General features: G+C 44.8%; 1 protein-coding gene across 1 annotated transcript; it reads right to left on the reverse strand.

The window, feature by feature from the left end:
- Positions 1-3,469: 3,469 nt before the first annotated feature.
- On the reverse strand, positions 3,470-119,763 carry SSR1 (signal sequence receptor subunit 1). The gene is made up of 8 exons (XM_030208837.1): positions 119,462-119,763; positions 90,012-90,130; positions 74,712-74,805; positions 67,043-67,305; positions 65,965-66,041; positions 41,449-41,527; positions 17,573-17,666; positions 3,470-4,962 (listed from the first exon to the last, which is right to left on the reverse strand). The coding sequence occupies exons 1-8, from the start codon at positions 119,526-119,528 to the stop codon at positions 4,895-4,897; spliced, it is 861 nt and encodes a 286-aa protein (XP_030064697.1). The 5' UTR covers positions 119,529-119,763; the 3' UTR covers positions 3,470-4,894.
- Positions 119,764-144,179: the final 24,416 nt, after the last annotated feature.

The following is a 144,179-nucleotide window of genomic DNA, read 5'->3' on the forward strand; positions in this document are numbered from 1 at the left end:
AGACTGTAAGCCCTCTAGGAACAGGAAAATCTTGCTGTACCTGAATGTAATGAACCTCAAGCTATTTGTTTTTCTTTTACTCTATCAGGATTTTTTTTCCCCTTTGCTCCTTAAATTTTGACTAGTTCCAGTTTTTCAGAAAAAGTTGTTAAACCTGACCTACTTCTCCAAGAGGCCCTTTTAATAAAGCTTAGTGTGCACTAAATGCTAAGAAGCCCATTTTCCACCAGATTCTACAAAAGTTGCCCAAATTTGGGCACGATCCCGAGTTGCATGTGCAACTAAATTAGTTAATGAGCATTAACACTTAATTGGCTGCTAACAATTACTGGCATTAATTTTGGACCTGCACATGCAACTGCCTACGTGTGATTCTATAAAGAACTGCGCATAAATGTCATACACAACCAAAAAGGGGGCGTTTCCAAAACTTTATGCACAGTGTTACTGAATTTGGGGAAGGCACACTAGAATTTACACCAGGTTTCAGTTGGTGTAAGTCCTCATACCCAAAGTTGGGTGCAAGAATCTACGCTAAGCACTATAGAGGGCTCAGCCCAGAGTGCTCTTTATAGAATAGCAATGAGCGCAGATTTTTCCTGGTGCCTATTTTTCAGCACCATTTATTGAATCTGTCCCTTTATGCCTATGGGCATCTTAGCATTTAGCATGTGCTAAGCTTTAAGTTTCTATTATTCTTTCCAAATGGAAGTATGTTTTATTCTTTAAAAAGGGGGAGGGGAGGATTTAATACAGCTATAAAAGCGTGAATGGAATGGCCTCTTGGTGGAGGTCATGGAGACAAGGGCTGTCAATTTAAGAAAGCATGGGATCTCTTGGGAAGAGGAGGAGTTAGTGGGTACTGAGGCTATGCAGTTTGGATGGGCCATTTGACCCTTATCTACCATCACGTTTCTATATAAATAGATTTTTAAAACCCTGGTGGTGGCACCACATTCTCTCTCGACTAGCAGTGGTAATAGTAGCCTGTGTACCCAAGCTGCTGATAAACATTTTAGGTGTCCAGATAACCTGGCACCTGCAAGTTTTCTAGCCCTAGTACTAATAGTTGAAAATGTTATTTCATTTCTGGTGTCAACAGTGGTTCAAAGAATGAAGATGGGCTAATATGATCTTATTTCACAAAAAAATGGTATTAAAGAGAAAGCCACTAACACTGAGGACATTAATGGAAGCACTACTGAAAAAGGATAGAGCATCACCTTGTGGCAAAGATATTATAGGTTGCATGCACTTTCTGGGCAGTATTTTTGGAGACCCACTGCTCCTTTGGTTATTTTTTATGATTTTGCTTATTTTGTACACTTCCCTCTCAAACAGTCTTTTTATTTATTTGCTGCATTTGTATCCCACATTTTCCCACCTTTTTGCAGGCTCAATGTGGCTTACAATGTTTGGTTATGGCTTTCACCATTCCAGAGTAGTAAGTTACATTTGGAGTTGTATAGAGAATAGGATAATAGGCATAGAAAGAGACCAGTTAGACTATAAGGTGAAGTGGTGATGTGTTGTGTTTACAATAGTTGATCGATGTTGTGATATGCCTTGTTGAACAGATATGTCTACAGAGATTTGCGAAAGTTAATTAGTTCGTAGATTGTTTTTAAGTTATGTGGCAAGGCATTCCACAACTGCTTGCCCGTGTATGAAAAGCTGGATGCATGTGTTTGTCTGTTTATGCAATGGCTGTAATGTCTTTACATTTTTAAAGCTCTATACGGGGGGTCTCCTGTAAGTAGTGGTGATTTAATGCTCTAGGTATTTTTCTGGATTTTTTTTTTATATTTATTTTTACATTTTTGCTTGTTTTACCTTAGTATAATAAGTGAGCATTGGTGATTTGATACACTTTAGTGGTGGCTAAGACCATTAACGTATATGTTAAATTCTGGCAGTGCTTTCATCCTTCCCCCCTCCCCCTTTTTTGGTAGGTTTGACATCATAGTTGTATGGTTTCCATTCATCACTTTTATAAAGTCAGCCACATGTAATTTTATCATCCTTTCATATAATTTTTTTTCACACCTTCACATTATCTCTATGTCTATTTGATTTTTAAATCTTGTTGGAGAATGCATGACATTTTTCATTCTAGATGCTTCAAGCAGAGGACAGTGTTTTCCCAGAGATAAGCCTTTGATGCAAGTTCCATTTTTATACTTTTTGACTGCTATTGATTTTATACACACAATTTTTTGGCTTGATTTTAGATCCTTCAGTTTTACTCTCATAAATCTACTGAAACAAGTCTAGAATCGGTATGTTGTTCTATTTCACCTTATTTTTGATATTTTATATGTTTTCTGTGTTTGCACATTCCTTTTTCTTTACAGCATGTTTCCTCTCTGTGTGTAAAGTTTTCATTTTTTGGGCACATGGTATATCAAGTTTTTTTCAGACAGTGTACAGTGAACACATTGTATTTTATCTTGCTGCTGATCTTTTGGTATAAAATTTGGGTTGTGTGTCTCTTTTAAAAATTCTTTGAGTGATCTTCGAGTACATAAGTGTTCATATATTGTAATCGTTTCTCAATGCTAGTCTTTCCCATTGGCATCTTATTTTGTATATATGTACTTATGCACATGCTTTACTTGTAGTTTGCCATCAGTTTTTTGTGTAAGTATACAATATGTACATATTTCCCTTTGTACTTGAACTGTGGGGTTTTTGCATTAGTTTTAAGTGTATGTTGTACTTTGTCAGAACCTTTGTAATTTTTCAGAAATCTTGTATAATATTAAGCATCCACAGCCTCATTTTTATATTTGAATATTGAATTCCCTCTTACAATCTTTGTATGATATTAGTGTAAACATAGCTATTTTAGATGTATCCTTTTATAATTATTTTATATTATATCATATTACTTTATCAGATTTCTGTTTATGCTATATGTCCATATGTATTTAGGAGTGTATTTGTTATTTTTTTAGACTCCTGAATGCAGGCCTTTTAGGCTAAAACACGATTCATGTCTTTTGAAGAATCAAAGAATCTGGTGGTACCTTTGGTGTGAGACGTTTCATTTTGTTACTTCCACTGTTCTATTTTTGTTCTCTGTGATACCTGTGGAAGATGATAGTTCTGTTTTTTTTGGTTGCAACATAGCATATGTCAAGATAATCTCATTTGAGTTACCATAGAATACAACCTGAGATGGAAATGAATGTAGTGTATCTGGACTTCTGTAGAAGTACTGCCACCATCTCTCATATAAAACAGAAATGATAAAAGGGGTTAGAAACCATGAGTGATGAGCTGCATACAATGATGCCAAATGGAGCCGATTCTAGAGAATGTGAACTCTGCAATAACATAAGAATCTGTTTAAGTTCAAAATCGCGCAAGTGATACTGCAGAAGGACCAAGGTAAGATCTTTGCAAATGATGCTAATATTTGCACCAAATCTACAGTTTTCCTACATCAGAAAAAAAGATGCAACTATTGAAGGAGGGGGGCTTTATATTTGCAGTTTATACATTTAAAAAACAATTCACAAGATAAAAATTGTTCATTTAACTAAGAATGTATTCCTTTGTACATCTAAAGTGAGATCATTTGAAATTAGACCATACCTTCATACTAAACTTGGCATTCCTGACCAATAGCTTAATGAAACCGTTTTCTGTACTTATATTTAGCACTTGATATTCATAATCCCATGTGATCTTTAAAAATAAAGAATTACAACAAATCATTCAAAGGAAAAGTACAATACTCTGTTTACTCCTTAATGATGTGAGCAAGATTCAAATGTTTTACACGTTAAGTTTTTTTTCCTTTTATACAAAACTACTCATCCCTAGGACAAAAAACCCCAAACCCCCACCCCTCCCCTGAAACCTCTATTCTACTCCAGCTGCAACAAATGTATTGCATGTGATAACTTCCACATGCAGATTCCATGCCTTAAAGAGTTATGTTAAGTAGAAAACTTACATCTGCGCAAAATGTTTGGACTTTTCATAGTCATCAAGTACTACCAAACAGTGCGCAGGTATATCAGACAGCAGTAAACAAGGACCAACACTGCAAGTCAGCAGCTATTCCTGCATGCACCTTTAAGAATAAGTTTAAAACTAGTATTACTGAATCCCTGCTGAATTAAATTAGGTGCATGCGGAGAAGCCATTTTTGAAGATAAATCCAAGTTGTGTGTAATAGAGCCAGGAGCAGACAACTCAGATCCACAAAAGTTGCCAAAAGAATGATGCAAACTATCCAGGCAGCCCTAGCAGTGCAGGGGGACCCAGGAAAGAAGAAGCCACTTATAGCTAACTCCTATATCTTCCGAGGTAGATTCTGCCTGCTCTAGGGACACTTTCTTATATTTTACTTGGGGTCCTTAGTCTAAACTTTTTCCACTGTGCCAGCAAATCTGTTTTTTCAAGGAATATGAAAACATGTCAGTTTGCTTACATGTCTAACTGCCAATCTGACGACCATTCATTGTAGGTATCCTGAAAATCAGGCCTGTCTATGGCTCTCAAGAACCAGAGGTGCCCCATCATGTGATACAGTCAAGCCTCTTCAATACAACACCCACTTGGAATCAGAGGATCATGTCTACCAGAATCCAAACAGCATCATACCAGCATTTCACAGAATTCTGAAGGCACCAACCAGGCAGCACAGCAATGTCTTGGTGAAGAAAGTTTGTACAAAACAAAACTGGTAAAAAGTTACTTTTATGGAAAAATCTGAGAACAGTACACCTATAGCATTAATTTCCTGCAGTCAAAATTTCAAACACTGCTCAGTCCAAATTTCCCTCTCCTCTTTTGATGTGTTCATACGGTTTCTTTGTATCACCCTCCACTCTGGCAAGAGAGCAAAATTAGCTGGAATCAACATGGCACGCTGCTTATTTTATTCATCAGATCCTGCCGATCTCTTCTGTGCCCTTTTGCGCGGAGACTTCCTTGGTGAAGCTTTGTCTAAAAAGGAAGAGAACACACACACACGTTTCCTTAAACTATGAAATTGGTCAAATTTCAGTATACCAAAAGCTTACTGTATGGTTCATAATCCCTCCAAGAAAGCTGTACAAAGGAGAGCTATAGAAATCATTTGCCAGTGAGAAAGAACAATGATATGCTTTTAAACTGCTAATTGGTAATGGTAAATTGGTTTTGTATCCCGCTATTACCTCACAGTTCTAAGTGGGTTACAACTTTTAAGAAGCCAGTTCCATTTAACGGGGAAGGAGACATATAATAAATTTAGTAATTAAAAAGAAAAATAGTTAACTCAATGGTTAGCGTGGGATACATATTTCTGAAACAAAAGGGTCTTCAATTTTTTTCCTAAAAAGAATATAGGACTGAGAAGATTTAAATATAGGTGAAATTATAGTCCATAATCTTGCTGCTTGATAAGGATTGAAAAAAGTATCAGTCTGTGCAGATTAACACACCATTTTCTAAAAAGGAGGGTTCCAAATGATGGCTGCATATGGACAGTGGAAAAAGTGACTAAAAAACAGTGAGGAAAACAAGAAGTTACTACTTTGAATATCTTTCATTTAATAAATTGTGCCATGAACTGTACCAAGTATGACTAAATGGCTTATAAAATTTCCTGGTCTTATTAAACTAGTTTTCACCATTGACTGCAATTTCTTCACCTAGTCAAATTGTATCCTGTGCAGTTTGTCAATAAAACAGAGGATGACGATGAGAAAGAGACATCATCAACAGAGACAGCCACCTTGGAATAAAGCTCTGACCAACATTTCTAATAAGGTGCTTGTTTCCCCCTATATGGAGATTGCAGCTGCTGCTTCTTTTTACTGAGCTCATTTGCTTACCACATGGCAATGAAGAAAAAGTCCGAGGCTCCCCGCGGTTCAAGCTGCTCCAACTACCATTCTTATTTTAAGGAAACTGAGCACAGAGGCAGCACTCAATAAAATTGCGGTTCCAGAATAAGAGGAAGATCCCAGTTCAGAGGATGACCTATGAGCAGGCAGTTCTGGTGAAACCCCTCTGTAGCTTGAAACTTAAAAAATGGGCTACATTTGATAGGACAGGACATTCGGGGGTGGGGGCACAGTGGCAGATTTAAAATCTAAGCTTAAGGCCTTATGAGAGAGTGGCAAACCGAGGGCGAAAACTGTCAGGCTTATTTTCAAAAGAGAAGGATGCTCATCTTTTTCGACACAAATTGCAAGATGGGTGTCCTCCTCATAGGGTCGCCCAAATCGGCATAATCGAAAGCCAATTTTGGGCGTCCTCAACTGCTTTCCATTGCGGGAATGACCAAAGTTCACCTTGGGGGGGGGGGGGGGGGGGGGGGGGGGGGGGAATGGTCTAAGGCATAGCAAAGGCTTTAACAAATGATTCTACACGAGCAAGAAGTGGTTATGATTTTGAAAATGATAGACCAGAAACTCTGAATAATAAAATGATTATTATAGATGATTAATATTGAGATTATTGTTTTTCCCAGAGTTCCGGGTATGACTCCTAAAGTTTGCCTCAGAAATATTTCCTCAATTATTACTTTAAAAGGAGCGAAGCCTGTGAAAACTGGGATTTAAATTGGAGACTTAAGTATATGTATTGTTAAATAACTTCTGGTTTTTAAAAGAGAAAGAATGTCATCAGATGTATTATTTCTAACTACTATTGGACAATAAGTATGTTTTCAATGAAATGATTTGACTATACACCTTATTGACCTTGAAGAAGTCAACCAGATGATCAATGTGGAATAATGAATTAGACAAGTACTATCTGGGGATAATCAGGTTAATGCCACTTTTTTTTTTCTCTGTTTACTGTTTAATTGATCTCCTTGTCTTGTTTCACTCTCCCTATTTAGTGGTCTAAGGAAGAGAATAGAATTACCTGACTGAAATAATTCCTATATATTACTTTCTCTGTATTTCCGGCAAGTTGTTTTATCGCTTGTAAAAATTTAAATGGTTATAAATAAAAAATTTAAAAAAACATTTTATCAGCATGACATTTGCAGCTCGCCTGCTGTTGCAGGAATGGGTTTATACATTCTATAACTAGAAATGGGGGGGGGGGGGGGGGGGGGGGGGGGGGGGGGGGGGCTCAAAGGATAAAAGTTTGATGATGGTTTATACTATTCGAGTTTCACTGGACATGGTTTATGTTCGACTGTTGTGTATTCACTGATGCAATTGTTACCTTTGCACTGTCTTCAATAAAAAAATGTTGAAACATTAAATACAAGTCCAAACCAAGTTATAGTAATGCATGAACTAGAGCAGTGATGGCGAACCTATGGCACGCGTGCCAGAGAGGGCACGCAGAGCCCCCTCTGTTGGCACACGCACCCTCGCCTCAGCCGGAGTCGCCCCCCAGTTCCAGGGTCCCCCCTCCCCTCTCCCTCCGAGTTCCAGAGTCATCATCCCTCCCTTCGGGTTCCAAGACCCCTCCCTCCCTCCGAATTTTAAGTCATCTCTTTTGAATTACCTCGTTGGGGACAGGTTACGGCGTCCGGCAGCAGCGCTAAAATGCATGCAGGCTCGGCCCTTCTCTCTCTCTCTGAGCTCTAATCCCGCCCTCATTTCCTGTTTCTGCAAGGGCGGGACCAGAGCTCAGAGAAAGAGAGAAGGGCCGAGCCTGCACGCATTTCAGTGCTGCTGCCGGCCACCGTAACCCGTCCCCGACGAGGTAAGTCAAGAGATGACTTAAAATTCGGAGGGAGGGAGGGGGCCTGGAACTTGAAGGAAGGGACAACGACTCTGGAACTGGGAGGGAGGGAGGGGGGACCCTGGAACTCGGGGGGAGGGGAGGACCCTGGAACTCAGAGGGAGGGAGGGGGGGACGGCACTTTGCAATACATAATTAGATTTTGGGTTGCTGTTTGGGCACTCGGTCTCTGAAAGGTTCGCCATCACTGAACTAGAGAAATGAAAAAGAACCAATGCAGGGAAAATCTCAGTATTTAAGGCCTCATTGTAACAGTTATTAATGAGGTAACCCCCCTCCCCCCCAATACATTCAGTGTATCACCAACACTAGCTTAATTCCAATCTGCAGTGCTGGCCTGTGACATCAGACTGCACTGTGCTGAAATACTTATTTTGCATCTAACAAAAACTCTTGGCTGTGACCCTAGCACTGTCAATCCAGTGACACATCTTGCTCAATCTGGACGCATACAGTAACCTTACATAAGGAAAATTGCTTAGTCAGCCCTAGACTGCTTGGAGCCTGGAATAGAAGCAATATCCAAAATGACAGACATTCTTGTGGTCTGCCATAACTGTAACAATGGGGCATGGACCAATCACCTATCATGATGGTATCATGATTTGAAAGGCTACATCTGACAAGGATTTGAATAAAAGATGCACCTGCAAAAGGTACAGGGAGAACTCATCCACAAGATTACCACCACCTGCCTGCCATGCCAGCTGCCTAAATGAAGAGATGACCAGATATCAACAGACTGAGGTTGTATACCTTTTATTCTAAAGTCTGAACACTGAGCTCTTTTGGTGGCTTTTGCTCATAGGGGGTGTGCTAGTCCATCTGACTTCTGTTCATTTTAATCATACTATGCATCTGTATCAGGACCTTTTACATTTTACTCTTTTCTTTGTTTACACTTTCTTTTGCAAATAAAATCTCCTCTAATCATTACGTGTAGCCCTTGTGGTTTATCAGTGAACACCACCAGTTACTTCACATTCTAAACTGGTTTGCTCAGTACCATGCATATCTTTTAGTGAAATGTAAGGAGGAGTGGCCTAGTGGTTAGGGTGGTGGACTTTGGTCCTGGGGAACTGAGTTCGATTCCCACTTCAGGCACAAGCAGCTCCTTGTGACTCTGGGTAAGTCACTTAACCCTCCATTGCCCCATGTAAGCCGCATTGAGCCTGCCATGAGTGGGAAAGCGCGGGGTACAAATGTAACAAAAAAAAAATGGTCCTTGTGTGTACAGTCAGAACCCAAAATGGCTTCTTTCTAAAACTAACTTTCCAGTGAATGCAAAATGTTGTTTCTTTAAGCATGCTGCTTGTTTTTCAGTTGGAAAAGATGTAAATAATGGCACAAAATCTAGCAGTGACACGTCTAATAGCAAGGTCCCAGAAGTCAGAATTCCCTTTTAGTATATCTGTAATAATAGGAATGGCCTAAGGTTGCAGTCCCAGGGAACCGGGTTAGCCCCAGGTACAATATAATACTAGATTGTGAGCCCATTAAGGAGAGTACTAATACCTGAAAAAGAAAATTATAAACAGCTTAGGTCTAGGTGGTATATAAATACTGAAATAAAATAAATAAAAATAATCTTCATGTTACTGGTTAAGGGAAGTTTAAACATTTCTCAATTCAACATCACAAGTAGATGCTTCCACAACACATGACTAAAATTTCATTCTCACCTCGTCTATTCTGCACTGAAGCCCCAAGGAAGCAATAAAAATGGGAACAAACACAGAGTAAGAAATTAGAGAGATTTACAAATGTGAAATCATATACCAAAAACATGGTATCATTTTAATATGAAAATGGCAAGACTTTTAGATCACACCGTGAGATCATCTGTAATACATTAGATGGGTCTAAATGACCAATACAGTAAGTTCACACTAAAGGAAGGCTTAAAGTGAGAATACATGCAATTTCAAGAACATAACCAATGGGCAAGTGGTCCTTCTTGGAAAATACAAATTCTACTCATGTCCTAGAAAAGGTGCAAAACCAAATAAGGCTTCTGGCAATAGAATCCTACAGCAATCTGTATAAATAGTAGACTCTCTTTTTGCAACTGTTCCGGGTGCTTTATAACAGCAAGAAATGGATATGCAAAAAATGGATGACCTCCTTAACTTAGGTGCCTATTTTCAGTCAAAATTTACCTTGATTTATAATCCTGCATTAAGTGTGTAGAGATGAAAAATCAGTGGCAAGTTCCTTACTGTACTTCCTAATCTTACATCCTTCCCCTTAACTATATACTTTTAAAACTAGCCACCCAAATTTAGGAGATTCACCCTAGCCAGTCTTCAAATGGAGCAATTTAGGATCCTAACTCCCAAAGACAAACTCCTAAACCCTTTCAAAAATCAGCCTAAAGATTTCTATACATTTCTACAATGAAAACAGCTAGGTTGTTTGACCTAGCTTATTGAAGAGGTGCCCTTTTACATTACTGTGCTCTACAGGTCTGACTTTACTATTGATGTATGATACCAGCAGTGTTCTATAATGTAAGACCTAGGGGTTGGTGGCTATTCCTTGAATTTCTATTCCCAACATACAATCTCTCCTGCCTTCTCCAGTAGTGTTGAATAGCATCATTCTCATGAAACTGAGGACAATGTGAGATTTTTGGTACTGCATAGCTAAGACTCACCAAGAACTACACAGTACCAAAAGAACAAAACAACTGCTTCACAGGTGGCAACAGCAGAATGATTCTGGAGAATAGAGACAGCTTTGAGGAGATAGTAGCGCTGACTGGTGGGAAAGGCAGGTGGGGCTTGAGACTTGGCTGGGATGGGGGTAGAGTGTGTACTTAAGAAGCCAGTGCTTAGGGCAAGAGGAGCTAGGAGAATGTTGGATACAGACAAGCTAAGGAAGTGCAGTTGTACGAAAACAGGCTGTTTCGTTACATGAGTTGCTCTGACAGCCTGATGATCAAAAGTAAATGCAAGCGCTAGAGGCCACTAGCACCGTACTAGTGCCCACATTTACTAAGCGCCGAAGAGGGCTCCAGTGCAGGGAATACCGCAGAGCTCATTTAAATGAGCTCTCCGATAGTCCACCTGTACAATCAGAGCACTGCACTCTGAGCATACAGGTTGAATAGCGCCTTAACCCTACACCACCTTGGAGCTGGTGTTAGGGTTAAGGTTCTAGCCCTGCTAGGCTGACCAGGCTGTCACCATCAGTCCAGGGGGTCCAGTAGACCCCTGGACTCCCAAATAACTAAGGCCCTGGTGGGCTAGTGACCCCCCCCCAAGCCCCCAAACCGATACAAGGGCATGGAGGATCTCCAGCCCCACCAACACCAAAAAACATATAATCCATGGTGGCTACACACCCCACTCACCATAAGCCCTGGCGGTCTAGCGGCCTCCTCCCTCGTGGGTGATAGAGGAAGAAGTAGTACTCCCTCCTCTTCCAGCACCACCTCAAAAATGGTGGCACCCAGCCCAGTGCATCATTGGGGGGGGGAGGGGGGCTACCATTTAAAGTGAGAAATTCCCTTATATAGTAGGGAAGCCCCACCCAGCGTATCCCAGAATGCACTGGGCAGAGCGCCACAATTTTCGAGGTAGTGCTTGTAAAAGAGGGCATACTACTCCCTCCTCCATCACCTACGAAGTACCGGGGGAGAGAGCTGCTAGACCACCAGGGCTGGAGGGGTGTGTAGCTACCGGACCACCAGGAAATTTTTCTAATGTGGGGGGGGGGGGGGGGGGGGTTAGGGGGCTGGAGATCCACCTGACCTCCAGCCCTCCCAGTGCTCTTGTGTGTGGGGAGGCAGCAGGGGCCACAGCACTAGGCCAACAGGGCCTTGCTTTTTTTTTTTTTTTGGGGGGGGGGGGGGGGAAGGAGACCTCTCACCCCTGTGTTTGACAAGTTTGGGCTTTTGACAATCCAGACCTGTCAAACATGTGGGAGGATTGAGCCTGAGCTCATAATAATGCGCCTAAATGTGCATATTATTAGCATTGATCATTGGGGAGTTAGTTCCGTGCACTGTTCCAACGCTATTTTTAGGGCACTGTTCCGAAACAGCACAGGGAATTGATCTTTGGGGCCTGAGTGAACTGGGGCAGCCAGGCTGGCTGTATTAAGACGACGACTTAGGCCTCCCCCAGCCCAGAGCACTGGATTTGTTCAGTGATCATCCTGGCTCCCACTAAAGACAGTGAAGATTATCTGACATCTGATATGATTCAGAAATAAGTTGAGAATGTAAAACTGCTTTTAAACTTATAAATCTTAAACTTATCATTGCAGTATCTGGTTACTGCATCCATTAAAAGAGGAAGATTTTTCTTGGCCTACATTCTTTCAATAGTGAATTATGACTAGGTAGTTTACAGAACTTGGATATTAGATTCTTAGGATACCTTCTACAAAAGTAGGAATGTTAAACCCAGTGTGATGGCCAAGCAAAGCTAATCTAATTAGACAGTATTTTTAAACACCAGAACTATTCTCAGTATCAATCCAATTTTTCTAGGCCCTTTTAATTAGAGGAACCCAACAGTAGCTAAACAGGAAAAATCCCTCGGGAAGCTCAACAGGGGATGCAGAAGTGGGAAATGAAGGACTGCTAGGCAAACCTCTGTTTCAACCAATCCACTTTATTCTTCAAACACATATAAGGACTTGACACGGCAACCATGTTTCGGCATACAACATACCTGCCTCAGGAGTCTGTTGTTTGATAAATGAGTAGTGGTGATGGTAATGAAACCCTAGCACATATGGACACTACTCTGTCACACAGAGCTTTCAGTCAATACCATCAACACTACTCATTTATCAAACAACAGATTCCTGAGGCAGATATCTTATATGCCGAAACATGGTTGCCATGTCGAGTCTTTATATACATTTGAAGAATAAAGTGGATTGGTTGAACCAGAGGTTTGCCTAGCAGTCCTTCATTTCCCACTTCTGCATCCTCTTTAAATTAGAGCCCAAGTTTCTCAAATAGGGGCGAATGCTACTTGTTCCATTGTGGTTAGTGAAGGTTATGAGGGAAACCCAGAACTAGACAATGGGAGGTTTGAACTATCCCTTGTGGCTTGGAGACCAGTGGTTACTGTTATTCATTACTTGGATTTAATGTCTACCTCTTACTTATTTTGGCAGCCAAGAAACTTCACAATGAATCTTTAAAAGCCTTATAGATAATTGTATTTCCTGGGCATCTACAGGGTAAGCTATGTTTCATCTAACTTAGTCCTCCATATCTTGAGGATTCAGCTCCCATTCGGAGTTATGTTGCAGCAAGTCAGCTATTTAAGAAGGCTAAACTGTCTCAAAGCTACACCTATGCAGAGGTTCCCAGCCTCTCTGTTACATATCCACTAGTGGCCACTAAGAGGAGTTGCTTACCTGTAACAGAGGGTCTCCATAAGCAGGATAATGTGAACATCTTCTAAAAGCCTTCTGGAAAGTTCTAGGGAGCAATTTCTCCAAATGGGTTAGTTTTGTGCATACCATGACAGGAATGAACCTTACTTCAAAAGCCAGGAAACATGGAGCATGATCTCAGTCTCTCAAATTTACTGCTAATGCTTGCAGTAGTATTTGCATTGTGCCAAAGAGAGCTCCTTTCAGGAGTTCATAAGATGTAATTTATACAGGCAACTTATCCAGGTGCGTTAGTTTTTGATCAAGCTTGTGCCACTCAAAATGATGGGAAATATTTCTGTATCCTTCTGCCACATTTTCTTAGTTTCAGACTGCATTTCTTGATACTTGAGGATCTTCCCTCTCCACACAATTCACTGAGTAATCGCTTGGGACAGACACCTTTATAATCAATGGTGGTCCAGTGCTTCTCTTACTACTACATCCAGACATCCAGTCATCCACCATCCAGTTTTTTTTTTTAATCAGTCAGGATGGGGTTGTCCCAGAGATCATAAGACTTCGAGGTACCTATTCTGTGTCAGCAGTCACTGAATAACATCAGGTGTGGCTGCATTATCCTTGCTGTCACTGGAGAACTATGGTTCCCTGCAGAGGAAGAACCTCAGGCCAAATACCCTTACTGTATTTTTGGCTCCTCTGGTACAGGCTAGCTTGGCTGTGAGTGAAGGACAGAGCCTATATGCTTGAATCTGTAAGACTTATGGCCACAGTCTGAGACTAGAAGTAGCGAGTGAGAATGAGAATCCCTGATGGGAAGAATATAAGAACACCTTTCTAAATCGTGGAACTTTACCACTCTAAATATATATCCAAATCTGAGGTGGTATCACTTATCTATCGCTTGTGAATTTACATTTTATGCATACATCTTTCTAGGAAAGAGAGAGATTTCAGAGAGACGAGATCTCTTGGCGCTGATTGATGAGAAGCAACAGCAGACGGAATGAACGCCGCTCTCAAGTAGAATGAGTAGCACTCGTAAAACGGAAATATAGCCTGAATGATCAAGTTTTCCCTGATGAAGCCTCAGTAGACACAAAGGCGAAACGGGGCCCGTAGCAGAAGACTTGGCAAAAAAACAGAAAATAAGTGCGGAGGAGAAGACCTGGCAAAAATCAGAAGATAAGCATGGGTTCAGGTCTTTTCGCTTTCAGTCACATTGCTTCCAATTGTTTGAATGGCAAAATTCACCTTCAATCATTGCTTCCAGTAGCATTGAATATCACAAACAATATTAAAAAGTAAAAAAAAAAAAGATAGGAGACGAGAAATAGTAAAGATAATTGAGATATCAGCAAAACGTGAGTTTTTTGCCTATGAAGAGTCAGTTCAGCGAGTCTGTAAAGTGAAAAATATCCAGACCGCTGATGTACAGAGGCATTTTCTCGTGCCAAGAGATCTTGTCTCTTTGAAATCTATGTTTCCTAGAAGATGTATGCATAAAATGTAAATTTGCAAGCGATAGATAAGTTGCACAGTACTTGCAGTATTACCACTTCAGATTTGGAAGAATATAAGAACAGCTATACTGGGTCAGACCAATGGTCCATCTAGCCCAGTACCTGTTTCCAACAGTGGCCAATCCACAAGTAACTGGCAGAAACCCAAAGAGACTATGGAAGGGATATACCGTATTTTTCGGACTATAAGACGCACTTTTTCCCCCCAAAATTTGGGAGGAAAATGGGGGGTGCGTCTTATAGTCCGAAGGTAGCGAGTTCGGGATCGCCCTCCCCTACTTACGTGACGCGATGTTCCCTGGTGGTCTAGTGACGTCGGGGCAGGAAAGAGCCCCCTCTTTCCTGCCCAGCGCGTTGCTCTCCGTCCTCCTGACTGGTTCCTGACAGTCTCGGCGAGATTCTCGGCGGCCATTTTGAATCTCGCCGAGACCGTCAGGAACCAGTCAGGAGGACGGAGAGCAGCGCGCTGGGCAGGAAAGAGGGGGCTCTTTCCTGCCCCGACGTCACTAGACCACCAGGGAACATCGCGTCACGTAAGTAGGGGAGGGCGATCCCGAACTCGGACAAGACGCACCGGAGCACCTAGGTTTTAGAGGAGGGAAAAAGGAAAAAATTTTTTTTCCTATTTCCCTCCTCTAAAACCTAGGTGCGTCTTATGGTCCGGTGCGTCTTATGGTCCGACAAATACGGTAAATTCCTGGTCCCCTCTAGAAAATTTCACTTTACTAGCTGTCAGAATCTTAACTGCAAAACCAAATATGTACTATGTTATGTAATTTTGTTGCTGAATTTTGTAATATGGTACTTTCCCTCAATTGTTGGTCTTTTTTGGTGTAATTCGCTTAGAATTTTCTTTCAAATAAGCAGAATGTAAACCTTTATATAGTACTCTTATCTTTGTGTAAAGACTAATTCAGTGATGTTGATAACCAAGATATAAGTTCATCTTATAGCACCCAGAGTTCTTGAAGATACCTATTCCTATATCAGTTAAGAGGGCAAATCAAAACTTACTGGGCCAGCAACGTGCGTTTTTGACTGGTTCCAGCCAGTCTAGCGATCACGGTCTTCAGCAAAAAATGCACAAAGAGGCTCTGCAGGCTGTTTTCTGCTTGCAGTAGAAGTCAACGGGAGTCAAATGCAAATAAGCTAATTTCCATTCAAATGTGCATTCCAAATGATGCAAAGAAAGGAATGCCTACCTTTTATGCGGAAATTTTTATGTGAGGTCAGGAGCTGCCATAGCATCATGCTATGGCAGCTCCTGACCTCACATAAAAATTTCCGCATAAAAGGTAGGCATTCCTTTCTTTGCATCATTTGGAATGCACATTTATCATAGAAACTGCTCTGTGCTTAGATATTTATTCCCAGCTGCTGCATAAGACATCAATATGGTCTGGAGCTGTAGGGCTGCATTCGCCTCTCGGACTTGGCTGGACTGGCACCTGCACCGCATGTCTCTGGGCTAGTCATGCTCTGCTGCTTTCCCCTCGATTGCTTCTGCTCTGCTATCAGATACTGCCGAGATTAATGCAGTGCAGTCGGGAGATGTGTATCCAATTGCAGATCATCGGAACCAGCAGAGTGCATGAGCAGAAGGACCATCATCTTGTGCTCTCCAAGGTGGTTTCCACAGTACCCTTTCTCCAGTGCACCTGGTAGCCTACCTACCCCAGGGTGGTTGTCCTTAGCTGTGACGCCAAAAGTTTTGGGAAAAAGAAAAAGCTACACATAGCTTTCATACACGCAGATTCATGTGTGTATGAAAGCTGTGAAACGCTGTGGAGGGCTGTTCTGGGCATGCGTATAGCAGCCATGCTTAGCAATAGGATGCCCTATGCATGTGCTGGCTTGAACAGCACACTGCAAGTCCGTGCAGCACATTTGCATGCGAGTCCCTTTGAGAATCGCTCGCTGTTTTCATCTCAGTAACTTTTACTGAGAATCTTCAAGCAACAGGGTTTTACATAACAGCAGCCATACTGGGTCAGACCAATGGCTGCTTCCAGCAGTGACCACTAATCCAGGTCACAAGAACCTGGCAGTAACCCAATTAGTAGCAACATTCCATGCTACAAATCCCAGGGCAAGCAGTGGCTTCCCTATGTCCATCTCAATAGCAGGCAAGGGACTTTCCTCCAGGAACTTGTCCAAACCTATTTTAAACCCAGATACGATATCCACCATTACCACATTCTCCGGCAACGAGTTTCAGAACTTAACTATTCTTTTGAGTAAAAAAATATTTCTTCCTATTTGTTATAAAATAATTTTCACGCAATTCATTGAGTGCCTCCTGGTCTTTGTACTGTTTGAATATGAGAAAACACGTTTCACCTCAACTCCACTCAGGATTTTGGACACCTCAAATCATATCCCCCCTCAGCTGTCTGTTTACCAAGCTGAAGAGCCCTAACCTCTTTAACCTTTCCTCATAAGGGAGCAGTTCCATCCCCCCTATCATTCTGGTTGCTCTTCTTTGAACCTTTTCTAATTCCGCTAAATCTTTTTTGAGATACAGCAACCAGAACTGAACACAATACTCAAGGTAAGGTTGCACCATGGAGGGATACAGAGGCATTACAATATTTTCGGTCTTATTTTGGATCCCTCTCCTAATAATCCCTAGCATCCTGTTTTAACACTGGGCAGAAGATTTCAGCATATTGTCTACAATGATACCTAGGAATTTTTCTTGAGTGCCGACTCCTAAAGTGGACCCTAGTATTAGATAACTATAATTCAGATTATTCTTCTCAATATGCATTTTTCTACATTAAATTTCATCTGCATTTGGATGCCCAGTCTTCCAGTTTCCTAAGGTCTTCCTGCAATTCTTCACATTCCGCATGCCTTTTGACAACTTTGAACAGTTTTGTGTAATCTGCAAACTTAATCACCTCACTTGTTCCGATTTCCAGATCATTTATAAATATGACAAAATAAGGTTTGAATTTCTCTAAGTTACTTACTGATCTGATTCAGAGTTTCTGGAGGAATCCAGCTCATGTCAACATCATTCTGACTTGCAGTACCCATCTCCACTTTCTGTGCTGGTCTCTTTCTCTGCATAAAAGAAAAAGCCTTCAGTACTCTGTAGAACCTTGTACATAAAGAAAGAGGAAAATGAAGCCACCTTTCCCCACATTAAGGACACATTTTTAAAAGTCTCATTTGCCAGGTCTAATGTGCTTTTTGAATAATCTTCGATTTATTCTGCAATAAAGTTGAACAAAATGAAATTCAAAGGTAAAATGGAAGAACTATCAGAGAATAACAAACCATAGTATATGACGGGTCATGGATATAAACTGTGAAAACAACCTGAATGATACACATTCAACTGCCAAGCTGATTTGGGTTCTGGGTTTGTGAAGTCAGAGGAGCTTTTAAGAGGACAGCTACTACTGCTCTTAAGTAAGACTGCAATCATCCAAGGTTGGGGTGCCCACTGTAGTCTTAATATCTATACCATGCAGAATACTATATGGTGCACTTAGGTGTGCTCACTCACACTTGCCATAGTAACATAGTAAATGACGGCAGATAAAGACCTCTAAGGTCCATCCAGTCTGCCCAACAAGATAAACTCATTTTACATTGTGTATACCAGAGTTTGATTTGTCCTAGGGCACAGACCGTAGAAGTCTGCCCAGCACTGTTCTTGTACTAAAAGTTCTGAAGCTAACATCGAAGCCCCTTAAAATTTACACTCTAGCTCATCCATATCTATTCAGTTACGATTAGGGCTTAGACCGTAGAAGTCTCCCCAGCACCGGTTTTGCTTCCCAATCACCGGCGTCACCACCCAATCTCTGCTAAGATTCCGTATATTCCTTCTAAACAGGATTCCTTTGTATTTATTCCATGCAAGTTTGAATTCCATTACCATTTTCATCTCCACCACCTCCCGCGGGAGGATATTCCATGTATCTACCATCCTTTCCATGAAAAAAATACTTCCTGAAATTACTCCTGAGTTTGCCCCCCCTTCAACATAAGTACATGTCCTCTAATTCTACCATCTTACCGTCTCCAGAAAAGGTTTGTTTGCGGATTAGTACCTTTCATATATTTGAACATCTGTATCATGTCACCCCTGTTTCTCCTTTCCTCCAAGGTATACATGTTCAGGTCAGCATGTCACTCCTCATTCGGTTTGCAACGCAAATCCCATACCACTTTTATACCTTTTCCTTGCACCGCTTCTAGTCTTTTTACATCTTTAGCAAGATATGGCCTCCAAAACTGAACACAATACTCCAAGTGGGGCCTCACCAACGACTTGTAGAGGGGCATCAAACACCTCATTTCTTCTGATGGTTATACCCATCTCTATGCATCCTAGCAACCTTCTGGCCATGGCTGTCGCCTTGTCACATTGTTTCTTCACCTTCATATCCTCTGATTCCAACACCCCAAGGTCTTTCTCCTGAGTCGAGCTTACTAATCTCTCCCCTCCTATCCGGTATCTCTCTTTTGGGTTTCTGCACCCCAAGTGCATCACTGTACACTTCTTGGTATTAAATTTTAACTTGAAGTTATCAATTGGATATTTTATTGGGTTTTTACAAATTTTTGGTAAGTATCACCTGTACCCACTTTAAAAGAAACCCTATTACCTGTATTTCCCACCTATCTACCTTATTGCTATCAATTTTCATAATAAATTATGAAAATGTACTAGGTAATTGGTGCATTACATATGACCAAATTCATTTGATCCATAACGCCACCATCCATCCATCATTGCACAGCTGTCCTTCCTGCTTGACCTTATTTACTTTTGTTCTACTTTGACCAACTATTAAGTGTGTAGGTAGTTTCAGAAATTCACAAAATAATAAATTGAATTGCACACTTAACTTAATCTGATGGATATGGTCTCTTACTGTGGATGGCTGATGTTCAACGTAATGGATTTAGTTGGTATCTCTTTGCTTGGAGTGCTAAATTCATCAGATTGAAAGAAAAATAGTGATGCATAGGACCAATGTAACACCTCTTCCTTAACCATCGTGGATGCTGTTTTCAAATTCAGAAGTTGAAAAGTTCTTTATCCTCTACATGGACCATGTTTCACTGTGAATAGCGTCTTCAGGAGGATTTAATAAAACAAACTGTTTGGGAGTTGTAAATCCACCTCCCCACAACTCGAAATAGCCTCGACAAGAATCACTCATCCAAACCTACAAGGACACCTCAGCACAATCCTATTCTATATACCACCAGGTAAATGGAAAGACTCCCAAACGCAACTCATGAACTTCATCTCAAACACATGTGTCTCTGCCTCAAACATCCTCATAATAGGAGATATCGACCTACACCTCGAAGACGACACCTCAACAGGCACACAAGAATGCAAAGAATTCTTAAAACTCTGGGATCTACACGCACCTAATACTCAACCAACACACGAAAAGGGACACACGCTAGACATTACACACAAATTCAACTCAGACTCAACTCTCCTACTTACAGACACAAGATGGACACCCACACTATGGACAGACCACCATAAAGCACATGTCTCCCTCCACTGGTGAAAAATACACAGAAACGCAATCAACAAACATGAACGAACAACATACACCACGAGAGGAAAAATAGACCCCACAACATTCTGGCAACAGATCTACCAAAATGAATGGTCAACAAATACAGACACCATTCAATTCCTCCAAGAATGGGTTGACATATGTAAAACAACATTGGACACAATTGCCCCAATCCAAACCAGAAAATCACGTAGGAAAAAATCAAATCCATGGTTCACCGAAGAGCTGAAAAAACTCAAAACACAAGTCAGAAAGTTAGAACGCGCATGGAACAAAAAGAAAGATGAACACACAATGAATGCCTGGAAATCACTTCGGAGGAAATACAAATATACCATAAAACAGACTAAAAGACTACACTACAAAACAATGATTGGACCAAACTACAAAGACACACACAAACTCTTTTACCTTGTAAATAAATTGCTAGACACCACACCAGTTACAAACAACAGCAAAGATACACCAGGGGTTGACGACCTCGCGAAACACTTCAAGGAGAAAATTATACAATTACGAATAAAAATTCCCACCAGCCCTATTGAATACGCCACACTCCTAAACTGTCTAGACCCAGAAGACGGAATACACCCAGCAGACAGGATCTGGACCAAATTTGAATCACTGTCAGAGGACCTCATCTCTAAAACGCTCAAAAGATTCGCCAAATCCCACTGCAAACTAGATATCTGCCCAAACAACCTCATGAAAACAGCTCCTCAACAATTCATAACAGACCTAACGAACCACATGAATTTCATGCTACAAAACGGACTTTTCCCAAAGGAAAAATTCTACTCACCCCAATACCCAAAGAAAAACGCAAGCGAAATAACTAACTACAGACCAGTAGCATCTATACCACTAATAACCAAAATAACCGAAGGAATGGTAACCAAACAACTCACAAATTATCTCAACAAGCTCTCAATACTGTATGATGCCCAATCAGGATTCCAGTCAAATCACAGCACAGAAACAGTACTAATTACCCTAATGACCAAATTCAAACAAATGATTGCTACCGGCACCAATATACTCCTCTTACAATTTGACATGTCAAGTGCCTTTGATATGGTTGACCATGGAATCCTATTACATATACTTGAATATTTTGGCATTGAAGGCAATGTCCTAAACTGGTTCAAGGGGTTCCTAAACCTTGCGCTGATACCAAGTCACATCAAATTCAACTATGTCTACCGCATGGACACCTGAATGTGGAGTACCGCAGGGATCCCCCCTCTCGCCAACTATCTTCAACCTAATGATGATCCCCTTGGCAAAACTTCTATCAAATCACAACCTTAACCCTTACATATATGCAGATGATGTAACGATATATATTCCTTTCAAACAAGACATTAATGAAATCTCCAACGAAATCAACCAAAGTCTATACATCATGAATACCTGGGCAGATGCATTCCGACTAAAACTGAACGCAGAAAAAACTCAATGCCTCGTACTTACCTCCCAATACAACACGAATAAATTTACCGCTATCAACACACCTAAACTAAATCTGCCAATCTCTGAAACTTTAAAAATCCTTGGAGTCACTATTGACCGACACCTAACGCTAGAGACTCACACGAATAACACAACCAAAAAACATGTTCTACTCCATGTGGAAACTGAAAAGAATAAGACCATTCTTTCCAAGATCCGTCTTCTGCAGCCTAGAGCAATCACTCGTACTCAGCCACCTGGACTATTGCAACTCACTATACGCAGGCTGCAAAGAACAAATACTGAGGAAACTTCAAACAGCCCAGAATACAGCAGCCAGACTCATTTTCGGAAAACCAAAATACAAAAGCGCAAAACCCTTGCGTGAGAAACTACACTGGCTCCCACTCAAGGAACGTATCACCTTTAAGGTATGCACCTTAGTCCACAAAATCATCCACGGTGAAGCCCCTGCATACATGTCTGATTTAATAGACCTGCCACCCAGAAACGCTAAAAGATCATCCAGAACTTTCCTCAATCTCCACTTCCCTAATTGCAAAGGCATAAAATACAAAGTATTGCATGCATCAACCTTCTCCTATATGAGCACGCAATTCTGGAATACACTACCACGCAACCTGAAAATGATCTACGAATTAACCGACTTCTGCAAACAATTGAAGACTCGTCTCTTTGAGAAAATTTATTGCAAGGATCAAAACACATGGGGGGGGGGGGGGGGCGTGTCAAGATGGCGCCAACAGCGGAGGTTTGGTGAGCAGCTCCAGCCTAGCCTCGGAAACTTTTTTCTTTTTCCTTAATCAAAATGCCTCACTCAAAGCGGAAAGGGGTCGTCCAGATAGTTCCCACACCTACCGGTACGTCCACGCCGACGAGGCCAGGATTGGAGCGCTTCTTCCCTGCTCTCTCTCGAGGAATTAGCGGGCCGGAGTCCATTGCGGGAGGAGCCGGTGAAGCGGCCACCTCGCTGGAAACAGAAACATCATTATCCCCCCCCCCCCCCCGCCGAACTCTATGATTCCTCCGTGCTCTGCGCACACAGCGAGTCGAGAGGGAAACCCATTGTATGCCGGAAAGGCAGACGCTGGAGGACCTAGTGGGAAATCCGATCCTGTGGAATTAATAGCAGCAGCGGGGAAAGAACCGGAGGTTAGCCTAGGTCAGATTTGGCTGAAGTTGTTGGATATGGACAAAACCTTGCAGCAGTCCTCCACAGAGGTAAAAACTTTGAATGTTACTGTACAAGAATTGAAGGACTCCATAGAAGTTGTAAAACAAGATTTTTCCTCTAAGATAAAGACTTTACAGAAAGAGATGATTCAAAATACTGAATTCAAAATGGCTGCAATAAAAGATAATACGGAATTAAGAAGGAAAATAGAGCAAATGGAGAACTTTAATAGAAGATTAAACCTTCGTCTACTTAATTTTCCTAAGTTAGTGGGGATTTCCCCATTAGAGATTTTTACAAGATTTTTGACAGAAAATTTAAATTTTCCACATGAGGCAATCCCGCCACTAAATAAAATATATTATATACCTAATACAATTAAAAAAGTAGAAGGAGAAAAATCAGTGGATTTAAACAATATTACAGCCATTCTGGAACAATCTTTAGAAGAACCAACTGAAAGAGCAACTCTGATTGTTTCTTTTGTCTTCCAGCAAGATTTGAACTCAGTAATGAGACTTTATTTCAAAACTACAAATCGTATATTTGGAGGACATAAAATCTGGATTTATCCAGATGTAACAAAGACTACTCAACAAAAAAGAAAATTGTTTCTCTCTCTGAGGTCTAAAACAATAGAAATAGGAGGCTCCTTCCTTCTTGCATATCCATGTAAATGTGTTGTAAGGTTAAATCAAACAAAATATGTGTTCTTTAATCCTGATCAGCTCAAATCTTTCCTAGACTTAAAACAACAATAGAGACTTTGAAGGAGTAAAACAAGAATGTACGCGGCATCAATTTCTTATTTACAGATTAATATAATGTATACTTCACAAATTCCTACCCCCCCTTCTCAAATTGAGGTCTAATGAAGCTGAATGATATGTTACTATTGAGGAAAGTAAATTTCTGTTTATTCAATTTGTTTCTAAAGCTGTATTTCACTTAACAGTTTTTGTATGTCTGTTTAAAGTAGCAAAAATTTAATAAATAAATAATTAAAAACAACACATGAAGTCCACACACACTAATAGAAAAGCATCAATACACTCCCTTCTGAATTTCTCTTACCCCGTATTTTCACCACACTTCAATCTCCACCCACAGATAAAATGTTATACCCTACGTTCTCTTGATATTGTTCTATCGTCTTATCTTTTCCCCATTGTAATATCCCATGGTTTCTACACCCTAACGATTTTTGACTTGACTTTGTCTTCCCATAACTCCTCACAATGTAACCCATAATCGTACTGTAACACACTATTTCCATCATTCACAATGTATTGTAAGCCACACTGAGCCCGCAAATAGGTGGGAAAATGTGGGATACAAATGCAATAAATAAAGGGAAGAGCAGCTCCATTTTAATAACAGACCATATCCACCAGATTACGTTAAGTGTACAATTTATTATTTTGTGAATTTCTGAAAATACATACACAATAGTTGGTCAAAGTAGAACAAAAGTAAATAACGGCAGGCAGGCAGGAAGGACAGCTGTACAATAATGGGTGGATGGTGACGTTATGGATCAAATGAATTTGGTCATATGTAATGCACCAATTACTGAGCACATTCCATAATTTATTATGAAAATTGATAGCAATAAGGTTGATAGCTGGGAAATACAGGTAACAGGGTTTCTTTTAAAGTGGGTACACTTTAACTGCCAGAAAATACAGGTAATAGGGTTTCTTTTAAAGTGGGTACATTAAATTTTAACTGCCAGAACCTCACTCTTCTAACTTTTGGAGATCCCTTCTCATTGTTTCTACTCCCTACAGGGTACCCACTCTATTGGCTATCTTTGAGTCATCTGCAAAAAGGCAAACCTTTCCTTCCAACTCTTCAGCAATATCTCTCAAATATATTAAACAGAATAGGCCCCAGCACCGACCCCTGAAGAATTCCACTGCTCACCTTCCTTCCCTCCGAGCGGATTCCATTTACCACCACCCTCTGCCACCTGTCAACCAGTTTCCCATCCAGTTCACCACTTCTGATCCTAAGTTCAGCCCTTTCAGCTTATTCACGAATCTTCTATGGGGAATCGTATCAAAGGCTTTGCTGAAATCCAAGTAGATTACACCTAACGCATGTCCTTCATCCAGTTCTTTCGTCACCTAGTCAAAGAAGTCAATAAGATTCATTTGGCAGGATTTTCCTTTGGTAAAGCCACATTGCCTCAGGTCCTGTAACTCGTTGGCTTCTAGAAAGTTAACTATCCTTTCTTTCAGCAACGACTCCGTTATTTTTCCTACCACCGACGTGAGACTTACTGGTCTGTAGTTTCCCACTTCTTCCCTGTCTGCACTTTTGTGAAGAGGGACCACATCCGCTTGTCTCCAATCCCGCAGAACCTCTCCCATCTCTAAAGATCTATTAAATAGATCTTCAGGAGGTCCCAACAGGACCTCCCTGAGCTCCCTCAGTATCCTGGGATGTATCCCATCCGGCCCCATAGCTTTGTCCACGTTCAGATTCTCCAGCTGTTTATAAACTCTCTTTCATAAACAGCGCAGTATCCACGCCATTCCCAGATGTTCCCTCGGTAGCCAACCGCAGTCCTTCACCAGGATTTTCCTCCATGAACACCGAAGAGAAGTAATTGTTTAGCACATTCGCTTTATCCTCCTCACTCTCCACATAGCCATTCTCATAACATAGTAACATAACATAGTACATATTTCTTGAACAAAACCTCTTTGCTCTTATTTTTTCAGCTACTTGTTTGGAGAACCATATAGGCTTTTCTTGTTTCTCTTGTTTTTGTTTACTTTCCTCACATAAAGATTAGTCGCCATATTTATAGCAGCTTGACCTGGGTGTTGTGGTTACACCCAAATATAGGCATGCCACTTCAGGTTTATGCTAGTATTCTATTCACCTTAAGAGCATCCAAATGCCTTTACAGAACTGACACAAAGCACACAGCACTGTGGTGCCTACATTGAGATACCAAATTATAGAACTATCACCTAAAATCCTTGATTTTTCCAAACTTTGGCACATTTACAGCTGCAAACAAAAACTTAAAACTAAACTAAATGCAGTTAAGATGCTATAGTCACAAACCATAACATGGGAGAAAAAAATTCCGCTACAGGCTAACTAGTCTTAAATATAAGAATAGCTATACTGGGGCAGACCAGTATCCTGCTTCCAGTAGTGGCCAGTCCAGATCACAAGTACCTGACAGAAACCCAAACAGTAGCAACATTCCATGCTACCAATCCCAAGGCAAGCAGTGGCTTCACCCATGTCCATCTCAATAACAGACTATGGACTTTTCCACCAGGAACTTGTCCAAACCTTTTTTAAACCCAGACATGCTAACAGTTGTTACTACATCCTCTAGCAACAAGTTGCAGAGCTTAACTATTCTTTGAGTGAAATAAATATTTCCTCCTATCTATTTTAAAAGCATTTCCACATTAACTTCATTGAGTGTCCTCTAGTCTTAATACTTTTTGAAAGAATAAAAAAAAATTAAATTTACATTTATCCATTCTACACCACTCAGTATTTTGTAGACCTCTATCATATCCCCCTTTATCTGCCTGTTTTCCAAGCTGAATAACCCTAACCTCTTTAGCCTTTCCTCGTATGAGAGGGGTTCCATCCCTTTAATCATTTTGGTCGCCCTTCTTTGAATTCCACTATATCTTTTTTGAGACACAATGACCAGGACTGCACACAATACTCAAGTGAGGTTGTACCATAAGAGCAACACAGAGGCATTATTAGTATTTTGTCTAAGATTGGATGTCAATTTAAGACAAAACAAGAAATCAGCAGAAGTTTGTAGAAAAAAAATTTTTAATAGTTGCCATAAGTGAAAAACAAATCTCAGCTTAAGAGTTAAATGACTTAACAGATGATGGCAGGAAAAAAAAAAAAAAAAAGGCCTATCCTTAGCCCTGTCCACACAGACAAGTACATATCTCAACTGCTAGCGACAGAGTGACTATCTAGGATATTAGTTCCTTATGCAAAACTGTTAGCTTCTTCTATTGTACACTATCCTACTGGTAGCTGAGCATGCAAGATCCCGTTTTAAGTAGTTTCAGCACCTTCATCCAACTAGGTCGCACAATAATTCAAGCAGCCACAAAGGATGTTAACCTAAACAAGGGCACCTGTGTTTCTGCTACAACTTCCAATTCTAGCTATTACTGCAATTGCAGCAAGCCAAACAGAATAAGCTAATTCATTCCTGAGCACACTTCACTTTTTCTTTTTTTGCAAATACGCCATTAGCGGAGGAGTAGCCTAGTGGTTAGTGCAGTGGACTTTGATCCTGGGGAACTGAGTTCAATTCCCACTGCAGCTCCTTGTGACTCTGGGCAAGTCACTTAACCCTCCATTTCCCCTAGTACAAAATAAGTACCTGAATATATGTAAACCACTTTGAATGTAGTTGCAAAAACCTCAGAAAGGCAGTATATCAAGTCCCATTTCCCTTTCCCTAATTTCCATCATTCACTCTAGGAGTGTATGCCATGCATACGTGAGCCTTTCTGCAAAAGTAAATAAGTAAATAAATATAAAGTAACACTTCTTTACACTGTTCTTTAATTTATCCCAAGCCCCATGTCATGATTTAGAGCTCCCTACCACTGAAAAAGCTTTGCTTCTGGTGCTTTAATACCTTTTTGGTATTTGAATGTTATCATATATCTCCCCCATTTCATCTCTTCTCTAGGATTATACCTTCTGGTGCAGACTTGTCACCAGCTCCCTTTGGACCATCTTCTGAGGTATAGCCTATACAATGGTACAATTGCTTTTTCTTCTAGTTATGCCCCTCCCTGTGCATCCCTCCAAGCTTTGGCCACTGCCTTGTTGCATTTTTCTCACTACTCTAAAAAAATTCACGGGCTATAGATTGTCCCGAGGCCTCTTTCCTGTCCTGTGGACATCAGCAATTTAGTCCCCTCCACTGTGTATTGCCCTTCAGGATGTCTTCACCCAAAATGCATTTCCCTGCATTTTTCTGTATTGAAGCTTGGCAGCTATGTAATTAACACCTTACACTCTCTCTTAGAAAAGGTTAACTCATTGTCTTCTCATTGTCCACTGTTGTAAATCTTGGCATCATCCTTTGACTTTATTTACCCTGGAAATGCTAGGTTTGAGTCATATGATTGGCTGACCAAGTACTTATGATCAGTCAAGAAATCAAGGAAGGTGCACTAAACAAACCCTAATACTACCGTTTGATAATTTTATTCTGCCCTGTTTTGTTATGAAACATTGATTTGTACCCTGTGAAATACCTTGGTCAGTTTCCTTTACTGCACTTGATATCTTGCCTCACCAAAAAGCCTGAACAGTATGTTACAACTGAATCTCTCCCAAAACCTTTTACAGTAATTTAAGATGGCCCTATCTGATCAAATGCCTCCCCCCCCCCAAAAAAAAAAAAAAAACAGATATTCAGTTTCTTTTTGAAGGTTGCATAACAGCTTTCACAGCGTAATTCTAAAGGCAGTGAATACCACAATTTGGGTCATATCACCATAAAGACTCACAAACTGACTGCTCTCTCAATTTACTAGATACTGCAAGCAAGGTCTACTGCAAGGAATGCAGATTTCCAGATGACTTATACCTACTAAGCAGATTTCGCAGACACACAGGAACTTCCAAATTCAAAGTGTAAAACACCAATGTAATTAAAAAAATTAAATATTCAACTGACAACTAATGAAATTCTGCCAAATATCAGGGTTATGTGATCCAAAGATTTTTTATTCAGTAAGAAAACCTACTGTATTCTGAATGAGCTGCAGTCTGTTCAGCTATTTACGACCACAGTACAAGCTACTGTTATAATCCAATCTAGAAAACCATGCGCATGAAGCAAAATGGCCAAATTCCTCTAGTCCAATAATAAGCAAAGCCACCTCAAGTGTCACAAACTAATAAATGAAGCTGGAAGAAGAAACTGGTCATTGACTAAATAAGGATCAGACCCTCAAACATGCAGATTTTTTATGACCTCTTTCTCACTCAAAACCTTAACCTTCAATAACTAGAAATAGTGTACTTATACGCTGGATCCTGGTAATCCAAGCATAGTGGAACTTAGCCAATATAAGCTAGAATTTAGCTTTTTTAAAACCACAAGGACACTTCCTGCAGACACCTATGTATAGAGGCCAACAAACTCTTCTGATTTTCCCTAACCTCCATCCATAACTGAACTTCATCAGCAAACAAATGGTAAGACAACCAAAACTAAGTGAAACCACTGGCCTCAAATACAAATTAAAGTAAAGGTGACAAAACTGAGACCTGAAGCAAAAATCAGATTCCTGTCCTTCCCAAATCACAGCTTGTGATCACTGAAAAGACCCATGTCAAGTCTGAGCCTTAAGTCCAAGACTGACCAAGCTACATAACAGAAATTGATGACTGACCGCATCAAATGCTGCAGCCAAAGCGAATGCTACATACCTGTAGAAGGTATTCTCCGAGGACAGCAGGCTGATTGTTCTCACTGATGGGTTGACGTCCTCGGCAGCCCCCTCCATCGGAAAGTTTACTAGCAAAGGCCTTTGCTAGTCCTCGCGCGCCCATGCGCACTGCGCATGCGCAGCCGTCTTCCCGCCCGAAACCGGCTCGAGCCGGCCAGTCCAGTATGTAGCAAGACAATACACTTCAAGGGAAGACTCAACTCCAAAGGGGAGGCGGGCGGGTTGGTGAGAACAATCAGCCTGCTGTCCTCGGAGAATACCTTCTACAGGTATGTAGCATTCGCTTTCTCCGAGGACAAGCAGGCTGCTTGTTCTCACTGATGGGGTATCCCTAGCCCCCAGGCTCACTCAAAACAACAACCATGGTCAATTGGGCCTCGCAACGGCGAGGACATAACTGAGATTGACCTAAAAAATTTACCAACTAACTGAGAGTGTAGCCTGGAACAGAACAAACAGGGCCCTCGGGGGGTGGAGTTGGATCCTAAAGCCCAAACAGGTTCTGAAGAACTGACTGCCCGAACCGACTGTCGCGTCGGGTATCCTGCTGCAGGCAGTAATGAGATGTGAATGTGTGGACAGATGACCACGTCGCAGCTTTGCAAATTTCTTCAATAGAGGCTGACTTCAAGTGGGCTACCGACGCAGCCATGGCTCTAACATTATGAGCCGTGACATGACCCTCAAGAGCCAGCCCCGCCTGGGCGTAAGTGAAGGAAATGCAATCTGCTAGCCAATTGGATATGGTGCGTTTCCCTACAGCCACTCCCCTCCTATTGGGATCAAAAGAAACAAACAATTGGGCGGACTGTCTGTGGGGCTGTGTCTGCTCCAGATAGAAGGCCAATGCTCTCTTACAGTCCAATGTGTGCAGCTGACGTTCAGCAGGGCAGGAATGAGGACGGGGAAAAAATGTTGGCAAGACAATTGACTGGTTCAGATGGAACTCCGACACGACCTTTGGCAGAAACTTAGGGTGAGTGCGGAGGACTACTCTGTTGTGATGAAATTTGGTGTAAGGAGCCTGGGCTACCAGGGCCTGAAGCTCACTGACTCTACGAGCCGAAGTAACTGCCACCAAGAAAATGACCTTCCAGGTCAAGTACTTCGGATGGCAGGAATTCAGTGGCTCAAAAGGAGGTTTCATCAGCTGGGTGAGAACGACATTGAGATCCCATGACACTGTAGGAGGCTTGACAGGGGGCTTTGACAAAAGCAAACCTCTCATGAAGCGAACAACTAAAGGCTGTCCTGAGATCGGCTTACCTTCCACTTGGTAATGGTATGCACTGATTGCACTAAGGTGAACCCTTACGGAGTTGGTCTTAAGACCAGACTCAGACAAGTGCAGAAGGTATTCAAGCAGGGTCTGTGTAGGACAAGAGCGAGGATCTAGGGCCTTGCTGTCACACCAGACGGCAAACCTCCTCCAATGAAAGAAGTAACTTCTCTTAGTGGAGTCTTTCCTGGAAGCAAGCAAGATGCGGGAGACACCCTCTGACAGACCCAAAGAGGCAAAGTCTACGCCCTCAACATCCAGGCCGTGAGAGCCAGAGACTGGAGGTTGGGATGCAGAAGAGCCCCTTCGTCCTGCGTGATGAGGGTCGGAAAACACTCCAATCTCCACGGTTCTTCGGAGGATAACTCCAGAAGAAGAGGGAACCAGATCTGCCGCGGCCAAAAAGGAGCAATCAGAATCATGGTGCCTCGGTCTTGCTTGAGTTTCAACAAAGTCTTCCCCACCAGAGGGATGGGAGGATAAGCATACAGCAGGCCCTCCCCCCAATCCAGGAGGAAGGCATCCGATGCCAGTCTGCCGTGGGCCTGAAGCCTGGAACAGAACTGAGGGACTTTGCGGTTCACTCGAGATGCGAAGAGATCTACCAAGGGGGTGCCCCACACCTGGAAGATCTGTCGTACCACACGGGAATTGAGCGACCACTCGTGAGGTTGCATAATCCTGCTCAACCTGTCGGCCAGACTGTTGTTTACGCCTGCCAGATATGTGGCTTGGAGCACCATGCCGTGTCGGCGAGCCCAGAGCCACATGCTGACGGCTTCCTGACACAGGGGGCGAGATCCGGTGCCCCCCTGCTTGTTGACATAGTACATGGCAACCTGGTTGTCTGTCTGAATTTGGATAATTTGGTGAGACAGCCGATCTCTGAAAGCCTTCAGAGCGTTCCAGATCGCTCGTAACTCCAGAAGATTGATCTGCAGATCGCGTTCCTGGAGGGACCAGCTTCCTTGGGTGTGAAGCCCATCGACATGAGCTCCCCATCCCAGGAGGGACGCATCCGTGGTCAGCACTTTTTGTGGCTGAGGAATTTGGAAGGGACGTCCCAGAGTCAAATTGGAGCAAATCGTCCACCAATACAGGGATTTGAGAAAACTCGTGGACAGGTGGATCACGTCCTCTAGACCCCCAGCGGCCTGATACCACTGGGAGGCTAGGGTCCATTGAGCAGATCTCATGTGAAGGCGGGCCATGGGAGTCACATGGACTGTGGAGGCCATGTGGCCCAGCAATCTCAACATCTGCCGAGCCGTGATCTGCTGGGACGCTCGCACCCGCGAGACGAGGGACAACAAGTTGTTGGCTCTCGTCTCTGGGAGATAGGCGCGAGCCGTCCGAGAATCCAGCAGAGCTCCTATGAATTCGAGTCTCTGCATTGGAAGAAGATGGGACTTTGGATAATTTATCACAAACCCCAGTAGCTCCAGTAGGCGAATAGTCATCTGCATGGACTGCAGGGCTCCTGCCTCGGATGTGTTCTTCACCAGCCAATCGTTGAGATATGGGAACACGTGCACCCCCAGCCTGCGAAGTGCCGCTGCTACCACAGCTAGGCACTTTGTGAACACCCTGGGCGCAGAGGCGAGCCCAAAGGGTAGCACACAGTACTGGAAGTGGCGTGTGCCCAGCTGAAATCGCAGATACTGTCTGTGAGCTGGCAGTATCGGGATGTGAGTGTAGGCATCCTTCAAGTCCAGAGAGCATAGCCAATCGTTTTGCTGAATCATGGGGAGAAGGGTGCCCAGGGAAAGCATCCTGAACTTTTCTTTTACGAGATATTTGTTCAGGGCCCTTAGGTCTAGGATGGGACGCATCCCCCCTGTTTTCTTTTCCACAAGGAAGTACCTGGAATAGAATCCCAGCCCTTCTTGCCCGGATGGCACGGGCTCGACCGCATTGGCGCTGAGAAGGGCGGAGAGTTCCTCTGCAAGTACCTGCTTGTGCTGGAAGCTGTAAGACTGAGCTCCCGGTGGACAATTTGGAGGTTTTGATGCCAAATTGAGGGTGTATCCTTGCCGGACTATTTGCAGAACCCACTGATCGGAGGTTATGAGAGGCCACCTTTGGTGAAAAGCTTTCAACCTCCCCCCGACCGGCAGGTCGCCCGGCACTGACACTTGGATGTCGGCTATGCTCTGCTGGAGCCAGTCAAAAGCTCGCCCCTTGCTTTTGCTGGGGAGCCGCGGGGCCTTGCTGAGGCGCGCGCTGCTGACGAGAGCGAGCGCGCTGGGGCTTAGCCTGGGCCGCAGGCTGTCGGGAAGGAGGATTGTACCTACGCTTACCAGAAGCATAGGGAGCAGTCTTCCTTCCCCCGAAAAATCTTCTACCTGTAGAGGTAGAGGCTGAAGGCTGCCGGCGGGCGAATTTGTCGAATGCGGTGTCCCGCTGGTGGAGAGACTCTACCACCTGTTCGACTTTTTCACCAAAAATGTTGTCCGCACGGCAAGGCGAGTCCGCAATCCGCTGCTGGAGTCTATTCTCCAGGTCGGCGGCACGCAGCCATGAGAGCCTGCGCATCACCACACCTTGAGCAGCGGCCCTGGACGCAACATCAAAAGTGTCATAGACTCCTCTGGCCAGGAATTTTCTGCACGCCTTCAGCTGCCTGACCACCTCCTGAAAAGGCTTGGCTTGCTCAGGGGGAAGAGCATCAACCAAGCCCGCCAACTGCCGCACATTGTTCCGCATGTGTATGCTCGTGTAGAGCTGGTAAGACTGGATCTTGGACACGAGCATAGAGGAATGGTAGGCCTTCCTCCCAAAGGAGTCTAAGGTTCTAGCGTCCTTGCCCGGGGGCGCCGAAGCATGTTCCCTAGAACTCTTAGCCTTCTTTAGGGCCAGATCCACAACTCCAGAGTCGTGAGGCAACTGGGTGCGCATCAGCTCTGGGTCCCCATGGATCCGGTACTGGGACTCGATCTTCTTGGGGATGTGGGGATTAGTTAAAGGTTTTGTCCAGTTCGCAAGCAATGTCTTCTTTAGGACATGGTGCAAGGGAACAGTGGACGCTTCCTTAGGTGGAGAAGGATAGTCCAGGAGCTCAAACATTTCAGCCCTGGGCTCGTCCTCCACAACCACCGGGAAGGGGATGGCCGTAGACATCTCCCGGACAAAGGAAGCAAAAGACAGACTCTCGGGAGGAGAAAGCTGTCTCTCAGGAGAGGGAGTGGGATCAGAGGGAAGACCCTCAGACTCCTCGTCAGAGAAATATCTGGGATCTTCCTCTTCCTCCCACGAGGCCTCACCCTCGGTGTCAGACACAAGTTCACGAACCTGTGTCTGCAACCTCGCCCTGCTCGACTCGGTGGAACCCCGTCCACGGTGGGGGCGTCGAGAGGTAGACTCCCTCGCCCGCATCGGCGAAGCTCCCTCCGCCGACGTAGTCGGGGAGCCTTCCTGGGAGGTGGCCGCGGTCGGTACCGACGTCGGGGACCTCAACCTGGGCGATGGGCCAGCCGGCGCCACGCTCGACGGTACCGGAGGCGCAAGCACCGCCGGTACCGGAGGGGTAGGGCGCAACAGCTCTCCCAGAATCTCTGGGAGAACGGCCCGGAGGCTCTCGTTCAGAGTAGCTGCAGAAAAAGGCTGAGAGGTCGATGCAGGCGTCGACGTCAGAACCTGTTCCGGGCGAGGAGGCTGTTCCGGGCTGTCCAGAGTGGAGCGCATCGACACCTCTTGAACAGAGGGTGAGCGGTCCTCTCGGTGCCGATGCCTGCTGGGTGCCGAATCCCTCGGCGACCCAGAGCTCTCGGTGCCGACACGGGGAGGGGACCGGTGTCGATGCTTCTTCGACTTCTTCCGAAGCACGTCACCGGAGCTCCCCGGCACCGACGAGGAGGACGTAGAATCCATCCGTCGCTTCCTCGGGGCCGAGACCGAAGAGGGTCGATCCCGGGGGGGCTGTACCGCAGGAGCCCTCAGGGTAGGAGGAGACCCACCCGAAGGCTCACCGCCACCAGCAGGGGAATGGACAGCCCTCACCTGCACTCCTGACGATGCACCTCCGTCCGACGACATCAGCAGACGAAGTCTCGGTACCACCGACGTCGATGCAGTCGCCCGATGCCTCGGCGCCGATGCAGAGGTCCGATGCCTCGATGCAGTCGATGGAGCGGCAGCCAAGGAAGATGGTCCGGACGCTGACGACGTCGATGCACTCGATGCCTCCGGTGCCGATGTCGACGAAGAGCCCGAGAACAAAACGTTCCACTGGGCTAATCTCGCTACCTGAGTCCGCCTTTGTAACAGGGAACACAGACTGCAGTTCTGAGGGCGGTGCTGGGCCCCTAGACACTGAAGACACGCAGAGTGCCTATCAGTGAGCGAGATTACCCGGGCGCACTGGGTGCACTTCTTGAAGCCGCTGGAAGGCTTCGATGTCATGGGCGGAAAAATCACGCCGGCGAAATCAAAAGCCGAAATGGCGAAAATTGAAGCACCAAAATTTAAGGGGAGAAAAAATCTCGACCGAGGCCAAACTAGGCCTACCCCGACAACGAAAGAAAACTTACGGGGCAAAAGCTGAGAAATTACAGGAAGGGCAGAAAACCCGAAAGGGTCTTCCGGAACACTTCCGGAGCGCTTCCCGAACTTTTTGTAACGAAAAAGAAGAAAAAACACGTCGAAAAGGACGCGCGAGGTCGACTCTCTGGGGCACGAACGGCGTAACACGACCGTACCGAGCGCGGACGAAAGAAGACTGGCCGGCTCGAGCCGGTTTCGGGCGGGAAGACGGCTGCGCATGCGCAGTGCGCATGGGCGCGCGAGGACTAGCAAAGGCCTTTGCTAGTAAACTTTCCGATGGAGGGGGCTGCCGAGGACGTCAACCCATCAGTGAGAACAAGCAGCCTGCTTGTCCTCGGAGAAATATAACAAGCTTAGGAGCAGGTCTTTGCCTTTATCTAAACTGGTTCTAAAATATACCAACTCGTGAAAAAACTCCTAGATACCAACTTGGTCACTACAACAAATACAAACATCCCACCTGCAAATAAACTTGCCAAGTATTTCAATGAAAAAATTATAAACCTACGTAACGTGTTACCTCAGGACAACATTGACATTGAAAACTTCCTTAATGAGCTGGACCCAACCTCTGGAGCCTACCCGGCTGACCGAACCTGGTCAAACTTTGCCCTCATGACTGTCGAATTAGTTACCCAGGCGATCAGCAGGTTCTCCAACACTCACTGTAAACTAGATACCTGTCCCAACTACCTAATGAAATCCGCCCCTGACCGCTTCATAGCAGACCTCACATCCCACCTAAATTACATGCTCCAACAAGGTCTCTTCCCTAAGGAAAATGGCAATATCCTACTCACCCCGATACCAAAAGATACCAAGAAAAAAAAAAAAAAAAAAAAACGAAATCACTAACTACCGTCCAGTAGTGTCTATCCTGTTTGTAGTCAAACTGATGGAAAGCATGGTAAGCAAACAACTTACAGATTATATAAGCAAATTCTCAATATTACACGAATCACAGTCAGGATTTTGCCCCCTCCCTAGCACCGAAACAGTACTACTTACTCTCCTAGCCAAATGCAAGCAAGAAATAGCAATAGGCAAAAACATCCTCCTCCTCCAATTCGATATGTCAAGTGCATTCGACATGGTAAACCACAATATATTAATAAGACTACTAGATAAGTTCAGGATTGGTGGAAACATACTCAGCTGGATCAAGGGTTTCCTAACCACAAGAATATAAGTAAAATCAAACTCAAACATATCATCACAATGGAAAACAGACTGTGGAGTACCACAAGGATCACCGCTATCACTGATCCTCTTCAACCTAATGACCCCAATTGCCAAGTCCTTATCCAACCAAGGCCTTAACCCTTTCATCTATGCAGACGATGTCATAATATGCATTCCTTACAAAACTAAACTGACAGAAATCACCAACGAAATCAAGCTCAGCTTGAACATCATGGACTCATGGGCAAATGCATTTCAACTAAAACTCAATGAAAAAACACATTGTCTCATCCTTTCATCCCAACACAGCGCGGACAACCCCACAAGTATCGACACCCCAGATTACACTTCCCTATCTCAGACAGCCTGAAAATCCTCGGCGTCATAATGGACCGCAACTTAACACTGGAGAGCCAATTGAACTCAACAAAGAAAATGTTCCACTCAATGTGGAAACTCAAACGCATGAAACAAATCTTCCCAAGGGAAACATTTTGCAACCTGATACAATCAATGGTAATAAGCCACGTAGACTACTGCAATGGAATCTATGCAGGATGCAAAGCACAAACCTTAAAGAAACTTCAGACTGCTCAAAACACGGCAGCTAGGCTTATATTTGGAAAAACACGATTTAAAAGTGCAAAACCCCTCCGCCAAAAATTACACTGGCTCCCAATCAAAGAACGCATTGCTTTCAAAATCTGTACCCTGGTTCACAAAATTATCTACGGCGAAGCCCCTGGATACATGACAGACCTAATCGACTTACCAACCAGAAACACATCTGAATCAACACAAACATCTAAATCTACACCATCCAAGCTGTAAAGGGCTTAAATATAAATCTACCTACGCATCCAGTTTTTCCTACATAAGCACACAACTGTGGAACGAATTACCAAGCGCCTTGAAAACGACGTATGACCACCTAAACTTCCGGAAAACACTAAAAACCAAACTGTTTAAAAAGGCATACCCTACCCCCATCCAACTTAAATGCCTGAACTCGGCCACACAACAAACCTAAAGCACATAATGGACATAACACAACTCTACGATTCCTAATATGGCTGTACCACATGAACTTTACCACAACATCACATTGTATTTGTTCACACCGGAGTCTGCAAACGCCTCTCCGGCACTATGTAAGCCACATTGAGCCTACAAATAGGTGGGAAAATGTGGGATACAAATATAACAAATAAAAATAAACAAAATAAATAAAATCATTCAGTAAGGAAACCAGAAATGTCTCAGTTAAATGACATTTCTGGAACCCAGACTACTTAAGTTGAAAACCCCAACGAAATTCAAAAGAAATCAACATCTATACACCAATTTTCCAATGAACCTACCCATAAAGGGAAGCTGTGACACAGGACAAAGGAAGACGGATCACAAAGATCCATATCACCACCTTTCATCGTTCAATTAGTAGCTCATTTCAACAACTTCCTATCTCTGGTCCAACTCACTGTAAGGGTCACTCACTTGACCTCCTCTCATTTAAATTTTTAGACGATCAGAACTTTTCTGTTCATGATATTAGCTGGCTGGAAACGGCTTGGTCGGATCACTTTAAACTACAGTTCACACTGCGATGGCAAACCTCAGGTCCCCTCCGGCCTCGTCAGTCTCACCAACATTACACCAGAGGTGTCATTGATCCCAGCTTGTTCTGGAGGTCTCTTTATAGTCACGGCTTGGATCTGCAACCATCTTCGCCCACTTATCTCACTGACTGGGACCACACTTGCAATGCAGTGCTGAATACAATTGCTCCCCTGCGTCTCAAATCCTCGTACATTCGTAGATTATCACCCTGGTACTCAACAGACCTGAGAGCTTTGAAACGTGAGGTACGACGTATGGAAAGAACTTGGCGAAAAGGCAAATCTGATCAGGCACGGGAGGCCTGGAAAAATAGTCACCGCAAATATAAACACGCCATCCGATGTGCAAAGCGCACCTACTTTTCAACTAAGATGCAGGTGGCTGGCCGGGACATCCGACAGATATATCAACTACTAAACACCTTTCTAGATACTCGCAAGCTAGAACGCTCCAGTGTTCATCCTCCCTCAGCTACACAACTTGGATCTTACTTCAAGGAGAAAATTCTTACCCTGCGGTCTTCAACAGTCAGCTGCCTCTCTGATGTGGATGACTTTCTGGCATCCTTGGACGTGCCTTCGGGTGCTTGCCCTGCTGACCGCTTTTGGATCAAATTCAATCGCCTGATACCCGACAAAGTAACTGCTGCTCTACGTAAATTCACAAATAAAAGTTGCAGATTAGATGTATGTCCGACTCATCTCCTAAAAGTCGCACCAAAATGTTACATTGAGGAACTGACTTGTTACCTTAACTATATGTTAAGCGCAGGATTTTTCCCGTCAGGTCATGGAAACATCCTTCTCACCCCAATCCCAAAAAATTTAAAGATCAAGCCAGATGTCATCTCTAACTATCGCCCAGTGGCTTCGATACCTCTAGTTATCAAGCTGATGGAGAGTCTGGTCAATGTTCAGCTCAATGACTTTTTGACTAATTTTGATATCCTCCATCATTCGCAATCAGGTTTTCGAGTTCATTACAGCACGGAGACTGTCCTGGTTACCCTCTTATGCAACTTTCGACAAGAATTATCTGTAGGACGGAAGATTCTCCTGCTACAATTTGACATGTCTAGTGCTTTTGACATGGTGGATCATGAACTCCTGCTCCATCTACTGGATTCTTTTGGTATAGGAGGGCCAGTTTTGCATTGGTTCAAGGGTTTCTTGACATCAAGGTCTTACCAGGTCATGGTGAATTCCCACACTTCTGAACCGTGGAATGCTTCCTGTGGGGTCCCTCAGGGCTCTCCCCTCTCACCTACCCTATTCAACATAATGATGATGCCTCTAGCCACAGCACTTGCAAATCTGGACCTCAACCCTTTCATCTACGCGGATGATATTACAGTCTACATCCCTTTTCAATCCACAGTATCAGAAGTTGCCAACCTCATAGATGCCTGTTTCTCCACTTTAGAACAATGGGCCAGGGTGTTCCGCTTCAGGCTGAACAGGGAAAAAACACATTGTCTCATCCTCTCGTCCACGCACGCTCACGTAACTGATACAATGCTTCCAGTCCTGGGCTCTGCCCTCCCGATTGCAAACAGCCTGAGACTTTTAGGAGTGCATCTGGATTCACATCTCCAGCTGGTTGATCATGTACACTTGGTCTCCAAAAAAATGTTCCAGGCCATGTGGAGGATTCGACGCATCAGATACCTCCTTCCCAGAGACCTGTTTTGTACCCTTGTCCATTGGCTCGTCCTATCCCACCTGGATTATTGTAGTGGTATTTATGTGGGCTGCCAGGCCTCCTTATTGAAAACTTTCCAAACGGCTCAGAACACTGCGGCGAGGCTCATCCTAAACGAAAGGAGATTCGCACACGCCGACCCCCTGCGATTTAAACTTCATTGGCTGCCTGTACAGGAGCGCATTGCTTTTAAGATCTGCTCCCTAACACATAAAATCGTCTATGGGGCTGCTCCGGAATACATGCTTCCCTTGATCGATCTTCCGCCTAGAAATGCCAACCCTGCTGCTCGGTCCTATCTCCACCTCCATTTTCCGAATTATAAGGGAGTTAAGTATAAGAAAATCTTCGCCTCGTCTTTCCGTTATTGGAGTCCCAAATACTGGAACACGTTACCTCGTCACCTTAAAACTCAAGTGGACCATGCCCTTTTTAAGAAGTTGTTAAAGACATTCCTCTTTGCTAAGACTTACCCCTCAATTTACCATGTTGATTAAAGCATCCCTTGGTTCCTTACCCTATCTAGTTCACTTTGTTAGTTTCTTCCCTCCTACTCACTTCTTTATGCTTGCCTAAACTGTTAAGTTTGTACTCTTATTTAATTCTCTGTAAGCCACATTGCGCCTGCATGTGTGGGAAAATGTGGGATATAAGTCACAAATAAATAAATAAATAAACTTGGGCATTACATCCTGTGCCAATGAGGAATTTACCAGCTGTACTACAGGAGCCACCCAATCCTTACCCTCCTTAAGGAAGCCAGGAAAATAGGATCCAAACACCATAAAATTGCCTTAAACTCTTAACATCTCTCCACTTCCCCTGTCACCAATAAAAAATGGCCCAATTGCCAATCTGACCCTAGCCTTGCTGAGTGCATTCTCATTCTTCAACTCCTATAGTCTCTCTCTTCCCACCCATATCAGTTATAGGGGATTCCAATACCTTTCTGACTTCATCCCTTCACTGCTGCCTTACAACCTACTTCAAGGGTTCACTTCAGCCCATTTATTCCCTATCAGTAATTTTCTTCATGAAAAATAATGCAACATCGGACCCCTCACCTCCCCATTAAACCAACCAAAGCCTATGTAAACATCTTTAAAATCCAAACAAATAAATGTCTGGATTTCTATCCCTCCTTACTAATTTGATCAGATATATAAAGTTCTCTTAGCTTTCCAAATCACACTCCTATATAAACCTAAATGCTCCCAAAGCTTCTACAGTTAATGATATAAATTGCCTCCTAAAAACCAACAATCTTGGATAGACCCACACTGGTCTTGGGTTTCCCAACATTTAAAGTAGAGAGGTGTGGTAGCCGTGTTAGTCCACTTTTAAAGGTTATCAACAGAAATAAAACAAGGAAAAGAAAATAAAATACCACCTTTTTTATTGGACATAATACATTTCTTTCGAAAGCTAATCAAGAAATGTATTATGTCCAATAAAAAAGGTATTGTTTTATTTCTTTTGATTACCAACATTTAAATAAACTAGGCTTTAAGAGGGTAGTACATCTGCTACAGCATCAAAGCAAATTAAAAACGAGAGACTACATAACTTAATACTGAGTATATGCAAAACGTACCAAACAACGGATTTAGACTTGTCCACTTCTATGTATGTGGCCTAGTTGTCATAGGTGACATGAATTTTGTTCAGTATGCTTCTGCATACCACAAAGACAGCTCATGACTACAATATCTACAAATCCATTAAATTGTGGAGAACAAGGTTCCCATCAGTTTGTACCTATAGATCTCTGTTACATGAACATGATAGCTAGCTAAAAAATACATCTTATTCCATTTCAGTTATTTACCTTTCTTGTTTCTAGTAATTGATGGAGACCGACGACAACAAGCAAACCAAGTCCACCAAGGAATAAATACATAAAGATCCTTAGAAAAAGAATGAAAAAGAAGATTAGAACAAAATCCTCTAGACTCTATAAACTAGAGACAGTCAACTGTGCAATGCATTAGCCAGAGCATACTCTGGTAAATTCATGCTTTAAAAGGTGGCTTCAGTAGATAATTTATGGTCCAGATTCTATGGTAATGAGTTTCAGATCTTCTATAGGTACTATAATGGGCTCCAGATAATATTTCCCATTTTATATATGTCATTAACAAAAGGTTGGAGGTAACTAATCAAAAAGAATGGTGCTAAATTCTGTGTGTGTGTATATATATATATATATATATATATATATATATATACATAAACACACACAGCCTTAGACCAGAGCTTCCTAAACTGAGGAGACCCGCCAAGTGGGGTCACGACATGGGCCACTATCATGGGGTTCACAGACATGAAAAGACTAAGAACTGCTTTAGACATTCAAGATGGAGCACAACAGAAACTTATAAAGCAAAACATTTGTACATTATACATTTTTTAAGTTCAATATTTTGAGACGTTTAAAAATATAGGGTTACAGAGGGAAGGGAGAAAATAAATGGAAGAGGGATGGAATAAAAAAAAAAAAAAAAGAACAGTATATTCATTGTGATATATAAAACTATTAAAGAAAAACAAAAAATTAAAGGAATGAAACAAAACTTCATAGGAGAAAAAGAACAACATTACCACATTTAAAAATGGTCAAATTTTCACAAAAGAGAATCAATGGGATACCAAAGCTGGCATACAACATGTAATGAACTTTTCTCAGCTGCACAGAGTTTGTATTGCTTATATAGGCAAACTGTATTCCACCAAAAGGTATAATTTAGAAAGCTGGCATTTTTCCAATTTTTAAGAGTATGTTAGATGCCTGATGCTATAAGGCTGTAATCAGTTTTGATATGCAATTGAACCTGCAAAGCAAGGGTGGAGAGAACATAGACATACAATGCCATAGCAAACGACAGAACTGTTAGTAATTAATTTGACTGTTGACCATATCTTGTTCCAGAAAGCAAGGATGATTGGGCAGCTGAATAACATGTGCCTCATGCTTCCTGAAGATGACCGACAGTGCCAGCAAAGATCATCTTGTTTGAGTTTGGCTCTCCACATTTTCCTTGGGGGCCAATAAGCATTGTGCATGAAGAAATAAAGATTGAGTCATGATTGCAGAAAGTAAGGAGAAATTAGGCCTTACCTGCTAATTTGCTTTCCTTTAGTCCCTCCGGACCGGTCCAGCGAGTGACTGATGGGTTGTACACCCCCCCCCCAGCAGGTGGAGACTGAGAATTCTGACTCATCAGAGAGCCAATAAGAACCCTTGCCATGAATAGAAAGATCCAGTATCCCATTAACAAAGCAGAAAGGAAAGACTCATTCTGTGCACTCGGGAGCCTAAGCAGCCAACCAAACAAGACTAAAAATAAGCCTGTGACTTTTCAGAAACATGCTCTCCCCAGAGAGAGATATAGCGAAAACACAAGATGCTCAAAAGAATACCTAACCCTTTGAGAGCAACTATATTTATTTTTTTTTCTCTTAAAATTTTTATTAAATTGTCCTTAATACCATACAATCGCACCATATGCTCAAAATTGCCTACATCAGCTCACGCAGGAGCCTGTATTAACACAAGCACTTATACAAACACTCTACTCCAAGTACTAACAGTATATATTGAAACTAACCCCCCCCCCTTTACTACTCAACTATGATCCCCCAAACCCAGCACTCAACCCCCCTGCACCGCCATCCCCCCTTACCCCCTCCTAATAATAATCCCCACCCCATAGAAAAAGTACCCCAAAAAGCTGAAAACAAAACTCCGCTCCGGGGGACTAACTAAAACCTGAGCTGGTACAGTGTCGGCCTCAAGGGCTCCAATATTAGAATAAAGCTTAACCAGGTTTAGACCGCACCCGTCACCATGCAGCATAAGTCAAGAATCCACCTAAGCACAAATACATTTGTACTATTCCTATTCCCCCGAGAAAAGTTCCCCTACCTCCCCAACTGACCCCTCCCTACCCCCAATCTCCCCCCCCCCCCCCACCATACGCACTTAAATTCTATTTATCCCTGCTTTTAACCGAGCCCACCTCCCTTTACCTCTCAATGGCCCCTCCAGTCTCTAGGCTGTAAGGTATTCCATATGTATTAATTGTCCCAACTTATCCTTCCACTTCTCGAGGGTAGGAGAATCCAAAGACTTCCACCTTTAAGCTATAAGACATGGGGGCTTCCGGTGACGTCATGACCGCGAGGGGTTGAAGAAAAAAGATCTCTCCGGCTTCAATCCCCCCTCCGCACGACCAGCTCACAAACCGCGATCTAAAAATGAAATTCGCCGCAGCCTGAAACACTAGAGAGGCCGGCAACGAACATTTTAAATTAATTGGCGGCGTGATGGCAGCGAAAAATACACATAAAGATAAGCTCCGTGGTAGAGGAGCAGAAGACAAGATGGCGCCGCCCACAAGCCCGCCGGGCCCGACAGTGTCTTCGGCCTGGATCGCCGAAATAACTTCAGAAATGTCCTCAGTGTTAGAAGATATGTTGGATCGCCGGCTCTCCCCCATAAATACTAACCTGGAAAAGGTAAAAGAACAGCTCACGGATCTTTCTCGGGATTGTGCAGGCTTTCAAGCACGTGTGAGTGAAATTGAGGATAGAGTAACGGAGGTGGAGACAATACAAGATATAACTCAAAAAAAGCTGCAGGCGATGGAGGATAAGATTGAGGACTTAGAAAATAGGTCCAGGAGAAATAATATCCGAGTGGTGGGCCTGCCAGAAGCGTTACCCGAACGGGGCTTGGAGGTTTTTTTGGCACGCTGGTTTGCCAGTGAACTACAGTTCCCAGAAGCCTCGGGGCCAATACAGATAGAACGGGCTCACCGCATCGGGATGAAAATGACTGGCACCAATAAACCAAGAGTGGTAATTCTAAGATTTTTGAACTATGCGCAAAAACAAGAAGTGATGAAACTGCTGAGAGCTGGAAAAGCATTGGAGTATGATGGAATCCCAGTAAGATGTTTCCAAGATTATTCAGCAGGGGTAGCAACACGGAGGAGACAGTTTTCAGAGGTTTGCTCAACGCTATTCCAAAAGAAAATAAGATTTGCACTACAATACCCTGCCAAACTGCGGGTCACGCATAACAGTATTACTAAGACCTATGAGACGGCAGGGGCGGCTAAAGAATTTTTACAACAGCTGGGAACAATATCTTCAGATGCAAGTTGAACAGCATAGAAAAGAGAACACTCTGAGAACACTGAGTAATGTTATACGGAGAGGTCAGCAGAGACCTGACTGGTCAATATATGACAACACAGTAATCTCCCAGCCAAGAACAAAGATGGACCACTTATAGTAGCAGAAGGCTTGGCAAGATGGCTGCAGTTGGAAAGTTAAGGTTCTATGGTTTGTGAGTTAGACTTGACTGTTGAGTTTTTTTTTTTTTTTAATCTTTTGCTGTTGATTAAGACACTATATGGTAGACATGGCCAGTGGGTGAACCGGTTTGAACCCCTGGTAAGAGGGGTGAGACCCTGTAAGTGTCTGATCAGCCTGACAATGAAAGTTATGTTTAATGTAACATTGTATAATGCGGAGGGGGGAGGGAGAGACGTAAGGAAGTCGAGGTCCTAATTGGTGGACCTGAGAATAAGGGATACAGGATTTGGGGGGGGGGGGGGGGGGGGGGGGGGGGAGGGAAGAGGGATGCAAGCAGGGCACAAGTCTTAACTAGGAAGGATGTAGAACATAACAGTGAAGCTGACATAGTGGAGGTGCAAGTGGGGGGGGGGGGCAGAGGCTGGGATGTCCCCCTCGATTACAACAGTGGACATCTATGGATATAGGCACACACTATCAAATCCAAGAATAGTAAGAATACTAACGTGGAATGTAGGCGGAGTTAATTCGCCAATCAAACGTTCTAAGATTTTACAACAATTAAATAGGCAGAAAGCAGACATAGCACTCTTGCAGGAGACGCATCTGAACCAGATTGAACATGCCAAGCTCAGCAACTGGTGGGTTGGGGATTGTATAGCAGCAAATGCACAAGGTAAAAAGGGAGGAGTAGCGATACTAATTAGAAAAGGCATAGCCTCTGTAATTAATCCACTTCTGATTGATACTGAAGGCCGCTATGTTATATTGGAAGTGGTAGTTGGGAGACAGAAACTGCTAATCTGTAATGTTTATGCTCCAAATAGATACGATCGGAAGTTTTATCAAACTTTGATTAATTTTTTGCTTAGGCAACCGCACGTAGCTATAGTGCTGGGGGGTGATTTAAATGCAGCTTGGGACCCCTCTCTGGACAGATCGGCCCCGGAGACGGCCTCTTCATGTTATAATAATAGAGGCCTCTTACAATTGAGCCAGATGTTGGGCCTGGTTGATGTGTGGCGGGTGCTGCATCCAGGTGAGAAAGATTATACACACCTGTCGCGGGCCCACTCCACTCAGTCGAGAATTGACTATATTCTGACATCAGGTCAGATGTTTGGGGAAGTGACAACAGCGGAGATAGGACCGTACATGGTGTCGGACCATGCCTGGGTTAAGATAGAATGGATACCAAGCGGTACAACCCCACAGGAATATAAATGGCAATTTCCCCTGGAGTTCAGCTCAGATCCAGTGCTTAAAGGCAGATTACAAGCTCGCTGGGCGGAATATAGCACTCATAATCAAGAACACATAGAAGACCCAGTTTTGTTTTGGGAAGCGGCTAAGGCGGTTCTTAGAGGCGAAGTTATAAGTCACACGCACTTTGTGAGGAAGACACGAGATAGAAAGATCTTACGTTTAAGTAACCAACTTTGTAAGACACGGAAGAGATATGGGGACACGCGATAGGTGATAAACAACAAGTGTTAGAGCTTCAAACCGCCTTAAATGTACTTTTGCAAGAAAGGGCACACAAGTCACAGCTCTACTATAGATATATGCTTTATAAACATGGTAATAAAACAGGCAAGTTGATGTCAAAAATAATTAACCCCCGGGGAGGGACTAAGAACATTTTGGCACTGAGGCAAAGTGGGGGAGGGCTCCACACATCAGACAAAGCAATATGTGAAACTTTTCGGGCCTTTTATCAAGAGCTGTACGCTTCCCCAGAGGAAGACGGTCTGTTAAATCAGATGTATTTAGAAAATCTGGCTTTACCAAAGCTTACAATACAAGAGTTGGACAGTCTCAATCAATTAATTACTGAGGATGAAGTCAGTCTAGTTATTGCCCGCAGCCCGCGACTGAAAGCCCCGGGACCTGATGGTTTAAGGGGAGAATTCTATAAATTAATGGAAGGAGTTATACCTGCAATTACTAGATTTTTGAACCAACTGATAGAGAGACAGAGGTTACCCCCAGACTTGAATAGGGCTCAAATAATAATCTTGTTGAAACCGGGGAGGGACCCTCTAGAGCCGGCATCGTACCGGCCTATCTCCCTGTTAAATTATGATACCAAGTTGTTGGCAAAAATCTTGGCTAATAGACTGGCGAGGCTGCTCCCAAGGTTGATTCATGAAAGTCAGGTGGGATTTGTGGGAGGTAGAGCAGTGAGTAAAAACTTGAGAGCGATATTGACATCACTAGAACACAGCTCGCAGGCGAAGGTAGCATCATTGTTGATCAGCTTTGATGCGGAAAAGGCTTTTGATAAGGTTCACTGGAAGTTTCTTTTTGATACGCTGGAACATTATGGATTTTCAGGGAGATTTGTTGAGGCAATTCATGCTTTATATGCCAACCCATGTGCCACTCAGAGTAAACGGGATAGAATCGGAAAGTTTCTGTATTAGGAGGGGCACAAGGCAGGGGTGCCCATTGTCCCCTCTTCTCTTTGTTTTGGTTTTAGATCCCCTTATCAGAGATATTATGGCAAACCCTTTGATCCGGGGAGTTGGCTTAGGGACCCACATGTTTAAGATTGCAGCATTTGCGGATGACATTTTGGTACATCTCACAAACCCAAGGGAATCCTTAGACACGTTATTGGAAACCTTTCGTGAATATGGCGACTACTCAGGTTTCCGTATTAATCTAGACAAGTCAGAAGCGCTGGCTTCGCCAGAGGTGAACCAGAGGGACTGGGTTCCTGAATTTCCGTTGAGATGGGCCAGAGAGTCTTTTAAATATTTAGGAATCCGACTCACAATGAATACATTAGATTTATATCAGTTGAATGTTAAAATCTTACTGGAATATACTAAAACTAAATTGGACTCTTGGATGAGTCTGCCACTGTCATTAATGGGACGGATACATGTAGTACAAATGGTGTTGTTTCCGCGCTGGTTGTACGTTCTTCAAACTTTACCCATACGCCTATCGCGGTCTGATTTGAAGCGGATGATGCGCCTTTTTAGTAGATTTTGTTGGGCAGGCAAAAAGCCTAAAGTTAGCCAAAACCTGTTAATAGGGAGCTGGAGACAGGGGGGAATGGGTATCCCGGATGTGTTCCTATATAATCAGGCGTGTTTGCTGCGCCATTTAGGAGATGTGGTGAATGCCACGCAGTATTACACACCTATGGGCTTGGAGGAAGCTTTTTTTGCTCCCTATGATATATTAGCATTGCTCCATTTACCTCGTAGTCAGCTCCCTTCTAAATTTAAAAAAAGTATAATACTACAGCCCCTTCGGGAGGCGTGGCAGTGGTGGATGCGGCAAATGGGGGGCCAACCACACGTTACAGATCAAATCCCAATCGTAGGCAATCCTGTTTTTGAAGCAGGGATAGATAACCCGACATTTGGCAGATGGCAAGGGCTGGGCATCACAAGATTGGAACACCTATTATTGGACAATGGGGAAATGATGACATTTGATGCTCTTCAAGATAAAGTGGGATCAGCTTGGGGCAATAGATTTGCCTATGCACAGGTCCGACACTATGTGAAATCCCTGAGCCAAGTACCCCTGAGAGGGCGGATGGGGGAGCTGCTAAGGGTTTTCTTTGAGGAGTTGCAGATAGAGAAACAATCTGTATCAGCATTGTATGGGGCACTAGCTAGGCGTAGGTCCCAGAGGCAATATGTTGATCTTAAGCAAAAATGGGAACAAGATCTGGGGACCTCCCTGGCAACATGGGATGTGTCAGCTACCTTGAAGGGCATACGGGCGTTGGTAACAGATGAGAGGCTGAGGGAGTGTGGTTATAGAGTGGTCTTACGGGGGTATATGTCTAGAACACAACTGGCTCATATGTTGGGGCCGGACAACTCGGGGTGTTCTAAATGCGGAGGGGGTCCCAGCTCGTTATATCATGCATTATGGCAATGCCCCAAGGTGCGCATGTTTTGGCAGAGGGTAAGAGGGTTTTTGATTCGATTGGGGAACAGAGTTCAAGGAACGGAGCGGCAGTTTCTGTTGGATCAACCAAGAGCGTTTGCCCCATTAGGCGCCCCCGCTATAATGTTATGCAGGAAGCTGAGCTTGGTAGCGCGGAAATGCATTATGCAATACTGGGTCTCATCGGAAGGGCCAGCTTACTGGCATTGGCGCAATCAGGTGCATCTCCTGGCCTCTTGGGAGGCTAGGGATTCAAAACAATCGCCTAAACGTAGAGTGCGCTTTCTGCAGATTTGGACACCATACCTGCAAATGCTCAGCCCAAGGGGATGTAGTCTGCTTGTCAATGCCTGATAAATAGTGGAATAATGGAGAGTATGGGTAGCCTGGAGTAGTAATTTAGTCTAAAGTGGAATTCTGCTTGCAAGGGGGGGAGGTATTGGGTGGGGGGTTGGAAGGGTTGAGTGAGATGTATATGGCTAAAGCTTGGCAGTACTCTAGAGCTTTGATGTTTAGTTTTCTGATATTTTGTGATAAGCACTATTTTACCTAATGAAGTATTCAAGTGTATGTTATTGGGAACAAGAGCCATTTAAAACCTAATGTTAGCATGGGCCAAGGAATCGTTAAGAGGGGAGAGGGGAGAAAATGGGGACGAAAAGTGTTTGGCGAAGTTGAATATGTTGTAAGAATGCTGTTTTGTATATCAAGCAATGCTATATGCATATTCTACACTACTTTGTATTGTGAGAATCGTTAATAAAACAGTTTAAACATAAGCTATAAGACATTTGGCTGCCGCAAAGTCCCATCGAAGCCACTTACTAACTTCCCAAGATTCCCTCTCATTATGTAAGCCCAAGAGACATTCCTGAGGCCCACACACCAAGGATGTATTTGTCAATTTGACCAACCTTTTCACCACCCCCTGCCAAAAATCCACCACTCGGGGCAGGTCCACCATATATGGAGAAAGGACCCTGTTTGCGTCACACACCACCAACAGCTATCCGACATTCCCGGGTACATTCTCTTCAACCTTTCGGGCGTATAGTACCATCTAGTGAGAACTTTATAAGCATTCTCCTGTACCAGAACACATACCGACGCCCTGTAAACCTCTTGACAAATAAGCTCCCATTCCTGCTTGTTAAACTTATGCCCCAAATCTACTTCCCATGCCCCCTGAAACCCAAACGGACTGGGATCACTTCCCAGGAAGAATCTATAAAGAACAGATATAGGCCTGGGAACCCTTCTCAAAATTAACCACAAATTTTCTAAGCACTCCCTCTCTTGAGGATTAATTCTCCCCCCATCCCATTGCCCCTACAAAGTGTTGAACCTGCATATAAGCAAACCTATCCCCCTCTGCCAGATCATATCTGGAACATAAGTCAAAACTCAGCATTTTACCACCCTGCAGCACATCCCAAAAATTAATCAGCCCCTTCCTCTCCCACTGTCCAAGTCTAGCACTTTCCCTTCCCGCCCCAAATTTCAGCTCCCACCGCATAGATGACAACGTGGACACCTCGCCCAGCTGACCCCATCTTCTCCTGTCCTCCACACCCTTAACAAATGCTTCACATAGGGGTTATGTAACCACTCAGACATCCCCCCAGCCCCTCCTTGGTCCACAAGTACGAGTTCAGCCCCCTCCCCCTATTATAGGACATTTCCACCTAACTTCCTGGCTTCATGATCTCGCTCTCCCAGTCCATAAGCATCCTCACCTGAGCTGCATAATAGTACCATTCAATATTAGGAACCGCCCTTCCTCCCTTCTCGGGTACCCCCCACATAACCCGGCTCCCTAACCTAGAGTGTTTCCCATTCCAAATGAACTGTGTAAACAACCCCTGTACCTGTTTAAGGGTCCCCATGGGAAGATCTACCAGTAAGGCCTGAAACAAACAGCAACCTTGGCAGAACATTCATCTTAATCACTGCCGTACGCCCCCACCAAGACAGCCACAAACCATTCCATCGAGACAACTCAGACCTTTCCTGACCCATGATCTTACCATAGTTAATACTACTCACCCTTTTTAGGTCACAAGGAATTTGGATCCCCAGATACCGGAATTTACTTTTTGCCCATTTAAATAGGAATCTCCCAACCAGCCTACTTTCCTCCTCAGGAGATACCGATATTCCTAATATCTCACTTTTCTCCATATTAACCTTAAACCCCGCACAAGCCTCAAACTCATCCATAATCTCCAATATCTTGGGCAGCGATTGCTCTGGATCTACCACATACATCAACACATCGTCAGCAAATAGTGCTAATCTATGTTCTCTCCCCCCCCCCACCCACCCTAACTCCTCTCAAATCTGGATGTTGGCGTATTACCTCCGTCAAAGGCTCCATATATAACGCAAACAGAAGGGGAGAGAGCGGGCATCCCTGTCTGGTCCCTCTCTCTATGGGAAAGAAGCTTGTGTACCCCCCCGTTTATCCTGAGACAAGCCCTTGGACAATCATATAGAGCTGCCAGTCACCTACAAAAATTCTCCCCCAAGCCCATGCGTTCCAACACAGCCCGAAGAAATCCCCAACTGACCCTATTCAAAGGCCTTCTCCGCATCTATGGCCAAGAGTCCCATCCCCTATCTCCCCTCTGCGCTTCCCATATCAGGTGTAAAGTGCGCCGAATATTATCTCCCACCTGCTTTCTAGGGATAAACCCCGCCTGATCCCCACTCACTAATTTGGGTAATACCCTAGCCAATCTATTAGCCAGCACCTTTGCCACAATCTTCGCGTCCACATTTAATAACGAAATGGGCCTATATGATCCACACTGCGTTAGGTCTTTCCCTGGCTTGGGGATAATCACCAACCTCGCCTCAGACATAGACCTGGGAAGGCCCATCCCCTCCAAGACTCCGTTTCCCACTCTCACTAATAAATCACTCACTTCCTTCACATAATATTTATAAAATCTCCCTGAATATCCATCCAATCCGGGGGCTTTCCCATTTGGCAACCTCTTAATCACAACCTGAACCTCCCCCAATCTAATAGGCTCTCCGATTCTAGCCCTCTCCTCTTTGCCCATCTTCTGTAAGGGGATCCTATCCAAGTAATGGGCCCAACCTCCTCTATATCACCCCCCTCTGCTCCATACAACTCCATATAATACTTCAAAAAACATTCCCCTATATCCCTATCTGTATACTTTCACCCCTCCCCCTCCACTTGTATCTTTTGGATATTAGAACGCCCCTTTCTTACCCTCAAATATCTTGCTAACATTTTGCTAGATTTGTTTGCGAACTCAAAAAAACTGTTGCTTTAATTTATCTAATATAATAATTTGCACTTCCAACGTTCCAATGTCTCTGACTGCGTTCGTAACCATCTCCTGACGTCACTCTCCCACAGTAGAAGCCTGCTTGGCTGACGTCAGGAGATGCTACAATTCGAAGCCAGGAAGTGCGCGACCCAAAAAAACAAAACCAGGGCTGAGACATTGATGTACAGCAAACTTCTGACAAACTGTCACACAACTTAGCGCGGGAGCACGAAACGCGTAAGCCGCTATAGCACTCGACATTCAGACACTGACAGCCCGTTTCCGAAAGGTGCTCCCCTTCACTATTGCCAGCGCAGCACCAGGTAACAAGTTTAAACAACAACCAGCACTAACGAAGGGGAGGGGCGGGAAAGAGCACCGAAGAGGAAGGCCGGTAACGGACTGCCCCCCCTCCTACTCTTCCTCTCTGAGGTGCTTATTTTAAGCAGTTTGTGCACCTTGCAAGTTTCCATGCATTAGCACCTACAAATTTCCATCCCCTTGGGGTGAGCAGGACCTGGCAGACGCCCCTTCAAATAAGTGAACAAGCTCCACAAATCGACCCCTCTGCCCAGGCCTGGAACCGCAGGCCTCACTTACCCGGACGCTCTGCTTTCCAGCTTGAGCGTCAGGGCCTCCTCTATGAAGCGGTTGTTCAAATCCAGCACGATCATGGCGGCAGCGGCGGGGAGAGACTGAGCGACAGAAACGGGGGAAGAATCGCCGACACTCCAGGTCCGCCCTGCACCGGCCGCTCTTTGCACACGCACAATTTCCGCCCCGCACTCACTTTCCTTCACACACCCCCAAAAGCCACCACCCCTACCAGTCAAACCCCAAATCACACATCACCCAAACTAGCCCAGTCTCATGCACACACCCCTCTGCTTCCTTTCGCAACAGAAAAAAAAAAAAAAAAAAAAAAAAAAGAGTGAACTCTGTAACGCACTCTTTCACACACAGACACACACACACTCTCTCTCTCTGACACACAAAGTTTCTTTTCCTGACTCACCCACACACTCTGTCACTCACACACAGACACTGTCTCTTTGAAACACACACAAAGATTGTGTGTCTCTCACACACAGAAACAATGTGTTACCCCAGATCACACATCCCCCAAACTAGCCCATTATCATGCACACACCCCTCTGCTTCCTCTCGCAGAGGCCACCCTGAGGCGGAGGGGGTGCTGAGACCAGGGGGGAATGGGGGGACACCCCCCCAAAGTAGCCCATTCTCATGCACACATCCCTCTACTTCCTCTCACCGTGGCCACCCTGAGGCGGAGGAGGTGCTGAGACCAGGGGAGGAATGGGGGGGGGGGAGGAATAAGGGGGAGAGGGGGTCTCACACACACTCTGTCTCTCTCAGACATCGAACACTCTCTTTTAATGTCTCAACCACCCACACACAGTTTTCTATCATAAACACACAGACTGTCTCTCTCATACACACAATGTGTCTTCGTCTCACACACACTGTCTCTCTTTCTCTCACTGTGTCACACAAAAGCAGGAAACAACAGAATAGGGACAACACAGAAACAGTGAGATTAAAACTCAGGAAAATTACATGGTGGACAGCCTGTGAGCGGAAAGGTAAAATTATGTATAATCATACCTGATAATTTTCTTTCCATTAATCATAGCTGATCAATCCATAGACTGGTGGGTTGTGTCCATCTACCAGCAGGTGGAGATAGAGAGCAAACTTTTGACTCCCTATATGTGGTCATGTGCTGCCGGAAACTCCTCAGTATGTCGATATCAAAGCTCCATCCGCAGGACTCAGCACTTAGAGAATTACACCCACGAAGGGACACTCTGCCCAGCTCACCACCGCCGAAACGGGGAGGGGAAATAACCCAGCTCATCCCCACACAAGTGGGGGAGGGGAATCCGTGCAGCTCATCCCCGCGGAGCGGGGGAGGGACACCACACCCGCCGATGCGGGGGGATCTGGCTTATCCTGCAACCGCAACCGCGGGAGGAGCTGACTGACCCTAACACCGCCGAAGCGGGAGGGGTACAAAGCTGCCCTACAGCCGCACGAAGCGGGAGGGAGTGCCGGCAGAATTTTAAGTCTCAATCCAGCCCCGCAAAACGGAGGGGAGAGGAATGCAGCAGCTCACTGTAACACAAACTCGTCTTAACTCTTGAAGAATCCAAGTGAAAAAAAAAAACTTGAACACGAAGTCTTTCTGAAGTAACTGAAGACTAAACTTGAACCTGAAATGCAACCAGAATAAAAACAGTACAGATATCTGGGAGGGGCTATGGATTGATCAGCTATGATTAATGGAAAGAAAATTATCAGGTATGATTATACATAATTTTACCTTCCATATCATCAAGCTGATCAATCCATAGACTGGTGGGATGTACCGAAGCAGTACTCACCCAGGGCGGGACATTGAAATCCCTGACCTCAACACTGAAGCTCCAAACCGGGCCTCCGCCCGTGCAGCCACAGTCAAACGGTAATGCTTGGAGAATGTATGAGCCGAAGCCCAAGTTGCCGCCTTGCATATCTCTTCCAAGGAGACGGATCCGGCCTCTGCCATCGAGGCCGCCTGAGCTCTCGTGGAGTGAGCCTTCAGCTGGATAGGCGGCACCTTCCCCACGGCCACATAAGCCGCTGCAATGGCTTCCTTGACCCATCTTGCCACTGTAGGCTTAGCAGCCTGCAGACCCTTACGAGGACCTGCAAACAGGACAAACAGATGATCCGATTTCCGGAAATCATTGGTCACTTCCAAGTATCTGATGATGACTCATCTCACATCCAGATATTTAAGAGCAGAGTACTCCTCTGGGTAGTCCTCCCTACGAAAGGAAGGGAGACAGAGCTGCTGATTCACATGGAAGCGAGAAACAATCTTGGGCAGGAAGGAAGGCACTGTGCGAATAGTCACTCCTGCCTCAGTGAACTGCAGAAAAGGCTCTCGACATGAGAGCGCCTGGAGCTCGGAAACTCTTCTGGCTGAAGTGATAGCCACCAAAAAGACTGCTTTCAACGTCAGGTCTTTCAGAGATGCCCTCGACAAGGGTTCAAAAGGCGGCTTCTGCAATGCTCTTAGTACCAGGTTGAGATTCCACGCAGGCACCACTGAGTGCAGAGGAGGGCGCAGGTGATTAACTCCCTTGAGAAAGCGCACCACATCTGGCTGCGAAGCCAGGGAAGCACCCTTCAGGCGGCCCCTGAAGCAAGCCAGAGCCGCTACCTGGACTTTAAGGGAACTGAGCGACAGGCCTTTCTCCAGACCTTCTTGCAGGAACGCCAACACTGAAGAAATTGGAGCAGTGAAGGGAGAAAGTGAGCCTGCTTCACACCACGCTGCAAAGATACGCCAAACCCTGGCGTAAGCAGTAGAGGTAGAGCGCTTCCTCGCTCTCAGCATAGTGGCGATGACCTTGTCTGAGAAGCCCTTCTTCCTCAGACGCTGCCGCTCAATAGCCAGGCCGTAAGACCAAAGGGGGAGGGATCCTCCATCACCACGGGACCCTGATGTAACAGGCCCTGCTCCACTGGCAGCCGCAGAGGATCGTCGACTGAGAGCCTGATCAAGTCCGCATACCAGGGACGCCTGGGCCAATCCGGACCCACCAGGATTACCCTGCCGGGATGCTTTGCCACCCGGTCTAGCATCCTGCCCAACATGGGCCAGGGCGGGAACACATAGAGAAGCTCTTGTGTCGGCCACTGTTGGAGAAGAGCATCTACTCCCAGGGATCGAGGGTCCCGTCCTCTGCTGAAAAAGCGCGGCACTTGGCAATTGGCCGATGACGCCATCAGATCTAGGCTCGGCTGGCCCCAGCGCTTCGTGATGTCCAAGAACGCCTGAGCAGATAGCTGCCACTCTCCGGGCTCCAAGGTATGGCGACTGAGAAAGTCTGCCTTGACATTCATGACTCCGGCAATGTGGGCCGCTGAAAGCTGCTCCAAGTTCGCTTCCGCCCACTGGCAAAGATTCATAGCCTCCTTGGCTAGAGGGGCGCTCTTGGTACCTCCCTGGCGGTTGACATAGGCCACAGCCGTGGCATTGTCCGACAGGACCCGTACAGGCTTCAACACCAGTACCGGGATGAACTCCAAAAGCGCCAACCGAATGGCTCTGAGTTCCAGGAGGTTGATAGACCACTTTGCCTCTGCAGGAGACCAGAGCCCCTGCGCTGTCCTTCCCAAGCAGTGGGCTCCCCAGCCCGACAACGAGGCGTCCGTCGTGAAGACAATCCACTCTGGGGTTACCAGAGGCATTCCCGCAGACAACTTGTCTGTCTGCATCCACCAGCTCAGCGCCTTGCGCACTGCTGGGTCCAAGGGAAGGTGCACAGCATAATCCTCCGACATCGGAGTCCAGCGCTGCAGCAAAGAGTGTTGAAGTGGTCTCATATGAGCCCTGGCCCAGGGCACAACTTCCATCGTGGCCGTCATAGAGCCCAACAGCTGCACATAGTCCCAAGCCCGAAGGGGAGAGGCTACTAGGAACTGGTCCACCTGAGCCTGAAGTTTGACAATCCGATTGTCTGGCAGGAACACTCTGCCCACTTGGGTGTCGAATCGAACTCCCAGGTACTCCAGGGACTGAGTCGGGCGCAGCTGGCTCTTCTCCCAGTTGATGATCCATCCCAGGGAGCTCAAAAGAGCAACTACCCGGTCCACAGCTTTGCCGCACTCTGCATAGAGGGGGCTCGGATCAACTAGTCGTCCAGATAAGGATGGACTTGTACCCCTTCCTTTCGTAGGAAGGCCGTGATGACCACCATTACTTTGGAAAAGGTCCGCGGAGCAGTAGCCAACCCGAAAGGGAGGGCTCTGAACTGGAAGTGTCGTCCCAGGACTGCAAAACGCAGAAAGCGTTGATGAGGAGGCCAGATGGGAATATGCAGGTACGCTTCCTTGATGTCCAAGGATGCCAGGAACTCTCCTGCCTTCACTGCCGCTATAACAGAGCGGAGAGTCTCCATGCGAAAGTGCCGCACTTTCAAGGCCCGATTGACCCCTTTGAGGTCGAGGATAGGCCGTACAGAACCTCCTTTCTTTGGTACCACAAAGTAAATGGAGTAACGTCCCTTGCCAAGCTGACTTTCTGGCACCGGAACGACCGCGCCCAGGCGGATCAGATTGTCCAAAGTCTGCTGCACTGCCACAGCTTTGACCGGAGACTTGCAGGGAGAGAGTACAAACCCGTCTTTTAAGGGTCGGCAGAACTCTAGTTTGTAGCCGTCTCTGATGACTTCCAGCACCCACGCGTCTGAAGTTATTGTGGTCCACTCGCCCAGAAACGAGGACAGCCGTCCTCCAATCTGCACTGGGGCGTGGACCAAGACCCCGTCATTGGGTACGAGACCCTGGGGGAGGACCGGAGGGAGCACCTCCGGGACGGCGGTCTCTGCGAAAGGAATGCTGCTTGGGGGAGAAGTTCCTCTTGAAGGAAGAGGGGGCAGAGGAACCCGACTTGCCCGGGCGGTACCGACGGGCTTCCTGCAACCGTCCTCTGGAGGTACCGGGACGAGTACTAGCCCGAGCCCTGACCTCTGGTAATTTCTTGCCCTTAGACGTGCCGAGATCGGTCACGATTTTGTCCAGCTCGACCCCAAAGAGCAGCTTGCCTTTAAAAGGCAACCTAGCCAGGCGGGATTTAGAGGCGTGGTCAGCAGACCAATGTTTCAGCCAAAGCCACCGCTGCGCAGAGATTGTCTGAGCCATGCCTTTCGCTGAGGCCCTCAAGACATCATACAGCAAGTCTGCCAAATAGGCTAAGCCCGATTCCAGGGCCGGCCAATCAGCCCTCAAGGAATGATCCGAGGGGGAAGCCCGCTGCACCATAGTCAGGCACGCCCTGGCCACATAGGAGCCGCAAACTGAGGCCTGCAAACTTAAAGCAGCCGCCTCAAAGGACGACCTTAAGGCCGCCTCCAATCTTCTGTCTTGGGCGTCCTTTAGGGCCGTGCCACCTTCCACCGGCAACGCCGTTTTCTTAGTCACCGCAGTGATTAAAGAATCCACGGTAGGCCACAGATAGACGTTCACTCACAGCCAAAGGATAGAGGCGGGACATAGCCCTAGCCACTTTAAGGCTCGCTTCTGGGACATCCCATTGAGCCGAAATTAAGGTGTGCATGGCATCATGCACGTGGAAGGTTCTAGGCGGGCGCTTCGTCCCCAGCATAACGGCAGAGCCAACAGGGGCTGAGGGAGAGACGTCCTCCGGAGAGGAAATCTTCAAAGTGTCCATGGCCTGTAACAACAGGTTGGGCAAATCCTCTGGGCTAAAAAGCCGCGCTGCAGAGGGGTCATCCGCTCCATCCGAGCGGGGATCCGTCTCCTCCAAGGAATCCGCAAAGGACCGTTGGGAGACCTCAGACACGCTGCCCTCATCTACATCGGAGGAGACAAATTCCTCCAAGGCCTGGGAATCAACCCGAGGGCGTTTACCTCTGGGAACCTCAACCTCTTTACCAGATGAGGGAGCAGGGGCAGCGTTGTGCATGAGGAAGGCCTGATGCAGCAGCAAAACAAACTCGGGGGAGAAACCCCCCAGACTGTGCACTTCCGCAGCCTGGGCAACAGCCCTAGACGCACCCTCAACCGGCGCTCGCAATAGCGTGGGAGAGACATGCTGCGCATCCAAAATGGCGTCCGGCGCGAAACTCCGCGAAGGAGCCGCGCGGGAAGAACGGCTCTTAACTTTAGCCGCTTCTGTGCCGTCGCCCAAATTAAGGGCGTTCATGGCATTAATGTCTCCAACCTCAAGGGCGGCCCAAGAAGAAGCCGTCCGAGCCGCGTGGCCGGCCAAGATGGCGGAGGCGAGGAGCGGGGGATGGGCGTTTATGGCGGGAAAAACCGCCACGCCGGAGGAAGGACCGGGACATTCATCGGTCACGAAACTGTCACCCAACAAGGGTGAATCAGGCTTTAAGACCCCCGCATCCCCTCTAGAAGCGCTCAAGCGACCCGGGGAGCGACCTTTTGCGCCCTCGCCCTCCGACGCCATATGCCACGAGGAGAAGAATCGGGGAACCCCCCTGCCCGCTATAAAAAGGTAAAAATTACCTGCTGTCCGCTCCGAGTTGTAACGACCTGGTGTCCCAGTGAGTAGCTGCAATAGACGCTTAAATAAACGTCGAAATAAACGCCTTTAAGGACGTTCAAAAATTTTTTTTTTTTTTTAACGGAGCCAGCGGGAGGGGGGAGAAAAGGAGGGACCTGGCACCACCAGGTTTGCACTTGCTCAAAAGAGCCCTCAACCCCAGGCACTCAACAAAACCTAAAAATTAGGCTTGGAGGCCTAGCCAGAGCTGCTGCTGTGTGTGACCACCACCTGCTGAGATAGAGAACATACTGAGGAGTTTCCGGCAGCACATGACCACATATAGGGAGGCAAAAGTTTGCTCTCTATCTCCACCTGCTGGTAGATGGACACAACCCACCAGTCTATGGATTGATCAGCTTGATGATATGGAAACAGCCATCACTCAAGACAGAGACAAAGGACAACGTGGTGCAACACAACGTGGTGCAACACACCAGGTAAACAACTGAAAAAAAAAAAAACCAGAGTGAACTCTGTATCGCACTCTCTTTCTTTCACACACACACACTCACACACTCACTCTGTGACACATTAAGTTTCTTATGTCTCACCCACACACACACTGCTTACTCTCAGTTTTTTAAAAATAAAATACATAGAAGTTTAAAAAAACACGATATAACTCATTATATACCATAATTTATGGTAATGGTTCCCCCTTAACAACATAATTGCAAATACAAAATCATTTTCCTAGCGCCCGTTTCATTTCTTTCAGAAACGGGCCTTTTTTTTTTTTACTAGTAGCACATACTCCACCTCCTCCATCTGCATTTGCAACTATTCTCCTCTCACCTCCCTTAACTCCTTCCAAACCCATGTGTCCGGATTCCTCTTGTGCAATTGTTCCAGGTGTAACAACCTCGTCCGCATTTCCAAAGAATGCTTCCCCCTCTCTCGCTTCCTATGGGAACCCCATTTGATCAAAACCCTTGCACTACTACCTTTAATACATCCCAGAGAGTTGAGTCAGACACTTCTCCATTATCGTTGAATTGTCTAAATTCCTGGATAGCTCGTCAGACATCCTCCTTTATAACCTCATCTCCCAAAAAAGAGTCTCATTCAGTCTCCATCCCCCCCCCCCCCCCCCCCCCCACCCGCGTTCTTCCAATCCCGTACCCTGCAATTTAACCCAAGTTGGGGCATGATCTGAAACTCTAATTGTTTCTATTTCTGCCCCCCCCCCCCCCCCCCCACCATATGCCACGCATTACGATGGACCCATATCCCATCAAGCCTTGAATATATCTGCGCTGCATGGGAGTAAAAGGTGTAATCTCGCTGGACTCCATGTAACTACCTCCAACAATCCACCACCTCTAACCCTTTCATGAGCTGCAACAAGGCTTTTCTCCCAGATCCACTTTGATAACCTCCCCCTTTTGAGTGATCCAACCTAGCATCTGGGCCCAAGTTGAACCCCCCCACCACCACTATATGACCCCCCACAAAACCAACAGTTCCTCCTTTAGTTTTCGAAAAAATTCCCCAATCCCCATTTGGCGCATAGATATTAATCAGCGTTAGTTCCTTGCCCTCCAGCCAGCCTCTTAGAGCCACACATCTCCCTTCCTTATCCCTAATCACTTGTCCAGTTACAAACCCACAGTTTTGCCTAATTAAGATAGCTATCCCCCCACCCTCTTTACCCCACCCCCTGATGAGTCACCACTTCTTGAAACAATGGTGTTTACCATACATGTACCTCAATATCACCTTGTTCATACCGGAATTGACTAATGCCGTTTACGGTACTATGTAAGCCACATTGAGCCTGCAAAAAGGTGGGAAAATGTGAGATACAAATGTAACAAAATAAAATAAATAAAATACTGCCTACGACGTAGCATATGGGTGTCTCTTGGTCTCAAGTGGGTCTCTTGTAGAAATATAACCTCGCAGTTCAACTCCCTAATTCTTTTAAACACTCTACCGTTTCCCATGATTGTTAATTCATTTACATTCCATGTACCTATCACCAAAGCCACCCCTTCCCCACCTCCCCAACCCTGTTTCTCCTGCACACACACCCCCCACTACCCTCCCCAACCCCCCTTCCCTCCCCCCACTAATGCCGGACTCACCAACCCAAAGACCAGCCAATAACCAAGGAAATGACTCACAAACCCAGGGCCAAAACACTCTCCCTACTCACACAGCTCCTGGATCACTGCCCGACAGTTGACAACTAGATCAGACTCAGGAATTCCCTTAAAACGCAGATTATTCCTTCGAGATCTGTTCTCCAGGTCTTCCAGCTGCTCCTTAACACTTTGAAGATCATCATGGCCATCTGTGAGCGCTTGCCGCACCGAACCCACTTCCTTTTTTAGTATCTCTACCTCCTCTTCCACCTCACCAACCCTAGAGCCCAAATCTCTCAGTTCCGCATGAATATCTCAGAGCCATATGGATATCCCTCCTAATTCCAGCAAAATCCTCCTTCAAATCCTGGAGCCATGCATGTACAGCTCTATCCACTGGCCCCCCCCATCTCAAAGTCTCTCTCCGCCAGCCGTCCAGGCCTCGCCGGGTCCCCCGCCCCCACCACTTCTGCAAAACAGCGTCTCGCGCCCTGCTGCTCCCTGATCCCCAGTAGCACAGGACCTGCACCTCCAGCTACCTCAGCCTCCAAAGCTTCCACTTCAGCCCCCACAGCTATCTTCGCCAACAGGCACTCCAGGCCCCTCTGCTTGCCCTGGTCTCCTCCTCTAAACCCACAGTTCCGCCAGCCATGCTCACCTCTGGGGCGTCTTCAGATTCTCGTGGATCTCCCCTCTCCCTCTTCCGACATGGTGACCCCGCCCCTGCTACTCAGCCGGTTCAGCTATCAACATCACCGGGGCCTCCTTATCACCAATAGGGCTCACCTCAACGCCAGCCTTGCCAGCCTGCTCCAAGCGCCGTGCACCCGACGGCGCCGCCGCCATTTTAGCTGAGCCCCGCTCCAACCCCGCTGGCATCGCTGCAGTTTCACCGCTGGGGTCACTAAAATCAAACTTTTCAAGCCCCTTCTTCAGGGGCATCTTTTCCAATTCTGCTTGACACTTTTTCTCCTTCAAAACTTCAACTGGGAAGGGGTTAAAGCGTTACTGCTTGCTTGCCCTGACCGAGCTCGTCGTTCAAGCTGCCATCACTCTGCGTGACATCACTTCCTCCTATTTATTTTTTTTAACAGTAACGAAAAACTGTAACGGACAACGTTGCTCTCCATAAAACAAAACGTCAGTAAAAAAAAAAAAAAACAACAACAATAAAGAGTACCAGGGCGGGTCTTGGGCCGGTCCGGAGGGACTAAAGGAAAGCAAATTAGCAGGTAAGGCCTAATTTCTCCTTCCTTAGCGTCCCTCCAGATCGGCCCAGCAAGTGACTGATGGGAAGTAAAGCAGTAAACTCATGGGCAGGACACCAGAAACCCGCTGTGAGAACATGTGCACCAAATACTGAATCCTGACGACTCAGCACATTCAACCTGTAATGTTAGTAAAGGAATGCAAAGACTACCAGTTGCCACCCTGCAGATCTCCAAGGGCAGAATCAAAGTACGCTCAGCCCACGAAGCAGTCTGTCCTCTGGTAGAGTGCGCTTTTACCCCATTAGGAATTGGTTTACCTGCCAAGAGGTAAGCGGGCCCGATCATCTCCTTAAGCCACTAGACAAAATTGGCTTAGACGCTGCCAATCCTTTCCGAGTTCCCCCAATGAGCACGAACGCTCGGTCTACCTGAAGTCTGCCGTAGTCTTCAAATAATGTTTAAGTGCTCGTCTAACGTCCAGACACTTTAGACGACGTTACTCCTCTGACCCGGAAGAAGAGCTGAGCACCAGCAGCACGAAAGACTGAGCCACATGAAAACATGAGAGGACCTTGGGAAGAAAGGAAAGAACCGACCGCAACACTACACGGTTGGTCGCAAACTCCAAAAACGGAGGCTTACACAATAGCGCCTGCAACTCTGACACTCTCCTAGCCGAAGCAATGGCGCAAAAAAAAAAGTTCCTTAACAGTCAGATCCTTCAGAGAACAGGAAGTCAAAGGCTCAAGCAGAGAACGAGAGAGCCGCCAAAACCTGATTAAGATCCCACAACGGAAAAATTACCCGAGTGGGAGGCCACATAATTCCCACTCCCCTTAGGAACCTAAGCACATCTGTACTCGACCTCTAAAGCAGGACAGGGCTGCTAGCTGCACTTTAAGAGAGGGCAACACTAAACCTTTGTCCATTCCCCTCTGTAAAAAAAAATCCAGAATCTGCGTTGAGGCCCTAAATGGAGCAATATTCAGATCTCATCATACCTCAAAAATTCTCCAGGTCCAAACATAATTAAGAGAAGTGGAACGTCACCGAGACCAGAGCACAGTGGAAACTACACTAAGCGAGTACCCTCTCAGTCAACTTCGCCCGCTCAAGGGCCAGGCTGTTAGACAAAACTGAACGGGGTTCGGATGTGCCAGTAGTCCCTGGACCAGCAATCCAGAATCCTCCAGAAACTTGAGTGGACTCGAGAAGGATGTTCTGCAGATCCGCGTGCCAAGGCCTGCGAGGCTAGTCCAGAGCTATCACAATCACCCGACCTCTGTGAGACTCTACCCTTTGAATTAGTTGACCCAACAGAGGCCACGGTGGAAAGGCATACAGCAGGCCTTCCGGCCAAGGCTGAAGAGCATCGATTCCTAGAGCCTTCAAATCTTTCCGGAGACTGAAGAACATGGGAACCTTCGCATTGGACGCCGAGGCAAACGGATCCATGACCGGCGACCCCCAGCAATGCACCACTAACTGGAACACAGCGTCACTGAGAGCCCACTCCCCAGGATCCAGGGTGTTGCAACTGAGAAAGTCCGCCTGGACATTTTCTGCTTCTGCTATGTGAGCCGCTGATAGGACCTGTAGATGCAACTCCGCCCAGCTCATGAGCTGAGCTGTCTCCTATTCCAACCTGAGACTTCTGGTGCCTCCCTGATGGCTGACGTATGCCACAGCTGTTGCGTTGTTGGACAATATGTGCACAGCATGACCCTCCAGAAGCAGACAAAACGCTTGGAGGGCCAAACGAACCACTCTGGTCTCCAATAGATTGATCGACCATGCTGACTCTAAAGTGTCCACAGACCCGGCACATACTGGCCCTGACAATGGGCCCCCCCCCCCCTTCAGACTGGCATCTATCATGACCACTATCCAAGGTGGAGCATCTAAGGGCATTCCTTTGGTCAGGTTGAGGGTTCGACGCCACCACCGAAGACTGCTGCGCTCCTGTGATGATAATGGAAGCCTCCATAGGAGGGTCTCTCTGCGGCGACCATCTGAACGAAGAGCCCTGGAACCCATCTACTGGCACTGTATTAAGCATTGTGACCTTTCTTTAAAGGAATGAACAAACATGTGGATAAAGGTGAGCTGGTCGATATTGTGTATCTGGATTTTCAAAACGTGTTTGACAAAGTACCTCATGAAAGACTGCAGAGGAAATTGGAGAATCATGGGATAGGAGGTAGTGTTTTATTGTGGATTAAAAACTGGTTAGAGAAAACACAGTAGGGTTAAATGGTCAGTATACTCAATGGAGAAGGGTTGATAGTGGGGATCCGCAGGGGTCTGTGCTGGGACCACTGCTTTTTAACTATTTATAAATGATCTAGATATGGGAATAACTAGTAAGATAATTAAATTTGCTGACAACACAAAAGACATTCAAAGTTCTTAAATTGCAAGAGAACTGTGAAAAATTGCAAGAGGATTGTATGAGACAAATGGCAGATGATGTCTAAGGTGAGCCAGTGCAAATGTGATGCGAATGGGAAAAGAGGAACCCAAATTATAGCTAAATGATGTAAGGTTTCACATTAGGAGTCACCGACCAGGAAATGGATCTAGGTGTTATCGTTAGCGATACATGGCGAAGAAAGCAAATAGAATGTTATGTATTATTAGGAAAGGAATGGAAAACAAAAATGGGGATGTTATAATGCCTTTATCGCTCAATGGTGCGACCGCACCTTGAATACTGTGTGCAATTCTCACCGTATCTCAAAAAAGTACAGAGAAGGGCAACAAAAATGATAAAGGGGATGAGACGACTTCCCTATAAGGAAAGGCTGAAACAGCTAGTGCTCTTTAGCTTGGAGAAAAGATGGCTAAGGGAGATATGATAAGAGGGCTATAAAACAACGAGTGGAGTGGAACGGGTACAAGTGAATCGCTTGTTTACTCGTTCCAAAAATACTATGACAAGGGGGCATGCAATGAAGCTACAAGGTAGTAAATTTAAAACGAATCAGAGAAAATATTTCTTCATTCAACGTGTAATTAAACTCTGGAATTCACTGTCAGAGAATGTTTTAAAAGCAGTTAACTTAGCGGAGTTTAAAAAAGTTTGGATATCTTCCTAAAAGAAAAGTCCATAAGCCATTATTAAAGATGGATTTGGGAAAATCCACTGCTTATTTCTAGGATAAACAGCATAAATATATTGTACTGTTTTGGGATCTTGCCAGGTACTTGTGACCTGGATTGGCCACTGATGGAAACAGGATGCTGAGCTTGATGGACCTTCGGTCTGTCGCAGTATGGCAATGCTTATGTTCAAAGGTAACACTTCAAAATATGATCTGTGTAGTCTAATTTCCTACATAAAAAAAATTGAGAAATATTATTCCACATTAGGGTAGGCATTAAATTTTACTTTCTTACGTCTCTCCGTCGAGCCCATCCTCCTTTTCAATAATTGTGACAGTCTGATTGAAAACCGCATCTTGGAACACATTTCCCTGAAATGACAAAAATAAATGCAGAGATTGTTAATACACTTCCATGAAAAACAAAAGGCATTCAGCTAATCAGAAATATTTAACTTTAGACTAAAGATTAAAGTGCAATTCAGAAACACATACCATCTGCAGTCTGTTGATCTAGGTTCAAAGAATTATGGAAACCATGCACTCTCTTCTGTTTGGAACATTTGCCAAAGAACTCTTTCCTAGACAGCTTCAAAAGGCTGTACTGCCACAGTTGCACTAGCTTCATGCTGACTCAGTTTCAAAAGTTACAGCACAGATCCATTTTAACAGAGGAAATAGCATGATGATCTAAACATCATTGCCAACAGCCTTAGTTTTCTGGTCTGCTGCACACCGAAAATCCCCACCCAAAAAAAAATCCGATATTCAGCTGGTGGCAGGCAGCACTTTCACTGCCTGCTGCCGGCATTCAACCTGGATATTCAATGCTAGGCTGTTTCTGGTGACCAGCAACATCCAGGTTTTTCAATGCTAGCTCACACACAACTGGTTAAGTTGATATTCAGACTTAACCGGCTATGGCTTAGCAGGCAAAGACAGGTCTGCTAATTTTATGCAGCCTTATTTGGCTGCTAAGCCTGGCCAGTTAAGTCCAAACATCAGGACTTAAATGGTCATGCCCCCAAAATGCTGCTGAAAATGATTAGTTACCTGCCAAGACACAATTTAACCAGCCGTTCCCAGCTGGTTAACTCACGCTAAATAATCAGATCCAATGTAGCTGCCAGTACCAAGTAAATTAAGGAGCAAGTGTAGGACAATACAAATTAAATTGTGACACAAACAAAATGATCTACTTTATTACTAGAGCTAAGAAATTCACCCAACTACATTTCTAACAGGTAGAAGAGTTCTTAGTTGTGACAGCAAAAAATGTTATTAGGACATCATCATCAGTACCATACAAGTGGCTAGAAAAACACAACTAGTAATTGTGCATTACCCAACCCCAGAAAACTAAAGCTGCTTACATTTCCATCCTTATAATTCAGATTAATAACCAATCCAAATGGCCGACCACCCATAGGCTCAGCAGGTATGAAGGAGTATTCAAATGTAGCTTGTCGCTGGGGTGGCACCACTGTGTTCAAATACAATGCTGTAAAATTCTGAATGTAGAACTGGTAGTCTTGTGGATACCGGAATGAGGCATCTAGCGATTCAACAACAAAATCTTCTGGACCTTTGTTGGTGAAGCCAACCAAGAACTTCACAATGTTATTTGCTGGGAAATCTAAAGAGAAGAATTTGTAGAATGTTATCCACAAACACTAACTACTATCAAATAATAAGATGGGCAAAAATCCCAACACTGCAGATCACAGACCTGTTTCTTCCACTACCCAAAAGAATTCAAAAACTGATAAAAGGTTTAATTTCAGGATAAATCACAAATAAATTTACTTACATGTTAATTCAAATACATTCCAAATGTAAAGTTGGATACTTTGCTCTATGACTGGGCCCGCCACCATTCCAGTGGGGGGGTCTCTGGCTGTACCATAATTATACACCTGAAAACCAGGCTTATCTGTGACCCTCCAGGACTGGAGTTAACACACTGCAATAGAGTTTACAACCAATCAGAACAATCTGGCTTTCCCCATGTATTGTTAAGTCAGGACTTAAATCAGGCATGGATGTTTTTTTTTTTTTGTTTGTTTTTAAATGAGCAAGCAAAAGAGTAGAAGAGAAAGTTCCAAGAACTACCAGAAGTTCACAAAAAGCTTTTATTCTCCAGTCAAGAGTTGCATAAACAATCCAGACCTAACACAGACTGTTTCGGCAACATGCCTTCCTGAGGGGTCACTACTATACAAATAAACAAACACAAATAAATGATTAGGCAAAATTTTTGCAAATATAAATATATTTAAAAAAATATATAAAAAGGAGTGAACCATATGTACCTAAAACATGCGCATGTCTTACAGACAATAGTGTAGAAAGAACACCAATAATGTTATCAACACTAGAAATATATGTGAATAAGTAAAATGAAAAGAAAGGAAAAGAGTGCAAGCATGTGCATAGAAAATTAAAAAGTTGTGCTAAAATAGAACAGTAAGAATGAGAAAAAAATATATGAACAACAAAGTTAGGGTAGATAAAAATGAAGAAAAGTACCTTTGTGTAAATACAAAAAAATATGGAGAATAACCTTATGAGAATCAATTAAATGTTAATCATCATAACAGAGTATTATCAATAATACAAAAATCCAGAGAAATAGACATATTGCCCCTATGTAATTATATTGTAAAATAAATAAACTGCATAATGAAAAAACAGATACATGATAAACAATATGATCTAAAACCAACGGAACATATGGTGCGAGTGTGTCTGTGTGTGAGATGAGTGTGTGCAAGTGCGTATGTGAGAGTGTGTTTCACACAGATACAGTGTGTGCGAGAGAGTGTGTGTGAGACACAGACTCTCTGTGAGACTGAGTGTATGAGACCAAGAGAGTGTGTGAGTGACTGAGTGACACATAGAGATTGAATGTGACACAGTGTGAGACAGTGTGTGAGAGTGAGAGAAAGACTGACTGTGAGAGAAAGAGTGTGTGTGTGTGTGTGTGTGTGACAGAGATCTCTCCCCCCCCCCCCTCTGGTGTCAGGCCCCCCTCCCTCCCTCTCTCTGGTGTCAGGCCCCCCCCCCCCTCTCTCTCTGGTGTCTGAGCGTTACTGTGCAGGACGCTGAGCTCTGGCTGTGCTTCAAGGAACTGACCAATCCTATTTAATAGAATGCACCTCCAACATTCTGAAGCTGAAAAACCTCATGTGGTTGGTCACTTCTGCTTGTGACAAACCCGGAAGTACGTGATGTCATTTCAGGAGATGGATGCAGATAGCAGGAATGCCTCAGCCATGCAGTCAGCTTCAGAATGTTGGAGGTGCGTTTTATTATATATGAAGATAAGTTCCTACACATGTAATGTTAGTACTCAGATTGTTTATATATTTTGGTATTTATTTACTGGTAGTTTACAGTGGGATTTTTTTTCTATACAAATTATTTCTCTAGCATAACCAAGGCTATGGTGACTCTCTTCGGAGGAGCAAGATCTCCATAGTGACCATGCCCAGTGATGACAGGAATCTCACATTACCAAAAAGAGATCTAAACTAATAATTCACTCAAATCCACTCTAAGGACCATTCAAAGGAGCTCCTTAGTCGCGCTCCTTTGTCAGCGTGACAAGAAGGTGCTTGCTCTCCGGCACTTGCCTACCCTTCTTCACCTCACGCCCTTGAGCAAATTCACCTTGGGGGGGGGGGGGGGGGGGTGGAGGAAGAGAAGCAGTAGTCCAGGGTCAGGAAAGAGGTGGATATAGAATCTGGAAGGGTCCCAGAGATAACAGGGCACAGTGAGATGGAACAGCAATAGAAGTAAAGCCTTTCAACTCGCTTCCAGCACTTGCCTGCCCTTCACCTTGCACCCTCAAGTGATGTCACCTGGGGGAGGGCGGGGCACAAGGCAAGCAGTAGTCCAGGGTCAGGACTGTCACCTGCTGTACAGTATTGATTTGTAGTTTGTATTGATTTTACTCTGATTAACCAATCATCCAGATGAAGATGGACCTGAACTCCTTTTCTGAATACAGCCACAGCCATTACCCCATAACCTTGCAGAAGTTGGGGCCATGCCAAAAAGAAAGGATTGGAACTGGTAGTGTTGACTTACAACAGTGCACTTCAGAAAACTAATATGGGCGAATACAGCTCCTTGAGATCCAGAGCTGTGAAGAACTTCACAGAGAGCACATAAAAAAAAAAAAGAAAAGACAGAAAGCAAAGTCTCCATCCTGAGAGAGATCTGGAGAAAACAGCTTGCCCTGTCAAATCCAGAACGTGCTGAAAGAAGCCTTCTTTATCGGGTCTGCCCTATTCATCCTTGGGGTTAGCAACTTCTAAATGTGGCTAACATGGCTGCCTTTTTGGAGGTTCTATGTAGGAGTTTCCCACTGCCTTAGGCAGTGGAAAACTCCTACATAGAACCTGTTCTTACCATCTCCAGAACACAATGGTCAGCCACTCAGGGTCTACTAACTGAAAAATATGGGACAGCTGACCATCTGTTGCATAGAGGAGTGGAACCCCAACATATCGTTGAGCTCCTCTAGAGATTCCTGTGGCTTTCTGACCTCAGGAACCTCTAAGAAAAGGACGACTATCTACTTAGGTCTAGGCAGTATATAAATAATGAAAATAAATACTTTGGAACCTTGAGCATTGAGAGGCATTTACTTTGCCTGGGCAGTAATATCTAGCCTCTCTGAAAATAGGTCTTCCTGTGAACGAACAAGAATCAGCCGTTGACTTGAACTTCAACAATCTCTGCATCTTTGCTCCATTCACATCCTTCAAATCCTCTCCAAAAAGCAGCTTCCCTAAAAGGGAAGCTTTCTAAGGTATTTTGGAGCCTGCATCTGTGGACCAATTTGGCAGCTGTGAAGGAAATAGCCATAGACGGCTAAATGCCAGCAGACGTTTTAAAAAAAGGTTCCAGAGGAGATCCGGGAAATTATAGACCAGTGAGTCTGACGTCGGTGCCAGGCAAAATGATAGAGACTATGATAAAGACCAAAATTACAGAGCATATTCAAAAGCTTGAATTAATGAGACAAAGCCAGCATGGATTTAGTGAAGGGATATCTTGCCTCAATCTATTACATTTCTTTGAAGGGGTGAAAAAACATGTGGATAAAGGTGAGCCAGTTGATATTGTGTATATGGATTTTCAGAAGGCGTTTCACAGAATACCTCATGAAAGACTCCAGAGGAAATTGGAGAGTCATGAGATAGGAGGTACTGTCCTATTCTGGATTAAAAACTGGTTAAAAGATAGAACACAGGAATGGGGTTAAATGGTAAGTATTTTTAATGGAGAAGGGTAGATAGTGGGGTTCCCCAGGGGTCTGTGCTGGGACTGCTGCTTTTTTTTTTTTTTCAAATTTGTTTTATTATTTTCCATTAGAAACATAACAGTATCCACACTATATCCTTGTACAGAGATTAGAACTTCTCTTTCAACTAACACGTTTCCAACTATTACCCCCCCTCCCCTATTATATTCCCCCCTCTTAGGTAGTTTTGTGACCAATTCTCTTTAGACTTATCCATGTGACACATTGATCAGGAGTGTCCGAGAGGATAACCACTGTTCATAGGGATTCCACGTTTCATGGTGCTGCGGAATACGGCCAGTGCGTAAAGCTGTTAACTTCGACATCAGATGAATATAGTCTAATTTCCGCAACACTGACCGCAGTTCCGGAAGTGTGGGTTGCTTCCATGCCGCAGCCAGCACCAATTTGGCGGCCACAAATAGCTGTGCGGCAAAGCGGTGCATGGAATTAGGAATTCCTGCAGGTCTAAAGTGGAGTAAGCAGTAGTCCATTCTCATCGGATAGTTCGCTCCTGTAACTTCACCCAGAAACTTCAAAATCTCCCCCCAGTACTCCTGCGCATGCTTGCATGCCCACCACACGAGTCATATCCCCCACTACCCTACATTGCCTCCAACACAGAGCTGACCCAGTTTTAAACATTTTAACCAAGCGATGGGGAGTATAGTACCAGCTATATAATATTTTATGACCGTTTTCAATTAGGGCACTGGACACCGAGACTGCTAGCAGAGATCTAAGTGCCACTTTCCACTGAGGCTTTGTATAGGTTTCCCCCATGGCCTTCTCCCATCTTGATAAGTATCGCTCCACTAGGTTAGCATGTAGAAGTAGTGCCCTATATATTCTTGAGATGCTACCCCTTCCTCCTCCCTTCATCAGCCCCTCCTCCAATTTAGTTTCCGGTAGCTTTAACTGGGACTGCTGCTTTTTAACATTTATAAATGATCTAGAGATGGGAGTAACTAATGAGGTAATTATATCTGCTGACTACACAAAGTTATTCAAAGCTGTTAAATCGCGGGAGGATTGTGAAAAATTACAAGAGGACCGTACAAGACTGGGAGACTGGGCGTCTAAATGGCAGATGACGTTTAATGTGAGCAAGTGCAAAGTGATGCATGTGGGAAAGAGAAACCCGAATTATAGCTAAGTCATGCAAGGTTCCATGTTACGAGTCACCGACCAAGAAAGGGATCTAGGTGTTGTCAATGATATGCTGAAACCTTCTGCTCAGTGTGCTGCTGCGGTTAAGAAAGCAAATAGAATGTTAGGTATTATTAGGAAAGGAATGGAAAACAAAAATGAGGATGTTATAATGCCTTTGTATAGCTCCATGGTGCGAACGCACCTCGAATATTGTGTTCAATTCTGGTCGCCGCATCTCAAAAAAAAAAATATATAGTGGAATTAGAAAAGGTACAGAGAAGGGTGACAAAAATGATAAAGGGGATGGGATGGCGGCCAGGGCTCTTCAGCTTGGAGAAAAGACAGCTGAGGGGAGATATGATAGAGGTCTAATAGAGTGGAGTGGAACGGGTAGACGTGAAGCGTCTGTTTATGCTTTCCAAAAATACTAGGACTAGGGGGCATGTGATGAAGCTACAAAGTAATAAATTTAAAACGAATCGGGGCATGTGATGAAGCTACAAAGTAATAAATTTAAAACGAATCGGAGAAACCTTTTCTTCACTCAACATGTAATTGAACTCTGGAATACGTTGCCAGAGAATGTAGTAAAGGTTGTTAGCTTAGCAGAGTTTAAAAAAGGTTTGGGCGGCTTCCTAAAGGAAAAGTCCATAGACCATTATTAAATTGGGCTTGGGGAAAATCCACTATTTCTGGGATAAGCAGTATAAAATGTTTTGTACTTTTTGGGGATCTTACCAGGTATTTGTGACCTGGATTGGCCACTGTTGGAAACAGGATGCTGGGCTTGATGGACCTTTGGTCTGTCCCAGTATGGCAATACTTATATACTTCGATCATCCTCTGGAGCCATCTTCCATGTGCTAGAACCAGCGCAAACATGCTCTGGATACATAAGAACTAGAGATGGTTGCCTGTAGCCCCAGTTCTTCTACCTCAAAGGCTTGTTTCAGCAAAGACTCAAGCTTGCAATTCTGCATATCATTCCACACTAACATCTTCTACAAGATTAGCAGTCATCTTTGTGACAGCTTAGAACATAAGTAAGAACATAATAGCAGCCATACTTGGTCAGGCCAATGGTCCATATAGCCCAGTATCCAGTTTCCCCAAACAGTGGCCAAGACAGGTCACAAGTACCTGGCAGAAGCCTAATTAGCAGCAACATCCCATGCTACCAATCCTGGGGCAAGTAGTTGCTTCCCCATGTTTGTCTCCAGGAATTTGTCCAAACCTTTTTTAAACCCAGATATGCTAGCCGCTTTTACTACATCCTCCGGCAAAGAGTTCCTGAGCTGTCAAAAGGATCCACTTTTGGCAAGATTAGCTTTTTTTTCTCTTCCAGAACCAATGGGTACAGTTTGCACAAGGTCCTGCCAACTAAGACAGGCTTCAGGAACCTCCCTCTCCTGCCGAGATAATTGCTGTAAATTACTAACTGCGCTGGAAATGCTCTGGCGGTCTTATAGATTCCCTCCAAAATGGGATCCCCATAGCTCCAACCAGGAGTTCAGAAATAGGTATGGTCTCCAATACTAGAGAAATCATTCCTGCTAGTTCTTCCCTCCAGAAGAAAAACTACCATGGGATCACTGATGACCTTTTGCCAACCACACTTTCTGCACCGAGTCACTCAGATCCCATACCAGATGCCAGCAACTACATCTCCCAATCCTCCAATCAAGGTCTCTCAGTGTTAAAAGGCCCTTCAGGCCCAAGATGCTTTCTGACCTCCTGTGCCACAACTCCCCCCCCCCCCCCACCCCCACCCCAAAAAGACTGCATGACCTCCAACACATCCAAGGCAGTACCCAGAAAATTCTGCAAAAGGCAGCCATTCTGCTTGGAGCTCAACATCTAGGCTGCGGAACAGGGCCGTCTATCTTGCACTTTTTTCTGCCACCATGCAGTTCTGAGCAGCACCCAAAGCCATTTGTTTCATTATTGCTCTACCTTAACCAATCCCAGTGCAAGCTCCTCTGCAGTCCAAATTGCAAGACCTTGATGTGTTTTTGAATTTATTTTTAAGAGGAACATTAGAAGAGAAAAACAAGCAGAACAGGAAGGAAGACTGCCAAACCTGGTGTGGTCCACCTGGGCAGGGGAGGGACCTGGACTCCTACAGGTATCCTAAAGCGTGGCTATCCCACGGCAGGATCCTGGATTCCTCCAACCTTTCGTATTCAACTGGGTGACCAGACTGGCCCTCTGCTGCATGGCATGCCCGTCACCATTCGCTGAAGACAGGAAATTGATGAGATCATGCAGCATGGTGCTCTTTATAGGGCAGAACTCTCAGGTCTGTCTCCATCTGCTGGCTGAAAGGCATCACCTACATGCTGTGACTGAAAAGTAATGGTATTGCTATGCAGACAACTCCCTCTTATCTTGCAGAAATTTAACAAATGATTTTCAGCTCTCTTCCACACCTAGATCTACTTCATAGCAAGTGGTTCACACGGCAATCTGTGTCCTGTTCTACATGTTACCTCTGCAATGCTGTCATTCCAGATATGCAACACCACCAAATCATTAAATCCTATGGAGTAATGTCCATGCCAAAGGCTGTTACTTACCTTCTCCTTTAACAAACAGGATAGTTGTATCAGCATTAGGTGAGGCCTTGGGTTCCCCTGATGTTAAATCTTCCTCATCATCTTTTTCTTCAGTCTAGGACAAAATAGACAACAGTCAAAATGGGAGGAAAGGGAAGGGAGGGGGGAGAAAGAGAGAGTACAATCCTTTTCTACTGAAATGAGAAAGAACTTAATTTGATCAGATGTGATACAAACCAGAATTGCTCTTCCTTGAAGTCACCATTACAAGAAGATTAAATGAAATCACTTCAGAAATAAGCTTCAAGACAAGACAATACAGCATGCTCAGGGTAGTGGTACTTAGGCAGTTAGTTACAAAGTTGCTGCATCATTTTATCTTGACTGTTCTATAAGAAAAAAGAAATCCTTGGTTTGTATTTATGAACTTGAAACCTATGTTGTTGTTTTTTTTAAGGTACACGGTTAGCTAGCTGACCAAGTTTTTTGGTATTATCCAGTAAGGCTGCTGCGTACACAAATGTATGCAAGTACTTTTGATTAAAGACATACAAACAGAACAGGAAATAGACAATACAGAACCACATTTTTAGAACCGGTTGCCTCTGAAGCAAACTGATGAATAAGACTTTCTGGAACAGTTAAATCATTTTTGGTAAATCAAGTAATACAGTATGAGATCTGAATTTCTGTACTGATGTTTGGGCTTATGCTATGGCCAATGTTTGGCAGTTAAGCTTTATGACAAAGAAGTGCAGGAGCAATGACATTTAGCTTGTATGTGATAGGGTAAAGGGAAGAGGTTGATGTGCACAAACCAGGGAATAGACCTCCAATTTCACTACATTGAGATCCTCAATATTACAAACTGGTGGCCAAAGCCAGAGGGCGATGATACTTCTATTGACTGTTAATGAGGTCTCAACTGCAATAGTGCTATCTTTATCAAGATACAAAAAACTAGAAGTGGTCCAGAGGAAAACAACCAAAATGGGGTAAGGTCTTCAGACTTAAGAACCTAAAAAAAAAAGAGAGAGAAAGAGAGAGAGAAAAGAGAAAGAGAGAGAATGAATGAGACCTTTCAAGTATTTAAATAGTTGTATGGTATTAATGAACATACAAAGGAAAGGAAGCTGTACAATTAGAGAACATAAGAAGCCTGAAGTGCAACATTAAGAACTTACTCCATGGAAGGGGTGATAAGATGGTGATAAAATTTGGGAGGGGGGGGGGGTGCTGGAGTGGGTTATACACTATATACTTGAATGTGCTGTTCACCGCCGTTGCCTTGACTTTCTTTCATCTCAAGCTATTCTTGATCCACGTCAATCTGGCTTTCACCCCCTTCATTCTACTGAAACAGCGCTTGCTAAAGTCTCCAATGATCTGTTCCTGGCCAGATCCAAAGGTCTCTATTCTATCCTCATCCTTCTTGATCTATCTGCTCTTTTTGTGCCTACTCCTTGATAAGCTGTCCTCACTTGGATTTCAGGGCTCTGTTCTTTCCTGGTTTTCTTCTTATCTCTCCCAGTGTACCTTTAGTGTAAACTCTAGTGGATCCTCCTCTACTTCTATCCCACTGTCAGTTGGTGTACCTCAGGGATCTGTCCTGGGACCTCTTCTTTTCTCCATCTATACTTCTTCCCTTGGTACTCTGATCTCATCCCATGGTTTTCAGTATCATCTTTATGCTGATGACTCCCAGAGCTACCTCTCCACACCTGAAATCTCAGAAGAAATCCAGGCCAAAGTATCAGCCTGCCTGTCTGACATTGCTGCCTGGATGTCTCACCGCCAGCTGAAACTAAACATGCCCAAGACTGAGCTTCTCATCTTTCCCCCTAAACCAACCTCTCCTCCTCCCCCATTCTCTATTTCTGTGGATAACACTCTCATCCTTCCTGTCTCATCAGCTCGTAACCTTGGGGTCATCTTAGACTCCTCCCTCTCTGCACATACTCAGCAGACTGCTAAAACCTGTCGTTTCTTTCTCTATAATATCACCAAAATTCACCCTTTCCTTTCTGAGCACACTACCAGAGCCCTCATCCACACTTTATCACCTCTCGCTTAGACGATTGCAACTTGCTTCTCACAGGTCTCCCACTTAGCCATCTCTCTCCTCTTCAATCTGTTCAAAATTCCGCCAGTGTCGTTATGCTCATATTAGCCCTCTCCTCAAGTCACTTCACTGGCTTCCTATCCGTTTCCGCATACAGTTCAAACTCCTCTTATTGACCTATAAGTGCATTCACTCTGCAGCTCCTCAGTACCTCTCCACTCTCATCTCTTCCTACATTCCTCCCTGGGAACTCTGTTCACTGGGTAAATCTCTCTTATCTGCACCCTTCTCCTCCACTGCTAACTCCAGACTCCATTCCTTTTATCTTGCTGCACCATATGCCTGGAATAGACTTCCTGAGCCGGTACGTCAAGCTCCATCTCTGGCCATCTTCAAATCTAAGCTAAAAGCCCACCTTTTTGATGCTGCTTTTAACTCCTAACTCTTATTTTATCATCCTCACTTTAATATTCTCTTATCTCTTGTTTGTCCTGTTTGTCTGTCCTAATTAGACTGTAAGCTCTATTGAGCAGGGACTGTCTCTTCATGTTCAAGTGTACAGCGCTGCGTACGTCTACCGTGTTTCCCCGAAAATAGGGCATCCCCATAAAATAAGACCTACCGAGGTTTTTGGTGCCCTTAGAAAATATAAGGCCTCCCCCGAAAGTAAGGCCTAGCAAAGTTTTTCTTTTCCCGGTAAGTAGGGTCCCCCCCCCCCCGAGATCGCCGGGCCCCCCCTCCGTCGCTCTGAAACTAACCCCCCCACCCGAGATGGCGCCGGACCCCAACCCCCTCTGTCGCTCCGAAACTAACCTGAACTTAAGCCTCCTTTCACTTTCCTTCCAGTTCGCAGCAAGCAGCAGCAGTAGGAGGGCAGGCCACTCCTTCCTTCCGTGTCCCGCCCTCGCCTGACGTAACGTAACGTCAGGCGAGGGTGGGGCTCGGAAGGAAGGAGAGGCCTGCCCTGCCCTGCTGCTCCTGCGAACTGGAAGGAAAGTGAAAGGAGGCTTAAGTTCAGGTTAGTTTCTGAGCGACAGAGGGGAGTGGGGTCCGGCGACTTCGGGTGGGAGCGCCATCTCGGGTGGGGGGGGCGACCTCGGGTGGGGGGTTACTGGCAGGAGCGACGGAGGGAAGGTGGGCGGGCCAACCGTGTTTCCCCGAAATATTAAGACATCCCCTGAAAATAAGACCTAGCGCCTTTTTGGGCGCAAAAATTAATATAAGGCAGTGTCTTATATTCGGGGAAACACGGTAGTAGCGCTTTAGAAATAAGTAGTAATAGTAGTATGAAAGCCAAGCAGAGTTCTTCAGCTCAAAGAAAAAACTAGATTGTAAGCTCTGTCGAGCAGGGACTATCTGTTCATGTTCAAGTGTACAGCTCTGCATACGTCTAGTAGCACTTTAGAAATAAGTAGTAGTAGTAGTAAATAGTTAATAAGGCAGCATTGGGGACAATATGCATAGAGTTGCTACAACTGACAGAATTCTGCAAAAAAAAAAAAAATCTAAATTCTTTGAAAAATTTGCAAATTCTGCAAAATTGTCATAACTTAAATTTTACAGCCCCTCTCCCTGTACACAGATACCATCCACATTTTTTCCAGCCCCCATCTCCGTACTTGCACATCATCCAAATTTTTTTTCTAGCCCTCACCCACACATAGCATCCACCCGAAGTCACCAATGAGCTACGATGAGGAGCTGCAGTGAGAATCCTTCTTCGGGGCAGGAAAGAGCCCCACACTTCTGCAGCTGCTCTGGGCTGGTACCGTGGCTTCTTCCTGTTGGAATGTAATTGTATTTTACATGCATTGCCTGTCACCTATTATTTCTCTGTGATTACTCTGTGACCTCTGATGTGAATTACTTAGAGAGGTCACACAGCTATGCAACTTCCTGTGGGGGCAGATGCAGCAGATGCAGCACATGGAGCACATGGAGCTCATGATCTCTCCTAACCTGAGAGGATCTATGGTGGTGTGAGCATCCATTACCATCTAAGCACATGGAAGGAGCTGATAATACAAATGTATAGTAATATGTATATATAAGCCTGTCTGATTATAATCTAACTACAAACTGTGAGTAAACAGATGTTTTGTTACTTCAACTTTAAAGTGACTCAGCAGTGAATTATTCAGGGGTGAATGAGAGAGAGATGAAGAAAGAAATTAACATTTCTAAAGCTGAAGCTGTGTGTACTAAAATCTGCTAATTATTTACTACAAATAATCCAACAAAAGGGTTATGGGCCCAGGGCCAGGAATTGAAAAAGAAGAGAAATATTACCAGGCAGAAAAAAAGGCCACATTTTTCTCTTAAGTTTTAAAGGAAAGATTCAGTCTGTCTCTCTCTCCCCCCACACAGCAGACAGAAGGCTAAGAAAATGGCTGAGGGAAGAAATTCACCATTGTTCTATTCTCTCAAGGTGCCTAAATTAACTGAGTTTAATTATCAGCAGTGGGAACTAAGATTCATATGTCTCCTTCGAGCAAAAAGATTAGATATATGCTTAGACCAAGACAGAACAGCTGAAAATATGGCTGAATGGGACAATGCAAACTATTATGTGAAGTGCATGCTTTTGGAAGCTCTCTCAGAGAAACAAGCCATATTAGTGGAGGGAAAAGATACACCAAAGGACATTTTATATAAACTGAGAACTATGTATGCAACTACATATGCAAAGCAGCAACCAATTTGGTTGGCAGAGTTGAATGAAACCAAATTAAGGGATAAAAGTAAATGTAATGATCACATTATGCATCTTATGTCTTCATTTCAAAAGCTAGAACTTTCTGGAATTCCCATGTGTGATGCATTGAAAAGAGCATTTCTTTTTACCTCACTATCAAAGAAGTTTGATGTTTTTAGGTCTGTAAATGAGGCCATTGAAGGGCAATCTTTTGAACAGGCAACATCAAAACTAAGGCAGGAATGCATAATAAATGATTCTGAGGAGATGTGTTCTCAAAGCAAGTCAGAGAGAAATGAAACAAATTTCTTGGCAAAGAACAGAGGAAGGCGGAGCTATGGGAAAACTCCACCCAAGGGCAAGCTGATTTGCTACTCATGTGGAAAGGAGGGACATGTATCTAAATGGTGTAAGGAAACACAAAACACTCCCTCTAGCTCACCTAAGCCAATGGAACTAAAGAATTTTCAAACCAGGAAATGTATGAAGGACAAAGATAAACACAAGGGCTTTCTAATGGCAGAAAAATCTTTGACTATGGTAAATAATAATTCAAATGAAAGTACTTGGATTTTAGATTCGGGGAGCACATGCCATTTAACCAATTGTAAAGATTTCTTTCAGGAAATGTGTCCAGAAGAAGGAATTCTTCAAACTGCAAACGCAGGGACTGCTAAGATCCAAGCAAAAGGTATTGGATTCTTAAAATGCAAAGTGTCTAATGAAGTTACAGAAATTCCTGTAAGTGATGTCTTGTATATTCCCCAAGCAGTTTGCAATATGCTTAGTGTATCTACATTAGATAAGAAGGGATTTGTGATTCATTTTGAAAACAGTAAGTGCACAATCTCTAAAAATGATGAAGTGTATGCTGAAGCTTTTATGCATAATGATGTTTATAAACTGAGCATTTCAGGTGAAGCCTCACATATGGCGCAAGTAAGGAAGAATGATGGTAAATGTAGTCTGGAAATCTGGCATCGCCGCCTGGGACATCGTGATTCTAAGGTGATCCAGGATCTTCGCAGTAAGCAACTAGCCACCGGCATTCAGATAAGTGCAGATGCTGGTAAAATGGAGAAATGCATAGACTGTGTTACTCAAAAAGGTGTGAGACCCTCATTTCCTGCATACACAGGAAATAGGAGTAATAAAGTGCTGGACTTAATACACAGTGACTTATGTGGACCGTTTAATATCCCATCATTGGGAAATAACAGATTTGTACTAATATTCTTGGATGATTTCTCTAGATATTGTGTGGCCTATTTGCTGAAAGAGAAAAGTCAAGTCACAGACATGCTGAAGAAATACGTAGCCATGGTGAGAAATAAATTTGAAAGAAAACCAAAGGTTCTTCAGACCGACAATGGTGGTGAGTTCACTTCACAAAGCATGCGCACATTTCTAGAACAAGAAGGCATTCAACATATCACAACAGTAGCTTATACACCAGAGCAAAATTCTGTTGCAGAGAGAAAATTTAGGTCAATTGTGGAAATGACCAGATGTATGCTGTCAGATAGCAATCTCCCTAAAAGACTATGGGGGGAAGCCATTCTCACAGCAGTGTACCTACAAAACAGAATGCCAACTAAAGGCGCTGAGCGCACACCACATGAGACATGGCATGGTAGGAAGCCAAACCTGTCACACATAAGAACATTTGGAAGTACAGCATATGCTCATGAACCAAAACAAAGAAGGCATAAGCTGGATTCCACAACAGAAAGGGGCATTTTAGTTGGCTATGCTCCAGGACACAAAGGATATAGAATTTTGAATCTGAAAACTGGCATTGTTGGCATAAGACATGTTACATATTTTGATGAAAACAAAAGGGTTGATAAAGGCTGGATTATCCCAGATGAGCCTTATCATCCAGAATATGAAAATAGAACCATAATAGACATGCCAGTGTGTATAAATGCCATACCAAGGCAGATGTCTGAAAGCAACTCATCTGTATCTAACGAGGAACAGGCAGAGGAAACAGACACAGAAAGGATCATTGAAGAAGACAGTACAGTTGGAGAAGGGGAATCAATTGGAGAAGAACTCTCAGATTTAGAGGATGCGGAAAGGTCAGACCAACCTGTTGTCAGACGCTCATCCAGGGAAAACAAAGGTGTTCCACCCCCAAGACTGTCTTACCTAACAAAGTCAGCAGAAGCTCAAGAGCCCTTAACATGGGATGAGATTGAGAAAATGCCAGCAGAAGAAGCTGCTGAATGGCATAAAGCTGCACAAGAAGAAATTGATGCATTGGATAAAAATAATACTTGGATTCTTACAAAATTACCTCCTGGCAAGAAAGCTATAGGATGCAAATGGGTATTCAAGTTAAAAAGGAATGCACAAGGAAAAGTGGAAAGGTATAAAGCAAGATTAGTGGCAAAGGGATATCTTCAAAAATATGGAGAAGATTTTGATGAAGTGTTTGCACCTGTAGTGAAACACACGACAATCAGAACACTTCTGAGCATTGCAGTCTCAAAAGGCATGCAAGTCAACCACATTGATGTGAAAACAGCGTTTCTTCACGGAGATATAACTGAAGACTTGTACATGGAACAGCCAACAGGTTTCATAAATACAAAACAAAGACAGCTAGTGTGTAAATTAAACAAAGGTCTTTATGGATTAAAGCAAAGTGCAAAATGTTGGAATGAAAAATTGCATGAAATATTGACAAATTTAGGATTTAAGCAAGGTGAAGCAGATAAATGTTTGTACACTAGGTGCAGAAATGGACAATATGCATACATTTTAGCTTTTGTTGATGATCTGCTCATTGCAAGCGAAAGTGAGCAAGAGTACAAGGACATTGTAAAGTGTTTAAACCTCAATGTTGAGATAAAAGAACTTGGTAATGTGTCATACTATCTTGGTATAGAAATTGAGAAACAAAATGATGGTTCTTATCTTCTAAGCCAGAAGCAGAAAATAAATGAGCTTATTGAAAGTTTAGGTATGCAAGATGCCCAAGTTGTAAGCACTCCCATGATCACTGATTTTCTGAAGGATGAAACAGTAAGAGAACCTTTACCAGATAACATCCAATATAGATCAGCCATAGGTAAGCTTTTATATCTAGCTACCACATACAGGGCTGATATAGCAAATGCAGTAGGAATTTTGAGCAGAAGGGTCAGCTCACCTACCAAATCAGATTGGACTGCAGTTAAAAGGATGGTAAGGTATTTAAAGGGTACCATTGATTGTAAATTAAAGATTTCAGCCAATAGTAATCCAAAACTAATATGTTACTGTGATTCAGATTGGGCAGGGGATCATTCTGATTATAAATCCACAAGTGGATATGTGTTTATGTATGGAAATGTACAAATTTCATGGGCCAGTCATAAACAAAGTATTGTGAGTTTGTCTTCTACAGAAGCTGAATATGTGGCCGTATCGGAAGCGTGCAGAGAACTGATGTGGATTGAAAAACTTTTGCTGGATTTCGGAATAGCTGAACAGAGACCAATCCAGATAATGGAAGATAATCAGAGCTGCATCCGACTGTCACAGAATGACAAGGTTCAGTCACGCACCAAGCACATCGCAACGAAATACCACAACGTGCGAGAGTTGGCAAAAGAAGGGGTCATCAGTCTACACTATTGTCACACCAGTGAGATGACAGCTGACATCATGACCAAACCGTTACCCAGAGAACATTTTGTGAATCTGCGTATAAAGCTTGGACTTTGTATGAATAAATAATTGCATGACAGTTATGCATGAGAAGGGGTTTGTTGGAATGTAATTGTATTTTACATGCATTGCCTGTCACCTATTATTTCTCTGTGATTACTCTGTGACCTCTGATGTGAATTACTTAGAGAGGTCACACAGCTATGCAACTTCCTGTGGGGGCAGATGCAGCAGATGCAGCACATGGAGCTCATGATCTCTCCTAACCTGAGAGGATCTATGGTGGTGTGAGCATCCATTACCATCTAAGCACATGGAAGGAGCTGATAATACAAATGTATAGTAATATGTATATATAAGCCTGTCTGATTATAATCTAACTACAAACTGTGAGTAAACAGATGTTTTGTTACTTCAACTTTAAAGTGACTCAGCAGTGAATTATTCAGGGGTGAATGAGAGAGAGATGAAGAAAGAAATTAACATTTCTAAAGCTGAAGCTGTGTGTACTAAAATCTGCTAATTATTTACTACAAATAATCCAACACTTCCAAATGGCTACTGAGACTTCTGGCAGCCTCATGAGATTACAACAAGGCAAACAAAAAAAGCAAACACTGGGCCTTCAGGATTGAGAAAAATGTAGTCCTTTAATATCACAAATACCCGACACGGGCCGTGTTTCGGCGTACAACCGCCTGCATCAGGGGTCAATAAACTCCTATCGGTCAACTTGCAAACTGTGGCGCAAGAGGTAAGTGAAACAATCGGGGTAAAACTCCGCAGCTTTTTTCTGCAGTGCCCCCTTACTCTGGAAATCCCTCCCACATTCTCTCCAGAATACCGTGTCGGGTATTTGTGATATTAAAGGACTACATTTTTCTCAATCCTGAAGGCCCAGTGTTTGCTTTTTTTGTTTGCCTTGTTGTATTTGTATGCTGTTTTCCCTCTCTTTTGTGACTGTATAAGCCTCATGAGATTACCATTTGAGGCGGTACCGGCCAAGAGCAACTGCAGCAGGCAGGAAAGAGTGGGGTTCTTTCGTGTCCCCGAAGACGCTGCTAGACCTCCAGGGTGTTAAAGTGGGCGGCCACCATTCCTGTGGTAGATTCTGTGGGGAAAAAATGGCAAATCCTGCGAGGCTTGGGAATTCTGCTGTGCAGAATTCTAGCAGGAGTAAGTTGTATTAAAGCCCTAACTTTCTTACTGGGCTGTCTAGATGGGCCACGATGGTCTTTATTTGCTGTCATGTTATTATGTTACTATGTATGGTATATCATTGTTATACTATTATACAGTCATCTGTTTAGCTCTGAAATTAGTAAAATATGAACATTAAACTAAGTATGCAAGCTTCCAAAACAAAAAATGTTAATATTTGAACAGAGCTTTATTTTCAAAGCCAAACTTTTATTCTAAAATTAAAACTGCATGGATAATGGAAAATCAATTGCCAGCTGTATAAACTAGTTAGTTACTATGCTTCTAGTCTAAAATAAACCAAATATTCAAAGGCTTCTGCCCATTTAAAAATCCGCTTAAGTGCTAATATTCAGCAGCACTTATCTGGACAGTGCCACTGAATATCGCCACTAATCACACCTGCACTGTCTGATTAGTGCCAGGGTGGTCTGTGGGTGGAGCTTGGGCGGAACCTGAGAGGAGCCAGTTAGCTGCAGTATATTTACCACCATATGGTTAAGTAAGCAGCTAAAATTAGGACAGGATTAATATAAGTTAGGCTGTCTTAACTTTACCTGTGGAGGTAACCGGGCACCAGTCTGAATATCGACTGGTGCCCGATTCATCTCTGGGTAGCATCAAAGGCTTTTGGGTGTCCTCCTCCCATCAGCAAAACACTAGGCCCAATGTGAGCTGCCCCCCCCCCCCCTACCCTGAAGCTGCCCACTCGCTACTGCTCACTGTGAGCAACTTCAAGATGGCCCACCACAAGAGTGGTGCTAGGGGTCACAGCCGCCATTCTGAGGCCGGACCTGTGATGGGCAGATGCAATTGAGAATTCACACACCCTGCATGTGGATGCTGGTTCGCCCCCTTGGGGGCCCCAGAAGACCATCAGGAGCCCCATTGTGGCTTCTGAGTGCAGCAGAGGGGATCTGGGTGCCTCAGAGGTCCTGGTCTCCTTGGAGATGGCAACGGAAAACATTGGCTTCCCACCAAAGAACGTATTACCTTTAAAGTCTGCACCCTGGTCCACAAAATTATTAACGGCGAAGTTCCAGGATATATGTCAAACCTAATAAATTTACCATCCAGAAACAGAACCAGATCTTCCCGTACTTACTTAAATTTACACTATCCTAACTGCAATGGTCTCAAATACAAATCAACCTATGCATCCAGCTTCTCTTATGTAAGTACACAACTATGGAATGCACTGCCTAAAGCTGTGAAAACAATCCACAACCATCTTAACTTCAGGAAATCATTGAAAACCGACTTCAAGAAGGCATACCCCCTGGATCCAAATTAAATGCCTACATCCTGCGACACAGCAAAACCATGGCCCATATTAGACACTTATATCCTTCCCTTCCTTCAATCCTTTGTGCTTGATACACTTGATTCTTATGTGATAAGTACTCCATTTTGTATTCTACCGGTCTAGAGCTCGCCTCTAAGGTACTGTGTAAGCCACATTGAGCCTGCAATTAAGTGGGAAAATGTGGGGTATAAATGTGATAAATAATGGAGGAAACACTGGTGCGGGGGCCAAATAGGAATAAGATAAGCCTCCTTGAGATCCAATGCCATCAGAAACTTGCACAGTTGAACTGCTGCCACAACAGACCGCAGACTCCATGCAAGAATGTTGGATCTTTAATAATTGGTTCACTTTCTGGAGATCAAGACTAGGACGAAAAGACCCTCCTTTACGAGGCACCATGAAATAAATGGAATACCGCCCTGCACAAGTCTCAGGGGAGGTACTGGCACCACAGCCCCGATCTCCAAGAGGGAGTGAAGAGTGGCTTCTAGTGTCGCCCTTTTGAAGGCAGTGGCAGAACGCAACCTAAAAATGTGTCGCCTATGGGCAAAGCAAATTCTAGCTTGTAGCCGTCTTTGATAACATCCAATACCCATTGGTCCAAGGTAATCTTGGCCCACTTTTTTTTTTTTTAAACCAAGCCAGCTGATCCCCTATTCTGAATACCGGAAAGCGGGCCGGCGCCCCATCATTGGGAAAAGCGACCTGCAGCTCCTGGACACGTGGATTGCTTATCTCCTCGAAAGGAAGATGGAAGAGTGTCAAAACCAGGGGCGCTGGAGATTTGCCCTAGGATGACTAGGTTGGTAATGACGAGTCTCTCTAAAATGAGGTCTCGCAGAACCAGTCTGCAGGACAGATTTGGGCTTATCCTCGAGACGCTGACCTTTGGAGTCCCCCAAATCCTTATTCATTCCAAATCCTCTCCAAAAAGGAGCTTGCCACAAAAAGGCAACCTAGGGAGTCGCAGCTTGGACACCAAATCCGCTGCCCAATGGTGTAGCTACAACTGGAGACAAGAAACCGCCAATATCATCTGTTTAGCTGCAGTCCGGACCAGATCATACAGGGAGACAGCGAGGTAAGCCAGTCCAGAATCCATGTGGGGTACAAGGGACCCCAATGTGGAGGCTGCCTCTTGGTCCTGTTCCAGAGCCTGTAGAAGCCAACTGAGGCAGGCCCTGGCCATGTACAAACTACAAATCGAGGTCTGAAGAGCCAACGCAGATACCTCAAAGGCACGCTTGAGAGAAGCCGCCAGGCAGTGGTCTTGCGTATCCTTAGTGCAACACACTCTCCCACTGGAAGGGTAGTCTTCATGGTAACCGCTGCTACCAGAGCATCCACAGAAGGGAGAATAAACTTTCTCTGCCTGGTCCACGACCACCAGATAAAGGTGTGACATCACTCTAGAGATCTTGAGGCTCCTATCAGGGTCCGACCATTGAGCTGAAATAAACTCCGGATGGCCTTGTCCGCAGGAAATGCTTTAGAAGGTTTTCTTGTGCTGGGCATTCTAGGACTGACCGTGGCAGCAGCATGCGCCTCCAGTCATCAATATTCAAAGCTGCTAAGGCATAAGAGATGAGAATAAGCAGCTCGTCCTTATGGAACATGTGGACAGCCGTAGGGTCATTAGGTTCCTCCTGGCCCAAATCGCCCTCCTCTAGCTCATCCACCTGGGAGGGACGGAGGGAATCCCCAGAGAATGCGGTAACCGAAGGAGGCGGGGTACCAGGACCCAACAACGCCACCACCGAAAGAGAGGTAATTCACCTCCTCTTTAGGATAGGGTCCTCAGGCTGAGTGAGAAACAAGTCCCAACAACTCCGCTGCTGCCTTCTAACATATAGGCCTGATGCAGGAGAAGAACAAACTCTGGACAGAAAGCTTCCCCAGACCCCCCCCCCCCCCCCCCCCCCCACAGTAGAGCCCAAAGTAGCCGCCAAAGTGAAGGGAGGCCCGCAGGAAGGACTGAAACATCTGCCAAACTGCCACTGTGCACCAGCTCTGAAACCATCATCAGCTGACAGGCAGAAGCCACATTGGGAGAGGGAGACAAAATGGAGCGTGAACCATCCCCCTGCTAAGGCTCTAACAGCCCACCAAGCACAGCCCCTTCGTGGAGCTTCGGCTCCTACAGCGAGAACACCGTTTCACAATTTCTGCTGCTATTACTGTACGTCCCACTGCGGGAAGAAGAAAACAGAAACCAAGGCACTTACCAAACAAAGGCGGCCCGGGCAACGCCTTCCAAAGCACACCTGCTACCAAGCAGACCCAGCAGGTTAATAAGAGCACACCGCAGTGGAATCTGATCGGGAAACTCACTATGTGAATAGTTCCTGCTGCTCCCTAGCTCAATAAATTGTATTTTTTTTTTAATTGGTAAGGAAGGGAAGGGAACAGCCAGAAAACCTGCAGGGAGACAAGGGGACACAGGGTGAGGCAGGGACCCAGACAGATATGCCCCTAAGGATGGTTCCAAGTGGCCAAACACCCCAAACTCAACTGGCCAAAAAAGAGCTCAGGAATAGTCTCAGTCTTGAAGAATCCAGGGGATGGTGGTAAGTCGTCCACCTCCTGCTGGAGATAAGAGATATACTGGCTGATGGAGGGGCTGGTCATCCAGTATCACTTACTACAGCTTGTAATCTCTATCTCCACCTGCTGGTAGATGGACACAACCCACCAGTTACTGGATTCATCTACTGCCTGCGCTGAGGAATGAATGAATTCTTTGCTTCAGTCTTTACATAAGATCTTCCTGTACAGAATGGTTTTCAAGGGTGAAGATGCAAAGCAACTGAAAACTCTGTGAGCCTGGAAGATGTACTGAGCAAAATCGACAAAATTAAAGAGTAGCAAATCACCTGGACAGTATGGCTTGCACCCTAGGGTACTGAAAATTCAAACATGAAATTGCTGATTTGCTGTTGGTAATCCGTAACCTGTCATTAAAATTGTCCATAGTAGCTGCAGATTGGAAGGTGGCCAGTGTAATGCAGATTATAAAAAACAACAACTTCAACAACAAAACACACAGGAATCCAAGGGTGATCCAGGAAATTACAGATCGGTAAGCCCAACTTCAGTGCCAGGCAACACAGTGGAAACTATTTATAAAGAATAAAATTAAAGAACACAAACATGGTTTAATGGGACATAGTGCCGGGCAAAATACTGGAAACGAAATTACGGAACACAAACATGGTTTAATGGGACAGAACCAGCATGGATTCTGCCAAGGGAAGTCTTGACTCACTAATTTGCTTCATTTGTTTGAAAATGTGAATAAACATGTCAATAAAGGTGAGCCAACTGATGTAGTGTATCTAGATTTTCAGAAAGCTTTTGACAGACTCCTGATAAAATTAAATGGTCATGGGATAGGAGGCAATATCCTGTTGTGGATTAGAAACTGGGTATTGGATAGAAAACAGAAGGTAGGGTTAAATAACCATTTTTTTTTTTGCAATGGAAGAGACCCCAGGGATCTGTACAGGGACCTGTGCTAGTTAACATTCATAAATGCTCTAGAAATCAGAATGACAAGTGAGGCGATTACATTTGCAGATGACATAAAACTAGTCAGTTGTTAAAACATATGTGGACTGTGAAAAATTGTACAAGACCCTAGTAAACTGTAATGTGGACAAATGCAAAGTGATGAAAATATTTTTAAAACAAATAAAAGGAAATATTTTTTCACTCACCCAATAGTTAAGCTCTGGAACTCATTGCCATAGGATGTGCTCACAGCGGTTAGCATATCTGGGTTTAAAAAGGTTGGACAAGTTCCTGAAGGAAAAGTCCATTGTCTGCTATCAAGATAGACATGGGGAAGCCACTGCTTGCCCTGGGACTGATAGCAAGGAGTGCTGCTACTACTTAGTTTCTGCCAGGTAACTTGTGACCTGGATTAGCCATCTTACAAGCAAGATACTGGGCTAGGTCTTACCTAGGAGTGGAGGAGTGGCCTAGTGGTTAGGGTGGTGGACTTTCGTCCTAAGGAACTGAGTTCAATTCCCACTTCAGGCACAGGCAGCTCCTTGTGACTCTGGGCAAGTCACTTAACCCTCCGTTGCCCCATGTAAACTGCATTGAGCCTGCCATGAGTGGTAAAGTGTGGGGTACAAATGTAACAAAAAAAAAAATATTATGTTCTTATGTAAAAAGAAACCTCCAGTGGTCAAGCCTATACAGATGGCAGATCTCTTTCACTGCAGAGGAAAGTCAAGACCAAGAAAGGGAAATGACTAAAGCACAGAGAAGGCAAAGGCAACTGGGCTTGGCATTCACTATATCCATTTTTCAGATTCCTCAGATTGTTGGCTCAAACAGCATAAGAATGAGTATTGCTATCACTTCATTTTCAATATAGTAAAAATTTACCAGATCCGTTGTTTCATCTTCTTCAACTTCAGCTTCATCATCTTCATCTTCTACTACAGAGTCTCCTACTGCTTCTTCATCCTCTGTAGGATCTTGTGCTGCAACTAGTGTACTTGAACCTTTAAAACAAGAAGTAAATGGTGAGATTTAGACTTGCCATTTGTTTCTTTTCCTACCAGATCACTAGGAAGTCCCCTAATAGCAGGCTAAACAAAATAACTATTATCCCAACCTCAAGCCTTAGGTGGTGCAGCTGAGCTTGATTGCCAGTATTCTACTATAAAGCTAATTCCTTAGCACTTGCAGCAGATGAATCCAGAAACTTGAACATCTTCAAGTTTCTGGATTCATCTGCTGCAAGTGCTAAGGAATTCCAGCAGGTGGAAGTGCTAAGTAGAATTCCAGCAGGTGGAAATAGAGAGCACTGAAGCTGGTCTTATAGGGCGTACTCCTGCCAGAATTCTACGCCACAAATAAATCAAAAAAATTCTGTCTGCAAATTCTGCAACTTTGTCATAATTTAACCAATACTTCCCCTCTCCCCGTACCATCCATATTTTTCCCAGCCCCCATAGCATCCATATTTTTTTTCTAGCCCTCTCCCTGCACCCACATGTGGAGGGGCATAATCGAAAGGGGTGCCCAAGTTTTCCTGAGGACTTCCTTGCAGGACGTCCCGCCAAAGGGGCGGGGAAACCCGTATTATCGAAGCAAGATGAACGTCCATCTTTTGTTTCGATAATACGGCCGGGGATGCCCAAATCTTGACATTTAGGTCATCCCTAGAGATGGTCGTCCTTAGACTTGGTCGTTTCTGATTTTCGGCGATAATAGAAACAAAGGACACCCATCTCAGAAACGACCAAATGCAAGCCCTTTGGTCGTGGGAGGAGCCAGCATTCGTAGTGCCATGACACCAACCGGGCACCCTAGGGGGCACTGCAGTGGACTTCAGAAAAAGCTCCCAGGTACATAGCTCCCTTACCTTGTGTGCTGAGCCCCCCCAAAACCCACTACCCACAACTGTATACCACTACCATAGCCCTTACGGGTGAAGGGGGGCACCTAGATGTGGGTTTGTGGTGGGTTTTGGAGGGCTCACATTTACCACCACAAGTGTAACAAGTGGGGAGAGGAGATGGGCCTGGGTCAGCCTGTCTTAAGTGCACTGCACCCACTAAAACTGTTCTAGGGACCTGCATACTGCTGCGATGGACCAGAGTATGACATTTGAAGCTGGCATAGAGGCCGGCACAAAAGATGTTTAAAGTTCTTTTTTGAGGGTGGGAAGAGGAGGTCATCCACGATTCCCTCCGGTGGTCATCTGGTAAGTTCAGGCACCTTTTTGTGCCTTGGTTATAAGAAAAACAGGACCAGGTAAAGTCGCCCAAATGCTCGTCAGGGATGCCCTTTTTTTCCCCCATTATGGGTTCAGTACGCCCATGTGTTAGACACGCACAAGTCCCGCCTTTGCTATGCCTCCGACATGCCCTCGGGAACTTTGGTCGTCCCTGCGACAGAAAGCAGTTAGGGACATCCAAAATCGGCTTTCGATTATGCCAATTTGGGCGAACCTGTGAGAAGGACGCCCATCTTCCGATTTGTGTCCTTCTCTTTCAAAAATAAGCCTGATAGTCTTCATCTTTACAGCCTGCCCCCCTCCTACCCACCCCCACATAGCATTTAAAAAAAATGCTCCCTCCCAGCACCCACATACCATCAATATATATTTTTTTCAGCCTGCCCCTGCACTCACCCGTGATGTAGGAGCAGGAGGAGACGCATGGGAGTACTTCTTTGGGTCAGGAAAGAGCCCCCCTCTTTCCTGCACGCTGCCACTGCTCTGGGCTGGTGCCGCTTCTTTTTCCAAGACTTCCTGCAGCAGTCTCATGAGATTATTGCTTGAAGTCTCAGTGGCTATTTTGAAAAATCGGCAGCACAAGCCAGAGAGCAGCGGTAGCGGACAGGACAGACTGAGGCTCTTTCCTGCCCCCAAACGGACCACTAGAGCACCAGAATGTACTCAGGTAGGCCTGGGAGGACAGTGAGGGAGCCAGCGAGCCTGCCTCGAACCGCAGATTCTGCATAAAAATGCAGAATTCTGCGCAAATTCTGCACTCGGCAATCGCGCAGAATTCCAGGAGTAATAGGATGATGTTCCTTGTTTAGTCAGTATATATTTATCTCCAGCAGGTGGTGGATGGTGTGTGTCTATAAGTTTTAGCTATGATGTTCTACTTCAGGTATGTTGCACTATTTCCTACCCCCGTCTTTCTTTACTGTCAGCCACATGAAGGAATTTCTGACTGGTCACTAACTCTGATGGTGCCTCCCGTTGCTAGGGCAACTCAGCTACCTGGTATAACTTGTTACAGATGTAATTTACTGAGAAAAGGTATGGCAAGGAGATCAATTGCAAGCCTCCAGCACATATGAACGACCCAATTACAAGTCTCCAGCACATATGCAGCACCTATGATTGGGTCCAGGGTAGAGGAGAGGTGGGTGCTCATCACAGCCTATAAAACCACGCTGCGGACAAAGAAACTCTGAAAAACTAGTCATGCTTGGAAAGAGAGTTTCAGATCCGTCCAATGGCCTATTTTTTTTTCCCCGAAGGGGATGCTCTCCCCCCTTTATAAAAACACTCTCAATAGCTAAGAATCTTTTTCATCCATTCTTTCTTCCTTCCTTTCTTTCTCTCTGTTCTGTGACCTTTGTATGACGAATAAACTTTCCTTCCTCCTTTTTCTCTTCTTTATGTAATTAGTCTGACTATTTATAATTACCAGAGGTTCTGATGTTAGATTTTGTAAGTTTGTTATAACTTGCCACTGATATCTGATGCTGTGCAAGTAATAAAAGACTTAATTCTCTGATTCCTGTCCAATTTTTCTATAGTATTTTGTAATATTTTGTAAGATGTTTAGAGAATAGCAAACAAATGCGCAGCCTAGTACATGTGTCGCAAGCTCCTGGTTTCATTCTTGTCATTTTTTTTTTATTTTGTTATTTTTGTTACATTTGCACCCCGGGCTTTCCCACTCATGGCAGGCTCAATGCGGCTTACATGGGGCAATGGAGGGTTAAGTGACTTGCCCAGAGTCACAAGGAGCTGCCTATGCCTGAGGTGGGAATCGAACTCAGTTCCTCAGGACCAAAGTCCACCACCCTAACCACTAGGCCACTCCTCCACTCCTGTTCTGGGTTTCCCGGTTCAGTAGAGCCTGGGGGGGGGGGGGGGGGCGGCTTACGCTAAGCTGTGCCGGCTTTAGGGGGTATACCTGGAGGTGCCAGGTCCCTCCCCCACCCCTATCCAGTCACTTTCTCCTTCCTCACAGTGCTTCAAAAATGTAAAAAAAAAAAGGGGGGGAGGGAGAAATATATATATTAAAAAAAAAAAAAAAGGAGGAGGATTACAGCAGTTTTGCCTGCTTATGTGGGTACTTGGATGTTGGATGGGGTTGCCTCTGCTGCTACCAGTATGCCCTGGGCCACAGTGGCGAGTCAAAACCTGATCCTGGAGATTTGGCGAGTGTTCCTTTACATTTTTCTCCTTCCACTTACTCGCAATTTCACTTTTCCTTGCAATGACTGCAGAGCCTTGTCAGCGCTGCTCTTACTACACTAAGCAGAGAGCAGTGTTGGGGAAATGTCGGTGGAGTGGTTTGAAGGAATTTTAGAAGAGCAGCCTTTTTGGTAGGCGAACCCTCATCTTCCCACGCAGTGCAATCATGGCCTCTCTCTTTTTTCAGCCGACATTCTCGGATGCAGTTTTTCAGGCTCCCGCAGCCATTTCAAAATCAACATGGCTGGTTCCCACAGCTGCAGGATACATGCTGCCTCGTCAAGCTGGGCATATTTCTGTACCGTATACACATGCAGGTAAGGTTTCTGACTGTATATTAACTCCTTGGCCTCTGCTGTCTATTCCCCCCCCCCCCCCCCCCATGTTTGTTTTTTCAGTGCATCGCCTATATTCTGCAGAGGTCTCCTCAGCATACACAGTCTTCTGCCTATCTCGCGCAGTGGCAGTTGAATGTTTCTGGGTTCTTGCAAACCTTTTGACCTCTACAAATGATTGTGAGTGAAGGAAGATGTTTTGAACCTCTCTGAGGCAGATTCTTGGGCCCCTCCATCTTCTCCTCACTGTGCATCAGGCCTGGCAGCAGCTTCACTGTCTTCTGTGGGAGTTGAGAAGAGTGAGACTCTAGCCGATAGAGGAGGCTGTTCCTACAACTGTTAACATCCCCTCCCCCAGGAGACCTTAACTTCCTTTATGACTAAGGCTTTGGAGGTTCTCAATTTTAGTAGCTCAGAGTCACTAAACCCCTCAGTCTCTACAGTCCTGGGATGGCTAGCACACTGGAACCCACCTAAAACATTCCCTGTACATGAGGCTATGCACATACAAATTTAGACTCTGTGGACCACACCAGATTCCAGTCTCAGGGTGACCTGGGCCACGGTGTGCCTTTCTTCTATTGCTCAGGATGAGTTTGGGAGGCTTATGTTACCTAGAGTCAATGGTTCTCAACCCAGTCCTTGGAAAACACAGCTAGTCAGGTTTTCAGGATACCCACAATGCATATGCATGAGATAGGTTTGCATACAATGGAGGTAGGGCCTGCAAATCTATCTCATGCATATTCATTGTGGGTATCCTGAAAACCTTAGTGGCTGTGTGTCCAGAGGACTGGGTTGAGAACCCCTGCCTGATTCTTTGGTGGCTGAAAGCAGGAAAAAAAAAATCCACACCCTTTTGGAAAGGCAGCCTGCAGATTGGCCCAGGAGCTCATTTTCACTTGATTTTACTGGCTTTTTCCCCCAGTCTTAGTCTGGGAAAAGACAGATTTGTATTTATTTATTTATTGCATTTGTATCCCACATTTTCCCACCTCTTTGCAGGCTCAATGTGGTTTACATTACATCATGAATACTGGAAGTACATAAGAAAATAGATATTTAGTATTGCAGGATAGAGCATGATAGTAGTATAGCAAGCAAATATTATAAGACAATTCTGGATATGTGTTTAGAAGTTCACATTTGTTGATCTTTGTGGTATGTCGTGTCGAAGAGATGGGTCTTCAGTAGTTTGCGGAAGTTAATTCGTAGATCGTTTTCAGGCTGCGCGGCAATGCGTTCCAGAATTGTGTGCTCAAGTAGGAAAAGGTTGACGCGTGCGTTTGTATTTTAGACCTTTACAGTTGGGGAAGTGAAGATTGAGGAATGTGCGGGATGATTTTTTAGCATTCCTGGGTGGTAAGTCAGGTCTAACATGTAGGCTGGGGCATCTCCGTGAATGATTTTGTGAACTAGGGTACATATTTTGAACATGATGCGTTCTTTAAGTGGGAGCCAGTATAACTTTTCTCGTAGGGGTTTCACACTTTCATATTTTGTTTTTCAGAATACGAGTCTAGCTGCAGTGTTCTGAGCTGTCTGAAGTTTCTTGATTATTTGTTCTTTGCAGCCAGCATATAGTGCGTTGCAGTAGTCTAGGTGACTGAGCACCACTGATTGTACCAAGTTGCGGAAGACAGTCCTTGGGAAGAAAGGACTTACTCTTTTTAGTTTCCACATTGAGTGGAACATTTTCTTGGTTGTGTTTTTCGTGTGACTCTCAAGGGTTAGGTGTCGATCAATGGTAACTCCAAGAATTTTTAGGGTATCCGAAATTGGAAGGTTCAGTTTTGGTGTGTTAATGGTGGTAAATTTGTTCGTATTATGTTGAGAGGTGAGGATTAGGCATTGGGTTTTTTTCTGCATTGAGTTTCAATTGAAATGCATCTGCCCATGAATGCATGATATGTAGGCTTTGGTTGATATCTTTGGAAATTTCCTTTAAATCTTGTTTAAATGGGATGTAGATCGTTATGTCGTCTGCATATATGTATGGGTTGAAGTTTTGGTTTGATAGTAGTTTGGCCAAGGGTATCATCATTAGGTTGAATAAGGTCGGTGAGAGGGGGGATCCCTGTGGAACTCCGCATTCAGGTATCCATGTGGCTGAAGTAGTCGAATTAGATGTCACTTGGTATGATCGTGTGGTCAGGAACCCCTTGAACCAATTGAGAACGTTGCCTCCAATTCCGAAGTACTCGAGGATATTTAGTAATATACCATGATCAACCATATCAAAGACGCTAGACATGTCAAATTGCAGAAGTAGTATATTTTTGCCAGTTGCAATCGTTTGAACTTATTCATGAGAGTAACTAGTACTGTTTTGGTGCTATGGTTAGACCGAAATCCTGACTGGGAGTCGTGTAGTATTGAGAATTTGTTTAAGTAGTTTGTGAGTTATTTGGTCACCATCCCTTCCGTTAGTTTGGTTATTAAGGAAATGGATGCTACTGGCCTGTAGTTGGTTAGTTCACTAGCACTTTTCTTTGCATCTTTAGGTATGGGGGTGAGTAGGATGTTTCCTTTTTCCTTCGGGAAGAGTCCATTTTGTAACATATAGTTCACGTGATTTGTTAGGTCTGTTATAAATTGTTGAGGGCAGATGTCATAAGGTTGTTTGGGCATATGTCTAGTTTGCAATGAGATTTGGCGAATCTTTTGAGCATTAGGGAGATGAGATCCTCCAATAATATCTCAAAGTTGGTCCAGGTTCTGTCTGCTGGGTATACACAATCAAGGAGTATGGCGTAATCGATGGTACTGACAGGTATTTTAAGTCACAATTGTACGATTTTCTCATTGAAGTATTTCGCAAGATTGTCTGCTCCTGGTATATCTTTGCTGTTGGTTGTTACTGGTGTGATATCTAGTAGTTTATTCACGAGTTGGAAGAGTTTATGTTTGTCCTTGTAGTTTGGTCCAATTTCTGTTTTGTAATATAGTATATTTATATTTTCTTTGAAGTTGTTTCCAGGCGTTGAGTGTGGGATCGTCTTTCTCTTTTTTCCATGCACGTTCTAACCTTCTAACTTGTGTTTTAAGTTTTTTCAGTTCTTCATTGAACCATGGTATTGAGTTTTCTGTGTGATGTTCTAGTTTGAGTTGGGGCAAAGATGTCTAATATTGATCTGCATCTATCGTCCCAATCTAGGAGGAACTGGTTTGTATCTGCCGTCATTGTCCATCCGTTGTGGTAGATCTGTTGCCAGAATACTACCGGGTCTATTTTTCCTCTTGTGGTGTAGGTTTTTCGTTCTTGTTTGTTAGTTGTGTCTTTCGTTCGCCATTGGAGGGAGATGTATGCTTTATAATGGTCTGTCCACGGTGCGGGTGTCCATTTTGTATCTGTTAGTGTAAGGTTTGAATTGGGATCGAATTCGTTTGTGATAACATCTAGTGTGTGTCCTTTAGTGTGAGTTGGTTGTGTGTTTGGTCCATGAAGATCCCACAGTTGTAGGAACTCTGCGTTCTTGAGCGCTTGAAGAGGTAAGATCTTCGAGGTGAAGGTTGATATCTCCTATTATGATGAGGTTTGAGGTTGTGACACGGGTGTTCGAGATAAAGTCCATAAAGTGTGCTTGGGAATCTTGCCAGTTGACTGGCAGTCTGTAGAGTAAGACTGCGTTAAGGTGTTCCTGCAGATTTGGGTGGTTAATTCTTACCGATGCGATTTCAAGTTGTGGCAAAATGGATTCAGCTGTGGTTGTGATGGTGAACTCGGATTTGTATATTATGGCTATTCCTCCTCCTCTTTTTCCGTTTCTTGTCCAGTGGGTAATTTTGTATCCTGGTGGGCATAAGTCTAAGATTATGGGGTCTTTAAGGTCTTGTCTTTAGATTGTTTTCTTGTCTTTTAGATTGTAAGCTCTTTGAGCAGGGACTGTCCTTCTATGTTTAAATTGTACAGCGCTGCGTAACCCTAGTAGCGCTTTAGAAATGCTAGTTAGTAGTAGTAGTAGGCCCTGTGATCAGTTATATTTGATAATCTGTGAGCAACATATTTCCTAATCTTCCCAAATACTTTTTAGAAAGTCAACAACGGCTTAATTAGTGTTATAATTGATCCATAGTTGTTACCTGTTATTGTTTTGCTGATTGCACTTTTTCTGTTTCACAGTTGAAGTTCTAGCAATAAACAATATTTAGTTTGTTGATTCTGCCTGTCTGGACTGATAAAGAATCCTGGTGATTTGTGTGTTGGGTCTGCGAGTGCTTTCTGGGATCTGTGGGACTACTGGGAGTGTGGCATCCAGTAACTTACAAATCAATGGGAATAATTTGAGAGTGGGAGACTCACCCAGAGGCAGTTGTGATCCAGTCGGTGGGAGGAGGGTGCTAGTGTAGAGCACAGGCGGCAGGTGGAGGTGGACCTGAGCTATGCTGGGGATAGATCCTCTAATTGGCTGTGGGATAACCCCAGTCAGGTAGCTAGGTGTTTAGTTACAATTTACTTGTAGCAGGTGCACTGAGGACAGCAAGCATATATTCTCACTTGTGGGCAATATCATCCACAAAGCCTGGGGTGGACACTGCCAAGTGCACTGTCACTTTACATTTTTGAGGTAATGCCGCCATCGCACATGTGTGAGTGTCTTCCAGTTCATGCTCAAGCGCGGGACCAGCAGTACTGTATAAAGCTAAGAAAACTCCAAGGGGGGTTGGGAGAACATCTACTACAGGTATGTAACTGAGCTTTGTCCGAGGATTCACTAACTACCAGACTCACAATGTAAATTAGTTTCTGCAAATAAAGAGATAGTGGAGCCTAGTGGGGGGGGGGGGGGGGGGGGGGGGGTAAAAAAAAATAAAATAACCAGAAGGCAGAGTTGGCTCTTAAGTAGTAAAACAATTTTACAAGACTGAGTGGAGGAGTAGCCTAGTGGATAGTGCAGCGGACTTTGATCCTGGGGAACTGGGTTCTATTTCCACTGCAGCTCCTTGTGACTGTGGGCAAGCCACTTAACCCTCCATTGCCCCTGGTACAAAATAAGTACCTGTATATATGTAAACCGCTTTGAATGTAGTTGCAAAATACCACAGAATGGCAGTATATCAAGTCCCATTTCCCTTCTTGCCCAAACCAGCTATCCCACCTGGAATGCTGCTCCAGACAGTAGTGAGCAGTGAAGATGTGGATAAAAGACCACGTAGCTGCCTTGCAAATATCTTCAATGGAGGCAGAGTGGAAACGAGATACTGAAGCTGCAATGGCTCTCGCGTTGTCAGCAGTGACCTGGCCATGAAGGATCAGATCAGCCCAGCCTCAGCATACAAGAGAGAGTGTCAGTCAGCCAGCCAGCCAAGTTCAGATTGCGCGTTTGGTGATGGCTATCCCTAATCTGTTAGGGTCAAAGGACACAAAATGCTGGGATGTTTTGTATATTCTAGATAATATATTAGAGCATGTTTACATTCTAAGGTATGCAGTGCTGCTTCGTCAGGATTATAGTGTGGCTTAGGGAAGAAAACAGGCAGTACAACAGATTAACCGAGATGGAATCCGATACCATTTTAGAGTGGTATCGGAATTTAGACTGGGTTCAGAGTACAACCCTGTCGTGGTAGAACCTGGTATAAGGAGGATCTGCCACCAAGGATTGAAGCTTGCCGACTCATGGCAAAAGTAAGACCTATTAATAAGACTACCTTATATGTGAGGAATTTCAAATAACAGGAATGAAGCGGTCAAAATGGAGGTTTCATGAGAGCTGTTAGGATGACATGCAGATCCTTCGCCACCAGAGGCAGTTTGATACGAGGTTTCACATGAAACAAACTTTTCATGAATCTAGTTAAGGGATGAACCAGCAAACACCGGGAAATTGGCATCCCTGAAGAACAGAGGAGGCCGTGTCCTGAAGGTGCCAAGTAGAGGTGAGGAAGCATCGCTTCAACGCCAAGTGGAACGTGTACTATATCATTTGAAGAAAAGGGGAAACAACCACTCTAGGACAGAAAAGCAAAAAGTAGAACAGTGAGGTAAAGGAACCATGGAAGAAAAAGTACCAGGCTGGAAAGGGAGGACCTAGAAGACCCTCTATGTGGCCGGTACAGAAAGACGAATAGCCGCAAAGGCCTGAACTGTAAGCATGTGTATTCTATATATAAAAAAAAAATAATAATAATAAAAAACAAAAGACGTAGATCGGCCTGAAATAGTCCCCACCAGGAAGAACCCAGCGAAATGCTGAGATCAGCCTGAAGTCAAGAAACGGCCAACTCCCAGACAAAAAGGAGGTATATCAAGTGTGGAATAAACAAACATTAAAAAAGGAGCATGTTCATAAGCCATGGAAGGCAAATTGGGAACCCCATAGCAGAACTCCCAAGCAGAACTATGGCCCTGCTCCACAGAGCAAGCCCAATGAAAGATGCACAGCTAGCAAAGCTTTGTACTGGCACACCCAGAGAACAGGGTGTGCTCATACAGAAGACAGAGGAAATGAAGTCATGCGCTATGCACACAGACAGAATCATAGCTCCAACAGAGGCTGAGTCCTGCAGTGCATCCTTCACCCTCACAGGTAAAATAGAGGTACAAGACAGGGAAGGATCCAGTCACAACCGCAAAGCCTACGCGAACACCACCTCCTCAACCCCCAGAGGAGTAGATGTACTCTAAATGCAGAGAAGGGACTGAGCCGGAGACTAGTCCTGTTGAACCAACAGACAGCCGCTGCACAACCGCCAGGGGAGTGGAGAGAGAGCTCGGTATAAGCAGCCATGGGACCCCACTCGAGACAAAGCCTATGCATACCAGCTGGAGACAGAGCCATGTTCAACAAACCTAGATAGCAGCCATGCCCAACTTGCTGAAACATGCCATGCCCAAGAGACAGCAACGGGGGCATACAAATAATGAATACCGCAACAGCAAGGAAAGGTCACTCGTATGCAGCACCAGCCAGATTTCTGGGTGCAGAAAGAAGCTAGGACCTAACAGTTGATCCTGGCCAGAAAGCAACCAGCCTCAGGGAGCAAAGAGGTAGCACATCACAATTCTGCCATAAAACAGAAGCTGGCAAAGCTAAAGAAATAAATGAGGAACTGAGTCTAGGGAAATGCGATCAACAGGCAGAAGACAGATGAACATCTGCCAGAAAAGCAATGGTGGTATCAAAAAGAACCCCAAACCCCGCTACAAAAGCAGCCTGTATGTTGTCCACCAAAAGGCAGCCAGAGGAAGGCTGCAATAGGGAAGCAGTCCATAAGGGCCATATAATAGCACTCTGACACTAGCCATTAACAGGAGAGAGGGGAGTCAGGCATCCACTAAAAAAAAAAAAAAAGGAGCCACCTTCCGGCCCTCCAGAGGGCCACAAGGCCGCACCGAAGCTGGGAAGTAAGCATTAGAAAAAAGGCCAGACGTCCTAAATGCAAGACAAGTGGTACAAAACTGTCACAAAGAGTGAACACACACGATGAAGCCCAACCACAGTACGGCAGCCGTCCACTGTCTAGACAGAACTGAACCCAGACTTTAGCACAGCCACTCCAACACGGGATTCTCCACACACCAACGGAAGGTAAGCACAACGACCGCTGCTCTGTTGAAAGCACACCCAAGGCCACTCACAGAGACCAGCTAGCTATGCATGCGAGACTGGACCACCTAGGGAAGGAAAGGCCATCTCAAACTGAAGAGCCACCAGGGGTTGATGCAGGCCGATGCAAAAAAGCGCGATGCCCACTCACCTAACCGAAAGTACACAAAAAGGAGCTGCACTCAAACTATTAATTTTTTTTTTAACAGGCAAGAAACCGCCAAACACAAAAGGGTACCCAAACAGCCAACGGACTCCCGGGAGAAAAATTACTGTTAGAGCCACACCTCCTGGAGCATCCACCATCAGCATAAAAAAAATTGCCACTAGCACCAGGCGGGAAGAAATGGATGGCAGAACCGGCCCTGCCGAAATGTGAGAGAAACCAGTAGCTCCTATACTGGGGGCACGGGAGTTGGCGCCCTACCAAAAACGACCCCAAAGAGAAAAGCAAGACTCTTCCGGTAACTATGGCAGGCAAGGAAATGAGAAACAATTATCTCAGGACAAAACAAAAAGTGAAGGCAAATACTTGCCGTGCAGAACCGCCCCAAAACGCCTCCTTGGATGAGCTAATGCGTCTCGGATCACTCTCCAAATCTGTCCACAGGACCAGAGTGGAGCCGAAGGGGGAGGGGGGGCGGAATTAGCATCACCGGGTGTCACTCAAGCTAAAGGATGAGGGACCACCGGATATCATCCATTGCAGTCAAGAAGCTCTCACAGACAGCCTGCTCAACTGACCCCTGGCAAACCAGGGCAGGAACTGCACAACATGCCACCATCCGCTAGGAGACAAAGAAAACACTGAGTATTCCAAGCTGCACAATACTCTTAAGGGGCGCATTACTTTGAACTATTTTCTCTGTCTTCTTCCGCTGGTGGATGGACATAACCCATTAGTCTGGGCTGGTCTGGTGGATGACAAGGGAACATTTATGTGACCTAAATTTTATCATTTACATGAGAACTTCAAAAGAACAATGCTCCCAATTGTAGAACAGCAGATAGTAGGAGCATCTCCTTTTCCTCTTTCTTTAGATACCTCAGAAAACATACTTATAAGAAATATTTTATCACGATTTTCAAAGAAATAAACATAATATCCAGTCTTTATCTGAAGACAATGCAAGAAATACTAACAAGAGTTGCAGGTTGAACTAAATCAGAGTAGGAGGGCTCTGATAAAAGTGGAAACATCTAGAGGCTCCAATGGTTCACTTGCTTAGATTGGCTCTAGTTGAAAGCCTCCATTTATTCTTCTTTGAGAGAGAAGAGAGTAAACTTCACTAATGGGGAGAAATCACATCAGGTGAAACATTCAAAACTTCCTTCAAATACCTAAGAAATCCTTAGGAGTCACAGTTATTAAACGTGGCACTCATAGGTTACAAGTTCTAATTGCATTTTCCAGGGATCCAACCTTGACCTGAGAAATAAATTATTCTTTGCCTGTGCAGATTCAAAGTTTTAATTGAGGATACTGACTTCAAATTTTTTCAACTGAGTATTAGTCTATATTAAATCAATTTCATTTTTTGTCACTCTTTAATATCATAGACTGTTACATAATTGACTTATCAAAATATTAAGTCTCACCTAAATCAATGATTGCTTGAAAAATCGATTCCAGAGAAAATGTTGCTAGTCTAGGTAAATCACGAAGGTAAGTCCTCCCGGACCAAGATGCTGCACATAGGGATCCATTGTAGCTCCAGGAGGTAGACGGCTCAGAGGGGAAAACCCTTACACCTTTAACTTTAGACTATAATAAAGTGAAAATAACCAAAAGAAACAGAAAAGCCTTGAAGAGCTCAACATGCAGCAGCCATCTTGGATCACCCTAAATAATGTCCTATGTTAACCAATTTATATTTAACTCATTTTTATTAGGTTTCCAATAAGTAACAATACACACAGGAAATGGATGATTGCAAGAGGATTCATTCACATAGATGCTAGTCGTTAACAGTGTTATTATTCCTCTTACAACCTCTATAAACTCCTTTCCCACCCTTCCCTCCCCTCCTCCCAAACAACAAACTGATACCCTTTATTAGTTCGTGAGTTATTAGGAGTCCATGTGCACGCTGCAGACTCTTGACAAAAATTACTAATTTAGGATTCTGCTTCTTGCTGCTGGCTGCAATGTATCCCAGAAGTGCGCCCATATTTTTTCCAGTTTCTTGCCCTCCTCGGAGGAGAAATCTGTTACTCCACATCTTTCCAGTTTCAGTAGTTCAATCATTTGTGTCCTCCAGACGCCTATTGACGGGGTTGTGGGTTCCCGCCAGCTCAACAAAATAGTCTTTTTGCCAATGAACACTGATCGTCTTACAAAGGCTATAAAGCCTGGTAATGTAGGTTTCACACTTTGATAGATCCCAAACAGCATCAGTGGATGGCTCCGTATGGAACGGCCCCAGTAAATCTTGATTTCCGACGGCATTCTGGACCAAAAGTCTGACACGCAGGGACATTGCCAAAACATATGGCCGAGTGTCGCAAGCCCCTGTCCACATCGTGGGCATGCTCCCGACTCTCCAAACCCCGCTTTCAGTGCTCTTGCTGGGGAAACGTATAGTCGCATTGCAAATTTATACTGAAGTTCCCAGTATCTCGTGTAAACTGCTTGACTCTGGGCCTGTCTCAGGTGTTCTCTGAATATCTCTGCTGTTATTTCAGCCTCCAAGTCTTTGGCCCAGGCTTGTGCTCTACTAACATAGTCTATGTCCTCCGTGGTGTCTTGTAAAAACTTGTGATGGTATCGCAGGGGCACAGTGTTTTGTGCTCCCAGTGTCAAAGCCGTGTTCAGAACGTCCTGTACATCTTCACTGAGGTTCGTCCAGCCCAATGCCCTTGAATAGTGCTGAATTTGTAGATAGGCAAACTGATCTGTTTGAGTTAATTGATATTCTCGTTTAAGTTCCCCAAAGGGTCGTATAGTTCCTTCTTCAGTCAAAAGTTGATATAGGTATTGTATTCCTTTGTCTCTCCATCTTTTGAAGCTCACTGAGGAGGATCCCTCTGGAAAATCTGGATTATTGTTTAGGGGCAAGAATGGCGTCGTCCTCCAGTCAAAGTGATGTCTCCTGCAAAGCCATCTCCATGTCGCTTTTGCTGATGTTATCAATGGATTACTCCCTATTCTAGCCACTATCCCCTTACCGGCTGCATGCAGTAACCAACCCAGGTGTGTGGTGGGGAAAAGAGACATCTCCAGTTGCGTATTTGAAAATTCTCTCTGCCCAGTCAACCAATCTCTGATGTGCCTCATGGAGCACGCTTCTGTTAGATATCTTATATTTAGTAAACCCATCCCTCCATGAGCCTTAGGTTTTTGAATAGTGTGAATTGGGAGTCTAGGTCTCTTCCCCCGCCACAAGAACCCTTGTGTAATCTTATTTAATGCCCGTTCTTCTCTTTATCTCAGGTGTAATGGCAGCATTTGGAAGAGATAAAGCCACTTGGGGGCTATCATCATGTTAAATAGACTAATACGCCCCGATAGGGACAACGGGAATTCTCCCCAGAGCTGTAGCACGCGTTTTGTCTGTGCTAGTATAGGAGGCACATTTTTGTCATATAGTATTTTCACATCGGATGGGATGGTAACCCCCAGATATTGAACCTGCCCCTCCGCCCACTGCAAAGGGAATGATCCCCTCCAGTCCTGCCTCCGCAGCGAGCCCAACGGTAGTGCTAGCGATTTGGTGAGGTTCAAACGAAAACCCGATAATGCTCCGTAGTTCATGATGGAGCCGAGGAGCCCATCCAAGGAAGTCCGAGGACGGCTCAACAGCAGCATCAGATCGTCTGCATAAGCTAACACTTTTAACTCTCTTCCTTGTACCTGAATCCCCTGTATGTCTTTGTTTGTACGTATCTCGTTAAGCAGCGGTTCTAAAGTTAGTAAGAATAGTAATGGCGACATTGGGCATCCCTGACGTGTCCCCTTCTGTATTTCGAATTCCTCTGTTTTGACCCCGTTCACTAGTACCATAGCCCGCGATCCGGTGTATAGGGTCGATATGGCCTGCAGGAACCACCCCTCCAGCCCTATCCATTTCAGGGTTTCGAACAGAAAGGGCCACAGTACGCGATCAAATGCGCGCTCTGCGTCCAGACTTACCATCAACCCTGGGGGTGTCTCCTCTGAGGCCCCAATCGTGGCCAACAGCAGCTTCCGCACGTTTTTTACCGAGTGGCGTCCTCTGACGAAACCAGCCTGCTCCTCTTGAATTATCCGAGGCAACAGCGGCGCCAACCTGTCAGCCAATATTCTGGCCAGCAGCTTGGCCTCCACATTTATTAACGATATGGGCCTATAGGAACTAGGCTGTAATGGGTCCCTGCCTTTCTTGTATATCAAACTTATTAGTGCCGTATTTGCGTGGCGTGGAAAGTGTCCCACTTCTATCACTGTGTTGAAATACTCTATTAAAGGTCTTGTTATCTGGGCCTTCATCATCTTATAGAACTCTCCCGATAGGCCGTCAGGCCCCGGCGCCGAGTGTAGTTTCAGTGCAGCTACTGCTCTGTGTGGCTCTCTAGCCTCTATTGGTTTGTGCAAGGACGCCAATTGGTCTTCTGAGAGCTTCCCCATTTGTGCCTTACCTAGGTATGCTTGGATCGCTGCACTCATATCTGTCGATTCTAATGATCCCTTATATAAGGTAGCAAAATGTTTATAAAATACCCTCGCTATCTCTTCTGGTTTAGTAGCTATTTCCTTCGTGCGTTTGTATATAGCCGCTATATAATTGCTTTTGCGCATCCCTTTTATTAAACGGACCAACATCCCTCCCGTTCTGTCCCCGAATTTGTATAAGCGGTGTTTCCTATAAAGTAGGGAGCGAGTTGTACGTTCATGTATTAAACTGTTAAGCGCTGTTTTTGTTGACAATAGAGTTTCATAATGTGTTTGTGTAGGTCGCCTACTGTACTGTTGTTTTGCTGTTCGGAGTTTCCGCTCTAGGTCTACAATACCCTGTGTGATCTTCCGTTACGCTTGCTGACGAAGGCTATCATCCCCCCTCTTAGTACTGCCTTCGCTGCAGACCAGAACAAGAGTGGGTCTTCCATATGTTCCTGATTATGTATGCAATACTCCTCCCAACTTTCCTGTAAGTGTTCCTGGAACTCTTTTGAATGATGTAGGTAGGATGGAAACCTCCAACTAGGGGGCTGGTTGAAATAAGCTGTGGGCTCCAGATCCAACCACACCATCGAGTGGTCCGATATTTCTTCTGGCCCTATCGTGGCTTCTATTACTCTTTGAAACAAACCCGGGGAGGCAAAAATATAGTCTAGCCTGGATTGTGAACGATGCGCTCTCGAGGTGTGTGTGTAGTCTTTTTCCTCTCCATGCAGCAATCTCCATGGGTCAAGCAATCCTAATTTTTGCAGAAACAGGTCCAACAGTGTTGGGGTTCCTGTCAAGCTTGTGTGTGTCTGAGTGGACCTATCTAACATCGGATCTATCACTTGATTCATATCGCCCGCTACCGCTATGTGTAAGTGTGTGTATTGTTGGCAGTGTGTTAGCAATTGAGAGTAGAAGCTAGCTGCAGCTGTATGAGGGCCATATACAGATACCAGGAGGGTCTCCGTTCCTTGTAAATTGATTTGGATTCCAACGTATCTACCCAAAATGTCTTTGAATGCAAGTTTGGCCGTGCACATTAAAGCTTTGTGTATTAGAATTGCTGTTCCCCCTTTCCTACCAGTGGCTGGTGAATAGAATATCTCCCCTACCCAATCTCGCTTTAATTTCTCATTTTCCTCTTCTGATAGTCTGGTCTCCTGGAGGCAGGCAACTCCCACCTTATGGCGTTTGAGGGCAGCCAATATTTTTTTTCGCTTTATGGGGGACGTAATGCCACACACATTCCAGGAAACCACACGCAATTTGTTGCTAAGAGTTAATTCGTTTTGGTTGGCTGCGCAGGTATATCATTTTATTGCTGCATCCGGGGCTCCCAGCCACACCCCAAATGCCCCACAAGAGTCGTTCTCTCCACCACAGCCTCTGTTCGCATGCAGTCTCTAAATCCTTATTCTTAAAGTGCCCTGAACTCCTTGCTACTATCCCATGTTGATCATATCCCACCCTATCCCTTCCCATCCCCAACAATCCTTCCCTCTTCCCTTGCGTCCTCTGCAATCTTTTTTCTAATCCCCGGTCCCCGAGCATGCCTTGAAATTATAAGGGAGTCACTGCCATGCTCGAGGCCCACCGCCTAGTCTCTGTCCAGATGTATTTTAACCTCCCCATATTCACTTTTATAATGTTCCATACCTTAACGTCTCCGTTATTTGGGCAATCCTCCCTCAGTGGGATGTTTATCCATGTGCTCTAGTTTGTTTTGTTCCAGTTTAGCAATATGTTCCTGCGCTGTCATTACATTTTCATAATTCTGCCATTTTCCATTTTGGCGAATTCTCAGCACCGCTGGATATACAAGCATAAATTGAGTCTGCAGCTCATGGAGGCGGCGACACAGCGGTGTAAATTTCCTTCTGCGTTCTTGTAAGGATGCTGAGAAATCCTGAAAGATGCGAATCAATTTACCATCATATTTTGTTTCATCTCTCTTGAGTCTGTAGCCTCGCAGAATTTCCATCTTGTGGATATAATTATGTATCTTTACTATTACTGGCCTCGGGGTTTGTCGGCCATCTTGTATACGGCCTAGACGATGAACACGTTCCAAGCATAGTGCTCCGGCATGGTCTGACAGAGCGAACTCCGAGGTCAGCCATTTCTCCACTACCGTGGCCAGCACAGAGTCTCCAACTGTCTCTGGTATGCCAATTAACCGTAAATTACTGCACCGTGCTCTGTTTTCTAGTTCATCAACTTTATCTGTTAGGTTACCCACCGTTTTCTGCAGATTTTCCATCTGTGACAGTAATGGCGTTTGTGCGTCTTCAAGGTCGGATACTCTCTGTTCGAGGTCTCCCGTCCTTTGCTTTGTCTCTGCCAGTGCATTTTCAAACCCAGCGAGTTGTGTAGATAATTTTTCAAAGCGCGGCTCTAGCGCCCGAGTCAATAGTGTTTCTAACCTCGGCTCCAGCGCCTGGGTCATTGCCGCCGTGAGTTGTGCTAGCTGTTCTGGGGAAAAGCTCTGTCCGCTCTGTGGTGCGGCCTTCAATTCGCTGGCCTCCGCCATGTGCGTTTTTTCTCTTTTTTCACGCTCCGCGCCGGCAGGATTTTGGTCGCCGTTTCCACATATTTGTCCATGGCTGTTTTAGATGGGGTGCCCGTTACAGTTTTTGTTTAAATGTTATATTCCTAGGGGATTTCTGACAATTTTCGGCGGTGGGCCTCGGAGAGCAAGAGACGCACGTCCTGCTCTCTCAGTGCATCACGTGACCCCCTGTCTGTTAACCAATTTAAAAGTTGCTCAATTCAAGAATCACTACATTTTGGGCTTAACTAGAAGTTAACACATCAGCACACACTCCCCACCCCCACCCATAAGATATTTAAGTCCAATTTCATGAAGAGCATAGGGTGCCAGGCAGAGCAGCTTACACTTAACCTAAGGAAAATAAGGGTGACACCACGTATTGTGAGCTGTCATCTTGACAGCTAAGATTCTGAACCTTCAACACAGGGCAGGATTACAGCATAGGCAAAGTAGGCAAATACCCAGGGCCCAAATATTTAGGGAGGAACCCTCTTACAGAATTTTGCCCTAGGGCAAAAAGAAGGGCAGGAGAATGGGAACCACTGCTACCCAGAGGTCCGTCTTTCTCCCAAATGCTGAGCAGGAGGCATTGGTGAGGCATACTCGTTTGTTTCTTCTTCTTCCTCTACTGGTTTTCAAATTAAGTCAGAACTAGGCAAGGACCCATTGTGGGAACTTTCAAAACATATTTAGGGGCTTAATGCTTTTGTTTGCCTAGAGTCCACTAAAAGATTAATCATGCCCTGCTTCTGCAGTCTAATTTGTTTTGGAAAACACAAATAAAATGTACTGCAAAAATATACAGGTAGTTAGTTACCAAAGCTTGTATCATGGTTTTTAAATCTTAAGGGCTCACAGAAGACTACATCACTATGAGCCAATTGTAAGACAACCAACCAAGCCATCCTTCAGGCAGCAACCACTTAAGGCTCCACTAAGAGCAGACAATCTGAAAAGGACCCACAAACTTACAAACTATATTAAACAGCGGGATGCTAACAGCCTGGGTGCTTTACTAATCCATAAAATCTATCTTGTCCACATTAATCTGTGCTTTACTTGTATCCTGTTTTCAAAAACCAAAAATAATTCTCAAACTGGTTTATTGATTTTGACACATTCTGTTTATATGTGGAAATAAAAACCCAAATTTGTATCAAGACAATATTTAAGAGGCCAAAATGCCTGATACCAGCCACAGAATAAAGTTAAATGCTGAAAAGATGATCAGAGAAAGAGAACCCCTTCAAGACCTCCTTCCTAACTTCTGAACCTCAGATTGTATAGAGTTCTGAGGAACAACAATCTGAAAGAAGAACCAAAATGATACATAATGTCACTAAAGTTAAAAAGGTATTCTGAAGGAAATACAAGGAATATCCGTATAGCTATGTTTCCTTGCTGCCAAAATTAGAAAAAGGTTCGTAACAAAGTTTAAAAATAAAGTGTTGCCACAAAGAAGCTATCTTTTAAAGCCAAACTAAACGGCCGAGCATAAATGGTATTTTCAATAATTTTTTCTAAAGTACTAAAAACAAAAGACTGCGGAGATAACGGATGTAGGAAGAAAGATTAAATTAACTCAATATATATTCTGTTACTGACACTTTTCAAAACATTCCTGCATATCATAGCAGTCCATTTGCAGAAAGAAAAGAGGAAGTATAACCACCACAGGATTGACTTTGTTGTATTACCCCCCCCCCCCCCCACACAAAAAAAAAACCCACACATTTCTGGCATGTTTTATACATGTGACATAGTAGATAACAGAAAGCAATTACCCATCTACTGTGCCCAGTTATAGAATAAAAACTCAAAAGAGCAAGGATACATCTCAGCTGCCAGCCCTAGATACAGGACTGTTTGATTAAAAAAAAAAATCATCATCCAACCAGTTTTGGTTATTTACAGAAGATGGAGGGGGGGGGGGGGGGGGATGGATATGTGTCTTCAGTACATGACATCACAACTATGTTTAATTCCAGATCATGTTAGAGTTTTACACAATTATTTTTCTCCCACTCTAAAATTTGGAATAAGTTTGAGTAGTCCACACTGGTGATATAGTCATGCACAGTTTCTCAATCTGAGATATGCCCACCCCTGGAGATAAACAAGACAATGGCATGGAAGACATGTGCCACAGCATGACAATGTATGTTTTGTCCATGTGCAGCCACAGGGAACAGACACAGGAGCCATCTTTTCTTTCAGCCACATAAAGAGAACATAAAAAAGAGGCGAGATGGGTGAAGCAGTTATTTCTGCAGCTTTATACAGGCTGCTGCCACTATCGCATACATTTGCCATACCAAAAAGAATTGTGCTGGTCTCCACAACAGCCTGAAGGAACAAGGAACAACAGTGCACTACAGATAGCAAGCTGCAGCAGGACGTGAACCAACAACCTATAACACTCTCTGCTCATACTCAGCTGGTTGCTTAAACTAATAAGCTACCTCTACACCGAAGTAGCTCCATAATAAAACGCTAGCTGTCCCATACAATGAAAAAGTGCAAAACTGAAATAGCAGCAATTATAGCCACTGGTGATGCTGTGGATACCGTGGCTAGAGCTAGTATGCAATAGTTTGGCTAGTATCAGTGTGCAAAATAAGAGAGGAGAGTTAACCTTTAGTTCAGTAGTGATAACTGACCCAATCATGCAATGAACTGGATCAAACACTGCCCCCGGAGAACATGCCACCATGTCAGCACCAAGGAGGCTAGATGAACAGGAGATAAGTGAACCTATCTAGTCCATTATATGAGTTGAAGCCAGTAGGCAGAGCTCGACAGTTTTAGTTCACCCAAAACAATAGCAAACGCTCTTGAAAACCTTAGCCAAACATTATTACAAATAAGGGACTGCCTATATGTGGTCTATCTGTAAAGTGTCGAGTTAGACAGGAAGTACCTTCAAAGGTGGAAGACGAGACTTTTTTTTTTAATTTGACAGCTTCCCAACTCTAGATATAAATATCATGAAATTAAAACTGAATATCACTAAAGTAGCTTACAAAATTATTGTAGCTGGTAGAAACAGAACTTATAAACTTTGTATTTGTGCTCATTTTTCTACATTGTTCTATACAATACAGATGGTCAAATTTCAGTGAGGTTATCCTGTTTCCTGATGGTGAGATTTCTAGAGTTTTAATTACATTTAGTTGGTTTCTGAGAAGCAAACACTAAATAAATTAGAAATTAAACCAATCTTTAAGGCTCTTTATATTCATCTGATATCCCTAGTACCTTAAGAAGTTTTAAAGAACTCTCAAATACTAAGATGCAGACAGTAGTCCAGCAGCAAGAGGGGTGCTATCCAGTCTTTTGCATTCAGTGTCCCATGTATGATCATCTCCAAGTTGGTGAGAGGTCATATGCAAAGAGCTCCTAGCTCTTAGAGAATGAGTCTGTTCTCTTGAGGCTGGAGTAGCAGACTTGGAGCAGGGAGGCCTTCTAAAAGGAGACCACCACCCTGGTGCAGCTGGAAGTAATCCCATAGCCAGGGCCAGCACACCACACCAGGGGATGCAATATCCTCTCACACAGAGGATGTATCTCCAGGAGCTACTGCCCAGGAGAGAAGGGTTAGGACGGCTGTTGTAGTGGGTGATTCGAATATTAGACACGTAGACAGCTGGGTGGCTGGTGGATGTGAGGATCACTTGGTCACTTGCCTGCCTGGTGCGAAGGTGGTGGACCTCACGCGTCACTAGATATGATTTTAGATAGTGTTGGGGAGGAGCTGGCTGTCTTGGTATATGTGGGTACCAATGACATAGGATAATGTGGGAGAGAGGTTCTGGAAGCCAAACTTAGGCTCTTATGTAGAAATCTCAAACCCAGAACCTCTAGGGAAGCATTTTCCAAAGTGCTACCTGTTCCACACGCAGGGCCCAAGAAACAGGCAGAGCTCTGGAGTCTCAATACATGGATGAAGCGATGGTGCAGGGAGTATGGTTTTAGATTTGTAAGGAACTAGGCAACATTCTGGGGAAGGGGGAACCTATTTCGGAAGGATGGGCTCCACCTTAACCAGGGTGGGAACAGGTTGCTGGCATCAGCATTTAAAAAGGAGATAGAGAAGCTTTTAAAACAGAACCTGAGGAAAGGCTGAAAGTCACTCTAAAACGCATAGTTCAGAACAAGGTATCTTTCAAAGGTATCTCCAAAACAGAGAAGATAGGGTATCCAGTTAGCGAGGTTGCAAGAGACCATAGTAGATCAGGTGTCAATAACACTGAACTCCTGAGCAAGATGTACATACAAACAGTTTGAAATGTCTATATACAAATGCCAGAAGCCTAAGAAATAAGATGGGAGAGTTAGAATATATTGCACTTAATGAAAAAAATAGATATAACAGGCATCTCTGAGACCTGGTAGGTGGAGGACAACCAGTGGGACACTTATACCAGGGTACAAATAACGTTGTGATAGGGTGAATCGAATTGGTGGAGGGGTAGCTTTGTATGTTAAAGAGGGCCTTGAATCAAATAGATTGAAAATTCTGAAGGAAACAAAACACATCTTGGAATCCCTATGGACTGAAATTCCATGTGTAAAGGGGAAAAGGATAGTGATGGGAGTGTACTACCACCAACATGGCCAGGATGAACAGATGGATGTAGAAATGTTCTCGGAAATTAGGGAGGCTAAACTGGGCAGCACAATAATAATGGGTGATTTCAATTACCCCGATATTGACTAGGTAAATGTAACATCAGGGCATGCTAGGGAGGTAAAATTCCTTGACGAAATCAAGGACTGCTTTAAGGAGCAGCTGGTACAGGAGTCGACAAAAGGAGGAAAACAAATTCTAGACATAGTCCTTAGTGGAGCACATGATGTGACCAATGTAACGCCAATTTTTAAAAATATTTTCCAGAGGAAATCTGGGAAACTACAGACTGGAGAGCCTGATGTCAGTGCCGGGCAAAATGGTAGAGACTATAAGAACAAAATTACAGAGCATATTCAAAAGCATGGATTTAGTGAAGGGAAATCTTGCCTCACCAATCTATTACATTTCTTTGAAGGGGTGAAAAAACATGTGGATAAAGGTGAGCTGGTTGATATTGTGTATCTGGATTTTCAAAAGGCATTTGACAAAGTATCTCATGAAAGACTCCAAAGGAAACTGGAGAGTCATGGAATAAGAGGTAGTGTCCTATTGTGGATTAAAAACTGGTTAAAAGATAGAAAACAGGAATAAGGTTAAATGGTCAGTATTCTCAATGGAGAAGGGTAGATAGTGGGGTTCCTCAGGGGGTCTGTGCTGGGTCTGCTGCTTTTTAACATATTTATAAATGATCTAGAGATGGGAGTTACCAGTGAGGTAATTAAATTTGCTGACGACACAAAGTTATGGTTAAATCGCAAGGGGATTCTGAAAAATTACAAGAGGACCTTATGAGACTGAGCGTCTAAATGGCAGATGATGTTTAGTGTGAGCAAGTGTGAAGTGATGCATGTGGGAAAGAACCCGAATTATAGTTACATGATGCAAGGTTCCACATCAAGAGTCACTGACCAGGAAAGCTAATAGATTGTTAGGTGCTATTAAAAAGGAATGGAAAACAAAATTGCAGGGCTCTGTTGCAGTATCTGCAGATGTCTAATGCTTTCAGGACCTCTGATCACCTTTTTGTATTGTTGTATTGTCCTCGCAGAGGGTCTCCAACGTCTAAAGCCACTATAGCCCGTTGGCTTAAGGAAGCCATTTTTTCTACATATCTGCTATCTGGCCAGCCTCCGCCTGACGCCTTTAAGACACATTCCACAAGAGCGATTTCTTCCTCTTGGGCTGAGACGGGAGCACTCTCTCCAAGAAATATGTAGTGCAGCTACTTCGGCTTCTAAGCTCTCTTTTGCCCGTCATTACAGGCTGGATGTGGCTGCCAGGAGGGACGCGCATTTTGGAGCACAAGTTCTTGTGCGTGGTGTGGCTTGTTCCTGCCCTATCTAGGGATTGCTTTGATACATCCCATTCGTAATGGATTCATCTGCTGCTGATGACAAGGAAGGGAAAATTAGGTTCTTACCTTGGTAATTTTCTTTCCTTTAGACACAGCAGATGAATCCATGATCCCTCCCTGATTGACTCCGTTTTGTGTTCAGTTTTTCCTGCAGACATGTTCCCTCATTGGGAGAAGTTGGAAAACAGTCTTCAGGAGTTCTGTTCTACTACAGGAGGTTGAGTTTGTCCCTCCTTTGTGTTATTGCTCCTGTTCTGGGGCGTTCGTTTGCTGTGAGGAAAGTTCATGCTATGCTACTTTGCGGTTTAACACTGCTTTGGAAGCTTCAAAATACTGAGAGGCAGATGGAGTTAGCCGTCCTAGAGGCACTATGGTTTTCAGTGTTCTCTATCTCCCCCTGCTAGTAGGTGGAGACAACCCATTCGTAATGATTCATCTGCTGTGACTAAAGGAAAGAAAATTACCAAAGTAAGAACCTAATTTTCCCTTGTACTTTTTTGCCATCCTGCCAGGTACTTGTGACCTGGATTGGCCACTGTTGAAAATAGGATGCTGGGCGTGATGGACCTTCGGTCTGTCCCAGTATGGCAATACTTATGTACTTACAGGCTCATCTTAACAGTTGTTGTAATCTGCCTTGGGAAGCCTGGTGTTATAAAGATGATGGAATATATTGAAATTAAATTCTGAATTTGCTAAGAACAACAAATAAACTTTCTAGAACTAAAAAAAAAAAAAACATGGAAGTAAAATTAAAATGTCTCATTGGGGCACATGGAATCACATCTACATCTGTTTTGTAGAAGTTTACATTTTAGATACACAAATAGATTATTCTGTTTGAGCATATTTCAGGGACATGTGGTTTTGTAAGTCAAAAAAATAAATATTTTCTTTCAAATGGCTCTCTCATTTGTTGAAACATAACTAAATGGGTTATAAACCCCTAATGCAGTCCATTGGTTTTCTTATATTTTGTTCTTGTGATGGCTTATACTGTGCCTTAACTGGAACTACAGCAAGACAGAACATCCAAAACTTATTTTTCATGTTATAATTGTCTTTATTAAAATCACAATAAGTTGGTTGATAAGCTTCATGCAGAAGAAAAAACAGTGAACCATTCAACATGGCACAATATAAACTTTTACGGTAAACATAACCCAAGAATCCTTCCCCTCTTTCCCTATAAACCCCCTGCCAAAATAACACAACACATTTCAGGTCAGCAGTACCTAAAGCAAACTCATAAACAACACAGTTTATACCAAATTGTTTAACCACCCTTAGGTTTTGCTTTTAATTTTATCAAGCAATACCAAGTGCATGTAAGGTCTAGAAAAATGAATTTATGTTAGGAGTATACCCTAAATATGTAATGCTTCGTAGCAATAATGAAAGAGTGATGGAATATTGACATAGCAGACAGCCAACAGATTAATTTCCACTTAAAATAATTACTTTGTATGAATATAAATGTCATTCAGTTCCAACTGTTCTACTGCTGCTTTCCCTTAGTCATCATTATTCCTGGGACTCATCTAGATACAAATACACAGCCAGGGGACAAAGATTACCAAACCCCTCAAAAAAAAATGCCTTTTACAACCAGACTTGAAGAAGAAATAAATATATCACAGAACTGGAAAATGTTGGCACATTTAGCCTGATTCTGGACTTCTGCATGAAGGTATCTCTGTCCTCATTATTATCTCTTCTAATATTAAGTGTATTTTTACAATATACCACTGCATTCCACAAAACAAAAGGAGCAAGTTTCCACAAACCATCTCTCTATTTTGATCTAGATACAGGAAAAAAAAAAAAAAAAAAAAAAAAGATTTTAAATGCCACCAAGCTTCAACCTAATTTATGTGTAATGTGGAATAGAAATGTCATAAATAGGTAAATAGATAGAAACTCTGAATGTTGAGTACCTGATACCCATAACATGAAGTCTGTTTTAATGGCCCTTAACTAGGAGAAAAAAAGTCTGTGCATGAATATAAAACATGCTAGGTTGTCCCTATAACAAGCCTCTCCAAATGACACACTGATTACAATTTATAACAAATCATTACTCTACCTATGAAAAGTTATTCCATTATTATACTTCCTCTGTATACATTGGTATGCTGCACAAGCCAGCATGCTTGGAAATATAAGTGGGATCAAATAAAAATGCTACTAATACAGAACAATGTGGATGCAGCAGCTTATAGGTTTGTTTGCTTTGTTTTGAGTGTACTAGATGACAGCTGCGCGGGGACAGCGAAACATGGACCACTCTAACTGGTTTCAACTTTTTGATGTCATCCGATCTCCTGTTTTCTTCAATCTCCTTGGTCAGCACAGAGCGTGCAGGATTACCATGGAGACCAAGAGAAACTTGTGAGTACAGTAGCCTCAGAAATTAACTCAAAATGTAACATTTCTCATAGAAACATGGAGTCAACAGCAGAAAGCCCAATTTCTAAACACCATCTATACTGCCATGCTCTGAGAAAGGGTGAGAATGAAAAACCTAGAGTAGGACCTTCCCTAGTACTGATCCCTTTCTCCATTCCTTTTATGTTGCACACACCATAAACCACCTCGAGAAGGATACCATGCAAAAGTAAATCAAGACAGAATATTCTTGGTGCTCAACTACAAGAGGGTGGAACAGTCCACTGTCCTCAATAATACATTCACAGTATAATCATTACCAGCCAAACTGCAGTCATTGAGTTTGGGGAAGCCACAGACCAGCCTCACAGTCCCACTGGACCTCCGACCCCAGCACTGCAGCCGCCTGGAAGCTGCAGGAGACCCAAGGACTCCCACAAGATGTCTGAGTCCCTCAGGCCTCTTCATCAGTAAGGCCATACTCCACCAAGGTACCAAATCTGGAGCAAAAAGGAAATCTACCCATGCTCCCCCAGCATTCAAACCGCCGACATAGCAGTAAAACTGGACTTTAAGGAGCGCCAGCAGGTGCGCGCACGTACCAAAGAAACTTCCCCATGCCCTGGGAAAACACTATGCTCCCCAGTTTCAGGCCACCCAGCAGCATCCAGTGGGTGCAGTGGAAATACTTCAATTTGGACATAGCAATACGGAATATGGCAGATCTGCACTTAATTTAGGCACAAGCATTTACACCAGTGCATGTAAATCCTCATCCCAAAAATTGGTCAGGATCCTGGCATTGAGTGCTATTCTATAAACAGCACCCAACTCGGACAGCTATCTATACAATAGTGCTCAGTGCTCATTTTTTTCAGTGCCCAGATCTGGATACCACTGACAGAATCTAGTCCAATATGTGTAAGGCATGGCAACCACATTTTTAGGTTTGTGTAATGGGTTTCGTTCAATTATGATAAAAAAAAAAATTAAAGAGCACAAACTATACTTAAATATGTAGAAAAATATATTTTTATATTAGAAGCTGCTCCAAAGTAGACACTATAAACTCCCATGAACTTGTCAAAATCTACTACTACTATAAATCACTTCTATAGCGTTACTAGTGGTACGCAGCGCTTTACAATTGAACATGAAGAAGACAGTCCCTGCTCAAAAGAGCTGCCACTTAAAATGTTTTTTGAGCCCTTATCTGGAGAATACAAAAATATTCTCCAGCTTATAAGGAATCGATGGCTTCTCAGCATATTTGTTTAAAATCAGGTATAAGCCCTCAGCTATGGTCCCCCTGATAACCATCGAGAACTTTATTTTTGAAGAGGTGGTCAACATCCTGCCGTCTAATCGCGTCAAGGGAATACTGTTTTATGATCCCTCATCAATGCGGTAGGATTAAGCCTCTTGGAGTTGAGATGGGGAATCGGTACGAGATATTTTGCACTACACAAACATGTCTACCAAACCCTTCAGACAGAGACTATGTGGAGAAAGAAAATTTAGGAGGAAATAAGTCTGCGTGTCTTTAGCAATGAGACAATAGAACTGCTGGGTGGCCAATGGCTACAAGCATACCAAACATTAAAGAAAACTGGCTCCCAGTTTTCTAGCGGACTACCGTGAACTGCAGGAATGATGGAGGCAGCATGTGTATGCGAGGAGGGGAAAATGACACGTCAGCCCGAACAGCCAGCAGCGTTCTAAGACATGTGCCCTCATCCCGAAAACATACACAAACGAGAGCCCACCGCCAATTAAAATAAATTTCGTTTCTTTCGTTATTATACCAGCCTTGACAAACCCACAGATCCCTCTAACACATGCTGTGCCAGTCACGCTGCTTCCTTGCATTTTTTTGTAGATTTTAAACCACCATAAGGGGCAAAACACCACTCATGCACTGCAAACACAAACGGACTTCTTTAGATTCCCCTGTCAACAATTAAAACCAATGCAGTAACATCCCATTATTTATATTTTCTATTGCTACTTTTATACTATAAGTACAAAAAAGGTAATTACAAGTACTTAGGCTGCGCTCCAAATAGGACGTACAAAAAAAAAAAAAAGCAAGAAACGCTTCTGTGTGATCCCGCCGTGCATGTATGACCGGCCTCTGGGATGACAGAGACTCCTATGCTCACAGCTGCTGTTGTCTCTCCGACAAATGCGGCGGTCCCGGTCACGAGCAATTCGTTCACTGTGGCACAGCTCCGAGTCCCAGGCAAGAGAGAAAGAAGGGAAGCAGCTGGGACTGGACAAGCGCCACCTCACCTTTCCCCAAACTGGGGAAGAAAAAGGGGGGAGGGGGGGAGAGGCGCGAGGACCACCGGACAGAAACATTACACCGGCCCCCGAATTTCTGCTCGGAGCCAGAAGAGTTATTAGTCGTCCTGTAGCTCTCTTACCTCTGCCGGGGCTCAGAAGAAAGGTGGCTGGGAAAGCCAACAAAGCGAGCAACAGCAGCGACTTCATGGCCGACGGAGCACCTCACAACCTCTATAGCAACGTCACGGTCTGCACGTCGGCTCGGCCTCGGTTCACCTCGCAGCAAGAGTACTAATGGGTAATGGCGCTAAGAAGAGTAGAGAAGAAGACCAACGGGCTTTTTCATCCGGGCACCGCTACGCAAGCATGAGCACCGCCTTTCGCCTGCAAAAAAGGCGGACGTGGCTCTGAAGGATCATAGAGATTGAGGAGGCTGCGGTCAAAGAAGGTTTGCGTGACGATACGTCCCGCTATGACGTATCCCATATAAAGCAAAGTACCGCCTTCCAGAGCAAGAAGGTTAGATTGAGAACAGGAGCGGCATAACGTCGAAACGTTGAAGCCAATTAGGTTACTCTCCCTTTCCCTCTTCTCCGCGCAGCCGTCATTCCTATTCACTCAAACAAAACAAAGCAAGCAAACCTATGAGCTGCAGTATCGTTGTTATTCTTTATTGTTGGTAGCATTTTTGTTTGATTGCACTTATATTGTCAAACATGCCGGCTTTCGCAGCATATGGATGTACACAGAGGAAGCATCGGTTTAATCGGTTAGAGTAGTAATTAGTTCTAAAGCGTAAACTCATTGTGTTATTTGGAGGGGCTGGTTATAGGGACTCCCTGTATTCATGCAGAGGTATTTTCACCTAGTAAAGGGCCACCAAAACAGACATATTATGAGAATCAGGTACTTCACAATGACTTACTATTTATTAGTACAGTTAAAAAAAACATTAAATCTTTTTTTCCTGTACCTACATCAAAAGAAAAAGATTATAGCACAGAAACAGTGATTGCTTCTATCATTGCTGTGATAAAATTAGTTGGTTTTAGGGCCTCCATGGAGGGGCAGAGGAGGTAAAAGCAAGAAAACAAAGTGGGAAGTGGACCAATGACTTCAGGACATAGAGACTGAGATGATATTCACGAAGCAAACTTTATTGTAGACGACACACAGTACTGTGTTTCGGCCAAAGGCCTGCCTCAGGAGTCTTTAACAGTGTAAAAATGTTGTTTAAAAGGTTGTCCATCTTGGGTAATGCACCAAGAGGATTAACACAGAAATGTCCAATGATTTTTTGTCTCCAAAAAACCTTAAAGATCATGAAGATCAAATCTAGTGTAACGACAAGTAGCCTCTTTCCTAGGGTTACCATATGGCTCCAGAAAAAGAAGGACGGATTGAGCCAGCCGGGTTTTACTTCCATTGCTTGAAAGCAATGGAAGTAAAACCCAGCTGGCTCAATCCGTCCTCCTTTTTCTGGAGCCATATGGTAACCCTACTCTTTCCCCTGGGCCCAGACTCCAAGGGGGGCCCAGCGTTGGGATCTCTCACTGTCCTGATGGGACCCAGGTGATCAAGTCCCGACAGGAGCAGGAAAGAGAAAACTCTGGCTTTTGATTATACTGATTTGGCCGGGATCAGGAGATCGCCAGCCATCTCCCGATTTCTGTCGGAAGATAGCCGGCGATCTCTTTCAAAAATTAGCTCAATAGTCTTTCCTCTCCCTTCCTACATGTAGGGATAACTTCAGAAAAAGCTGCAGTCTGAACCAAAGGCTTGAGTCCCTCCCCAAGCTCCTGGAATGCTCTCTGTGATACAAACTTGCTGTTGTTGGCCAGGTCATTTGTCCCCAGGTGGATTACAATATTAGAATCCTTACTCTCTTTTCAGATCACATTCAGACTGTTCTTCCTTGTGTGGTGCCCCTCAGCTGTTCTCTGTGGTCTCCAGCAGCATTCTATGCCAAGAAGGATCTGTTTACTTCCTGGAAAGTCAGCACTTCCTTATAGCTCTGCAAGAGGGTGCTGGCTAATGTCATCACTTCCTGTTTGGTAGTGTTTAAGGAAGTTCCTCTCTCCCAGCCTGTGTCTTTGCAACAGATCTCCTAGAGTGTTTTAGTGTGTGTTGTAGCCTTGTTCCTGTTCCAGTCCAGTCTTCAAGCTCCAGCTTTACCCGGGTGTCTTGTGTCAACTCACCTGTGGCCCAAGGGTCCGCCCTGGGTTGCGACATCTTGTCTTCCTCAGTGCACACTTTCCTCCATCTTTTGCTTGTAGTTGATGGTGCCTCCAGAGCATCTGCTGTTGTGTTTTCTTCTTCCACTGCAAGGCTGTTATTAAGTTTGAGTTATGATGTGCTGAACTGTCCTATTATTCTTGTGTGATTGTGTGAACAGTGCATAAGTTTGGGCACTATATGACTGAAACTCAATGAGGGCCACATGTTGCCAAAAACAGAACAGCTGTTCCAGAAGCACAGGAGGCAGTAACCATTCAGAAAAAGTAAGGGAGGAGGGGGAGGAGGAGGTAGCATGGGGTAGATGGCGAAGGCTGACTGGTGGGAGAAGTAGGTATGGGTAGAGAATGACTGGGATGGGGTTAGGGGAATGTGTGTGTTGGAGGAAGAGAAAGAGATTATGTGGAGAAAGCAGATGGGTGAAGGAACAGAGAGTAAGGGTGAGAAGACTTCTAGTTACTTAAGTTCTCCATACAGGTTTGCAATTGGAGACGGACCTCACATCTTGCTCAGTGCACTGGCCACTTCATCCTGTTTGAAAAATATTGAAGAGCACTGAACTGTCCCTTATTAAGATACAACAGTGGACTAACTTAGTGGTTGCTTTTACTTTGATCTCTCTAATAAATACATTCTCCTGGAGTCTCTTGTTTGTCATGGAAGTTTGTCTTGACTAGATTGTAAGCTGTGTAGAGTAAGGACTGTCGCATATGTATCTGTACAGTGCTGTGCACACCTCATAGCACTTTACAAATGATGAATGGTAGGAGTAGAAGTAGTCTCCTGCCTGGAATTGCCTCCAATCAGTAGAATGAATTAGGTAAGTAATGCTTCTTACCTGCTGCTGTAGCTTTCTCCTTTGCAAGTTTCCCTGTTCATTTCGAATCATGCAAATCCTGTGGTTTTGCAAAACCTGTCAACCCTGCATAGCTTTGACTTCAGACCGAAGCAGCTGAACAGCAGCAGGTAAGAAGTGCTCTACTGACCTACATATTTGGATGTAACAGTAAACCTTTGAGTCCTGGTGCATTCCTTAGTTGTCTTTATTCTTTCCCTTGGTTGTCACTGATGCTTTAAAAAAAATTTTTGTCTGCATTTCTGTGGGGAACTTTCCTCTTCTCTTTTTGTCCAAGAGGTTTGCCATATCCTCCTAATCATGGGAAGGGATCACACAGGGAATAAAGGGAAACATTTTAATTAAATATACTGTTTATATATATACTAGTAAATAAGGCCCGTTTCCGACACAAATGAAACGGGCGCTAGCAAGGTTTTCCTCGGAGTGTGTATGTTTGAGAGAGTGTGTGTGTGAGAGTGACTTTGTGAGAGAGACAGATTGAATGTGTGTGGCTGCAAGTGTGTCTGTTAGAGAGTGTGTGTGTGAGATTGACAGTGTGTTTGAGTGGGTATGTGAGCGAGAGCGAGAGTGTATGAGAGTGATAGAGTGTTTGACAGTGACTGTGTGACACATAGAGAGTGAATGTGATCGAGTGTGAGACATAGTGTGTGTTGTAGACAGTGTTAGAGAGTGAGAGAGACAGTCAGTGTGTGAGAGAGAGAGAGAGTGTGTGTGAGAGATAGTGTGTGTGACGGAGATACATCCCCCCCCCTCCCTATGTTGGCTGGAAGGACCCCCCTCCGTCTGCGTCTGCCACTGTGTTGTCGCAGAACCCCTCATTTCCCTGTCTGGTCAGTCTCCCCCCCTCCTTTCAGGTCTCCCTACAGCCCTTCTCTCAGGGCTGTGGGTCGCCCCTCCCCCCTTCACCTGTGCTGTCAGGACCCCCTCCTCCGCCTCCATCTGTGGTCTGTGTACCTGTTCTGGCCCTCATCCTCCCCTCCTTGTGCCTGAACTGTTGCTTAGCCTGTGGCAACAGTGGAGAGAGCTGTGCAGGACCTCCTGTTCCAACCCCCTTGTCATGTTTGTAGAGAAAGAAAAGAGGGAAAAAGAGGAAAAGTGGCATAATGTTTGTAAAAAGGAAGAGGGGCACGGCAGGCAGCGAGCAGCTATTGAGGCAGCCATGGCATAATTATATATATAAGAAATGATATTAAAAGCTTGAAGTTAGAATTCTAGCTTTTTACTTTGCAACTAAAGTGAAGGTATGCCAGATGGTTCATATTATCTCAATGTCTGGCTTGGCTGAGCCAAAGGTTAAAAAGGTCAGAGACAGGAATTTCTTTCACCCTGGTGAATGATGAAAGCTGGCTCAACATCTGTACATTATTAGGCATACTGAATAGTTTTGTAAGCAGGCAGTTTGTTTAGGATTAAATAGAAAAATGCTTAGATAGAAAATACTATTTAGAGAGAGAGGCAATAGATTAGAATTTAGAAGTTCTTGCTTATAAGGATACTGATTCTGTGTATTTAGAATATGTTTTATTCTCTGTAATTTCTATGTAGGATGTTTGTTCAACTCTGTGTTACTTTAAAATGATCCTTTGTCTGCTGTTTAAGACTGCAGTTGAGGAGATCAGCATATGGTTTGACTTAGCCATAGTTCTGGCTGGTTCAATGTATAAGCTGATAGGTGAACGAGGTCAGGGCTAGTCAGCTCTCTTCTCCTTGATTAATTATAGCTAAGTGTAGGACTGGCCTCCTGAAAGTAATAACAGACCATAGCCGTATGCCATTAAGTAAGATTGGCTTTTGACCTCTTTAATGAATACCAGAGTTTAGTTAGCAGTTAGTACTAGGAATATGAGAATAATAAATGTAAGAATATCCATTATCCTCTAAGTGAACCCAGGTTAAGCTATAGATGAGAAATCAATCATAATGAGAAATGTAAGAGTTCTGGAGACCAAATGTCTGGTGTAAGGGGCCCCAGGTTAGAGGTCAGTTTGAGGAATACCAAACCTATGTAACTGATATTTTTAAAGTAATGATTGGTTGAGGCAAAGTGACCAATCTATTCCTTAACCAATTGGAGAGTAAGGGGGCTGGGCTAGGCTAGGCTGGATAGAACAGTATTTAAGTAGGAGCAGAAGCAGTTTACGTCAGAAGGAGCTCAGAAGAAAGAGAAGGACAGAAGGAACAGACAGAAGAAGGAGAAGACAGCATAAGAAGAGAGCTGAGACAAAGACACAGAGAGCTGAGACAGAAGAGAAGAGAGCTAGAACTGATGTCTTGCTTTGTTTGCTGGCAAATAAAGAAGATTTTTCTCTCATACTGGTGTGTGCTGTCTGACTCCTGAAGCATCACAAATTCATGCCTCCATTCCTGCAACAATTCTTGGTGGCAGCGGTGGGATGAATCCTGCATTAATCCCAGCACCCAACTGACTGGAGAACATTCGCCGGGTATGTATTCTGTATTCTGTATTGTAATTCTAGCTAGAAAATTGTAAATCAGCCCCTCAAACAAATTGAGGAAGGAGAGCCTGATCAACTCTCAGCGAAGGCCCTAGTACCTTCTAGTCGCGGGGACTAGAAGCGAAAACGCTTGAGCTTATCTGTATTTGAGAAATCTGAAATTGTTGGGTGGGATTTTCTGTATGGAATGTGTGATGCGTGAATGATTATTGAGTGCGGACTTCTTATAGCTGCATTTCCAATTAACGCGAGTTCAATTGGTCAGCAACGGAAGGAAGCGATTGCTGTCTGTCTACCTAGTGTCTCGAGAGTGCAGACCCCTTACTGCACTTTCAAAAATTCCCTCCCTTTTTGTGTGTTGTAACTGTAAGCATTATGGGTGGGACATCATCTAGACAAATTGATACCCCCCTAGATTGTATGCTTAAGAACTTCAAAAAAGGATTTTTAATTAATGACTATGGACAGACTTTAAGCTCAAGTACTTTAAGAACCTTGTGTGAAGTTGAGTGGCCATCTATGGGAGTGGGGTGGCCCCCTAGTGGCAGCTTAGATATTGAAGTAATCCGGAAGGTCTACAGCATAGTTGTAGGAGAACCAGAATATTCTGAACAACTCCCTTATATAGATTCCTGGGACAGCCTTGTGACTGACCCTCCCTCGTGGTTGAAAACTTATATGGGATCCCCAGTAAAATTCATGTTAGGCCGTGTTCAAAGAAAGATTAGAAAATCTAAACTAGAAGAGGGAAAGAGCCCTAGGAAGCCTACCACCCAATCGGTGGCTTCCGCCCCTACCCTGTCTGAGAAACCCATACTCTCTGATGACCCCTCAGACCTTGAGCCACCACCTTATGGCCCATTGTTGGGGTTCCGTGCTACCCCCAGAGATCCACGCCGTCCAGCCCAAGCCTCTCCAGCACAGGCTTCTCCAGATAGTTCTTCCCCTCCTGTGCCAAACCTGCCACACCCTAGGTTGGACTTTTCACCCAGTCTCTACCCTTCTGTGCCACATCCTCTCCTGTTAACTTCTGAAGACCCGTTTTGGGTTCCACTCCCTGACTCCTCAACTCCTGACAGCCCAGCCTCTCCCTCTAATACCCCTACCCACTCATCAGGGGCCCGGCATCCCTTTCAATGGACTGACTCACCTGTGACCACCTCTCAGTCTATGAGTACCCCTCCCCATCCCTCAGGGGTTCAACATACCTCCACTGAATGGGTTAGACCTGCTGCAATCACCTTTGAGCATGATAGGAGGGTAGCTCCTAGCTCTACCTCAGGTTCCATTCCCACCTCCTCGAGAGTTCTGCCCCTCCGTCAGGTAACTACCACTCGACCGGATCCTAATAATCAGGGTCAGGTTATACAGGCACAGGCCTATCAGTATGTACCCTTCACAACCACCGATCTCCTGAATTGGAAGACGCATTACCCCTCTTATACTGAAAAGCCTCAGGCAGTGGTGGACCTAGTGGCTAGCATTATGGCCACCCATAACCCAACCTGGACTGATTGTCAACAACTTCTCCTGACCCTCTTCACAACTGAGGAGAGGCGGAAGATTTTGCAAAATGCTGAGGCCATCACGCGAGAGCGTGTCCCCGGGGGGACACAGGATCCAGAGGGATGGGTTAGAGCTCGGTTTCCTCGCGCAGCTCCAGCTTGGGATCCAAATGATGGGCAGCACTATGAACTGTTGTCTGGCTATTGCCGGGACTTACTGGAAGGTATGAGGAAAGGCATAAAGAGGCCCATTAATCTGGCAAAGGTCTCTGAAATTCTCCAAGGGGCAACTGAATCCCCTGGGGCCTTTCTAGAGCGACTAATTGAAGCCTACAGAACATACACCCCATTTGACCCTGAAGCCCAAGAAAACCAGAGAATGGTGAATAGTGCATTGGTGGCCCAGAGTATGCCAGATATCCGGAAGAAGTTGCAGCGTCAGGAGGGATTCGCAGGGATGAATACCACCCAGCTAATTGAGATCGCAACTAAGGTTTTCATTAATAGAGATCAGGAGGTGCGCCGAGAGGCTGACCGGAAGATGCAGAAGAAGGCCGACCTTTTAGCGGCAGCCATTACTAATTCCACCCTTAACCGAGGTCGACCTCTAGCTAATGGGAAGCCAAGTGGGACCCCGGACCACCAGCCAGGCCCCGAGATTCCTTCAATCAATCCCGGCCAAGGGGGGAGAATCCCAGACCAAGATTGGAGAGGGACCAGTGTGCCTATTGTAAGGAAAGAGGGCACTGGAAAGATGAATGCCCCCAGAGGCGCCAGGGACTGAGAAGGGGACCAGGAGATCGAGGAAGCCGAGGCCGAGTTCGAGAGGGAAGATATGAGCCTCCTGAATCTGACATCATCGGGATAGCCGAGATGGCAGAATGGGACGAATAGGACAGACCGGGTTCCTACAAACTGGGCTCCCAGGAACCTATGGTCAAGCTAACTATAGGGAGCCGCTCAATTCCATTTATGATTGATACAGGAGCTGAACATTCTGTTGTGACGGAGCGATTAGCGCCTGTGTCTGGAAAAACTGTCCGAGTGGTGGGAGCCACGGGGGTGCAGAACCGGAGGCCCTTCCTGACAACCCGTAGATGCCAATTAGGCTCACACATAGTCACTCATGAATTCCTGTATATGCCAGACTGTCCAATCCCTTTGTTAGGTCGAGACCTGCTGTCCAAGCTTAGGGCCCAAATTTCTTTTGACTCTGATGGCCAGACTTCAGTCTCCTTTCGGCCCCCGATATCCAGCCCTAAGGGTATATTGAGTTTCTGCTGCCCTCTTGAAGAAGAATGGCGGCTGCATCAGTCACATAGCCAAGTTGACCTACCCCTGGCAGACAGCTTTCAGGTCAGTGGGGTATGGGCAGAAGATAATCCCCCAGGGTTGGCCCGAAATATTCCTCCTGTACATGTAGATTTACTTCCAAGTGCCCGGCCAATCCATCTTCGCCAATACCCAATTCCCAGAAAGGCTCTGGAAGGGATCCAAGCACATTTGAATCGTCTGTTATCCTATGGAATTATTCGTCCTTGCCAGTCTCCATGGAATACGCCACTATTGCCAGTTCAGAAGCCAGGGACTGAGGACTACCGGCCAGTCCAAGACTTACGAGTGGTTAACAAATCCACTATTTCATTACACCCTGTAGTGCCTAATCCATATGTCCTGTTAGGATTGATACCTTCTGGAGCTACCCATTTCACGACACTAGACCTAAAAGATGCCTTCTTTTGTATTCGGGTGGCCCCCGCTAGTCAACTGCTTTTCGCCTTTCAATGGGAAAACCCAGTAACAGGAAGGAAGCTTCAGTATACATGGACCCGCTTGCCACAGGGGTTCAAGAATTCCCCCACTATTTTTGGGACAGCCCTAGGACAAGATCTTAAGACTTTTAAATCTGAGCCTTCCAGGCGAGTTTTACTCCAGTATGTAGATGACCTCCTGATTGCAGCAGTGACTCAGGAAGAGTGTTTTGAGGCTACTAGAGAATTGCTGGAGCTACTCTTGGATGCAGGCTATAAGGTCTCACGCTCAAAGGCCCAACTCTGTCAGTCAGAAGTGAAGTATCTGGGCTTTTGTATTTCCCAGGGAAGTCGGAGACTGGATGCTAGTAGGAAGCAAGCGGTAGCTGCAATTCCCCAACCCAAGTCTAGAAGAGAAGTTAGGGAATTCTTGGGAGCAGCTGGATTCTGCAGAATTTGGATTCCAAATTTTGCACTGATGGCGAAACCCCTTTACCAAGCCACAAAGGGGGGTGAAAAGGAACCATTTGAATGGGGACCTACTGCTCAACAATCCTTCATTGCCATAAAGAAAGCCCTACTCCAAGCCCCTGCGTTAGGCCTTCCTGATGTGGAGAAACCTTTCTCATTGTATGTCCACGAGCGACAGGGGGTTGCTCTGGGTGTGCTGACCCAGATGATGGGATCCTGGCAGAGGCCTGTTGCATACCTGTCTAAACAGCTGGATGGAGTGGCTAAAGGATGGCCAGCCTGCATGAGGGCCATTGCAGCAACAGCCTTACTGGTCCAGGAAGCTGATAAGTTGACCTTGGGGCAAGAACTGGTTGTTAAAGTCCCCCATGCAGTTCTTACCCTCATGGAGTATAAGGGCAACCACTGGTTTACAAATAACCGCATGGTTAAGTACCAAGCTAGCTTGTGTGAGAATCCACGGATACACCTGGAAACAGTGGCTACATTCAATCCTGCCACTCTTTTGCCAGCATCTGAGGGATCACCGGATCATGACTGTATCCAAACCATGGATGAAGTGTACTCCAGTCGACCAGATCTTAAAGATGTTCCGTGGAGGGACCCAGATGTAATTTATTTTACAGATGGAAGCAGTTATGTGGAGAACTCCAAGCGATTGGCAGGCTATGCTGTGGTGACAGAGGACAAGGTGATAGAAGCAAGAGCCCTGCCCCAAGGAACTTCAGCCCAGAAAGCAGAACTTGTGGCCCTCATACGAGCTCTGGAGCTAGCAGCAGGACTGGTAACCAACATTTATACTGATTCTAAGTATGCCTTCACAACCCTACATGCTCATGGAGCTTTGTATAAGGAAAAGGGACTCATAAATGCTGCAGGCCAACCTGTTAAGTATGGACCTGAAATACTTCAGCTGCTAGAGGCTGTTTGGGCCCCCAAGAAGGTAGCTGTCATTCACTGTAGGGGACACCAAAGAATAGATACTCCAGTGGCCCGAGGGAACCGCCATGCTGATCGGGTGGCCAAGGAAGCTGCTCGAGGACCCCCAGCAAGTACTGTGACTCCCCTGTTCCAAATTCGATTGCAAGAATGGACACCTATGTATACCCAAGTGGAAGAGAAATGGGCTCAAGAGGAAGGTGCAGTAAGGAGACCTGATGGCTGGTTACATCTCCCTGATACCAGAGTTCTGGTGCCACGCCACCTAGCTTGGCCTGTAGTGTCTCAAGCTCATGACCTATCACACTTAGGGAAAACAGCACTAGCCCGTCTACTCAGTCGAGTAGTGGTGCTGGAAGGATTGGATAGTCTGGTTGCCACTGCCTCTGCCCGATGTACTCTCTGTGCCCAGAATAATGCTCGTCAGGGACCCCGTATTCCACCAGGAGTTCAGTCTAGAGAACTAACACCCTTTGAGTCCCTAGTTATAGACTTCACAGAAATGCCCAGGAGCGGTAGGCTCCGATATCTCTTGGTCATGGTCTGTACCTTCTCTGGGTGGGTGGAAGCATATCCTACAGTCACTGAGAAAGCCACAGAAGTAGCTCGAGCTCTCCTTAGGGATGTCATCCCCAGGTATGGACTGCCCCTTGCCATAGGTTCAGATAATGGTCCCGCCTTTGTTGAAGCTACACTTCAGGCCCTGTCCCGCGCATTGCGCATTACCTGGAAATTGCATTGTGCCTACCGTCCCCAGAGTTCAGGGCAGGTTGAGCGAGCAAACAGAACCTTGAAAAATAGCCTAGCAAAGATTTGTCAGGAAACCCAATTGAAATGGCCACAGGCATTGCCACTAGCCCTCTTCCGCCTCCGATGCACCCCAACTAAAGGAACAGCCCTCTCTCCCTTTGAAATTGTGTATGGGAAGCCCCCAGCCATTTTACAGGGAATTAAGGGAGACATAGGGATTTTAGGGTCTGCCCAGGTGCAGGAGCAGGTAGCCCTCCTGGGTAAGATAATTTCTGAGCTTCAGTCTTATGTGAGAGAAATAAACCCTGTCCCCTTCCAGGCTCAGGTACATTCCTTCCTGCCAGGGGATAGAGTTTGGGTGAAAGACTGGAGGCTCCAGCCTTTGGGGCCCCGATGGAAAGGACCTTTTACTGTTTTGCTTTCTACCCCTGCAGCTGTGAAGGTCGCAGGGATTACTCCATGGGTCCATTGGTCTCGAATTAAGTCTGCTGACCAGACTGAGCCCAGCACGGATCAGACGGAGCCTAGACAGTGGAGAGCAGAAAGAGATCCAGCGGAGCCATTGAAGTTGCGCCTGACCCGAACCAAAGAATCTACTAGCTGAAAAGAAGGGTCAACTGTATACTGCAGGAGCGGCTGAACTTCGGCTTCACACTGAGACTCTTTCTTGCCTGATTCTGGCTTTCTTGGAATTTGAGAGCTTGATCCTTATCAGTTGAGGGTCTATCCCAACTGGTATAAGAACTCAAAGACTGAGAACACTATATGAGAATAATCTGTGATTAGCACAGACTGTTGAAATATTATTGCTTAATTAGTTTGCTGTATTTGTTTTAGATTAGGAAGAAAGAAAATGTTAGTAGTTTGGATGCTTTTGTTGTTTTCTACTCCTTGCCTCCTTGTTCCTAATACCCCAACTCGCTCCAACCTTTGGTTACACTCAGTCCAGGAACTAATTAGCCAGGCAAAGATTACTTCCCCTTGTATTGTGTGTTCCCGATTTTCTCCTTATACCACAGATGTCCCAGCTGTTCCTGTCCCTGTGCAACTCCCAGCTCTTATACCTCCCTACTTTTCGAGTTCAGGCCCTTGGAGCCAGGATTATACTTGGTGGTCCTTTTATAATGCTACTTCCCCCTCTGATTCTTCTCTAAGGCCAGTTTTTACGTCTCCCTATCCAGCTTCTGGAGTGTTTTGTTTAACAAGAAGCATCTCAACTGTTCTTCCCATTCCCTGTAATTATACTAATGTTCTCCCAGAAAAAGGAGAATCTGTGTGGGTAGTTTCTCCAGGTACTCCTATGTGCCCTGCTACCATACCTGTAGATTATGACCCAGGTGATTATCTGGCTCCTAAGCGTACCACTGAGAAGACTATAGTGTCCAAGCTTATTTTCTACTTTCATAAGTCCCCGGGGTATGAAGAGTTACTAACAAATGAGCAGCCTGTCACAATTGGGGATTGGCGCCTATGGTGTGCAAAGTCTCCATTTCGTCTTCGTTCCCCCTGGGATAGGGGCTCGCATTATGGGCACCCTAAGTACCCTGTCCAGCCTGAGCCAACATTTATTGGGAATTTTCCTCACCCTCTCCTTGGTCATTACTGGCTCTGTGATAATGTCCTCCACATGATTCTTCCCCCTACATATAATTTTTGTGTATTGGTAACCTTGAATTATTTTCCTAAAGTTATTCCTCTTAAGCCACTATCCCCACACCGCTCTAAGCGAGAGGCTTTGTCCTTACCCTCCTCCGTTGCCACAGAGGATGAGGCGATTGAATTAGCCCTCCAGTATATCAATTCTACTTATCCTCTGACTAAAAAGAGACTTGTAGCCCTTTCTGCCACAGCCTGGATTCCAATTGGAGGCCCGGTAGCGGGTATTACTGAACTAGGTATGGCTACTCGGAGACTTCAGTCCCTACTCCATGTTTTAGTTCATGAGCTGAATGTGGTAGTCAATGCACTGCAGGATCAAATTAATGAATTAAGTATAGTTTCTAGGTATAACCGTATGGGTCTTGATTACCTCTTTGCAGCTCAGGGTGGTCTCTGTACAGTGTTAAATTCTTCAGAGTGCTGTACTATTGTCATAAATAGGACGCATGTAGTTAGGCATGCCATGGATAAAGTCCTACAGTTGGCTAGCCTTAATGTGGAGGATTACCGAGGAGGATTAGACCTTACCTCCTGGTGGTGGTCATTGACCTCCTGGATACGTCCTTTGTTCATTTCCCTAATAGTCTTAGTTTTAGCAGGGTTGTTGTTTTGTTTCTTGGCCTCATGTGCTTCGGCAGTATGCCGTCGGAACTTAACAAGTAGGGTAATGGTGATTCACAAGTCTATTCCTAATTAGGATCACTATAATCTCCAGAGTTTGAGTAGTGAGACTTATCTCTGCATAAGCTGATTTTAGTCTCAAAGGGGGGAATGAGGCAGCCATGGCATAATTATATATATAAGAAATGATATTAAAAGCTTGAAGTTAGAATTCTAGCTTTTTACTTTGCAACTAAAGTGAAGGTATGCCAGATGGTTCATATTATCTCAATGTCTGGCTTGGCTGAGCCAAAGGTTAAAAAGGTCAGAGACAGGAATTTCTTTCACCCTGGTGAATGATGAAAGCTGGCTCAACATCTGTACATTATTAGGCATACTGAATAGTTTTGTAAGCAGGCAGTTTGTTTAGGATTAAATAGAAAAATGCTTAGATAGAAAATACTATTTAGAGAGAGAGGCAATAGATTAGAATTTAGAAGTTCTTGCTTATAAGGAATACTGATTCTGTGTATTTTAGAATATGTTTTATTCTCTGTAATTTCTATGTAGGATGTTTGTTCAACTCTGTGTTACTTTTAAAATGATCCTTTGTCTGCTGTTTAAGACTGCAGTTGAGGAGATCAGCATATGGTTTGACTTAGCCATAGTTCTGGCTGGTTCAATGTATAAGCTGATAGGTGAACGAGGTCAGGGCTAGTCAGCTCTCTTCTCCTTGATTAATTATAGCTAAGTGTAGGACTGGCCTCCTGAAAGTAATAACAGACCATAGCCGTATGCCATTAAGTAAGATTGGCTTTTGACCTCTTTAATGAATACCAGAGTTTAGTTAGCAGTTAGTACTAGGAATATGAGAATAATAAATGTAAGAATATCCATTATCCTCTAAGTGAACCCAGGTTAAGCTATAGATGAGAAATCAATCATAATGAGAAATGTAAGAGTTCTGGAGACCAAATGTCTGGTGTAAGGGGCCCCAGGTTAGAGGTCAGTTTGAGGAATACCAAACCTATGTAACTGATATTTTTAAAGTAATGATTGGTTGAGGCAAAGTGACCAATCTATTCCTTAACCAATTGGAGAGTAAGGGGGCTGGGCTAGGCTAGGCTGGATAGAACAGTATTTAAGTAGGAGCAGAAGCAGTTTTCGTCAGAAGGAGCTCAGAAGAAAGAGAAGGACAGAAGGAACAGACAGAAGAAGGAGAAGACAGCATAAGAAGAGAGCTGAGACAAAGACACAGAGAGCTGAGACAGAAGAGAAGAGAGCTAGAACTGATGTCTTGCTTTGTTTGCTGGCAAATAAAGAAGATTTTTCTCTCATACTGGTGTGTGCTGTCTGACTCCTGAAGCATCACAAATTCATGCCTCCATTCCTGCAACACTATCAGCTGTGCAAGTATAAACAAAAGAAAACAAAAAGGAGTTTTGTGTATGCCTGTGTGAGAATGTGGGTGTGACAGTGAGACAGAGTGTGTGTGTGTGTGTGTGTGTGTTCGAGAGAGTGTGTGTCACAGTGACACAGAGAGTGAAAGACTGTGTGTATGTGTGCACGGCCCCCTCCTTCTGTGTGAAGTGCAGTCGCCCCCTTTCTGTTAGTTTTCCCCCCTTCCCTCCTGTGAGTGGCAATGTAAGGGTGCCCCCCCCCTGTGTTTCTGTTTTGAATTATTTCTTTTATCCAGGGATTGTGCTCTCTTTATGCCCTCCATCTGCATAATTTTTCCTCTCCCCTTCCCTCCCATTCTGTTCTCTCACCCCCTCTCCATGTGTTTGTCTGTCTCCCCTTCAAGTTCCATGCCCCCTCCCTTAAAGTGAACCTCATCCAGCTTGCCCTGTTGTTACTGCTGCAGTATCAGGGCGGTTCAGGGCGGCTGTGAACCTCGTCCAGAGAAGACTGCAGTTGGTTTTATCTTCCTGCTTTCAGTTTTTGTGAAGTCCCCTGTTGAGGCGGCTGGAGGCTGTTTATTCACCTTTTTTTTTTTTTGTTTTGTTAGTGTGTGTCCCGAAGGCTGCTGGAGGCTTTCTTCAGGTTTTTTTTTTTTGAGGGGGTTAGTGTGTGTCCCGAAGGCTGCTGGAGGCTGTTTCTTCAGGTTTTTTTTTTTTGGGGGGTTAGTGTGTGTCCCGAAGGCTGCTGGAGGCTGTTTCTTCAGGTTTTTTTTTTTTTTTGGATTAGTGTGTGTCCCGAAGGCTGCTGGAGGCTGTTTCTTCACGTTTTTTTTTTTTTTGGGGGTTAGTGTGTGTCCCGAAGGCTGCTGGAGGCTGTTTCTTCAGGTTTTTTTTTTTTTTTTGGATTAGTGTGTGTCCCGAAGGCTGCTGGAGGCTGTTTCTTCACGTTTTTTTTTTGGGGGGGGTTAGTGTGTGTCCCGAAGGCTGCTGGAGGCTGTTTCTTCAGGTTTTTTTTTTTTTTTGGATTAGTGTGTGTCCCGAAGGCTGCTGGAGGCTGTTTCTTCACGTTTTTTTTGGGGGGGGGGGGGTTAGTGTGTGTCCCGAAGGCTGCTGGAGGCTGTTTCTTCAGGTTTTTTTTTTTTTTTTTTGGATTAGTGTGTGTCCCGAAGGCTGCTGGAGGCTGTTTCTTCACGTTTTTTTTTGGGGGGGGTTAGTGTGTGTCCCGAAGGCTGCTGGAGGCTGTTTCTTCACGGGGGGTTTTTTTTTTTGGGTTAGTGTGTGTCCCGAAGGCTGCTGGAGGCTGTTTCTTCACGGGGGTTTTTTTTTTTTTGGGTTAGTGTGTGTCCCGAAGGCTGCTGGAGGCTGTTTCTTCACGGGGGTTTTTTTTTTTTTTGTTAGTGTGTATCCCGAAGGCTGCTGGAGGCTGTCTGTTCACTTTTTTTGTTTGTTGGTGCGGGTTCGGATGGCAGTTCGGAGCGGCAGGTTCTGCAGGATAGCACTGTCAGGGCAGCGGTATTCTCCTCAGCTGGGCGGCAGTCTCGTGCTGTGCGAGCCGTAGGTCCGCCCCTTCTTTTGTTTGAGTTGTTTGATAGGTGCATGACGCGTGATTGCATTCCGTTGCGTGGCAACGGCGACTGACGCCTTCGCCTCAGACGCTCCTCCCTTGTTGTATTCCTATTGGTGTGTTGCAGCTGTGACGCTCGTTTCAGATCATGGCGGCGCCCAGATGTACTGTGGTTAAAAGTGGTTACAGAGCTTCGAACATACAAACTTTTGAAGCTTCAAAGTGTGGTTCAGAACGTTCATGGTGCTTTTTATGTCCAGTTGGGGCGTGGCGTAGGTCGCAGAAGGGGCGTGGCTGAGGGCGGTGGTGAGTAGTCCGAATAGCCAGGAGGACTACAGCAGTTCAGGACTTCACTGCCACAGTTGGAGGGAGTTTCAGAACGTTCAAGGTGGGATTTATTTATATAGATATATATATATATATAGATATATATATATATATATACATTGTAAGGAGTATGGTAAGGAGCATGCAGGAAGAAATAGGCTGGGGAGGAACCCCAGCTACCAAAAAAGGAAAGAAGATACTGGGGAGGGGCCGATCCTGTCCAAGAGGGACATAAGGGTAGAAAACTACAAGTCCCAGAAAGCCCCAGGAGAGCACCTAGTAAAGAGGAGAAATAGGGTGCACATCCCAGAAGCTCCAGAAGGGGGCCAACCAAAAAGGGAGAAAGCTGAGGCTCCACCTTGGTGGAAAAGGTGGTGGAATAAGTGGGCGGGGAAAGAAAAGCCCCAGAGCCCGGTTAATGAGGAAAAAGGGAATCAGCTGCAAGAGGGGTGGGGAGAGGAGAAAATGGACTGGGCTCCTGAGGAGACAGGGGGAGATGAGCCAGAGGAGATGGAACAAGGAGAACCAGAGGATGTACCAGAGGAACCCATGGAACTGTTGGCTCTGACTCAGTCAGAGCATGAGGTATAGTGGGCTGCCCGGGTCAAGCAGGAGGAGGTCAGGAGAATAAGGCTGACCAAGAGGGTGGGACCCGAGGCTTTGACCCCGCACAAAGCCTGAATGCGAGTGGGACTGTGTTTAAAAGAGCCTTACTGCAGGTAGGGCTGTAGGTGGAAAAGCAGTGCTGCAATTGGGACTGTGTTTAAAAGAGCCTTACTGCAGGTAGGGCTGTAGGTGGAAAAGCAGTGCTGCAATTGGGACTGTGTTTAAAAGAGCCTTACTGCAGGTAGGGCTGTAGGTGGAAAAGCAGTGCTGCAATTGGGACTGTGTTGAAAAGAGCCTGGCTATATTTTGAGAGACTGTGTTTGAAAAGCCTGGATATATTTTAAGAGACTGTTTGAAAAGCCTGGCTATATTTTGGGGGACTGGGTTTGAAAAGCCTGGCTATATTTTGGGGGACTGGGTTTGAAAAGCCTGGCTATATTTTGGAGGACTGGGTTTGAAAAGCCTGGCTATGTTTTGGGGGACTGGGTTTGAAAAGCCTGGCTATGTTTTGAGAGACTGTGTTTTGAGAGACTGTGTTTGAAAAGCCTGGCTACATTTTGGAGACTGGGTTTGCAAAGCCTGGCTACATTTTGGGAGACTGGGTTTGAAAAGCCGGGCTACATTTTGGGAGACTGGGTTTGAAAAGCCGGGCTACATTTTGGGAGACTGGGTTTGAAAAGCCTGGCTACATTTTGGAGACTGGGTTTGCAAAGCCTGGCTACATTTTGGGAGACTGGGTTTGAAAAGCCGGGCTACATTTTGGGAGACTGGGTTTGAAAAGCCGGGCTACATTTTGGGAGACTGGGTTTGAAAAGCCGGGCTACATTTTGGGAGACTGGGTTTGAAAAGAGCCGGGCTACATTTTGGGAGACTGGGTTTGAAAAGAGCCGGGCTACATTTTGGGAGACTGGGTTTGAAAAGAGCCGGGCTACATTTTGGGAGACTGGGTTTGAAAAGAGCCGGGCTACATTTTGGGAGACTGGGTTTGAAAAGAGCCGGGCTACATTTTGGGAGACTGGGTTTGAAAAGAGCCGGGCTACATTTTGGGAGACTGGGTTTGAAAAGAGCCGGGCTACATTTTGGGAGACTGGGTTTGAAAAGAGCCGGGCTACATTTTGGGAGACTGGGTTTGAAAAGAGCCGGGCTATATTTTGGGAGACTGGGTTTGAAAAGAGCCGGGCTATATTTTGGGAGACTGGGTTTGAAAAGAGCCGGGCTATATTTTGGGAGACTGGGTTTGAAAAGAGCCGGGCTATATTTTGGGAGACTGGGTTTGAAAAGAGCCGGGCTATATTTTGGGAGACTGGGTTTGAAAAGAGCCGGGCTATATTTTGGGAGACTGGGTTTGAAAAGAGCCGGGCTATATTTTGGGAGACTGGGTTTGAAAAGAGCCGGGCTATATTTTGGGAGACTGGGTTTGAAAAGAGCCGGGCTATATTTTGGGAGACTGGGTTTGAAAAGAGCCGGGCTATATTTTGGGAGACTGGGTTTGAAAAGAGCCGGGCTATATTTTGGGAGACTGGGTTTGAAAAGAGCCTGGCTCTAGTGAGAGGTATGAGAAAGGCCTGGCTGTAAATTAACCTGTGTCTACACAGCCCTGGCTCTAGTGAGCGGTAGGAAAAAAAACCTGCTGAAGAAAGAAAAAAAGGAAGAACAGGAGCTCTTAGCTGGTGGGGGCAGGGCTCCACCGCCGGGACCAGCAAGAGACATTCTACAAGTGGTGGCAGTGGTGGGATCTTTCTGCAGGACCTGTCGCTGGAGGTGAGACGGTGACCGGACGGAAGGGGAAGCCCTCGTGAGGGCCAACGCTGAGAAAGGCGCAGACCCATCTTGGGTTCCGGTAAGCGGGCCTAACTTGGGGGGATTAAAGGGAAAAATAAGACTTTCTACATCCAAAAGGGGTAATCGCACTTGGAGGTGGTTTTCTGTTGTTTCTTCCCCAGGTGCGGTTGCCGGTGGGTGGAGATGGATCCCAAGGAGATCTTCGGATGGATGACTCTGCAGTTTTAAAAACAGGAGCTGACAGCCAAAATAGTCGAGGACTCCCTAACCGCCGCCCGGGATCAACAGCAACCCGTACTGCACATGCTACAGGAGTTTTTTCAGAGCGGGGCTGCCGCTCCCCGTGAGGAGGGAGCCGGAACTAATGGACAGAGGAGCGGTGGAGGAGGAGCGGTAGGACCAGTATCACTACATACACTTAACTGGGGGAAGTTGTCAGAACAAGACAATGTGGACGATTTTCTGACGGCCTTTGAGAGGGTGGCTGGGGCGGCGGGGTGGCCCAGAGAGCAATGGGCTGTGAGGTTAGTGCCCTCTTTGTCCGGGGAGGCTTTGGCAGCCTTTAGGGATTTATCCCCAGTAGATGCTGCCAATTATGACAGACTGAAAGAAGCTATTAAGGATAGATATGGCCTCAGTACCCAAGCTTACAGACGTAAGTTTAGAGCCACAAAGTGGGAAAAGGGGACCCCCCCTAAAGCCGTAGCAAATAAACTAATGGATTTAGTGAAAAAATGGCTAGAGCCCGAGCAACACAGCCTGCAAGAGGTATTGCAGGAGCTGGTGGTGGAGCAATTCCTTCAGGGTCTGCCCGAAGGAATTAGGGCTGAATTAATAAAGAGGGGGTGTAAAACGGTGGAGGGGGTGACTGCGGGGTTGGAGTGCTACCTAGAGGCCCAGCAGTAGGGAACCCCAGGGCTGGAGGGAGGGAAAACTCGGGTGGTGGAGAAAGAGGTTCCTCCCAAAGTTTCCCTCAGCAAGCCAGAGCCCCCGGCGGGGAGTAAGAGGACCGAAGTAGTTGCCGGGCCCAGTAAAAAGGCTGGCCCTTTTGGGAACCGGGTGTGCTTTAAGTGTGGGAAGCCGGGACATTTAAAAAAGGATTGCCAGGGGCGGGAGGGCTGGATCTCCCGGGTGGAAAAAGGGGGTAGGCCCCGGTACCGGACTCAGGTTAGGGTAGAGGGGGTACCCATTACTGCGATGTTGGACTCAGGCGCAGATCAGTCCATTTTCTCCTCTCCCCACCCCTCTTGCAGCGGATTCCCTTTTTCCTCATTAACCGGGCTCTGGGGCTTTTCTTTCCCCGCCCACTTATTCCACCACCTTTTCCACCAAGGTGGAGCCTCAGCTTTCTCCCTTTTTGGTTGGCCCCCTTCTGGAGCTTCAGGGATGTGCACCCTATTTCTCCTCTTTACTAGGTGCTCTCCTGGGGCTTTCTGGGACTTGTAGTTTTCTACCCTTATGTCCCTCTTGGGCAGGATCGGCCCCTCCCCAGTATCTTCTTTCCTTTTTTGGTAGCTGGGGTTCCTCCCCAGCCTATTTCTTCCTGCATGCTCCTTACCATACTCCTTACAATATATATATATTTAAATAAATAAATTATATATATATATTATTTATTTAATACAGTATATATAATTTATTTATTTCAGTTTTAAGCTGCTTGGGGTGATTCTAATGGCTTGATTAGACAAGGTATAAATATAATAGGAGGAAAATTAATATTTTGCTGTGGGCAGTAGCGACTGAACAGATTAGGGTATTTTAGTTTGGAAAGGACACAACTGAGAAGGGATATGACAGAAGTTTATAAAAGGATGTGGTCAAGACACCTGGCATAGCTGGGTTTAGAAGTGGTTTGTTCAAACTCCAAGAGGAAAGTCCATAAAATTTATTAGCCAAGTAGACCTAAGGAAGCTACCACTCATCCCTATAGAAGAGTAGCCTAATGGTTAGTACAGTGGGCTGAAAAGCTGGGAACCGGGTTTGATTTCCACTGCAGCCCCTTGTGACCCTGAGCAAGTCATTAACCCTCTATTGCCTCAGGTACAAAACATAAGGTTGTGAACCCAGTAGGAACAGAGAAAGTACCTGAATATAAATGTAAATCACTTTGGTTGTACACAGAAAGGTGGTACATCAAATCCATGACCCTGGGTGAAGGGTCTGATCTGGCAGCATTTAGTCTCTGTACCCTGGGTCTCCCTTCAAAAAGCTATCTAGGCATTATACATGGTTTTGAAACAGGACATGACGGAAGGTCAGTTTGTTTGTTTTTAATCTGAAAAACCTGACTTCTTTGTTCCCTGTGCACTAGAGCCAAGTGGTATCCTGTAGCAAACAAACCGGCTGTAACAGCTCAGCTAAAACACCAAGGACAATTTCTTCAATGCCTTAGCTGATAATTCTTACCTGTGGTAGCAGTATCTACTCCCTTGATCTCTTTTGCCTTTACTTAGCACCTGAAACATGGGCAAGGCCTGGTACAGCCCTCACCAACTGAACCGCCTCCCCCCCAACACCCCCCCAGCTCCATAAACAGAGAATCAGATCTCTGAAACTTAATAGAAAGGGATGTGCATTTATTACCATGCACTATGTATTTTTATTTATTAGGATTTATTTACCATCTTTTTGAAGGATTCATTCAAGGTGGTGTACAGCAAGAATAAGTCAAACATAAGCAATAGAGAATTACAGCAGTAAAATTATTCAAACAACAATAAAAAGTATGGCATAATATGCTACATTACAATGTCAACACAATAAAACATTTTAATAGCATAGGGTGTAAGCAAAGACAGAACATATATATATAGATAAGAAAGAGTAATAGAAGTAAGAAAATAAGGTACTAATTTAAAGAAAGTTGTAAATGAAGTCAGAAACGTGCTTGAGGAGTGGTGTGTGTGTGTGTGTGTGTTACTTCGTCCATTAAAGGCCTGGTTGAAGAGTCAAGCTTTCACCTGCTTCCTGAACTACAGATAGTCTTATGTTAGGGACTGCATTCCACAGTGTGGAACTACTTCAGAGAAGGCTCACTGGTGGGCAGTGGTGTTCCTTGGTTGGCTGCCACCTGGGGTGGATCACCTCTGTGCACCCCCCCCCCCCCAGGTGCAGCGTCATCTGTCCCCCCCCCCCCCCCCAGATGCAGCACAACACCCCCCAGTGCATCACCTCCAAGCCCCCCCGGGTGCATTCTTCTTACTTGCTGGGGTGCTGGGAGCAGCCGTGAGGCTATTGGCTCCGCTGGTTCCCTGCTCCCTCTGCCCCGGAACAAGAAGTAACAGCAGAGGGAGCAGGGAACCAGCAGAGCCGACAGCTGCACGGCTGCAGTGTGCACCCAGGGCGGACCGCCCCGCCCTTGGTACGCCACTGCATTTTGAGTTGTGACTATAGTTGGATGAAATTGCAGAGCATATACAAAAACATGGACTGATGAGACAAAGTCAGCACGGATTTAGTGAAGGGAAGTCTTGCCTCACCAATCTAATGCATTTTTTTGAGGGGGTAAGCAAACATGTGGACAATGGGGAGCCGGTTGATATTGTATATCTGGATTTTCAGAAGGCGTTTGACAAAGTGCCGCACGAAAGACTCCTGAAGAAATTGCAGAGTCATGGAATCGGAGGTAGGGTATTATTATGGATTAAGAACTGGTTGAAAGATAGGAAGCAGAGAGTAGGATTGCGTGGCCAGTATTCTCAGTGGAGGAGGGTAGTTAGTGGGGTCCCGCAGGGGTCTGTGCTGGGTCCGTTGCTTTTTAATGTATTTATAAATGACCTAGAGATGGGAATAACTAGTGAGGTAATTAAATTCGCCGATGACACAAAATTATTCAGGGTCGTCAAGTCGCAGGAGGAATGTGAACGATTACAGGAGGACCTTGCGAGACTGGGAGAATGGGCGTGCAAGTGGCAGATGAAGTTCAATGTTGACAAGTGCAAAGTGATGCATGTGGGTAAGAGGAACCCGAATTATAGCTACGTCTTGCAAGGTTCCGCGTTAGGAGTTACGGATCAAGAAAGGGATCTGGGTGTCGTCGTCGATGATACGCTGAAACCTTCTGCTCAGTGTGCTGCTGCGGCTAGGAAAGCAAATAGAATGTTGGGTGTTATTAGGAAGGGTATAGAGTCCAGGTGTGCGGATGTTATAATGCCGTTGTATCGCTCCATGGTGCGACCGCACCTGGAGTATTGTGTTCAGTACTGGTCTCCGTATCTCAAAAAAGATATAGTAGAATTGGAAAAGGTACAGCGAAGGGCGACGAAAATGATAGTGGGGATGGGACGACTTTCCTATGAAGAGAGGCTGAGAAGGCTAGGGCTTTTCAGCTTGGAGAAGAGACGGCTGAGGGGAGATATGATAGAAGTGTATAAAATAATGAGTGGAATGGATCGGGTGGATGTGAAGCGACTGTTCACGCTATCCAAAAATAATAGGACTAGAGGGCATGAGTTGAAGCTACAGTGTGGTAAATTTAAAACGAATCGGAGAAAATTTTTCTTCACCCAACGTGTAATTAGACTCTGGAATTCGTTGCCGGAGAACGTGGTACGGGCGGTTAGCTTGACGGAGTTTAAAAAGGGGTTAGATAGATTCCTAAAGGACAAGTCCATAGACCGCTATTAAATGGACTTGGAAAAATTCCGCATTTTTAGGTATAACTTGTCTGGAATGTTTTTACGTTTGGGGAGCGTGCCAGGTGCCCTTGACCTGGATTGGCCACTGTCGGTGACAGGATGCTGGGCTAGATGGACCTTTGGTCTTTCCCAGTATGGCACTACTTATGTACTTATGTACCAGTGTTTTTTTTTTGGGGGGGGGGGGGGAGGGGGTGTAAGCACTACTGCTTTGCATTACTTTAAAATCATGCTATGACATCCACTAAGAGCAGGACCTCAAGCAGGAATTCTATGTTATATTGTATAATTGTACTTATTGTACTGTTGTCCTTCTACAGTTTTGTGTAAGCCACCTTGAGCCTACAACTAGTGGGAAAATGTGAGGTATAAATGTATGAAATAAATGAAACAGTATCCATCCCAGAAAGGGGGATACAGAAGTGAGGCACCCTTCCCTGCCGTAGCTGTTGCAATGTCAGCCATTCCTTTGCATGTCATCTCATTCATCTCAGAGGAGGTTAGTTGGAAGTTGCAGCCACACTCATGGAAGGGTAGCTGCAACCTCAGGCCTTGATCTGGGACAGAGGTGTTATGACTTACTATTTGCCTATTAGCCACATGGAAACTGAACATCAAATTTGCATTATTCAATAAATACATTTACAAAGCAGTACAGGTGCCCTGTTTATAATATTTACGTCAAGCCCTGAGGCGCCGTCACACACTCCTTATGATATTGGGGTTTTCCCGCTGTATGCGGCGGAACCTTCGCCTCAGGGACTCGAGGTCCCTTCTAATGTCAAAACATCTGTAAAATACAAGTTTGTACACCAGGAGTCAGGGGATGGCCCTTCTTGCCTTCACAACATAAAATCATTTGGCAGCCAAATTGTAGAGACACACAACACTGATGATTGGGGGGGGGGGGGGGGAAGGGAAACATGACATTGGTACAGGTGATGTCATTGAGGTGGACATGAGGACAGAGAGTACTGTTTGTGTGCAGTATTGTTGGGAAGTGAGTGTTTTTCCTTTCCCCCCCAAACCCACCTCCCCGCTCCCCTCGTTTTCTATTTCTGTTGATGGCTCTCTCATTCTCCCTGTCTCTTCAGCTCGTAACCTTAGGGTAATCTTTGACTCCTCTCTCTCCTTCTCTACTCATATCCAGCAGATCACCAAGACCTGTCGTTTCTTTCTTTACAACATCCGTAAAAATCCGCCCCTTTCTTTCCGAGCACTCTACCAAAACCCTCATCCACACCCTTGTCACCTCTCATTTAGACTACTGCAATCTGCTTTTTGCTGGCCTCCCACTTAGTCACCTCTCCCCTC

The sequence above is a fragment of the Microcaecilia unicolor genome, chromosome 1 (genome assembly GCF_901765095.1).
Source record: "Microcaecilia unicolor chromosome 1, aMicUni1.1, whole genome shotgun sequence".
Lineage (NCBI taxonomy): Eukaryota > Metazoa > Chordata > Amphibia > Gymnophiona > Siphonopidae > Microcaecilia > Microcaecilia unicolor.

Excerpts from the sequence above, each read along its gene's own strand:
- SSR1 (XM_030208837.1), bottom strand. The coding sequence starts at position 119,528 with ATGAAGTCGCTGCTGTTGCTCGCTTTGTTGGCTTTCCCAGCCACCTTT. Across the intron at positions 66,042-67,042 it reads TGAATTATAAGGATGGAAAT|GGAAATGTGTTCCAAGATGC; the intron begins GTAAGCAGCTTT and ends TTGTCATTTCAG. Across the intron at positions 41,528-65,964 it reads GATGGGCTCGACGGAGAGAC|GATCTTTATGTATTTATTCC; the intron begins GTAAGAAAGTAA and ends TCTTTTTCTAAG.